This window comes from Ixodes scapularis, unplaced genomic scaffold, assembly GCF_016920785.2.
Source record: "Ixodes scapularis isolate PalLabHiFi unplaced genomic scaffold, ASM1692078v2 PGA_scaffold7__128_contigs__length_106722199, whole genome shotgun sequence".
Classification (NCBI taxonomy): Eukaryota; Metazoa; Arthropoda; class Arachnida; order Ixodida; family Ixodidae; genus Ixodes; species Ixodes scapularis.
The window spans coordinates 47,416,903-47,540,841 of record NW_024609882.1 but is presented as its reverse complement, the minus strand read 5'-3'; the positions used below and the strand labels follow the sequence as shown (position 1 = coordinate 47,540,841).

General features: G+C 43.3%; 2 protein-coding genes across 2 annotated transcripts; one reads left to right on the top strand and one right to left on the bottom strand.

The window, feature by feature from the left end:
• Positions 1–4,415: 4,415 nt before the first annotated feature.
• On the top strand, positions 4,416–22,126 carry LOC8027801 (trypsin-1). The gene is made up of 6 exons (XM_002409593.4): positions 4,416–4,637; positions 7,648–7,816; positions 10,469–10,556; positions 12,199–12,379; positions 13,968–14,113; positions 21,809–22,126. Exons 1-6 carry the CDS (start codon positions 4,502–4,504, stop codon positions 21,983–21,985), a joined length of 897 nt encoding a protein of 298 aa, XP_002409637.3. The 5' UTR covers positions 4,416–4,501; the 3' UTR covers positions 21,986–22,126.
• Positions 22,127–25,422: 3,296 nt separating this feature from the next.
• On the bottom strand, positions 25,423–58,484 carry LOC8027814 (putative thiamine transporter SLC35F3). The gene is made up of 7 exons (XM_029971931.4): positions 58,314–58,484; positions 56,940–57,067; positions 54,883–55,102; positions 52,327–52,455; positions 45,394–45,583; positions 27,432–27,521; positions 25,423–25,661 (listed from the first exon to the last, which is right to left on the bottom strand). Exons 1-7 carry the CDS (start codon positions 58,434–58,436, stop codon positions 25,423–25,425), a joined length of 1,119 nt encoding a protein of 372 aa, XP_029827791.2. The 5' UTR covers positions 58,437–58,484.
• Positions 58,485–123,939: the final 65,455 nt, after the last annotated feature.

The window sequence follows — 123,939 nt, the reverse complement described above, 5'->3', positions numbered from 1 at the left end:
AAACTTAAGTGTTATTTTATCAATTTTGTTTTAATTTCACTGTTGCAGGCTCATCGGAGACGTCTGGCTAGCTATGTGGTAACCTCAAAGACTTGTCAAGTTTTAAAACTAAAGTAAAATTGTTTATCACCAACGAACAGCTTGTGAACACGAAGTCAGTAAGGATATCCCTGCCTACGGGCAAAATCTAAAATCTTCCTCCTCGCAAGCTGTTCGTTCTTCGGGTACTCCTTACCAAAGAAAATATACGATTCATTTAGCTTATTGCATTACCGCAGCACAGGTTCTTTGCGTTTAAAGGAGGCAAACGTTACAATAATAGTTATTTTCGTATTTGGGTAGAACTGGCCAATATCAGGAGCCCTGTTTATTGCATCGGGGTTAATATGTATATGTCATGTCCAGCGCTGCACATTTCTAAAACAAGTTTCTCTGATTCAGCCCATGTTTCCTTGACCGCGTTTTCTAGCCCGACAAAAAGTAGGTTAAATCTACGGGAACGCCTTTGGGCATCATGAAAACAAAGCTGAAGGTGTGTCATTTTCGTGAGAACGGATTCTGCCCTTGCCTCATTTTCCGTCGTTGCGTTCATTTTTTTTATTTCCGAATGGCAGAATCACCTTCGATAACCCTGACACGCGTAGTTAGTGCGGATATCGTAGCATTTGTATGCTTATGCTCACTTTTTTAATTTGTTAGTTCACTAAAAACACTTGCCTGGCCGGCGTGCAACTGGGTAACCATTTCTTCTATCCTCGACAACGACGCTGCCTCCTGCTTAGACATGGGGGCAGGGTTACGTTCCACGTCACCACTGAGAACCAACAGCAAGAGTAGAAAACCCATTAAACACGACCGTGGGCACGGCAAGACTATGCGAGAAACGCTATTGCTTCTAACTGAACAGGAAAGTTCTTTCTTACTCACCTGCCCAGTGAATAGTAGTGGTATGTTAGGCGTCATTGTTGAAACTGCTGCCGTCCCCACTGGTAGAAACTTTCCGCGGAGCTTCTTTTATAGGCGGAACCGGTGCACTTGATGGCGATGCCCTTAGCGCTGTATTCCGTGGCAGCACCGACAGAAACAGCAGCGCAAGCTATCCAGAGCCGAAGTCGTCATCATGAAACACGTCGGCCAGAGAAATCAGCGGTTTCACCTCCACAACCACAGATGACCCGATGGCTTCCGTTCTGTTAATGCAAGTAATGCAACCGTCATCGACCAGGTACAGGAACTGCACAGTGAATATTAGTGATACGTTAGCCGTCATTGCTGAAACTGTTTTGTCGTGCACACTCGAACAGGAACTTTTGTTGCCATGCCCACTCTTTATAAATCAAAACAGTTCTTAGTCACTCCAACAAGAAAAATTATGAACAAACGAGCTAAATCAACCGATACTGACGCTTTGTGGAACGCATATCACGAATGCTCTTGGTCTTAACAAATAAGTCTCCAAAGATTAAAAAAAAATTATACTCAATTGACCTCCTCAACCTTCTAAGCAGCCGAAAATATTTCAGAAAAAAAAGCTATTCCAGCATTGCCATCTCCATTACAATTTCTAGACGACGAGGGCCTTCCCTTTCGGACAAGCATATCGCTGTCCGCCTAAGCCATGTTTTGTTTTATGTTTACTAATTAAGACCTAAGAAACACTTCTGACTTATGCCAATACTTATCTCCTTATATGAATTAAATCATAACTGACCACGGCGGTGTACTAAAGGTAATCGAACAACTGAAGGTGTCCACTAGTGCGGGCTGTCACAATATTAGCTCGAAAGTATTAATAGACAATAAACACTTGTCCTTCACTTTCTTCCGAGATATATTCTAAGTCACTGAGCCTTTCCAAAATTTCAAGTGATTGGATAATCGATATCCTATTCCCTGTTCACAAAACAGGTGACCGCAAGGAAATTAGCAAATACAACCCTATTTCCCTCACGAGTGCTCCCTCTAAACTTCTGGAGCATATACAATACTGAAGCATCATAACTTTTTAGACTCAAAAAAGCTTATTCTGCAAAATCTGCATGGATTTTGTGAATCGTTCTCTCGCGAAACCCAAGTAACAAGAACTCGAACCGACATTTGTTAATATTTCAGTTCCAGTGTTGAAACTGACTCACTTTTCATTCACATTTTTAAGGTATTTGACAAAGTTCCTCATTGACGCATTTTATTTAAAAAATATTACATGCCTCACTTTGTTACATATACGAGCTTTGAATTTTTGATTTATGGCACGCAGTACTCTACTATGAATAACATTAAATCTCGCACCAGTTCGGAAGCGGCTGGAGTCCCTTAAGCAACGGTGCTTGGGTTTTTTTCATCGTCTTATATACCTCATTAACAACCATAATAGGATATTTTTCTTGGTGCGGTTATTTGTCAAGGATTGCGCGATTTACAAACCTATTCATTCCCAGAACGATCAACAAACTTTAAACGAAAAATCTTTCAATAATAACTCACTGGTGCCAAGAAGTGGCAAATCGATATAAAGTTTAATAAATATCAATTCATTTCGTTTCCAAGCCGTCCACTTATTTAATCATTTCCATGTCACCTCACTATCATATCATTGACGCTTGTGTCTCATATGAATATCTGGAAATCCATGTTCCTCTGATCTGTCATGAACTACTAATTTAACCTCCGTCTTTGGAGACGCAATCTGTACTCTCGAATGTTTCTCCTTTTTTGCGCAGTATTTCTGGGTTAGCGACAAACTCAGGAAAACGACAATATTACACTACATTGGTAAAATCCGAGTACAATACGCTTTCCCAATATCGTCAGCATAGCCATCACCTTAAGAAGCACCCTAGAAGCCGTTCAAAAAAGATAATTTCGTTTCCCTTATTGTGGCTAGTCTCCATATACTAGCAAATTAGGATTACGCCAGTTAGCAAACCTCGACGCACTTTCTCTCCGCCGCCGCCTGTCTCTTTTTCATTGAATCTTTTACCACAACACCCATTTCAGGGAATGTTTTCTATCAGCTCCTCACAGTATTCTTCCTAATCTTGACCATTCTCTTAATTTACGTAAAATTTATTTGTCCACAGTCACTTATCAAATGTCTACATAACCATTGGCAATAAAAAGCTGGTGCGCTACCTAACCAGATTGTTTCTATAAGAACACTAAGATATGTGGAGCAGCTACTACCCATTTGGTTGTAACCCCTCAAATTAGTTTAGTGTCTTAGTATTCTGCTATTGTTGTGCTCATTGTTTCTTCTCTTCATATATTTATGTACATGCCCACTCCCTCGTCTAATACACCTTACGAGTCCTCAAGAAAAAGTAAATGATGATGATGATGATGATGATGATGACGATGGTGATTATAATGATGATGGTCGTCGCGGTGGTGGTGGTGGGGATGGTGAGGGTGATGATGATGATTATGATGAGGATGATTATGATGATGATGATGATGATATAACGTAACACCAAGCGGTTTTTCTTTTCTTTTTTTTCTTTTTTTTTTGTCTTGCTTGTAATACGACGTTCGGTTAAAATGCTTCTTATATTCGGATACACCGGATAAAAAACGCTGTAGCTCACCGATCACTTTTTCTAAGAACCTTTTTAGCTTTCGAAGAATCACATTAAGCTTTTCATGCTTTTTGGCAACGCGATATTCTATATTAAGTTTCACAGTCATAACGCAGCCGACACTACGATTGGATAGAACCAATCGAGCAGTGCCAAAAGTGCATCGTTATCTCACGTGTAGTATTTGCGCGATTACCAACACTCGTTAAACGAGTCGCGCTCATTGAATGTGGCGCAATCCTGCGCTTTGTTTTCTGTATGGTTGGTGTACCTGGTGACAGCAAACGAAGACAAGACGGCAAGCACCGTGACGAAGCACTTCTGTCACTTTTTGATTGACTCTGTCAAATCGTTGCGTCGGCTGCGGTCGTGCGTTACGTAAACCGCAGTATAGAAGCGCAGGCAAATTTTCTTAGTGGTGTAGCTATAAACCTTTTCATCGCTCATCACCCAGGCGAAAAATGCTGGGGTTCTGGAGGCATGCGCAACGTGTGATGTACCGTTCAGCAGAACAACAGCGCGTGCTCACAAGGTGTTCCACAGCTCAGCAGACAAAGATGGCAGAAGGCAGAAGGCGATTTTTGCAAAGGTTACCCTATATAGTACAGAACGGCTGAGGGTAATAATTATTAGGGAAACATGGTACATCAAGCCCGTGCTGCCAAGACAAAAACCCAGTAGAGTACCAGTTGTTGCCCGACATTTGACGGCACGCGTTCGTCAACCCTGACCAAATGAGGGCTGGGAAACACGATAGAGGGTGACGTCGGAATTGTCCCACGAGTCGCGCTTCACATAAAGATAAGAAGCTCAGCGTCCTGTGCCTGTGTTGCAACCCGCAGAGACAACGCGACGGCTGCTGCTGCAGAAATGTACGGGTGTTGCCGTCGGGGACATTTCACCCGGAGCAAAATCCGAATCGTTAAATGTCCGCGTGCGCGTATAAAACCGTCACCGTTTGTGGACCGGTGTGTTATGGGATACCGTCGTGTCGTGTGAAATTTTCCACGATGCTCACCGCGGTTTTGTTCGTTGCAGTGTTCTCCGGTGGATACGGAACACGTGAGCCATTTCGGTTTTATTCGGCTGTTATATTTGCGAAAAGAAAGTCATTGTCCCGAAGAATGTTTCTAGTATCATACTTTGTTTCTCATATGTCAGAACGAGGTGGCTACCACAAAGACGACGTTCCAAACCAAGCCGTACCAAAAGAGTGAAGTCATGGCGTTTTCCATGCTTCTCTGCGTGTGCCAAAGGGCTAACGCAATCAGGCCCAATGCGTGCATCGTGATATTTCGCATTTATTATCTGTCTTTTTGTTTGTACACCTCATAGTCTTTGGCTGCGCTGACTTACGGTGAAATGAAGTATAGTATTGGACATCAGAAAAAACATCCCAGTGTATATTTTGTTCTTTTTTCGCGGAACAAACCGAAAACGAGTCATTACAAATTTTAAATGCTGGCTCAGTGACACGTTTCCCAGAGGGGTTTTCACCCAAACTATCACCTCTTGAATGTAGCATAGGACTTCGTGAGCATTCCTTGTTTTCTTGAATTGATAATGTATAAGGACTACACTAATATTTTTTTATTAAAGCTGCACTACTATGTCTAGGACAAAAATCTAATGTTTAGCTTGTCAAGCTTTCCAAATTGCTGCCGTTTACCAGATTACAATGAAACATAAGATAAAGCAAAGTATATCCTTTCAAACCTCCGACAAAATCTTTCACAGACATGTAAACTAATATATTATAAAGTAAAATGTTAGCATAACTAACAGTATGCATATTTTGCGCTAATAATTTATTCAAATAGTTGAATTCAACAGTTGAATGAAATGTGAGTTCAATTAATTTGCAAATGTAAATAAATTAAAGATTGAATTATTCTGAGTTGTGGACTGTATTTATGAGGTAGCAAGGCTGGTTCCTAAGTGCCTCCTTGAAACACGTTTTACTTTTTTTTTTTCTAAAATGTGCTATGGAATGCTTGTATCATGTACAATAAAAATATCAAATTATAGCAAATTACTTATTGTACAAGAAAGTTATACGAGTACTTAAAAATTATAAAAGGAACATAAGAGTACCTCACGTTCAACCAATTTTCTTTAAATATTGTATTTTGAAAGCATGCAAATTACAATTTAAATTACTAGAAATCATTTATGAAGTGAAATTCTAACTTACTGCCGACGAAACAGAAACATCGTCGTATACGTTGCGTCATGTTGCGCAAAGGACATACCCGGACCAATTAGGGAAACCAGAGTTCGCAGTATTAAATGATTAACGTTATTAATAGCACACGCGATATAAATAATACGCAAGCGCAATCATTTTAGAAATTTAAAAAGAATGCCGAGCGATATCAATGTAAATAAAATGCGAACAACAATGCATTGTAAATAAAAACTAACTTATGAAGTTCTTCTTCTTGACGCATTTTTGAGCTTGCGATATACCTTTTCGTTCTTATATTTAATCATTAGTGTATATTGTGTGCTTTGCATTCTCTTTTTTGGTGTTTACACATTTCTAAGTTATTGGAAAGATTGCGATCCGTTTGTCTTAAGCAATAACTTTCAGATACATGTATTTTTTCCGTCTATTTATGTAACTAAGGGAACTCTGAGCCTTGTCAGCTATCTTAGCCTTTCGTACCTTGTCCGAAAAAAATATATATTGTTTTACATGTCGACTTATGTTAATGTCATAGCACGAATACTATTTCAGTGATACACATATTTCTATTTCTCCCCCACATTGTTAATTTTCCTCGGATAATCTGATAGATTGGATATTACATAATTTCTGCTGGAAGATAAACGCCCAAATACTTTTAAATCTTGCTGCCTTAGCTGCCAATTCTAGTGATAGCTCCTTAATTTTCGTTTCTATGCTTTATTAATAAAACAATTGTTTTCCCATAATATTATGGTCTAAAATTATATGTCATGAGCTAGGTTTATCCCCAACTGTCTGCTCATGACATATTGTAAAAGTAATATATCAGCAGTGTTCATACTGTTTTTGATGCCATATACTTGTAATTCTTCGTTTGGTAATCCACTCCACTGCGGTGAAAGAAAGTGATCGCTCAGCGAGTTACAATTAAACAAACTTTTCAAGGAGTAGAAGCTGAAAGTTGGGTTAAAAACCTTAGCAATATTTTAACGGAGACACCTCATTTTTGGGGTACTGTGCGTTAAAATGTATCGATATGTCTTAACGTGTTAGCAATTACTTTTCACGTACATAGAATAATATTCGCGTTCTTTAGAAGTCCCAGTTGAAATTTTGGTTGTGTAAATTCCCAATGTATAAAGTTTTAGGGGCAGTTCCTGCGATTCTAAAGTGATGTTCTAGATGGAAAAGTGCAAGAACGTTTATGACTTCGATTCGCTGAGGCTCTTAAAATTGTTGCAAATGCTCGAGTCACTTTCAACTCAGTTGCATACATCAGTCCGTTGTTGGAAGTCTTTTTCGTGGGACATATTGATCGCTCGGACGCTGACTCTAACTCTGTGTTGATAAAGCGCTGTTATACGCTGCGTCATTTGCCTCAGATTGCATGCCGATATGCAGTGCAACGAAGGTTCTCGACAGTGAGAGGATCAAAAGCCGAACAGCGCTGCAGTGTCTATCACCAGTTGCAATGCTCAAAAACCCTAAGCCTTATTCGAATATTCCCACATGTGACAAAAATGCCAAGAGTTCGGTTCAGTAAAAGTTTTCGTTTTAGGGTTGGGAATAGGATTTACACCTTACGTAAAGTCGTCCCCATCGAAATTGTATATTTGACAGCAGCTGACTTAAGCAGTATGAGGCCACAAAAAAGAACCGTAATGTGTACCAAAATCGGTTATTCTCGCATCCAACCGCGCACATTTACATCCATGTCCCCTGTTTTCCAACTCGGCCGCCAGGCTGCGCCATTTTTTTTATCTCCACGTGGATTGGCGGCCTCTCCACACTTTGCTGCTTCAAGTCTTTTGCGCTATGTGAAGGTGAAAGCCCTCTGGAGCTAAAAATATGGAGTACACTCTTTCCTCACTTGTGGCGCAGAGTGCGGTATCAGGAACACAGTCTACGACACGGACCGCATTGTTGGCGGCACGGATGCCGGTCCCCATGAGTTCCCTTGGCAGGCGTCGCTTGGCCTCTTCAGCTCACCCGTGTGCGGGGCGACCATCCTCAACGACCGGTGGGTCGTCACAGCGGCCCACTGCATTCGGTGAGATAAGAGTAGAGCCTATATTTTTCACCAGTTTTTTTTTTTTTTGCTTGTTTATCAGGGACAACTTGATAACGCAAAAATCTATCGCGCCTATTATTTTGACAAGCAGGCAGAAAACACAAAACACAACCGCCACGAAGACACCTAATTTCATGTTACATTCAGCAAAAGAAGCAAAGCGAATTAAACATTCGATACCCATAACAAAAATTATGCATACGAGTTGAGAACTTTTTTTTCCTATCGTATCAACAGAGACTTCAGAACAAGAAAAAAGGAAACACGCACATTGGTATCAAAGAGCGTTGACCCCTTTTTCTTTTTCTTGTTTCTAAGTATCGGGTTGACAAGGTGTAGATATACGTGTATAGATAGCGTCAGTCGGTCAGCCCTTGAGGTGTGGGAATAGTGATTTACGCTCTGAATGAAATGTTTCACCAGAGAAGTAGCCTCACATAGTGGGGAGAGACGATTGCGCGCCGGTGTGACCCTCATTCACATTATTGGTCAGTGGTGAGAATTAAAACCGGGATCCCTAGATACTGCAACGCGGGATTGCGTATGCTCCAAGCTCAGCTTCGGTAACAGATTCGGTCATTACTACCCTAGTTCTTTATTTTTTAACTTGTTCGTCCTTTGTGAAAGTAGTATGCGTGAAATCTTGCAGTTGGGTTTTGATAAGACAGTTATATCTTGAAGCATGTAGAACTTTATATTACGCCGCAATTTTTGAACAATTGTGATTAAGCTATTGCCGAAAAAAGAAATTAAGGGAAGAAGCACTGTCACGTTCGATTTTCTCATAAGGCACATTTTGTGGCAATTAAATTTAGATAATAGAAGTGTCGACATGAAGAAAGGGTACCGTATTGTTTCTCTTCGGCACACTCCTTTGAAGGCTTAGTCTCCCTGGGTGAGCAGCAACTGAGGAAAACGAGGAGACGAGAGCATGAGGGGAAGTGAGAAGGGCGAGCTCTGGTTGGAATGATTAGTGGGCAAAGCTAAAGCTAGTAGCCTTTGTCTTCACTGCACTCGTCAAACGCGCCCTCTCGTCTCCTTCCCTCCCCCAGTTTCCGCACGTATAGTCATTGCAAACCTAAGAAAAACACAAGGAATGTTTAATTTCACATGTCTTGTTATCCGTCCGTAGCCAATAAAATTACGGCCCTAGCCAATAAGACAAAAAAAAAACAAATCACGAAGACATGCGTTTCAACATAATGAGTTACAATTTGCGATTTTTAAGATGTCATTGACGACACCCATTTCTTCAAGGCACGTAGATATCTATTATTTAAAACGTGCTAATGGGGTTAGCGCCAGAGCATATTTGTGTGAGCCAGAGATATGTGTAAGATATAACGAGGCCTCAGTAAGACAAACAACTCGTCCCTATAGTCGATCACTACCTGAATAATGGGGCCTACTATGTTCAATCACCTTGCTTCGTGATTCACTCTTCCATCATTTCGTCGCCGCCTAATGCCGTACTCGCACTGATTTCTTAGGGATAATAAAATAACTGAGACTCGTGAGCCCCTGCGTTGCTCAGACTGTCGTTCGCCACAGCGTAAACGTATATAAAATAGCATACCACAAGTAAAAAAAAATATATCAAAATTAATGTTGGCTTTAGTTGAGTATGAATATTTAGTGCTACTCTTATGCTAAATATATGAAACGCAAGACGTCTAAACTTCAAAGCTCCTTCAATAACTAACTTCGAAATTGCTAATTTACGAAATTAGTTTGAACGACTGACTGCACAGTAGCGTCTAAACTACGCGCACGTGATATTTCAAAGTATCAAATTTGGATCGCCAAACGTTGCAGTCGCTGACAGCTTCAGAAAGCCAGGATTTTTTTTTTTTTTTTGATATTGTTTCTTTTTGGATTTGCGATTTAATTTTGGGGGGTTCTCATCGACTAATATTGCAGTCCCAATGGTTATGGTAGCAAATTCTCGGGACCCAGGTTCTTGAAGTTGTCAGTGACTTCGAACGTCACACTTCGTTCGGTTGAGCGTCAAGCTCCAATGAGAAATATCATGTCGCACTAGACTGAGGCGCATAAATAAAATGATTAAGCTAGGATTTTTTGTTTTTTTTGTTTATTTCCAGTTGGTTCGCTTAAATGGCTTCATTCTGTCCATCTCACGTTGAGGAATGCAGAAAATCTACCGGCTAGATATTTATTGCTGCACAGACACACCTTTTTTGTAAGATCAGTCACGAGCGAAATATATTAAAAGGATGTTTAATTTCTAGAAAATCTTGGGATAGCGATGTCCAGCCAGGGGGGCTATAGAGAGTTTTAGAGGATCGTTCCGATCACTCCGGTAACAATAACCGATACCCCGCTGCTGCCTTTGCGTGTGCATCGTATCTTTATCGGAGATCGGTATCGGGGATATCAGAGGTATCGGAACGATCTACTAAAACTTTCTAATAATACACAAAACATAAAAGCCTATCAAATATCAAGATATTATCGGTACATCTAAATGAAGTCAAGGGCATTTTCCCTGAAAATTCGAGTAGCAATACGCACGTTCTAAATGTACCATACCGATTTACCATAAATGATTTGCAGGGGTGTCCTGACTGACATTACAACTGTTTTTTGTTTTTCACTTTCCCTCTGTTGCAGTTACCGTCATTACTTCTACAAAGTGCTTGTTGGGAAAAATCATCTTGATCGAATTGAGAGCACGGAACAGTCTTACTCCGTTTCAGCCGTAAGTGTAAACTTAATCCGAACAACCAGACCACGCCTTTTTTAGTATTGTTTTTTTACGTTTCCATACTTTTAGTAGAGACCACCGTAGTTACGAACATTTGGGCAAAGATATCCAATACCGATGCAAAAACAGTTAAAAATAGGGAACGGCACAAACAGACAAAAAAAAACCGGCTTGATATGGCCTATTTCGTATGAAGAACGATCAAAACAAAAATATAAAAAAATAAGTCCTTTTCGTATTTTAAAAGGAAGTAGGAAGGTATCATTAGCATGGACACCATCGCTAAAGTGAACTATATGCACTTAAAGCTTAGAGGAAACAGGCCGTAGCGAGTCTTAAGTCCCAAGCTCCTTAATATTGCTTTACAGCGAATCAGATTGCTATGTTATTGAATAGGAACGACGACGAAAAAAAATCTCAAAACGAGAAGCGTTAGAATATCAAGCCACGCCTTGCGTTTCTTAAGCTGTCCAAAACTAAAGAGGCTACAAAGCTAAGACTATGAAATTACTCCAAACTACACACAACGTGAGCAGCGATTGACGGCGGCAGTTGTTGCGTCGCCGAAACATGTGCTTCAGGATATTTGATTTTCGTTGTTATTGAAGTAAATTCGGAAGACAAAATGAAGGAGTCGTGTCCGCCTAGCTGGTTGTCACAAGACTGAGCGTTTATTCGTCGTCGTCGTCGTTTTGCCTTATTTTTCGGCGCGGCCGATCTTGATAGATCGGCGGTTTAGAGTAAAAGAAGAAAACAACAACAACTTCGGTCAGCCGCGTGAACCGCAGCGCGTGCAGCGTCATTCGCTCCCCAACAGTTATGCTTTAAGATACTCGGTTTTGAGTTTGGCCTTGAGTACGATAGTTGGAGAAAGAGAGAGAAAAAAACTTTATTAAAGCCGCCCATGTCCGGGTCGTGCACAAGACGCGCCGAAGAACTTTCCAGAACCCCGAAGCGGCGGCGGCGGCTTCGCGGAGCTGCTGCAGTTCGGGCGCCTGCGAGGCCGCAGAAAGTAGATGAGGAGGGAGCAGTCACGTGGGCAGTGGGTGTGACCGAAGCCGGATTTCCCAAAAAACAAAAAAGTGATAACAGCCGCAGAAAAGAAAATTAAATTGCTGTTATTGATTGTATATAGCATATGCCGATCATGTATATGTAGCTCAAGTAGAAAACACTGATGATAAGAATATAATCCTCGTTCTCGCAAGGCCTGCATCGCGCCTGGTGTGCGAGTGGTTACTTTAGCGCACTCCCGCGCTGTACACGTGTTGTATGTCTTCCTTATATTGACAGATTTAGGGACTTTTGACGGCGCTCTGCAAGCGTCTATTTGGAACTTTATATGTATCGTCTGTAATTAAAAAGATAACTAGTAAATTTTAGTTAACCATTTAGGTATTTGGTGCGGTTTTATTGCAATCACTGACGTCCACCATGGCTGCCAGGTTACTCCCGCAAATGATAATCATTATATCCTGAACGACCCTTTTGGTAGGATTTTTTTTTTTTTTTTAGTCTTCGCTAAAACACCTGTAACATTGTCGGCACGTGTCTGAGAATCCAATCAAGAGTTCTTTCTTAAAGTTGAGCGATCAAAGTGTCGCAATTAAATCTTCTGTCGTCCCATCTTTCATAGATCATTGTACATCCAAAGTTTGATCCCGACAGCGTGGATTACGATGTGGCTTTGATTCTCCTGTCGAAACCCTTGAACTTTGCTAAATACTCCTACCTGAGGCCGGTGTGCCTGCCTTATTCCTTCGAGAATTTCACGGGTCTACCATGCATCGCAACTGGCTGGGGCTATACAAGACCAGGTGTGATCCTTTCTGTATTTCATATTGTTAAGTTTGCATTAGCGGCAAAGTCGCACATCTTTCGTTATAATTTTATAATACATTAAAACCATTAAAAAATAAGTTCTTTACTGTGTAAACTTCCCAGGTCTTTTTTTTCCAACTTCTAAATATCTTTTTTTTTTTCTTTATTGCGTGCCGCTTTTTTGGGAAAGTTCATAAGCTATTTCTTTATTGCCTTTGTTAAGCGGCCCTTTTTATGCATAAAATATCACATTCTATAACTAGAATGCACAAATAGAATGAAGTGCTATGCATAAGATAAGGTGCCTATTACCCCTAGGCAGTGACGTTTGGCTTTGTAAGGTAACGGTAGCGTCATTTTATTGGGTACAATGATTGCGTCCTCGGCCACGCTCATTGGATCCAATTGTGAGCTCGAACGTCCAAGTGCCGTGCCAAACTGAGAAGAAGATATTACGTTCAATAGTTCCGTGCTATGGCCAGACCCTAGTTCCGCTTTTTGCCCGCCAGGCGCCCTGAATATAGTCAGTGACACGGTAATAATGGCTGGGCGTCTTTTTCGATCTCCCGACCTCCCGCACACGTTTTCTGCTTTCCGCCGTACTTTGGATGCGCGTTCGCCATCAATAAATACAACACGCTGAAGCGCTATAGAAGGTGAGGAACTCACGCTACCGGGGCTCCGTGTCGTTCTCATCATTTCAGTAAATAAAGCAGCCGACCGAGATACATCCCATCTATTGCCTCGGGGATATATATCTTAATGGCGCGTGCAAAAAACATCGGCGTTATCTCGTCGCTTTTATCTGCAGCATATGTTACATCACCCTTCCGAAGGCTTTCTTACAATAACTCAGTTTCCCGATGACTGCTATATAAAAGCAGGGCTTTTCGTTTTCGCAAAATGGCGCATCCTTTCGAGCATTGAACAATATTAGGTGGTAAAAGTACCCAAGTATGTAACTGCACGGTAATTTCTAATAAACGATCGAGCGAATGTATCTTTATAAGATGACGTAAAATGTGGCTTCACTGCAGTTTTGTACTTAAAGCGTCCAGACCCAGCGCCTCAATATTGTTTTGGCGGACGTAGAGACGCCTTCTGACGCGCGCTAAAAATAGTATTTTACGTCCTCCGTCGGGTGAACGACGAATGGCGCTCGTAAACGGGCTCTGATATTATCAGTGCCATCTAACGGACGCTCTACAATTTTTTCACCTCGCGTGCGTGGAGTACGCACGCGAGGTGAAAAAATTGGAACAGCCAACATTCGTGTTTTGTATTCTTGCGTAGGTAGAGGGTGGCGCAAGCAATTGCTCGATTTAAAAGGATCAACCGCATACGTTTGCACGTCCATCCACGCCTATCTAATTGCTGTAGTGTGAAAGTAAGGAATATGACCAAGCAGATTCTTTATGACATGCATTTCTGTGCCTGTTTTCTATTTTTGCCCGCGTAGTGCGCTCAGACCCATCCCCAGGATTTTTTTTTTTTTTAAGTGATAGGAATTGAGGTCTTTGTGAGCATTCCGGAGTAAGTAAAAAAAACAAAAAAAAAAACTTATGAAACGTCCTTGGTTCCCAGATGGATCGGAGTCTGATGTTCTGCAAAAAGTGAACCTACCAGTGTGGAGCCAGAGCAGCTGCAGGAGTACCTACAAAGATATAAATGACATAACGGACAGAATGATGTGTGCCGGTTACTACAAAGGAGGTCGTGGGCCTTGCAAGGTAAGGTTTTTGTTTTAAACAGCGCAGAAGATGAAAATTACCGAACTTCTGACAAATATAAATGTAAAATAAAACTAGAAAAACTGTCGTGTTTTGATTATACTTTTTCCCCCTATAAGTAGAGCACAGATATCGGAAGGCACTACAATAAAGAAGAAGATGGGCTCATTCTATCAAAGATGCGTTTTTTGCGAAACAAAGCTCGTCCTTTCATGGTGCCGTCGATTTAGCTCCTGAAATTATATTGGCCAACAAAGCACATTTTAACCACCTATCCAAATACATGTTGATTCACCTTTGTGACGCAAAACAGTTGCAAGAGCCGACTACTGCGAAGTCTCATATCAAACGAAGTTCGATTTCATATATCCTCAGAAACACTTGTAACTTGACCTGCATTGTATCCAGCTGTCAGTTGAGCCGTCGTAGTCCCCTATTTTGCTTCACCAAGAGAACAGGCCACCGACATCCACATTCTTTTTTTATAAGGCGTGGACGTGCAACGCCTCGGCGTCTACTATCACTTTCACCGTCTTTATTCCCTCTTGATAGGTACTAACGACGGCGGTTAGCCAACACCCGATGATATTTTCAGTTTCCGAGTTACTTGCTCCGAGCCATTGAGCCATCACAAACTGTCCTTTGTCAGAGTCGCTTAAATAAAAAGCCTTCCCCTAAACATGCACGCAAACTAAAAAAAAAGCATTCCTCTGCATCCTCGGCAGCCGTTAACTACCATCCACATCAGCAGGTGGTAGATAACGCGGATGGTGCATCAGCCAGCCACGAAAATTCACACAGTTGTTTGGGGAGCAGGGTTGGCTGAGCGCTGTGCATTACTAAAAGGCAACAACGTCCTACAAAAGAGTGTTCAAAAATTTGTAATGTTTAGATAAAATTACAAATGCAAGGCGCCGTTATGAAACAATATTTAAAAACAAACGAATTCTTTAAAATACACTTTCTTAACGTGCGCATATCAGCGGACATTCTACGACACTATTAACATGAAAAAGACATCGCCAGTTTTTTTTTTTGTTGTTTATTTCTATGCATTGAAAGCAGACTTATGCCTATCTCGAATACTCTACTCAAATATTTAAAATACCTTTAAAGTATCTTGGTATCTTGCAAATACGTTTGATCTAGAGTATTTAATACTTTATTTTAATTACATTTCCCAGTACCTTGTACTCATTATCTCAAATACATTTTTGAAATTCCGCCATTTCCCGAGTTTTCTGTATGGAATGGCTTGGGCGTGGCACGAGCAAACGTGAACATTCTTTCGAGCAACCAAATCCTCGCGCTAGTTCCGATTAGCTAAGGTGACTTTGACTGAGCTCGTGAAAACATCGCTCTTTTGCCGATAGTGACTCATATTTCAGCCCAAAGTTCGTACAACCAGGGTTTTCCCCTCGCCTTCCCAACGCGCCTTTTGTTTCCTAGAGTTTCAACCCAAAAATCCTCAAACAAAAGGGGTGGTTTTACGGAAGTAAAGATAGCCACACTGAGGCGCAACCCAGACCAGGAAACGACGTACGACAACAATGCAGACTTGAGTGTCAAGAAAATAACGAATAAAAAAAAATATAAAGTGGACAGACGCACACAAAATATTTTGCTTTTTGCATATTTGACTCTGCTACGGCAAAGCGTCGGGATTTTTTTTTTCGTTTATTTCTTTTTGTCGTCGGACAATCACTTATTGCTCTCGCGAACAGTGTCCGTAAGCGAACATTGATGAGGAGAGAACAGGACACGACGCAAACTAGGAGCTGGAAGACCTCTCAAAATGCCAACAAACGTTGATCGTTGAGTTGACAATAAACGTTGACAAACAACGTTGAATGCCTTTCTGAACACAACCTACTTAAAGAATGTGCGGCCACTGCCGTGGCTATTATGTGGGTTCTCTTTGTTATTCATTCACTCATATCCGTATCCCAAGTTCGTTTATATTATAGTGAATGTGGATTGTACTTAAACGATGCGTCTAAGGTGCGCCGCAGCACGTGATATTCAGCGATGTCATTATTGGCGAGGCACTCTGACCCGCCCGTTTGTTGCCCCCACACCTCGGTGTTTACCCAACACAAGACCTGTGCACACGCCCACAGGCCTTCTGGGAATGTTCATGTTATCTCCTTTAATAGAGCGTGGGGCACAGTGTAATGTAAAAATACTAATAATAAAGAAACTGACGTTAAGTGCCGGATCTCACCCGAAAGCAGTAGTAAGAGGATGCGAGCTTGAGGGCATTTGTGCTGAGCTGGGCACCGTGCATGATGCGTTGTTTATGCAGCCTGGAGTGCTAACAAAGGAGACCCTCTTCCCCCTCACCGGAAAACACGAACTCCAGCCGAACGCTGACGCCGCGTTCGGTTATGTCAGCTGAGTGATGAGTCATTGTATTCGTTGTCCCCATCCGTGTAGTTCTAAAGTTGACCGCTTGGGGGCCACGATCTTATCTCCTCCCCAATAACTAAAGCGACATCTTTCTTGTTTTCCCTGAAATGTTTTGCAACGTGAATCAGTGATATTAGGCAATTTTAGTAGACCGTTTTTCTCCTCCGCTACGGTATCCGCAAAGAAAACGCCGCAGCTGCGCGTGCGCGCCGCCAGCCTTGTCTGCATAGTTCAAGGTCTTGTGGCGGATTACGGAGCGCTCTTCAGGTGCTGAGCGGGCTGCAGAAACGGTCTACTTAAATTCCCCGTTGCTACGCTCGTTTGCCGAGCAAGCGCGTAGTCAAATAACAAAAAAAAAAAAAGGAAAAAGAAAAGCGCGTGGCCGAATGGTTACCGCGCTTGGCTCTCGATCGGAGGCTCCGGGTTCGATTCCTCAGGGAGCGGACTCCTCTTTTATTCATTCTTTCAACTTGGCATTCTTCGAAGTTCGAGAACCTTGTCGTTTGATCGAGTTACGAATGTTCTACGCGCCGAATTTTCTACGCCGAATGTTCCAGAAACCCACGCGGGCACAAAAGGTGCTCAATGTGGCGGTCCGGAGTCAGTCTTGCACCAGGGCTCGATCCTGCTGTTTCGCCGACATCTACACCTGCGACGCTAGCCTTTCTTTATTGTTTTGGGCACAAGTTCGCCCTATTAAACATTTAGTTTCTTCAGTTATTCGCCGCCTCATCATTTGTCATTCGTGAGAATATCCTGCTCCTTATAGTTGGACTGCATAAAATAACTGTGCGATTCTTTTTTTTTTTCGTTTTATGTTGTTGCGTGCTAATAAACCATTGCGGTAAAGCAGATTTGCGCAGCTGTACAATCGTCAATGTTACTGACATCGATACAGATTACGCAATGCGGAAGTATCTTCAACAGTAATTGAATTACATTTCGAAGTATTTGTATTTTACTCAAGATACTTTACAGTGAAAGTAACTTGAGTATTATTTTAAATACTTTACGAAGCAGGTATTTAGTAAGTTAACTTAAATACTTTTATCGAGTGTTTTGTCCAACACTGATTGAAAGACGTTTATCAAGACAAATATATTTGTAAAATGTGCTCAGTTGTTACACTAACCTAAGCGGTAGGTATTTATGCCCACCTGTATCTCCTCCAAACGAAATGGGAAAAGTGCTGGATACGTGTTCGTTTAACCGTGTCGTGCAGTGTGCGTCTGACACGCATCGGACCGAATTCCGATAAGATGCTCTTTGAAGTAGAAACAGGCAGAACGGGGATTCTTCTGCGCGAACTTTTGCTCTACGTCCTTAATGCGCCTCACCAAGGCACTCGACCACAGAACAACCCCTAAGAATGACGAAAATAATCCCTGGAGAAGGGCAACAAAAGGGACAAAAGACAAATACAAATCTTCAAACACAGCTATAGGTGACTGGTGCGCGACCGAAAAAATCCGCCTGGTCCGGTTATCGAACCCGGGACCTCTCCATTACAGGTGGAGAGGTCCCGGTCACCGGTCACCGAGCTGTGTTTGGAGATTTGTGTTTGTCCTTTGTCCCTCTTGTTGCCCTTCTCCAGGGATTATTTTCGTCATTCTTGTCCAGCTCGCTTGCACCTTTGCATTTAATTGCATTATAATCATAACCCCTTAGAACCTGGCGAGTTCTGGTTAACATATATTTTAGAGCGCAGCTCTTCGTCACCCGTTTACGGCTTGAACGGCACCGGCATCGGCGTCGCCGTCGGCATAACCGCGAGTTGCATGATAGCACGTTTCCCATAATGACGCCACGCCACGAGGGTCATGAGTGACGTCACGAGGGCCACGAGGGAGAAGGAGTAAATTTTTTCCTCTTAATTTAGCGGAGAAAAGTCCCCTCTAAACTTAGCGGAAGCATTTCCCCACTAAATTTGGCGGAAAATATTCGCCGCAAAATTAAGCGGAAACAATATCTTCGCTAAATTGAGTGAAAAACTTTAAACGCTAAATTTAGCGGGAAGAACTCTCCGCTCAGCTTGGCGGAAAAATCTTCCCACTAAAAGCAAAAAAAATTCCCCGCTAAGTTTAACGAAAAAAACAAAACTCCCCACTGTATTTAGCAGAAAAAAATTCCCTGCTAAATTTAGCGGAAAAATTGACTTCTACATTTATCGGAAAGATTTTCCGATTAAATTTAGCGGGAAAATTTCCCCGCTAGATTTAGTGGGAAAGATCGTCGCTAAATTTAGCGAAAAATCTTCCCCGATAAATTTTGCAGAAACATTTTCCCGCTAAACTTAGCAGGTAATTATTTCGCTGAATTTAGCAGGAAATGCTCTGAAAAGTTCCAGCTAATTGGTAGGGGAGAAATAAATGAGGAGGGGATTGTGCGGAGGTGAAGGAGGAAATGCTCTCCCCTCTATACACTCTCCTCCTCCTCCTCAAGAGTTGCGCTCTAATTCGTGATTACAGAGAGTTGTAAAAGTCTCATTTTAAAAAAAAAAAACTTTTATGGTCGAGTTTTTTTTTTTTTAATTTCATCTTACAACATTTTTTTGCTCTTTTATTGAAAGAAGTTCTAAAAAAAGCGTTATGTAAAAATAGGAATTTTAGAGAAAATATGAGTAAACAATTCCCTTCCCGTGGCCCAGTTGGCGTTCCAATTTAATCGTACATTTTTTTTTATCATCGAGCGAAGAAATCGCAGTAGCCGTAGAACCTTCGAGTGCCACTCCAACCAAGAGGTCGATCCTTGACGCCAAATAAAAATATTATTATATTTGCTTCACTCACGAGCTGGGGCCTCGGAGGTTGTATGGACACGAATCGGGTCAATCTGGAGCGATCACTTTCCCGCAATGCACTTGAGAGAGCCAATCGCTGCAATCTACGGCATGGGCTCGACCAATGAGGGGGTTGATCACATGGTTGGACCCAGAGCCGTATATGTAGAGAGTTTGGCCATTCGTTGGGAAGTATAGGAGACAAATGAGGAGGCGCCTTTGGCCGAAAGCGGGCTGGGCCTGTTCCAGGGCGTCTTCACAAATTCGAATGTGACCAACCAGAAGCCGGAAATAATACCCTAACGGTGGTCGCGAGAAACAAACCTGATAAGTGCATCGAAGCAACTCTCGGTGACTGAAAATATGGTACACGTGATGTTTCAATCACGCTCATCCAAAATGAGGGTGGAAGTGTGCGACTAGCGGAACGAGCGACGTAATCCTTACGCCCAGCGCCCAGGGCCGGGAATCTGCCGTCCGAGCGGTCACAATCTGTCCGAGCAAAACAGAGTTGAGCGGCACGTTCGTTTCTTACATCTTTCTGCATGATCATGATCGAAACATTACGTGCACCCTATTTTCAACCACAAAGAGTTACTACACTTCACTCTTACGGGCTTATTAAAACCATATACGAACATATACCTTTGATCAGAACTGTTTCTCGCTACCACCGCTAGGGGATTCTTTCGGCTTCTGGTTGGTCAAGAAAGCATGCCAAGCCCTCTTTCCGAGTCTGGTGCACGCCCTGGCTCTGCCCGCGCCTTGCGGCTACACTTTCCACTTTGGTGAATATTGAGAAAATTGTTTGTTATATCTCTGCTTAAAAAAAACATCATTATATCGTCCAGCGACCTCGAATCTTTAGTTTGAAGGTGACATACCTTTCAAAATTTGTTTAACATGAAACGCCAAAGGACCTTACAAGTGACTTTTGGAAAAGTCCAACGTTTTTCTTTGTTCACTGTTGGACAGCGGCAGGCAAAACCACTTGATTTCTTTTTAGGTTGATATGTTTTTTGCAAGATGGAGGCACAGTTTACTGGCAGGAATGCCGCTTCCCTTCAGCTCATTAGAAATAATACGTGAGCGGAAAGTATGCTTCTTGCCGCCCACGAATAAGTTACGTGCACGGCCGACCTTGGGAGACCCTTTGTTTTAACTTCATTGCAAGGCGCCATGTGGTGTTCAAACGTTATCGATGTTTTAAGGACAATGTACGCTCGATACCATGATCATCTCGTTAGTAAAGATTGTTTGGCCTCGGTGCACCGTTCTGCAAAAAATGGAAACTTTAGATAAGATAACAATTTATCCAAAAAATAACAAAAAAAGAAGTCCCGATAAATCAAAAGTACACATGGCAATAGTGACATTCACACTTTTGTGAGTGCTGCCAGTTTCATTTTATTACAGGCCAGGGAATTATCCAGTTTGCTTTTATTATAGTAAGTAGCACTTCAAGTATTTCATAACTGGTTTACACGACCAATGCAAAAAAATGTACAAGGCCTAAAAAAATAACAATTCCGTTCGTGAGTTTCTAGTGAGTGTTAAATAATATTGCAATAATGCCGCCAAAAAAACATCAGCCAAATGTTAAGAGTTTTGGCATTTGATTGGCTGAAACCATCTCTTTATGGAGGTTTCCTTGAACAAAGGAGAGACGGAGTAAGGTGCAGATGGTGGCAGGACGTGTTGTTAGGTTAATTTTTGTGTTTTTCAGTAACTTAAACACTTGCCAAGAACCTTTTTACTTCAAGGTCTAAAATACACGGGATGCAGTATTTAACGAGCGATTCTTTACATTTGTCTAGAAGATATTAAACGGTCGTTTCGAGGAGAGAAAGTCAAATTGTATCTGAACTTTCCTCCCCATTTAGCGGGGAAAATTAACGTCACGTGACCTGACGTCACGTACCGTGATGACATCACGTGACACTAAGACGACACCACGACGTCACGGTGTCAGGTGGCCTTATGTTACGTGACGACAGATCCCGTGTCGTCAATTCCTCCGCTAAAGGCAGTGGGAAAGCGTTATTCTTATGTCAAGTCGTGCGTGCGTGTAACCTGAAACCGCGACGTCACGTCAGTTTCCCCGTTAAATTTAGCAAGGAAATGCACGAACAGATGGACGAACAAATTTCTCGTGTACTCCGTTTCCAACCAACTCAGCCTAGCAGACGCAAGTATTCGATAGAATATATCGAAGAACGTCGAAAGTGCATCTTGACGGTGCTCTTCGTCTTTGTGCGTTTGTAAACACTGGCCAATACCAATCAGACGCAGCGAAAGTGCCGTCATCCTGGGATTAATTTTTTTCTTTTGGGGTGGTTGCGTTGATCCGGTAATATAAAACGCACAAATGCCACGGGTGCCAGGACGACGCACTCTTGGCGATGCTTGAATTCGGAGTATATTAAAACCTCTCGTTAAAAGAAAATCCCCACTTTAATGAGTGACGGTTATCAAAAATACTTTGATAACTACCTTTTCGATGACAGGGAGACTCCGGCGGTCCTCTTCAATGTCCCAGGAGCGACGGCACCTGGGTCCTAGCTGGCATCACTTCTTGGGGCATGACTTGCGCGGCGCCTCGACGACCTGGAGTCTTCATGCGAGTCAGCACCGTCAGGAAGTTTGTCGACTTCTATATCAAGCAAAAACCCGCCCGTCGCTAAACAATAAAAAAAAAAAGATACCTGGAAGCTAGGTGTGCAGTGTGGGCTTGTTTGTCTTTATTCTTTTCACCACAAGTGAAAGACCAGGGCGCATATAGTGCCCACTTTTTTGGTCGTTAAATAAATACGTTACAAACCAAAGTGAAGTCACCATAAGTGATTTGAACGTGCCGAATGCAAAACTAGTCCACAAGCTGGGAGGCATATTAAGAAACGCTTGTGAAGTAAGTAAACTGCTCGATTTCGGCACTCTGAAGCGTATTCAGTCATACGTCGCGGCACCTGCTTTACGGGGAGAGGAGAGGAAGGGGTCCCAAGGTTATAGTGAACATGCCTATGTGTTTTCGAGCTAGCCATTTGCCGCCTCCTAGATTTGCTTACCCAATAAGCGTAAGAAAATATGGAAGCCGGGTAAAGGCTTAAGGGCGAATCATGGCCTGTTTACTTGAGCCTCGGCGGCCCCTTTCACAACCCCCCCCCCCCCCTCCCACACCACGTAAACCCGGCAATGTGACGTCCCTTCTTACACGCAATCCACACCGCCGAAAAGGACATGTTGACTTGCTCTACGAGCGTTTCCGAATACGCAAACGGGAGACGCTATTTCTAAAATAAGTGCGCCGCCTTGACAAAACGATTAATGAAACTTCCGTGTCCTGTGCGGGAGGTGCCAGCCATCATGTGCAGAGCAACTTTGAGGGTTCAATGAACATTCCAGTGTTCAGACCAAAAAACGCATTTGCAGTCACATACTGATGATGCTTCCCGCATCAGAGGTGAAATGTTTTGAAATATTTATTTTGAATATTTCGTCTAGTCAGCGTGTTTATTTTAGTCATAAATTAAAACAACTGTTCCATGTTGATAGCTTAGCGAAAAAATAAGGGTAGTTTTGATTAAACAAAATGTGGACCGGGCACTGCAATCGTTTTAGATATGCTTCAAGTTGGATTCACGAACAAAAATTGAAATTGCTGTTACTTCAACTTCGGTAAACAATTTAGCAATTTATACTATATGAAACGAAAGTTGTTAGATTTTCACACAAAGGTGATAATTAGAAATAAAGTTCAGTTCATGCCATTAAAGAAACAATTTTAGTTCTGCGATGACAGATCTATCTCTACAACATGTGATATTAGTTTTGCTTTTCACGGGTGCAATTCACTAAAGCCTTTTTGAATGTAGTACTCCAGGGTGCCACAGACAAAATTTACAAAGCTTTTTTTTTTACGACAAAAATAAACTAGGCATAGCCGAACGTTCATTTTCCGCCCAAAAGTAGCGCTGGAGGTCAAAACCAGATGGCAAAGTTTCAGCCCGATCGATACCTTATTCAAAAGTTATAAGTGGTTTTCTGAAAATTTCAACGGGAAAACGGCGACCGACGGAGTTTTCGAATGCATGGGGCTTTAATGCACCAGAAACCGCAAACGGCCAAAAATCGGCTCCGTTTTCTCATTGAAATTTTCAGAAGATCACATAACGTTTGAATAAGGTGTCGGATCGGACTGAAACTTTGGCCTTTGGTTGTGACCTCTTGCGGTACCTCTGAGCGGAGAATGAGCGTTTGGCGATGCCTAGTTTATTTTTGCGTTAAAAAAATCCCTGTACATATTTTTGTGGCACCCTTTATTGTACCAAAACAATAGTACTCACTGGGTTATGAGTTTAATTATTAAGAGGAAACAAATCACAATTCTCCAACTATGACAATTAACTTTTCATAGCAACGCTTGGTATCTGGTTTTTCGTGCCTGACCCATATAAATATTCACATCACTTCGAAAATTCCAAAATATAAAAGGTATATCCGACAGACCCACATACACACGAACCAAACATTTCAATATATGGTTCCCGTAATATTTTAGTAGTCATGCCTGCCAATCTTTAAATTGGCACTCATATTGGTCCTTGTGCTTAGCATTTGATGATGTTTGGAGAACCCTTACAAGCCAGTGGATACAAATTTCAAATAAAGTAAAGAAGACTAAATATCAAATAACGTTCCAGCTTCACTTATTGCTAAGCAACCAAGTTCGGTGCGCAAGAAGCACTCAAGTCATATCTTAGTACACTCTTCGCACTCTTTTATTGAAATGAAAGCGTGTATTTAAAGTAAGGTGGGCGTTTTCACACCACAAGTTATTCGGCCCGTATTTTTATACCCGGTGAGCGCACAAAATGACAAACAGTGTACTGTGCTCGTGCTGTTCATTTTCTAACATGCCTTCAGTGCCAAATTAAAAACAAGTTGTTCAAATTGCGCTGTTCATTAGTGTCAACCACATTAAAGCACATATCCCTCAAACATTATATCTCGCTTTGCAAAACTGTTGTTTACAATCCGTGATTCAATTCGAAGAAAAAAGTTATATTCATATAAACTCGAGACATGTCTTGACTTTCAAAAACACTAACATACGACGCAGTATAACTGTCTTGGTATTTTAGCTGTTTCTTTGAGTGTGATGCACAGCATGCAAGAAACACATTTTGGCGGCTCGAATGTTGGTCGCTATGAACAGTCATCAAAATCCTTTCACGTGTCCAATCACTCATCACCCCACACATTCCCGTCATTGTTGCCGATCAGGGTATAATTTGTAAGTGCATCCGGGTGAATCAGTCTAATGAAAATGTTTTTAGTGGATCCAACTTCAACTTACCACAACAATGCACACTCGTAACTAGAAATAGTCTCCAAAGCATTTTCAACTGCTTTAAAATTGCTTTGACTCGAATCAAGCAGCGTGTCTTCGTTCAAGTTGTACCCACCATAAAGGTAAACGACATATCTTTGGTCTGTCTTACCACTGTGCGGTTTATTGCTGGAGTGGCGCTGTTTAATTCGGATAACTCTTTCCACAACGTTAGTTAAGGAACAGTGCAATGTTATTGCCAGCTCTTCCACTGCAAAGAGACCCAAAGTACTACAGTCATGAATCGATAATATGAACCGCATAAATATGGGCACCCTTCCATATAGAAAACAGTTTAGGGGACGAAATGAACGAATATTTGCATTTTGTCTGGTATGAACAATTTGTTCTGTGAACGAACGTGTTCATATTAACAAGACATGACTGGTGTAGTCTGGCGATGCACGTCTGAGGCTACGAATCATGAATCGGAAAATCCTTTAGGAATTTCATTTAGCACCACCCTTACCTGAATAAAAACGTCACACCTAAAAACAAAAGCACACCAAGACCACCCACGAAGTCCAGCCGGAATGTAAACAGTTTCACAGTACCACGTCCTCGAAGCAAAACACACGTCTAAAAAATGTACTCGTGGGCTTCGCTATCGGGTGTCGGCTCACCACCGTAGACTGTCCCGGCCATGTCGAAATTGAAGTGTGACGTCTGCTCTAGTCGGCGATTATGGATTTGAACTCTGAGCAGGTCCCCGAGCTCAAACCCATCTAAGCGCTACTTGACACGGCCGGAGGGGGTCCGTAACCTGGAGCGATGACCCGTGGTCGTGTCTTGAGGCACTGCCTTCTTGGGAGTCTTGCGACGGCGACTGGTGCGCCGGTACCTCAGCATCATGGTGAGGTAGTCGGGCCAGTCGTCGGGAAGAAGGACCAGCATAAATCCGATCAGGATGAGGAGGATGCCAGCGAGCTTCATGCCTTCAAAGAGTACTTCGTAGATGTAGACATCCACGACTGGGTGGGAGGCAACGTGAAAGAAACATTCGAACGATCCGCCTTTTTTGAAAGGTAACTTGTTTCCCAATGTCAAATATACTTTACAAAGCATAAGCGGGTGCATACTTCTCACCAAACACTTGCAAAATCCTCCGCTGCAGATTGAAGGTGTACTCCCTACATTTGGAGAACGCCTTTCTTATATAGGGTGTCTAATTAGGAGTGCAAGATTAAATTTTTTCATAAGATTCGCCATTTATTCAAATTAAGTGATTATTTTTGTTTTGTTATAACGTACACGATTCGCGACGAATTTTGGAACACAATAGTTGAAATATGTTACACACCATTCTGCTGGCACACTGTTCCTTTTTTAATTTATTTATTAGTGAAAGTTTTGCATAATTTTCGCTCATCTTCTTGAGCTCCGGAGTTGGTTGCGCTTGTCTCCACAGACACAAGGTTTCACGAGTACCCCAAAAAAGAAATCGTACGGTGTTGAATCACACGGCTTCGGTGACCTATTCTGGCCGCCGCTATGTGAGATGACACGGCCAGGAATCTTTTCTCGCAACAACTCAGTTGTTTTGCGTGCGGTGTAACAGAGTCTTGGCAGAAAATTGTAGGATATAATGCTCCACAATAAATTGCAGGATGTGTAAGGTCTATTGAAATAACAATATTAGCACCTCTTTAAAGAGTGATCCGTTTTATTTTACAATAAGCTTTTGTCCTCTTGTGGAATACCATATAGTAACGCCGAGGTTACGAACTTTATATTTCTTTAAGCTTTCGCGTCTCAAGTCACATTGCGCATGGTATCGGAGTATGTAGCCCTCTAACACTCGTATAAAACAAACTCATAAACCAATTCACTCAGACATGTTACAAGTATATACCTTGTGATAAACATGTAGGATGGTGCTCCTGTAGTAGAAAAAATATGAAAATATGATCGAAGAAGAATTTACTTTAATAACACAGCTCCTGCCTGGCGTTGTAGCCCACTTCAATCTCCGTACTAAGCTCATAATGAAAATTCGCATGTAGCGGACATTACAGCTGGTATAATCTCTAACTCAAGCATGCGAACAAAAACACTATATTAGGACACTTGCTTCTTGCATAAAGTAAAGTTATAAAAGCACGACCGAAGAAGACAATAAACACAGTGAGGTTTACTATTCTACTCTGCTTGACTTGTTTGTCAAGAAAAGTGCACAAATAGTTAATGTAAACGGAGCACAAGCTTTCTTATTACTATTACAGGGTAGCTAAGTATGTCCATGAAATAAAAGCTATCCAGTTTTTGGGTAAAGGTTGAAGAAGGTAATCCTTTTTCAAACTGTCATTCAGTCATAGGACACATTTTTATGCCCATATATGATAATCAAAATAGATGAACTATACAAGCGGTGACTGGGCTGCTTATAGTGAATGTGTTCTAGAATTCTTATGTAACAATTTTAATCTCGTCCATCATGGTGGTTTTTATAAAACTTTAGCTGCGCGTTTCACATAGCAGGATCGCTTTTTTTTTCAATGCTGCTGTTATTGTCTGGGGTAAAACTGCTTCCATCCTTATCTGCCAAACTCTAATATTTGTATGCGTTGGAGATTTAATGATCACCAAGACAATTCTAGTACATGGATACCGCACACTTGCCAACCACAAACCAAATGTAATTTTAAGTACAGCACCGACCTTTTGACATATATATTTCAGAAAAAAAAAAGGTGTATTATGTATGTGCTTATTTTCTGTGAAGCTCAATAGACAAAACTTACTTGCTGAAATTGGCACTGCAAATGCAAGTCCTAGTGTTAGAAAGATCTCGAAGGTCCACATGATGCCGAAGTTTCCCAGCAAATTAGACACTGAAACAGAAATAAACACAAGAACACTAAGAAGTTGCTAAAAAAATATAATGCTGCACCCTCTTTAAGAACAAATTAAAACTTTCAGAGCACCCACCCGATTACAATGCTATGAAAAAAGCCAGTTCTAGTTATGCCTCTCGCCTTTCAAACTCCCTTTTATATAAAGATGACCAGAACTGGGAAATCAAATTTGTTATATTGCTTTATAACAATAGAGATCTTTAAACATATTTAATAGTTGCTGCCACCTTAAACAAAGCTTAAGCTCCGGATCGCTTTGCCTTGAAAATGCTTTATTTATTATCACAGTTCTTGTTCGTAATCAATCCGTCAATCTTGCGCAGAGCAATGACTAAAGTAGTAAATTCGTGCATATCTCTTAGAATAAAAATAATAACGGCATGTATATACGTGTATACTACATGACAGAAGCTGCGTGCAGTACAGGCGAAGGCAACGCCAGGCGAGGAGAGGAATGGCAAGCACTAGAAAGGCTGGGGAGGAGGAGAGAAACATCCTCTTCTCTTTAACGTTCCTAGTGCTCTTCCTTTCTACCTCCCCCCGTTATTGCCCTCCTCTCCTGTTCCGCCTTTCTCGTGCTGCTTGTGCTCGCCCCTTCACTGTTCGCCTTGCGTTGCCTACGCTTGCGCCGCACACTAGTGACACGAGGCATAGTCAAGAGTATGTGCTACACCAACTCTATCATCGCGACCTCCGATAAAATTGGGCCTGAGAGTGGTGGCTCTGTGTGCACACCAGAACAACATGTGGTAAATGTGTAAATTATAATGCGCTTTCTTTAATAAATACGAGCAACGCACAAAAATATCCACCGCTCGTCGAGCAACGTATATTTTTTATACTAGAAAAAGAAAACTCTCTATTTGAGGATATATATCTACTCACATATATTAGTCAGAGTACAAAAAGAAAAAGAAATCCGTACGTTTTTTTAATCTTCGAGTATTTCAGAAATAGTACCCGGTCAGGCTAAGTTCATACGGAAGGGAGCACATAACAAAGTTCGGTTTTCTAGCGTCGCGGCGTTTTTATTGGGACACTTCGGAAAGAAGGTAATATCCTCATGGTATCATGACACTCCATAAAGAAGGTAATTTGTTGTCATCCTCGGTTTGAGTGCATAGAAATTTACATTGGCTCTTTTATAATATTACTGGAGCATAGAAATTTCATGTTATAAGAGTCTTTAAAATTTTCTCCGTTTTCTGGCAGCATATCCACTTTGGCTTGACCTTGTTTTCCGATGACAGATCAACCTGGCGATTGAAAACCTTACCTAGACATGGCCCTGGGGAACACTCTTAAAAAGTCTGGTAGTTAACTTCCCTGCAGAATCCTAAAGCATCCACTCAGATCAGATAAGATTAATTTTTATTTCTTCAAAGGTATCCGAATTGGGACCCATTACATGCGGGGGGAATAAATACAACATTATATGCAAAATACCTAAAGGTAAACAGCAAAGCATCGAAAATCATACGCAGATCTCGCTTTACAAATGTTATTTACAAATCGCGCGAACTTTAGTTTCATAGACGATATGAGCGGGTGAGGAATTCCAGTCGGCAATAGCAAGTAAAAGGGAAGAATTTTGAAATTTGTTAGTTCTGGAGAAGGTAGGCTGAATGTTGGGTGGATGATCGCGGCGCTTTGTAATATACGATGAATCTTGAAGATAGAGGCTACGAAATTCCGGTGATGAGTTGAAGATGCGAGGAAAGAAAACAAGACGGGCTAGTTAGGTTCAAACTGCAAGAGGTTTCAACTCCAGGCTGGTTTTAATAATTGTGACACTCGACGTTCGTGAAAAGTCATGCATGATGTAGCGTGATGCCTTGTTTTGAGCAGATTTGAGGTTGTTAAGAAGGTATGCTTGATGAGGCCACCAGATGATGTTGGCGCATTCAAGTTTCGATCGTACAAATGCTTTCTAGGTGGTTTGTTTGACTGCCTGAGGTACATGGTAAAGGTTGCATTTGATCTATCTGAGCGAATTACATGCACTTGAAACGGTGTTATTGATATCATCGTTCCAAGTGAGGTCCTCTGAAAATAGTAATTCCTAAGTACTTGTATGCTCGAGCTTTATCTGTGTCTTCGTTGGTTAATGGAATACTTCTTTGGTGTCGAAGAAGGCTGATTGGAAAATGATATAAATCTTGTTTTGTTTGTATTCAGTCTCAGTTGCAACGCGCTGCACCAAATTAAAATCGTGTTGAAATCTTGATCTAGCAGTGTTTGATAATCGGCCGGTGATGCGGCGGTAGATAGAACATTTATCTGCGAAAAGTCTTATGGAGGATTTTAAGCTAAGTGGCTGGTCGTTTATGTAAACGAGAAATAAAAGCGAATCCAATACGCTGCCCTAAAGAACTCCAGATTTTACTGATAATTTAAAAGTCTTACTCTCTCCGACTTATGTAGCCCGTTTGCGGTTTGCCAGAAAGGTAGCAATTCATTTTATGATAACAGGATGAAGGTTCAGTTGATACAACAAGCATTGGTGAGCTACAGAGTCGAAGAATATGGCACGGTCAATAAATGCGGCATCAGTTGGTTTGGAAATGTAAATTTGTTTGTGCAAATTAGTAACAAATTAAAAAAAAGCTGCGTTTCAACCAAAAACTCTTTCTGAACCCATGGTGGTTAGTACAGATAAGGTAATGGTCAGATAAAGAGCTATTGACATGGGAATGTATGACATGCTTCTTAATTTTGCAAGGTACACTTGTTAATGAAAATGGTCTATAATTAGAAACAGTTTTTATCACCAGATCTAAGTATTAGTAGCACAATCATGGCAAATGATAAAAAAAATTCAAGCAAATTAAAAATACCAGCTTAACATTATCGAAGAAATTAAATGTGGTCAGGGAAAATGAGGATGACTTTTTAGTTGCTCACTTTCTTTCCACATATTGCGTATTATTTTATATAATTTTTTTCTTTTTGCATGGTAATTTGTGTTTTCTAAGCAGAAGTAGAAGATAACATCCCAGTGCTTTCGCATTTAGTATGTCTCGATGAAGCCCCTCAGCACCTCTAGGTTTTAATTACACAGAGGGAATATACTTGTCTTCCTTCTGAGACGAAGCGCAACTCCAGCTCTCTAAGCGACTTCTTCGTCCCATAAGAAGATAAACCTGCTCCGGACTTCTATTCCAGAACCTCTCCAGGAATAGCGGACAACTCTACCAACTGATCTAAATAGATCTTAACTGTTAACAAAACAAAAATATTGTTAACAGCTGCCGCAAGACCTAATCGCGCTGTGCGCGAAACTCTCTGCGCGGACACGACGTTGGTGCTTTTCTTGTTTTATTTTGAAAGGGTAGTTACAGGAATCATAATTTCCACTTAGACTACTACGGAAGTTTTAATGACAGTCCCTAAATACTGTGAGAAAAACAAAATGATGGCTGTTGTTTGTTCGCGCTACCAACACCGCAGAGTGTACAAACCGCAAGTAGGGTGAGTATACTATGTTTAATGATAAGATGTTCGTTAACCCATCTTCATTTCGGTAAACTCTGACTTCGATTTTACAAGATTGGAAGAACGTGAATTGTTAAATCAAGAAACTGCTGCCCAAACGCGGGTAGTGTGACGAAACCTTAATAAGTTCTTTAGTGCCTCCTTGAGCTTGCCTAATCTGGTCCAAGCCACCTGCAAACAGAGCCAAGAATGAGTGGAAGTATCGCGAATAGTAGCGTCACCACGGACCCCAGCCACGTGCGACACCATACCCGCACGCAGGGGGCAGCTGCTTTAGTAGGCGCTTGGTGAGTGGCGTCACTACAAACCCCGAGCCACGTGGGTTCACCCACCCACGCCTGGCTATGCGTTGCTTAACCCGGGGAAAAATGGATCCTGATGGTTGAGCTGAGCCCGGGGTACGTTGGACCCCTAGGGGCCCCCCCGGGCGAGGCAATATACCGCTTTGGCCCCTGCTTCTCTCGTAGACGGGTGTCCATTTGTAAGGTTAAGCTGTCAAGATTCAACGAGAGCATCATGTGCAATGATAGCAACGACTAAAGATCATTGATACCGTGCACCGTTTTAAATAAAAGCCCCACAACGCATGTTGAAGCACAATCGCGATAAGAATTTGTCCTGTTCCATTTAATTCTTCCTAAAATCACCAGCTTCTCCAGTCTACACTCTAAAGGATGTTTCTATTTAGAAGAAGCGCCCAGTAGGCCTCTTTGAAAGGATACCTTAAGAAAGAAATATCATCTTTATGCTTTCTCTCATACACTTGGACTCGATAGTGACCTTTCGGCCTATTTCCTCAGATCTCGCGTGGCTTTTAATTCTAACCATTTTACAACCACTCGACCTCATTTATTATAAAAAAGCCGGAGTTTCATTGTCACGAACGAAAACGAGTACGTAAATTTAGAACTAAAACTAAGTGTCTAAAGCGGCGAGCTCGGGCCTACGAAGAAAATGCACTAGGCGTCTTGGGACGGCGGCGGATGGCAACTGTTCAGAAGCGACGGGATTCTGATGCATTTTATACGCAAGGTACGTTCAGGAAGCTATTAAAGCCGAAGACGTCATCAGTGATGTCTCTACACACCCCCTTGGGGGGGGGGGGGGTGTACACCCTACTTGTTTTTCTGAAGGCACCCCCTTAATTCGCAACGACTCCTCTATACTTAATGCGTTCCCCTAACCATCCCCCCCTAAAAATTTACAGCCACCCCCCCCCCCCTCCTTATTTCAATTTCTGGGTAAACCCCTGGGCTCTATAACAACAAAATGAAACTAAAAATCAACATTCCTGCGTTAGTTCACAGTACAGTCACAGCGATAGCTGCCTCAAGTCAAGGCGAATTCGTTGGATACCGGCGTCGAGTCCACACAGCGTGGAGCGCGTGAACAGCAGAGTTCGGAACAAAATAAACATGTTTGGTTCCGAACAATTTTGTTTCTCTTCTTTCTTCCTTTTTTTTTTGTTTGTTTCAGGAGCGCGTGAGAGATCGTCTTCTTTCACGAGCACTTGACATTTACAGTCATACAATAACATTTTGTTATAGACATTTTTCTTTTTCAGAGTGCGCGTGCAGTTGCCACTGGGTACTACAAAAAAAACCTAAGTACCCAGCGAGGTACTAACGATGTGCTGAAGCCCAGTGGAATCGCCTCCACTTCGCACGCAGCTGACCCAGGTTCGATTACCGCGGGCGGCAGGCGACCTTTTCCAAGGGTTTGGCAACATCGACGACGAACGCCTTAGATCGCAACTACGGTAACAACGGACGCCATTTCCAGTGCTGCAAAGAAACTAAAACAGCTATTGCTGTAAAAGAAAAAAAAGAAAAAAAAAAAACCTGGTTTAGCGGGTTCTGAACCCCGGTCTCCTGCGCGCGCCAGCCGCGCACGTTCCCAACTTCGCTACGCAAGCGGCAGCGTTACCCACTCACGGGAAAGATCGATGCCTCCTTGAACGTGCATTTTTGGTTTCATATCAAATTCATAACCTAGCGTACGATGCGATGGCCGCATTTCATTTCCTATTTTTGTTGTGTGTCCCCATGTTGTTTTTGTTTTTCGGGTTTTTAATACGTCTCTATTTCATTAGTTGGCTCACATTATTCATATTTCTTCGGGAGCATTTTATTGTCACATTGGTCAACAAGAACAAAACGTTTTCTCCTTTATGGCCTTTTGCTCTTTTTTTTTATTATTCCAGCCAAATATTAAAAACAACGAATGACATGAAGGTAGTGCACTTTGGTAAAATAAGTTCTTAATTATTTTAAACTCTCACCTAAGCTCCAGAATAAGTACAATAGCGTTTTCTTCTTTTACATATATTGAGTTTATGGCTAGGGTTTCGCAGTAAATATTCCAAAAAGTGTAACGGAAAATGTAAGGCAGAAAATAGTGGACATACACGTCCCAGTTAATTTAATGGCGAATCTAAATTTCCAGTTTTAATTACTATAATTTTCTCTGAATTTAGATTAACTCCAAACCCCCCCCCCCCCCCCCCAGAAAAAAATAAATATATATATATATACATAAGCAGTTGGCGCAGCACAAAACACGCTGTTCATTCTGCGTCCGTAATAATTTTTTTCTACTGATTTTTTTTTGTAAATTGTAATGAATGACGGATTGTCCACTAAGGGCTGCACCATCACCGCATAGCGCGAATCGGAGCTTAGCCGGAAACCTAATCCGAGTTTGGCTTTTGTTCTGTTACACCAAAATCGTTTATCGTTAAGTTTAGCATTAAACCACGCCTATAATGAGCGCGATCAAAAATGGGAGATTTGCTCTTGGTTATTGCTTTAAACCTGTATCCTGGATTAAAAAAATGGCGACTGGTTTGTGGCGGTTGACGCGGTGGACGAACGTGGTTACAAAGTTTTAGTATACAACAGCGTGGCAGCCTCGACATAATGATCTTCGATAGTGACAAGGATACAACATATTGTCTGGTGAAGTGTTTATAAACCCTTGTTTCCAAGTTGGCTCTCCACTCTTTGTGCGTGTTAGCCCCAAAAGGGGAAGGTTCGTAGCTATGAGGCTCACGTCCGTTTTCACGTTGGTTTCTCTGTCAACGAACGGTATGGCTGCCCCATGTGTAATTGGTACAATTGGAGAAACATTGTTTTTGTGTTCTGAAGGTGTGTCTGTTGCCGATATCTATAAAAATAGCTTTGTGCACGGTATCATTAAAATATTTCGTCACGAAGAAATGTGTTTGGATGGATTCAGAGGTTCTATGGAGGATGCACAAGTGTCAGCCACAAAAAAGCCGGTGCCAATCCCTGTCGACGACTGATGATGACGTTGAGCGTGCTTGTGAACTCATTTTGTCGTTTTGACAGCTCATGGTGCGACAAATCATTTTCAAATTAGCCAAGGCTTTTGCTGTTCAATAATTCATGACAGGCTTGGGTTTGGAAACGTTTTGATAAAACTAAAATTGCAGCCAGAGTTAATAATTTTTACTTAGCCTCGTATTTGTGTTTGACTGTCTTTCTATCTTCTGTGTATAGTTGACACAGTTCTTACTCCCACAGGAGAGCAAGAACTCCTGGTTGTGCTTTTCCCTTTGTGATGTGTGTTTTCTCTCTGTGAGCCAGGTTCTTGTTTTAGGCCAGTAATTTTTTTCGGAATCTGCAACTGTCACAGTTATAGAAAACCGCAATGTAGGCCTGTTAAGTGCCTGTAAAGGCTGCAAATGCTTAAAAAAATATTTTAAACTTTATCTGGAAGATACTGGGACGCTTCCGCAGAGCATTGGGGCACCTCTAGAGGGCACGGAAATGTTGAGGACTGTCACAGTATCGTCATCGTTCCCACATTGTAGAGAATCCTTGTTGGTATTGTAGGAGAAGCGCAAAAGTAAACTCACTCACGCTGAAACTGTACGCACACCAAAAAAACGGTCACTCACGTCGCGCTGACTGACAACTCAAATTGTATTTTCGTCTTCTTTCTTTTTCTTTTACCCGTATTAAACTTCTTCGTTCTCTTTTGTACAAACAAATAGCAATGTCTATCGCACATTACCTTCGAGAGTCGAGATATAACAATCCTTTTTCAGTGAGCGTTATGAACGGACTGCTAACGCAAGTATCACTCCTTTTTATGATGTTAGCTGTCTCTATTATTTCACGTGTTAGTTGGTGACTGCGAACTCCCTTCAGCTAACATCATAAAAAGGAGTAATACTTGTGTTAGCAGTCCATCCATAACGTTCACTGAAAAATAATTGTTATATCTCGACTCTCGAACGTAATGCGCGATAGACATTGCTATTTGTTTGTACAAAAGAGAACGAAGAAGTTTAATACGGGTAAAAGAAAAAGAAATAAGACAAGAATACAATTTGAGTTGTAAGTCAGCGTGACGGTTAGTGACCGATTTTATGGTGTGCGTGCATTTTCAGCGTGAGTGAGTTAAGTTTTGCGCTTCTCCTACAATATGAATATCCAACTCACCCAAGCATCCATTCTAAAAAGAGAATCATTGGTCTTGGACGGTTGTATTACAACAAAGTTTTCTATTTTGTTACCCAACTTGCCTCTAGACAGCAATGAAGTACTGAAAACTACCACGGGAGGGTTGTCGTCCTCAGATTGTAGTCAATCACTGGTCTTAGATTGTGCTATAACAACAAAGTTTGCTATTGTGTAACCCCACTTGCCTCCAGATGGCTCTAAAGTGCTCAGAACTACCACGGGATGGTCGTTGTCCTCCGATAGCAGTCAAACATTGGTCTTAGACGGTTCTATTACAACAAAGTTTTCTATTTTGTGACCGAACTTGCCGTCAGACAGCATTGAAGTTCTGAAAATTACCACGGGATGGTCGTCGTCCTCAGATTGCAATCTATCATTGGTCTTAGACGCTGCTATCACAGGAAAGTTTTTTTTTGTTTTGTTTTGTGACCCAACATGCCTCCAGATGGCTCTAAAGTGCTGAAAACTACCACTGCATGGTCGCCCTCCTCCACTTATGGTGAATAATTAGTCTTAGGCAGTGAATAAGACATCGAAATCTTCTATCTGGTGACCCAATACTTGTCTCCTGACGGATCTGAAGTGCTGGGAACCACCATTGCATGGTCATCGTCCTCAGATTTTAGATTAATCTTTGAACTAAAACTGTGATCGTTAAAATTATTAAAAATCTATTCACATGAAAATGTTCTAATCCTGACTTGTTGCAAACGAACATGCTTAAAAAATTAGATCATGTAAAATGTACAGAAAAGGCAGACGTAAGGGCACTGCCATTCTTATTCCAGATGCAACACTGAAAATAGGCAAATTCAAGTTCCACTAGGTGATATATCAATGTGCTTAGGCATTCCTGACATTTGGTGCAGCTGCAAACAGACGAATGCAATTATTTTTATGAATGTAGGCTTGGCTTGGTTTCAGTGGCTTAGCCTGGATTGCCTTTTCTCATACTGGGGACTATACTGAATTCGTATGAGCTGCATTCTGTGAAGTTTTGGCTGCTTACTGTAGAAAGCAAGCGAACAAAGCTTAGAAACACAGCTAACCAGGGCCGTGGAAAAATAAATAATGAAGCTATTTATCAATATCTGAAACACAGAATACTGCGTTGAAGAAAGTGTTGTGGGGTTATTAGTTTGAGTTCAGTTGAAAAACGTCTTTATTTAATGCCAGACATGACTGCTCTTGCTTTAAAGTATCCGCAGCGGCAAAAAAAAATAATAACATACATGAAGCCGCGTTCGAGAGCGGCAGACGGCCGTTTCACTATTGAGCGCTGCAAAACGTCGCCAAACGCTCCAAAGCGCGACCGCGCGATGGGATTATTGAATGGAGTTTGCGATCACCGATGGCCATGGGTGCAAAAGCCCCGCCGGTCCACCGTCCACGTAGAAGAAGCTGCAGAGCTAATTCCACAGGAGCCGCACTGCAGGCGGCGGCTTGTCTTGTGGGATCACCCAGTCCTCAAAGGTGTTAGGTTAGTCTGCTACCGGGATGTCAGCCAAGGCCTTGAAGCGAGCCGCAGCGTGCTCGGGGCACTCCCAGATAACGTGCTGCGTCGTCGCAAGGGTGTTGCATGCTGTACAGTAGCCCTGCTGCGGGTCATCTTGAAATAAGCGGTTGCGTAGGGCCGGCAGCATAAGGGCGGCACGGCGGACGAGAGTCTGGGCCTTGCGGCTCACTCCTGCTGGCATAGAGGGTATCATTCTCTTGTGCCTGTTGAAAAGGGAGGCCGCAGTCCTCAGGTTGCGGAGTATTTTCTTTCGCTCCAGCTTGGCGAGCGCGGCTCTCTCAGTGAGGTCCCGCTGACTGTCGTCGGGTTACGAAGAATCGAAATGGGGCCCGCTGTAGATGGTGGAAACAATTGGCGCGGGAGGTTTGCTCAGTGGTGCACGCGTCTCGTTATAGGCCCATTCGTTTCCCCGAACACCCGAGTCGGTGGGTACCCAGGCGACACGGAGTTGAGCGTGGTGGTTTGTATGCAGGCGGGACGGCGATGCCGTAAATTTTGAGCACGCGGTCTCTGGTCGATTTGAATGCGTGGCGGCACTCCAAGTAGGCCTCGCATGTAGATGTAGACGTGTAGATGGTGATGTTTGTAATTGATGTTTCTGAGGGGTTGTGTTCAGCATGATAGGGCGGCTTGTACAATGGCTTCTAACTCGGCGCCCTTAATGCCCACTACTTTGGGGAGCCGCTGGAACCACACATCAGTGTGGCTAATGTAAACCCCCGCAGCCGACGTTGGGGGTGCTCACTGGGCAGGAACGAGGCCGCTAGCAGCGTCCGTGTAGTAAACGACGTGTCGTCGTGGGTCCAGGGCAGCAACGTGCCGCTCGTGCGCCCTCGCATGATATGCTCGTCGCTCTGGGTGGTCGGCGTCCATGCGTCGTGGTAAGGGACCGTCAGCTGTTAAGGCGACGTTCCTTTCCCAGGGTGGTGGTGGCAGCGGCGGAGGTTTTGGTGCGGACTTTGGTAGGCGCCCGATCTCTTGGAGAATGGCCTGGCCTGCTTTGGTACCCAACAACCGAGTGAGCTGTGCAAACATGAGTTGTTCTGCTACATCCTCGAGCTTGTTGAGATTTGCATGAGCGTATAGGTCCGGTAGCCAGGTGTGCTTTGGAAGGCCTGTGATAAGCCGTACCTCTTCCTTGTTAAGGTTCTCAACGGTGTCGCGTTGGCGCTGTGTTAGGTAGTAGTAGTTGTAGCCTTAGATCACCTTTGAGGAGAAGCGGGCCTGGACGAGCTGTCTGGTCGCTTCTTCGCAGGTGCCCCACTTCCGGTTTGTAACTCGTCGTATCAAGTGAATGATATGGGTGCCTTCTTTCTTGACCCTACTTATCCATGTCCCGGCTCTGCCGTTTATAAATAGTCCGAGAATGCGCACACTTCGCTCTGGCCTTATAGTGGTGTTGTTTAGTGTTAAGTTGTAAAGGCAGCGCATTTCGTCGGCGAGGTGTTGGGGGCCAGAGAGTACCACGACGTATTCAGTCTTCTTCGGAGAAGCGGTCATACCAACGTTTTCTAGAAAAGACTGAACAGCGTCGAGGGCGCATTGTAGTGTATGTTCTTGCTCCCCGACGCTGCCTGTCGTGGACTAGAGAGTTATGTCATCTGCATAGATGGCAAAACGCAGATTCGGAAGGGAGGTCAGACGCGGTGAGAGGCGAACCATAACCATATTAAAAAAGGTCGGTGACAGCACCGCCTCTTGCGGCACTCCAAAGTGGTTGATGGTTTCGGGCCTGACACTGCTCCCGATCTTCACCTGAAACCTTTGATCACTGAGAAACTTCCTGATGAAGTTGAGAGCACGGCCGTGGATGCCCTTGAGCTTGGCCCTCTCAATGACCGATGAGTACGGCACCGAGTCGAATGCTTTCTGAACATCCACAGCAACGATTGTTTTGGGTTGTATTGAGGAAAGTCTGCCAAGACGTCATGATGGAGCATCAAAACGCTGTCCTGGGTGCTGAGGCCTGATCGGAACCCGATCTGGCAGTGATGCAGGCGGTCCTCCTTGTCGAGGTGACATTGTATTCTGGCAATGGCCATCCGCTCCAACAGCTTGTAGATGTCACTGGTCAGCGAGAAAGGACATGGGTTCTGCAGAGACGTGGATGGCTTGCCTTGCTTTGGGATGGGGATGACCAGCGATGTTTTCCAGTTGCCTGGCAACCGGCCGGTTTCCCACACCTTGTTCATCCATTCAAGTATCTTAAGCTTGTACTTCATTGGTAAATTGCGAAGCTCAGCGTGCGTCACTCTGTCTGGACCCGGCGCGCTCCTCATGTTAGAGTGATCGAGTGCGTCCTACAGTTCTGCCAGCGTGAACGGAGCGTCGGATGTATCGGCTCTGTTTACGGAAACTTCGGGTGAGTAGCAAGTCGTGTCCGGGAACGGGGATTGCGGAGAAAAAAAAGTTAGCCACCTCCTGTGCAAACTCGGTGTTAGCTTTGTTCTGGCGTAGCGTCACTGTCTGCGCCGCCGTTCGACGTTTCGATTTCCCTTGCCAACTTCTGAAGAAATTCCAGGCTGTAGAAAGATGCATCCGGCCGTTGAACTGATTGCACAGGTCGTGCCATTGATCTTGTGACAGTACCTGTCAGTATAGTTTCGCCTCCGCGGTGGCGGTGTCAAGCTGGGCGCGTAGACGGAAAGTCTCGCCGTGCTCGCGATACCAACTTAGCACCGTGAGACGAGACTCCCAAAGAGTGAAGAGGTGGAGGCCTGGGTGGGGTTTGTCAGGGTCTGTTTGTGTGGTTGTGGTGGCCTGGTCTTTTGCAGCCGTGAGCAGTGCGAGTACTAAGTAAGGTGATCTGGTCGTGTTGGGGGTCGTCCCACGTGTCGGGGTCGTCCCACTCATTCAATAGCTTCCGGTAGCGATCCCAATTTACAACCTTGGAAGTGCGTTTAAAAGGGGTGGGCCGCAGTGCATTGCTGAGCGTGTTAAAGATAGGCAGGTGGTCGCTGCCCATGGGGTTGTTGAATAGGGTCCAGTCCAGGTCGGCATGACGGCACGCCCAGGTGAGGTCAGGCGTGGAGTCATTCTGACGTCTGATCTCTCCGAACCTGGCCGGAAGGTCCGGGTAATCGAGGAGCTGTAGTTTGCAAGTCTGCGCCTCGTGGAAGAGAGATTCTCCCCGGAGGTTACTTCTGCCGTATCTCCATCCCAGGTTTCGGGCGTTGAAGTCCCCTCCAATAAGAATGATGTCTTTGGGAAAACTTTGGCGTAGGTGGTACACCCAGCCCCAGTCTAGACGCGTTCAACGAGGTTGCTGTGAGCTATAGTATGCCAAGACTGCACGTGCTTGCGCATGCGAAGTTGGGTTCGGACTGCCATTATCTCCTGTCCGGCTGTGCACGAGGTGGTTGTGTCGATTTCAGCTTGTGGCAGGGAGCAATCTATGTAGATGGGCGCTTGTCCGTTGCAAACAGTTACGGAGTTGGTGGCGCGGGTAGGCTTGTGAGGCATGGTTGGGTTCACGTAGTGTTCGTAGCTTGGTAGGCCCGCAGAGGTGCCGCTAACCTTTTAAAGAAGCATGGCTATGTGTCTACCTTGTGTCTGACAACGATGGGTGAGTTCACTATTTTTGTTGGAAAGCGTGCGACAGTTCCACTGTAGGATCAATGGCGCGCTCACCGAGGCCTCCGAAAATATTGCGATGCTGTTCGTGGGGTTCATCATTCTGTGTCCAGGGTGGAGGCGTGGAGATGGTGGTGATGATCATGGATTTGAGCTCAGCCACGATTTTTGGGGCGGGGGCCGTCAGGGCTGCCCTGATTTCGCCCTGGATAGCTACACGAAGCGTTTCATCCAGTTGCGTTGGGGGCGGCGGTGGTGCTGTATTCAAAGGTCGATCGCGGTTGATATTTTTCCGCACAGACGACACCAAATCTTCGGTATTGACGTTTGTAGACGTTGCCCACCGAAAGAACAGGGGCGGGAACTCCTCTTTCCCTCCGAAATGTGGCTGTGATGATTGAGTGTCTGATAGTTGTCGGGCAGTACTAGTATTCTTCTGTGGGGTTCGGCTTTCGTCAGATGTTCTCTTCATTTCTGGACTAGCCTTCCCCAGACTTGAGAGCAGTTCTTTAACCAGTGGAGTGAAGGTGTGATGAAGGATAATTTCCGTCGCTACGCACACACTTTTGGTGGAAGTCATTCAGCACCTCTGCGGAATTTCTCGAGTGACCGCACATGCACCGCGCTGGTGTCGCGGCCCCTCTCGGAAGTGCCCAGAAGAGAGGAGAGGAGCAGCAGCGTGCGCCTGAGGCGAACTGGGAGGGGGACGGCTGCGATCACGCGGGGAGACCGGGAGCCGAGGCTGGTTGGGGTCGGCTGCCAGAGAAATATGCGGGAGGGTCGGGTGAGTCCCACTAGCTGTTTTGCAGGGGAGGCTGTGTGTTTCCGTGTGATGCCTTCCGCTGTTGTCATTCCCACTCCGGCTTCTCTTAGACGCGTTGGGGGTGGACCCGTTTGTGTAAAGACGTTCGTCTTCCCTCTGGTGTTCTTCGTGGAGCAGCGAGGCAAGCGGTGGCCAACTTACTGCTTCCGTCCGTCGCATATATCGATGTCGCAAAAAGAAGGCTCGCTCCGTGCAGGCCCAAAATGCTCCCCGAGAGGATGATACCGGCAAACCAAAAGGCTCGACATGCCGACCTCCAGTAATCGCTGTCCGCAATTGGGACCGCTCACTGGGTGACGGCACAAATCGGCAGCGCATCTTCCGTCTCCCGCTATCTCCTTGGCTGCACCGTATGAGTTGCCGATTGCGGCCACAGTTTGACGATGATGGGTGCCCCCGAGTATTCATGTCTCCACGAATCCAGGTGTCCCTGCGTCTCGAGGAGGATCTCTCTCCTCGCCGGTGCGACACCGCTGCACCGCGGCACCGAGTGTGGGTGGTGGGTTTGTGGCACACGGAGAGATCTGCCTTCCGGCTCGGTGATTCGTGACCTGCATGGAGTGCACGCGCAAAGGTAGGTTTGCCTCTACAAGGGTTGTTTTCTGCTTGTGGTGGTTCCGATATTGATATTGATGTGAGCGGGAGCACCTCCATGGAGGCTTGCCTTTCGTGATGGCGATCCGTTTTAGCCGTTTTTTGTTCTTTAGTCGGACAAACCCTGTACCAGCGCGGGCCCAGGGTCACGTGATCAGGCATACTTGGGCCTTCAAAAAGACGAAGATTGATGTACCTTTTTCTTACGGGGCGATGTCCAGAAACGTACCTTCTGTCTACACCTGATTCCGAATCACCTGTAGAGAGTGTTCGTGGGCCATGGCATGCACTGTTCCCACGGAGGCGTTTCTCGACGGAGCTGGGAAAGCGCGCACCGGACTTTGGACGAGGTTGCGGATAAGCAGACGCCTGTTTCTTGTTTCAATGTATATACGTTTCAACCGCTAGGATTTTTTTGGAAGTATTTAGTGGGATGTTTGTGACGGTCGTCTTCCTGAAAGCGCTTCTGATTTTTTTAGAAATTTTGCTCCGTTGTGTTGCTTCGAATGGGCGACTTTCAAACGAGGGATGAAAAAACACGGTGTAGAGTTTATCATTTTGGTCTGTTGGCTTTTTGAGTTTTTTCTCCGATCGGTGTCACCAGCGTGTAGCCCTCCTGGGTGAGGAATTCGGCAGGCGGAACCCCGCATGGACGGCGCTCACTTGGCGGATCGTGACTGTTTGTTGCTGCTCCTCCGACGTTAGGCTCCCCGTCGGGATTGTCCCCCCAAGGCACTCAAAGCTGTTCGTTGTCGGCACGTTCACTCCCGTTGTTTCGGCGTTGTTGGTGCTTAACCTCGCGTTTCTCGTTTATTACCCTCTCCACGGGCATGGGGATGGGGCGGGGGACGGAGGAAGCCTCTCGCCAAGTCGAAGACGTTCCCGGTGAGTCTGGGGCACGGCCGGGGATGAAGGGGGGAGTCGCAGGAGGCGCTTGTTCCCGCTCTCCATTTTCCGAAATGGGTGACGTCGGCCGAGTTGGAGGGAAGGGGGGGGCGTGGCCTTTCTGCAGGCACCCCGGCAGGCCGGCATAGTCCGGGCTTCAATCTCGACGACCGTTGGGGCAGCCGTCCTGGGCGCTGGCGCTCCCGAGTCAATCTTTTTTAATGACGGGATGCTGACGATAGGTGGTCTTGGGCTCGGTAGCCTCCCATGAACCGTTCCGTTTTGTGTCCATGGGAGTCGCTGGAGCGTGGGCGCCTCGAGGACAGAGCGGTCGGGGGTGAAGGCGTCTTGGACTCCCTGGAGCATCACGTCGATGGGGGCCATGTTTGATTTGGCCGGCGTCTTAAGTTTCCTTTCTATAGCACCTCCGGGTCCCTAATCCGAAAGTGGGTCTCATAATTTACGTTGTGTTTTTTCTACGCGTTTGCGCTTTGCTTTGGGCGAACTGATTGATATAAAACCTTCAGAGACTATGTCGAATTGAATAAAAGGATGGGAGCTCATGTGAAGGCGGTTGAGCCAAGCTGGCGTTATTAGTTCATATTTCAATGCCCGGGTGACCATGAATTTAACCAAGCAATGTGTTTTAAGCAAGCTTCTTCAGTATTATGAAGAAAATAGATTGATAAGTAGAATTTATATTGTGCAGTTTATAAAACTCACTTCAATGGTGTGCAATAGGACAATCCATCAAGGGCAGCTTAGAATCATAATTGCTGATATAAGCATTTGAAACTTTTATGAATACAATGCAAAAACGATTCTCCTAAATTATTTGCATGTGCACATGGCAGGCACATAGTGCTAATTCAACAAATGAGTTTTTATAAAATGGTAACGAGTGAGTTGGTTATTCACATAGAAGGGCAAACACTGAGGAAGACAAATATGAAGATAGACAAAACAGGGTGCTTTGCGTAAAGAAAGAGACTTTATGTATAAATGCATAAGGGAGAAAAGCACCAGGTATTTTATTTTGACTAGTTCAAGTCACCTTTTTACATGATCGATTGTGAAGATGTGCAAATTTATATTCCGAGAGCTTCACTGTCCCAGACAACAGGGACCAGTGAGTTTAGATGCGACTTGAAACTACGAAAGCTCAAATATTGCCCCCAATGTGGATGCTGTAGCTTATTTTCTGACCCCAACAGCCAAGTTTCCACCTGTGACCCAAGTTGTTATAGTTGTTAGAAAAAAACGCACAGGTGGAGTGAGAATATTTTAGTTCATAAAGATAATATGCAATAAATGCAGTCAAGGTCATAAAGAGGTTAACTGGAAAGCTGTATTTTTTTGTGAATTATTTCGATTATGCACTCCCCAAGTGACTTCGGTTTCAGTTTTCGGTTTGGAGATCCAGAGGCTGTTCAAACTGGTCATTGTGCCTCACGTTTTTAGGATATTGGCTTACTGGGGCATATATACTGTAGACAAGTTACCTAAGCATGTGGAGGGGCACATAAAATAAAAATGGCTGTGGCTGCAGAGCTACCTTCGAACACCACAGTGTGAAACTCAAGTCTGTTTGGGGCATGCTGAATATTCTCAACGAGGGTAGAGAGCACTTCCGTCACCATGCTGAGAGCAACGAACATACGGTCTACGCAAGGACCCCTAGCTCGAAACCTGGTATCTCGACGCCTTCTATTCGATGTTGTCTGGGGGCGCCTTTGCTCGTCACTGTTTGGAACTTCAGCGGTCGCAGGCATGAATCTTGATTTTCGTAGTCATCTTGCCTGCCTACTTATTCCCGATTATGTTTTGTCAGTCTTCAGCGATGTAACGAGTAGAGCATCCTTCTCGCGTTCGGTGAAATTTGGGGTCCCCCCGGTGGTTCTTTTAACTTGAAATGTTGGCACTAAAACCGTTGCCACCATAAAAATATTCTGCTATCATCCAATATTAAACACGCAACTACATAGGTAAAGAGATTTCGTGTTTATTTAAAAGCTTTGCCTGTTTTTGAAAGTTCAGCACAAAAATGACTGAATTTGGAGACGTTACATCGTTACTCGCCGCAAAAAGTTTGTTTAGATCTCGTGACTCCTCTCCGCCAATGATATTCGTCCCTCTGAGGGTTCCCTAGTTTGCGTGTCTATCCCTACATTCCCTACGCAAATCCAGCGTTTGGCTAGGGACCCGAGTTATGTTGGTGCAAACGGAATTTAAACTCGTGCTTAGCCGAGCTAGGTTTAAAACGCTAAGCCGACTTAGGAAAGAGCCGCTTTGGGTTAACATAAGCCGCGTCGGTTCAACCGGCTCTTATTGCTACAATTTTACGCAGAAAAAGGGTACCATTACAAGTGCTCCTTTCTTGTCGTTACAATGACCTCATCAATTGAATCAATTGATAAACCGGATTGCCAGTCGGACAAATGTCTGTACCCAGCTCCAACCATGGACACTCACGCAGGGAGAGAGCTCCGGCTCCCATGAGCATTCCCCAGGGCATCCGAGTCCAGATGATGGTCTCCCCGCGCAGCAGGTACAGCGCGAGGAACACGGGCCAGACGAACAGCAGGTTGAGGAATCCGATGAGGGTGAAGAAGAGCGACAACTGGCCGAACGACACGTCTCCGATCAACTTCTTGAATGTCACCTGCATGAATAAATAAACGAACGTCTAGAATAATAATAATTATTATTATTATTATTTTAACAACAACAATAATAGTAATCATAAATAATAATAATGAAAATAAGATTATTATTTATTTAAAGTGCCCAAAACAAAAACAGTGCTCCTCAGATAGCCGCACTTACACAAAAGCAATATAAGTAAGGAACAAAAACGTACACAATCCCACTGATGGCAAGCAAATAAAAAATTAGTACAAAGCATACAAAAAATGAGGTGTTTACACATCTCTGTGATGCGAAATTAGAGCGCAGCTCCTGAGGAGGAAGAGGGGAGAGTACGGAGGAGAGGGGATGTCCCTCCTCCTCATCCGTGCCCTCTCCTCACCCCTCCTCCTCTTTTCTCCCTCCTCCTCCTCCGTACCCTCCCCTTCTCCTCCTGCGTGTCTTCCAATCCTCCTCCTCCGTACCTTCCCCTCCTCCTCCGCACCTTCCCCTCCCCCTCCTGCGTGCCCTCCCCTCCTCCCCCCACAATATCCCCGCTAAATTTAGCAGAAAAATTGACGCCAGGTGACCTCAACACCAATTCACTTTCCCCGCTGAATTCAGCGGGGGAAATGAATTCACATGACTTGGTGTCTCGTCACCTCTGAACAAAATCGGTTTCTCTTCTAGATTTAGCGGGAAAATTGACGTCACGTGACGTCAACACCAATTTAATTCCCGGCTATTTTTAGCGGGCAATTGAAGTGGCGAAAATTGACCCTCCGTGACCTCAACACAAATTCAATTCCCCACTATTTTTAGCGGGGAACCTGGGAATTTGGTATTATGGGAGCAAACAAAATTAATTGAATTGACTTGGTGTTGAGGTCTCGTGACGTCAATTTTCCTGCTAAATCTAGAGAAGAAACTGAATTTCCCCGCTAAATTTAGCGGGGAATTGAATTGGTGTTGAGGTCACGTGACGTCAATTTTCCCGCAAAACTGAGCGCGGTTACGCCGACGCCGCCGACCGGAAACACGGAAAAGGGCGCCTAAGTGCGGCGGAGTAGCGACACTCATACATGGCTTGCACTGACGTCACATCGCATACTTTTGACCACCGTGTAAGAGGAGAAGAGGGAAGCTGCTTTTGCAAGAGTTTTGAGTGGCGGATTAATCTTCTATAATCTTCTGGAAGGAGAATAGCGACATCTCTACAAGTCCGGGAGGCACAAAAAAGGATCTAAGTAAGAGGGGAGCTCCTTCTTCCCCTCTTCTCTGGTGGTCATCGCAGCGCTCTTTGAATGACGTCACGTGCAAGCCATGTAATAATAATAATAATAATAATAAATCCTTTATTGCACAGTCTTTTGTACAGTGAAATCGATGGCCCACTTAAGCGCGCAAGCGCTTGTGTGCGGGACCATGGCAACCCAGCAACGCACTCAAACACTGCATACATCTCGCTCAAAACAAAAGTAAATGATGGCAGTCACATCTTGCTCAAAACAAGTGTACAGAATGTTAAAATCGTGGTGACGAGTCCGCTGGGAAAATAGATAATACATGAGAATTGATAACATTTATAATTCAAACCATTCCTTGAGCTTCTGTTTGGCTACTTTTAAAGATGGCAAGTCGCATAAATCTTGAGGAAGTTTATTAAAGTAGGAGGGAACATAGTATTTTCTTAAACGTCGTCCGTAATTTGTGTCTACCATAGGGACAGAAAAGGTTTCCGAATGTCTTAGGGTCTTTTGTCTGGTGACTCTGTGCTTGTAATTATTATTATAATAATATTTTATTAGAACAACAAATTCCATTAATTGCTCTATTTGCAATATTTGGAGGGAGGCCAATTTTTCTGCTTTATCAAGGTTTTCATATTTTGAACCATAGGCAATGCTAGTTGCAATTTTATAAATTAGTTTATTTAATTTTTGTTTTCGGTGGGAAGAACTGGAGCCATACACAGTGATTCCATACCGCAAGAGAGAGCAACCGAGCGCTTCGTAAACTTTTTTCCTGATGTTAATATCACACAAATTTCTTAGTTTATACATATACGCCAAAACCAATCGTAGGCGTTTTACTAAATGTTCAATGTCGCTATTCCATGTTAAGTTTACATCAGAAGTTAGTCCTAAATATTTTGTTTCTTGAACATATGTTAATGGAGAGCAATTACAAGAACCACAGTCGCTTGAATGTAAAAAGATAGGATGTATAAGGTTTACTCTTTTTTTATGTGCCCGGAAGCACATTAAGTTGGTTTTGGCTTTATTCACAAATATTGTATTCCATGAAAACCAGTCTGCTAAGCTATTTATATATCACTTTGAAATATGGGAACAGCGTTATCGTAGTTTTTGTGTGCTAATACAATCGCAGTGTCGTCCGCGTATTGAAATAGCTTAGACTTGAGGAGTATTTTGTCTAAATAATTTATGTAAATATTGAATAGTATGGGACCTAAAACCGACCCCTGAGGCACACCAGAGGTAACGAGCAAAGGTTCACTAAAACTGCGTCCTATCCGTACTCGTTGTGCCCTGTTGTGCAAGTAATTCTTGAAAAACTGAAGAAAGGGACCTCTAAAGCCCATGTTTTCTAATTTACTTAATAACAACTCGTGATCAATTGTATCAAACGCCTTTTTTTAAATCTAGAAAAAGCGCTAAGATGATATAATTATTTTCTATTTTTTCGTTAATATAGTCAGTAAAATCTTCTAGTAGAAGAGTTTCACTTTTTTGCTGTCGAAATCCATACTGACATGTATTCAATAGGGAAAAGTTTTCACAAAATGATGGCATAATTTTGACTATATACTTTTCTATAATCTGTGATAGAACTGGTAAAATAGCTATGGGTCTGTAGTTGGACATCACCTTTTGATTACCCTTTTTGTATACTGGACGGACTAGTGCCACCTTAAACATTTCTGGAATTCTCCCTGTTTCTAAAATACCGTTTATTATGGCAAGCAGAATACTTTTTAGTTTCTCAAAGTTATAGAATATATCTCTTACTCTAATTCGATCGCATCCCTCTGGCTTAGTGAGTGGCATTTTTTTATTATATCACCGAGGTCTTGCTCAGTCATGGGCGGCAAGTAGGCAGAGTTTGGTGAACTAGAGACACTATACGGAGCACGTGTAGTTTTCGGTGCTTGGTTTCGCAGATCCCGTATTTCCTTCACAAAGCTGTGATTACACTTATTGCTTAAAACGTCAAAGTCTGTTCCAAAACGCTTCCGTATGACCTCATCAACGCTGCTTTTGAGGTTTTCCCAATGATTTTGTTCACTATGCCCCACGTTTTTTTTACATTTCCCTTTGACTGCTGGAACTGGTTATTGTGGTATTTCCTCTTCGCTAGCCGTATTTTTGCAGTTACTTTATTTCTGATTTCCCTAAATTCCCTGCGTAATGTGTTTGCAACGACTCCACAATCCCTGTGTTTGCAACGACTCCACAATCTATCTTTTGCGTAACACAATTCTAGTATTTCTTTATTTACCCAGTTATTTGCTGGTTTCCGTTGCCTTAATTTTATTTTCCTTTTGGAATCACCGTATATGCGTCCAAATCTATCCACCATCAGTTCGTATACTGCAACATGGTCATGTTCGAGTAATGAGTCCCAGTCATATTCACGAATAAGGCGGTCTATGATTTTTGAATCCAAGACATATCTAAAACCATCTCCATCACTATTGTATATGGTATCGGTTCTCAACACTTTTATGGTTATGAAATAATGATCAGCGACTTTCTGTTTTATAACCCCAGATATCGTTGTCAGATCACTAATTCTGATAATAGCATGATCTATACAGGTTCTAGTTACTTTGCTTCCTAAGTACTCTTCTCTGGTGTAGTCACGAATCACATCCTGTAAACCATAACTGGACAATAGATCAAGATAGTCTCCAACTTTGTACTTGCTGCGGTTCATAACTTCAATGTTCAGATCACCTGTGATTATTACTTGGTCATTGTTGTTATATCTTTTTAGTAAATTTTCGAACTCGTTGTAAAACAAATTCACATCCGCACTGGGTGGTCTGTATATGGCCACAACAAGAAACGAAAACTCATTTTCGCTCACAAACATAACTATAGTCTCAGCGTGGTCTAATGATACATCAACTTTTTCTGCTATCCAATCCTTTTTTATATAGATAAGTATCCCTCCTCCTTTTCCATTTTCTCTGCATACTGATACCGAGTGGAAACCCGGCAACTGATAAACTTTTTCATCTGCTGTTTTTATATGAGTTTCAGTTATAACTAAAATATCAAGACCGTTAAATCTGCTTTCCAGGTAGACATTAAGTTGATCCCAGTTTTTTTTAATGCTCCTTACGTTAATGTGAATTATGTTTAGTACTTCTTTAATTTTTCTTCTCTCATCACACGCCTGGCGTACTCGTCCCAGTGAACAAAACTGTTAAAAGAGCCTATGTCACTGACATCTTCACTCATTTATTTCAATTTGTTCAGATCTGCTCCACTTTCAATCCGGATCACCGCAGCGCCTTCTTTTTGTCTGACAAAGATCTGCCCATTCTTCACCCAGCTAAACTTATATTTCTTATCTCTGGCCTTGTTCTTTGTAACCCATAAGAGGTTCTTCGTAGTCGCCGTTAGATTTTCGTTTACGTATACACCGTCTCTTTTTAATGCTACTCGTTTTTTGATCCATAGGTCTCGTGTGTTCCTTTCCGTGAATCTTACGAGTATCGGAGCCACTCTTCCTTCTCGCGTTCTTAATCTGTGAACAGCCTCCACTGAATGTTCTGTTATTGGCGGCAGTTCTAGTTTTTCTGAGAGACTCTTCACTCAATCCAGTACATTCTCGTTTTCTGATTGTCTTACTCCATGAATCTCAATGTTCTTGCGCCAGGAGTATTGCTCAGTTCTGTTAATAACAACCTTCAAGTTAGTAATCTCGCAGGTTTGTTCCGAGATAATGACTTCAAGCTGAGTGGTTTTTGCTGTCAGCTCAGCAATCTCCTTCTCCTGGTGCTCAGATCTTTTGAGTAGCTCGTCATACTTCTTCAGCGCTGTTTCTAGTTTCGTGACCTTCTCTAAGACGCTAGTTAGTTTTTTTGTTCATTTCAGCTATTTCGGCTGCTACGCCCACTGGTTCAGGCTCCCCCAGCAGTGAGGAGTGTATGTATAAAGCGACTGAGTCTGAGAGCGGGGTAAAGCATTGCATGGTGAATTAATATTTAAAAATATATATATATATATATATTAAACGTCTAACAATAATTGTATTTTATGTACAGCCGGAAGTTAGTCAGCCTTGGTGGGCGTTCGGCTATAGATGAGAAATTTAGCCAGTGCATTTCAACCATTGCAGTGCAGTGCAGTGCAACGTAGGCCACGCAGTAGTGACGCACAACCGCGCGCCGTTATGATTTTCATCCAGATTGAAAAAGGAGGGGTGGGGATTGAACCCAGGATCCCTGGGTTTGCAGCGTGAGCTTTCGCTACACTCCCTCCTAGCTCCAGAGCGAGAGCGAACTTCGATTCTGCCCCTAACTCAGCAAATCTAAAGCAGTCTTTTTAAATGATTCAGCAGGCCTATGTTAAAAAAAACAGTGACTTGTAGAGAGCGTTTTTAGGGGTATTCGCGCTTCAAGAATAGGAAAACATCAATGAAAGAAAAAAAGAGGTTGAAGAAGATCGTCTTACCTCTCTTCGTCTCTCTGCGGTGTTGTGCCGTTCTTGAAGCGCGAGTACCACTCAAAATAATTGGCACAATTCACTTATTTATTAGATAAGCCTGCTGAATCATGTGAACGGTATCTGTATTAGATTTTCAGAGTTTAAAGCAGAACTAATGTTTTTGCTCTCTTTCTGGTTTGCAGTCTATGAGAATTCACCATTGTGCTCATGTACGAGGTCACAAACACTCGTGTAGCGTAACTCCAAATCTTCATTGAACAACGTCTTTTGGCATGATCAGACAAGAAGGTCCCTGCCTTTGACTACTGCACGCGCATCATTGTGTTGCCTGTATTTTGTACGCGACAGCATCAGTCTCGGAACATTAGGACCGTACCTCAAGAACGATGTCGAAACCAGAGCAACAAATTTAGCTTTGTGATAACACAGAATCTCTCAGAAGGTGCTAATATTTTTGTTTTACTATGAAATAAGCGTACTACGATTAATTGTTGAACAATATCCGACGAATGTTCCCCCGCGACTCTGCTTGCACTCACTCCCTCCTATGACAAAATTCTGGACTGCATTTTCACAAAATTGTGGCTCAGTTTCGCAAATGACATGTCCAATATTTCCCTTGAGCTCAATAATTATTTGTTATTTGTTGGCATAAATATGAATTTTTACAAATGACAGGAAAATACGTCGCACAGTATCAAATTACACGACATCTGTGTGGTTAATTCTGTCGACCAATGCGTGAAATGACACGGGAAGACAATTTTGGCATAATCAATAATGTACCTGAAACATATTCGAAAGAACTGTCAGATATTTTGCCCCATTCACGACACTCTTTGAGCTCCATGCATAAAAAATATATCGCCAGTTATTAAAACAAATTATGCGTTTTATTGCAAAACTAAATATTGCGCTCTCGTTGCGAAACACAACAGAAGTATCTAAGTGGCGCTTTAGATCATTTACTTGTACTAATAAACATAACTCCACTTCAAGATTATTAGGATCTATTTAATTTTAACTCGGCTGGCTTCGAGGTTCTAGATAGGGTAAACGACACTAGACCACGGCTTACCTTGTAGACTCCAGATCCGGCGGCTGCTCCTGCGGCTAGAACCACGCCTGCGAGGGTTATGGTGCGGGTGACGCCATCCATGTATGCTAGCAGGGCGATGCCCGTGTTGCACAGGATAACGGCAACGATCTGGGGAAAAAATGAAACAGTTCGTTTGCATGGGCGCATTTATTCAACATATTAAGAATGTTCCGACGATGCTTCCAAGTATGGTCCTAGACAAGCTAGGAGGTGTAGAGGGTGGTTTCTGCGCTCCGGCTTCGTGCATATCATTCGTTTTTGCCCTTTCTGTTGGCTAATGCTCTCGAATAATTGCCTAAATAATTTTATTGGTTGCATGTAGAGCGATAATAAGAACGTTGGGACTCACCAAGCCCTGCGCTTTTTAAACTGGCGGTAACTTTTTTAAACATTTACAGCAACAGCGTGACTGCACAGAAACGTTCCATAAATACAAACGGTGGCCGATGGCGTCGGCGTCCTTCTACGTTTTCCGAGAAAATCGTCGAAAGGATGCAAGACCGCATACGTCGTCGACTATTTTAGGGACACCAATCTGACTCTGCTCACTTCCGACAAGGAAGGTGGTTCTGTGGTGGTAACTCGGGACGTGTTTGGTCAGAAGGCAGAACAAGCAACACTTAAAAGCTTCAAAAAAGTGAACACAGGTTCCTAGTCTAAAGTTAAAGCCCGTGCTAAAGAGATTTGCAATGAATTTAACTTAACGGGGGTGCAAAAAAGAGCTCAATCAGCCACCGGTTTGCATCTGAACATTTTCTTGGCCGTAAAACGCACAAAATGGAGAATCCCTTTAGTGCGATTGTGACGGAAAAGGGCTCGTGCATGTTCATTTGTCTAGATTCCTCAGCAAACACTTGTCAATTTTGAAGTTGTACGAATCTTTTTTGGTCCAAAATTCTGAGAGTGTCGTTGCATTTCTGGAGGAAGGAGCGCGCGGTTTTCACAGTGACCCTTCTGTAGATGTTGAAGATAATTTTTTTTCTTATTCAGCACCGCATGAGCCACTGCTTTGTGCGGTTAGAAAGTGCATCCAGAAAAAATGGAGAGGTGCCGTTTAATTCTTCCAGTGGCATTCGCGTGGACAGTTTCCTGGAACATTTAACTTTTCACCTTAAACACGCGTATGTTTCGTTTGAAGGGGACCTGAATGCTCAGAGGGGCATTTGCACTGGGTCCTGGGTGGCGCCAGTTTTATGCGACATGTCTTAAGTGGCTGCGACAACGCCATCTTAGAAAAGCTGGGAGTCGCTGGCAAGACCAGGATTTTTAGGTATGTAGGTGATTACCTTATTTTCAGTGAGGTAGCTGAGGCATTCCTGGTGGATGCCGTTTCTGAGATGATGCTTAACTTTTGTGGATGCGCGAACGGGCTGATGTTTACCTTTGAGACATCCACTGAAGGCAAGTTACAAATTTTAGGCCTTAAACTTAGATTTCTGGAAGAACACATGTCGGGCTTATGAGCCGAGATCCAAAAAAAGCTATCCGGCCATTTGGGTCGGCTCACTCTAAGTTAGTTAAAGGGGACATCGCTAAAACACGCTTAGAGGCCACTCTGAAGAAATCTTGCGGGCTTTCCGTTCAGGAAAGTTTCGCGCGACAAATCGCAAAGCTGGAAGAGGGTGACTTTCCGCAAAAATGCCAAACCGAGGTCGCGGAAATCTTGTTAAAAAGCCTCAGAGTTATAAAGAAACCAGCTCACGAGAAACCTAATATGAGGCCAGCGGTTATTCTATATCTTACACGTATAATCACTTAACCTAAAGAAAAGGCCCAACGTTTCAACGTTCCGTGGTTTTCTCAGCTCCAAATTGAATGGTTCGACTTTTCCACGAAATCAACAGTTCCGGAAACAGTCTGGTCCTCGCAGCAAAACGCACAAAAGTAAATTTGCTGAGTGTGCCTCAGGAGTTGCTTATGAAATACCTCTGCCGTGCGGCGCTGTGTATATTGGCCAGACGGGCAAATGCGTGAAAGACTGCGCCCGCGAGCATGCGGCTGCCACGCGAGCCAGCCCGACTGGTCATCTTGCTATTCATTGCAACAGATATCCATGTACGCCTGTTCTACGTGACATTAAGATTTTCGCTCAGTACAACGATAGAATTAACTGAGAGCTGCATGAGGCGTTTGAAATCCTAGAAAAGGGTGCAGATTTGCATAAGTGAAGCGTCATTTGCCCTATCGAAGAAAGAGTTTGAGTATATTAGACAAGCATTGCATTGATACGGTGATGAATGACACGTTGTTGTGGGCCTATATTATGAATGTCGTTTTTTCCGAATAAACAACAGTTGCGAGAGCGCCTTGCGTTTGTTCAATTTGTCTTCGGTCTTGTTTGTATTTTCCGGCGCTATTACTTTTTAAAGAATAAGAACAAACTAGCCCACCTAACCACTTTGCTGGGTGTGATAAATTCACCGCTCAAAGAGAGGTGGAAAATGTTTAATTGTTCTCAGTTTATTCTCTCATTTATTATTCTTGTTTACGACTGAATAGGGCTTGAAAACACACTTAAAAGGCGGGGTTACGCACCCTGATCCCGACGAACTGCTCGTGGAGGATGACCCAGGAGAGGAGGTAGACAAAGGACACGTTCGACGCGTAGAGCGCCAGCACATCCGTCGTGTCCAGAATACGGAGGGAATAGATGAGCGCGTAGTTTGTGACCACCCACAGCAGGCAGAACAGGCCGCAGCGGGAGAAAAACTGCGAGAAGCTGAAACGCTTCTCCTGCAGCTGCGTCAGCGTCTCGCTAGGAAAGAAGAAAAAAGCGTATGAGCATCGCTATGGTACCGAAGACACAATGTGTCTTAATTGTTCATCGCCATAAAAGAAAAATATGTTAAGGTTGTGGGCAACGCTACACGGGTATCGTGGCCAGAGCGTATTGTAGCAAGGTGCCGTGGCGACCGCGTATTGATTGATTCAGTGTATGATGTGTTATAAAACCCGAAGCTCGGCCTATTATCGGCCAGAAAATGGTCCCCTGCAACCTCAAAATCTCATCTAAGATGTATTTTAGTGGTTCATTCCACCTTGTGAAATTCCAAGACGTAAATAAGTTTCTGTAAAAAATATATCGACGCTCTCCCTAATGTAAACCGCGGATAACGATGCAGGTGACCGAGTTAGAGCTTCTGGTGCAATCTACCAATAGCCGCAGGAAGCCGACAACGATTTAGTTTTCTTTTGACTGAGTGTTTCTTCTGCTTTCTGCTATTAGATTCGATTAGCATCACAGTTTTGACTTTCGAAGTATCAAAGTTTTGGCGAACATTTGAAAATTCCGAATGGTGTCTTCGATAATTCCTAGGTTCTTCGCATCACGATTCACGTTATTGCGCCCGCGTTTTGGAAGCCGGCTTCAATTTTTCGTACCAACACGCGCGGGGCAAGATTTACTGCTTTCCACCGGCGTTGTTAGGTAAAGTCTGTCAAAGCTCCTTGGTTGAGACAATGGGCTTGGAAATTTTGCTAACCACTGTAAGTTAGGCTTCCTTGGTTTTGATTGCACATTTGTCTTTAATTTGTCAGTACATGAAGAAAAATACAACACCAAGCTATATTTAAATATAAAAAAGGTAGTCATTGCTTCATTTACGTCTGGTTACTATGCTTTACCCTACTTGCATTATCGTGGCGTTTTGTTTTCGATTTCAGCCTAGAATTAATCAGGATGTCAAAGCTTAATTCACAATAAATGTAAATTCAAGTTCGAACAAATTCAAACTCGGACTGCTCTTGTTTAAATATTCGTATTCGATACTAAGTCGCGTAACATCATAGCATCACCTGGCTACATTTTTCCTCAAAATGTATCTAAAAAATCAACGTCACGTCATGTGGTCGCCTGACGTGACGTCACTGTCTAATCGTGGTGTTACGTAACACCATAACGTCACGTAACGTGGTCACGTAACCTAACATCACTCGACGTGACATTGGTGTCGAGTCGTTAAGAAACACGACTTCATGTGCCTCAGTTTCACCGCTAAATTTAGCTGAGAAATGCACGAACGAACGGATATATTTTAAAACAATGTACGTGCGTCAAAAGGGATTCCATGTTTTAATATTTTTGCATTGTTATTTGCCGGTTTAATTTTGGCAGAAAAAAAACGTATCTCAGAGTCCGATTGATTCTGATTGTACCGTGAAAATATTTCTGGAACAATAAAATAAGTTCGATAAAAGGAATTTTTCTATTAAACTATGCATTAAACAACACTCGTATGTGGTTCTAGCGGTGCGGTCGACACTCATAGCGGTGACCGCGTTCCTCTCGGCCCGGACGTAATTTTTCGAACTCTGAGCGGAGGAATGCGGTACGAGGGGGCGACAGGAAAGGAGAACACGACAAACAGACAACGCCTGAGACGACTGCTGACGACCGGCCAGTACAGAGGCTAACATCGCATTCTCGGCTACAATCAAACTGGCCATAAAATCCATCAGTTAAATTAATTATAATTTAGTATAAACGACATTCGTTTCCTTATGTTCAAAGTCGCAATTTTATGCAACAACACAATTCTTGGAAATGAGCGCACCACTACTTGGCGCGATTATTGAATCAAAGACGAACGTACATTAGAACATTCTTGGCTGTCGTCTTTTCAGTTCTAGAGCAAAGGCGTCCCATCAGGAAGATGGGGAAGAAGAAGGTGTTGAAGCTGGCACACACCCACGTCGTAAAGAAGGGTGCGTCGAATGTCACCTGGGGAGGACAGGTCAAGAGCTCGAGTCAGTAGATACAAAATTTACATCCAATATGGTATCCCTTAAGCTGTCTATGATGCCGTTTTGCTACAAAGCTGTGATGTTTCAGTAAAGTTAGCTATAATAGTATACGCACGCTTGCAAGCAACCGTGATTCGCTTTGTACCCACACCAGTGTCACAGTGAACGAAGATTAACAAAAAAGAAATCAGAAATAAGTCCACACCTTCCCGGCAAGTGTGCCGCTTAAATGTTGCACCCTTAAAAAACCGCATCAAAGTTCACGTCTCTCTGATCATTTTTTTCAATAATAACTTAGACGTTTCTCTCCCCAGACTACAGGGTGAGGCCTTAAGGAATAAGACATTTGGCACGCCTTGAAATATTTGAATTCCAAACACGCATAACTGAAATTGGGCACGCGAACGCAGTTTCCCCAAAAAGTTCTATGACTATATTTTAGAGCTCAGCTCGGAGGTGTAAAGTATTAAAATAAAATAAAGACAACGGCGGTTCATTTCCAATGCCATATACTGGGTGTTCGTCGTCTGACACTGGTTGATGAGTTGCTCCCAGGTGGTAATTGAGAATACATTTTGTCAAAAATATTGATTATCCCAATTATTTTGCTCATTGGCAGCCTCTATTGTTAATTCTGAGCGTTTTGTTTTCGCGCTGAGCAAGCCACTGGGAGCGAGCTTATGAACCTGTGTGCAGACGATAAACAGGCTGCTATAGGACTTTGGAAGTACAGGCCCTCCGATTTTGCTTTTTCTTTACTATTTCACTACTTTGAGTCGCGCTTTAAAACATAAACATAAAATTGTTTCCGAAACTACGTTCGCGTTTCCAAGTTCAGGTATCTACGTTTGGAATTCAAATTTTGTCAGTCGTGTCAAATGTGTTGGCCCTTACGGCCTCACCCTGTAGGCTGAACATTTGCCAATACTTTTTTAAATTAATCTTTTGCCCTGTCTATGAGAAATAGTCTCTTCTAGTATATATATATATATATATATATAAATATATATCATTTATGGTGAGAGAATTATAGATCAAAATTTGAAAATATACAAGAATCACAACTTAAGCACGGTAAAGATACACATGAAACTAGCATGTCATTTCATCATAAGAAGTCGGAAGTGGTTTTAAAGCAGACGGGCACAGTCAAACGCAAATGTAGGAACCAGTCTTTGCTGGCAGACAAATCCGTCATTGCATGATAGAGCCCGCTCTGGCACCTCGGTGATGTTGAGGCGTCCTTCCCGGGTGAGCCGCTGGTTGGCGGGGCTGTTACTGGTGGCGAAGGTGGCCTTGAGCATGTGGGCGGCGCCCACCCAGGAGGCGGCGATGAGCAGCGTCATCAGGAACCCCACGGACACCTTGCGACTGTTCTCGTTGCAGCAGCGCTTGTCCGGCTTGGCCGCACCGTCGCCGGACCCCGGACCGTCGCCTGAGGAAAAACAAGGGCGGGACACGCTACGTTACACAAAAACCTTTTTTTTTCATCTTGTTATTGAAGGGTGTGCAACTACGCCAGCCTCATCACTCTAACAAGTGTGGTTATCATGTTTCCCGCAAAACACTTGAGAGGATCCATCACTGCAATCTCCGGAGGAAACTGGTCGAATGACAGAGCCGGAAATATGTTTTCGCCCATAAGTGTAGTCTGCGCTGTGGCACTGAGCATGATGCAACGTATTGCTGAGTGCCGCAGCCGTAGACTGTTTCTTTTAAACGCGAAATGTGAATTGGCTAGAAGTTCGACCTTTTGTGAAGGCCAAAAGTGGAGCCTGGATAAAATCGTGGCCCCGAGGGTCGACTTTGATTGGTTGACGAATGGGAGTGTAGGGGTGAGGTGCTCGGCGATGATTGGTAAACAGGGAAGTCATGTTGTTAGAAGGGTAGGCGAGAAGGAATGAGATAGGCGAGGAGGAGCTCGACGACCTCTGCGCACTGCGGGAGAGGAGCTCGCAAGTATGGAAGGCTCTAGAAGATTGCCCGGTTTATCAGCCCGATTAGCGGAAGTATAGCTTCATTTTAGGAACAACTATCACGTGTACACATGGTACGCATTAAACTGTCTGATAAAGAGTGCCGTGAACGTAGACTTCTGGAGCCTGGAAACTCAAAGTAGCGCTGAGCGTTTGTGATGCTGGAACGTTTCACCTACGTTGCACAATTGCCTAGCAATTCCCCACATAAATTTCAAGTTTAAGCATTTGCTCAGGCTCATCATTCAGCGAGCCCCCCGTAGACTGTAGCAATTGCCTGTCCCAACTTCACTGCGGCAAAGTAGACGCTGAGATTTCTTAGAGTGTATAGCATACAACTGACCCAATAAATATCAAAGCCTCGATTTTAAGATTACTGAGCTCAAGTTTGAATGATATAAATAAATTAACCGATTGAGTGAGATGCTAAAATAATCTAAATTCCTTCGACGTTCTGTGGTCTAAGACTCGATCGGATTTTTTCTGCGCTGCTGGTCCCCACAACCTTCCTTATATTTGATCAGTGAAGAAGTACAAATAATGGGACCTAAACAGGATTTTGTCTCTGGTCTGACAGAAGCATTTTGAAACACGGGGATGTGCTTCAAATAAGCGTGGCGGTCCATTTTAGCTCATATAGCTCATTCAATCTCACTAATATGTGTCAATATTTGATACAAAATAGAATATTTCAAGGCCCAATGCTATGCAAAGTTACCTTCTTGGCTGTCTTAGAATAAAAGCTTCTCAAAATTCAGACTGTTTTTGTATTTAATTATTTTTTTCTTAAATATCAACAAAAAAATTAGATTAATATTTCAAAAACCAGATACTGAACCAACCAGGCGCCACATCGTCTGCTCTTTAAAACAAAAGCTTTAAAAGTATACAGTTCATTTGTAGCAAATAAACGAACGGGAAAATTGCTTTTCTAAACCCTGTCCTTGCCCTAGACCACATACATTTCTTCAATAACAATACATTTAGGTTCCTGCATGCCTTCCACCCCCCCCCCCCCCGCCCACCGCACCAGTACACTTTTATTATGTGTACTATTAGAAGCACATGCTCTAATGTTTCGTTTGAATACATGAAACATAGTTCTCAGTTAGATTAATTTCCATCGGTGGTCTTTAATCTCAACTCAGTATTTGATATCGTTTCGGCTCGGGCAGAATCGAGCTCCTCAGTAGAGAAGTTTGACAGACGATAGGGTGCCACATAACTGTGGGGCTCAGTGTTTTCTGTAGATACCCATAAATCCCGAAAATTAGCTCCCCGAACGGGTTTTATTGAAACCGAAGAAAAACGAAAAAACTCCGAATCGGAGCTGTCCTTCAATAGGTAAAAACCAAGCTTCACGTAATGCAAATATTTGTATAGTGCTTAACCTTGCGCTGAACTTCTTTAAGTAATAGACCCTTTTCAAACATTTATCGAGCAACCTTGGCTGTCGCCGTTGATTGTGCACGAAGCGCGTGGTTAGATCCGAGTCCTCAAGGAACGCTGACGTCAGGCTCGTTTTCAATACATGCTCAGAGTATGTTATCACAGCAATGGCGGACAGGCGATGACGCGGAATTTTGAAAAGGGTTCATTGGGGCACGCCTTCGTTCACTCGAGGCTGAGAAATCCCATGTGTTTATTGTATGCAACAAACACCCCGATAATCCCGAGTATTTTAAACGAGCACAAAAAAGCATCATACCGAAAAGCAACGAATTCGCGGCAAAAGAAACCCCAAACCCTCCCTCCCCCCCCCCCCCCCCCCCCCCCCAGACACAGGCAGAAAAAAAAAAAGAAAAAAAAAACACGGCACTAAATATTTTTGTTGTGCCAGATTCTGCGAGGAGAACACACATTGTTTCTGTTGTCGTCCACTGGCGATTTCCGGTTACAGGAAACCTCTATACGAGTTCCGATTGGTGCCCTAGATACATTCATTGAAGATAATGTAGTCAGAGAAATGGAAGTCTAAAAGATCGTTTCATTAGTATATAAGCTACACTCCAAAATATGTATGTTAGTTCACCTTTCCGCAGCGCCCGTAGGTACCCAATCACAGCAAACAATAGAGGATCACAGCGAATTACGAACCTCAAAATTTGGTTTAACCAAAGAACAGTGATGCACGCGGGCAGAATGAACAAGACGATTCCTTTGATCATTTTCTCGGCGCATATCGCACTGTTCAGATCTCATCGTATTCTGAGCTTTGTGATTCGCTGGGTTCTTTCTTTTATTTGTAGCGATAGGGCTACCTTCACATTCTGCAGGAAGAGGAACATACAGTCGTTTTGAGATTTGAGACTGAGCACGTCATTTTGAAAAAGTGACTTTATATATTTGGATGCCGGTTTTTACCATATAGTGACTCCACTTGTAGCTCTTTTATTTGCTTTTTGTTGTACTCAAAATCAATGTGTACTCGTAGTCGAGGTGCACACATTTTTTATATATATTTGCAACGCGAGACATTGAAAATAGGCGATGCTGGAGTCTTTGGCAAATCACGGGTGAGCAGTTATTTATCCGTCAGGAATTACCAACCACTTTATTAAAAGATTTGTAACTTCGAAAACTATATATCGCTGTTTATGCTGTGTCTCAATTTGTACTTGCCTGCTTACGTAGCGGGAATTTATGTATGGTGCTTTTGGTGGGTTTACAAATGTAGCCATGTGGACACAGATTGTTTTATGGTGAAGAAACATGTTGAGCAGGTACCTTCTTAAGCGAGCTTATAGCCCGTGGCAATGCTATACAGGTTATGTTTATAAAGTAGGTGTTAGAAGAAAATATACCTTTTTGACATCGCATTTCATCTGCAAGCTCGTCGAGAGCTGACGTGTGTGTTATACGTCAAGAGCTGTCAAGTCTACTCGTATCCAGACGCGTCGATGTCGAAACCGTACACTCCTCTGGCGCAGTGTCCAGCTTGTTCAATGCAATATCGACGCGCGGATCGATATCCCGAAAGAAAAGAAAGAAGAAAAGAAAAATAGAAGGAGAGAAAGAAGAAAATAAAATAAATAGCGAAAGACCAGCATGCTTCGATCCGTCCATCGTGACTTGAATCCCAACAGACAAGGTAGAGTAGGAAATTCTTTCCCGGAGATATCAAGCGTAGGTAGTCTACAACACGTTTCAAAGTACACAAACAGTTTCGAAATTACGCTGCGGATATGACTTAACTGCGTAACAATACTAGCTCCAAAAAAAGATCGTCGTGTTTTCTGCTGTTCTTCTCTTAGAGTCGAAAAGCGCTTATTAAAATATAATATTGCTGAAACTACTCCCACAGCTAAACTAGGCGGAAAACTTTGATGACGTCTATAAAATATCCAATTCCAAAATATATTCCAAAAAATAACTATGACGCGTTCGCGCTTACAATGTCGCGAAGTGAACGGAGAGTATATATTGAAGGTAGGAAGCATACGATGCAGTTCCGTGAAGCAAGGGCCGCTGTGGTAAAGCAAATGACCAGAAACAGCTGTCGACGACCAATATTGTTGTGTGTGTGTGTGTTTTACGATTATTTTACTGCGCCGTCAAGGTGACTTCACGGTGGCGTGTCCAGTTGAAGGAGTGACTACAGGCTGCATGACTTTTAGTTGCGCTACTTATATTTATATATTCACAATATTGTGACGGGAACTTTAGTCCCAAGTGGGGTGGGACGATGACAAGGCGTTGCAATATCCTGGCGTGCAGCTGACATAAAACACGTTATATGGTCTCCCTGAAGCGAGCAGCTCCAGCTATTCTTAAGAATCCCTCTACGTAGGCTGAATAACGACTGATTTATTGATTGATTGATTGGTTGATTATTTGACTGATAGAATGATTGACTGGTGGCTTATGTCAACATCGGGACGAGTCGCTCCTGCAAAATGATATGCATCGATCAGAAGAAGATTGATGTCTCTTGGATTTTGCCAATAAGCCTATTCAAAGAAATTAATAACGTTTGGTTTAATTACATTCCCAATCACATCTGAGTAATCAATATTTTAGTTAAAATCTGAAGATATAGTTTGCATTGAAAATTTCTGGGCACCATAGACAACCACCGATTTAGTGCAACTTACGGAATATATAAGGAACATGTGCGCAACAATTTGCGGCGTTCAAAAAAAAAAGAAAACTAAATATGGACGCGATGCTAGGTTTGGTTTCGTATCGCAGTGCATTTTTTTTACGCCAGCGGTCCTTCTACTCGCAGGCGAAGCACGCATCTAAACCGTCTAGTCTTCTTTGTCGGAGATAAGAAAGTATGGCACAAGCCGGCAAAATGAAATGCTGTACTCTTCGAATGACAATACAGAAGTGCACCTTGTTTCTTGGGCTCACCTCCGTCAAGTGAAGAATGTGTAGCGGCGAACTTTATCTGCGCGCTTTGGCAACGAAGGAAGAGTACCGCTAGGCCGGCGATGCGTTTTGATAGGAAACCGACACATTAAAAGGCGCCCAATTTGAGTGTATCTGTTCTTAACGCCGTATAATACTCCGCCTTTCATAATTTTGTTTTATAGTGCGCTGATTTAGTTCTTTTTAAGAATGCACAGAGAGCTTTTAAATGAAGTCTTATTTTTAAACCTGCTAAAAAAAAGTTTAATATTTCAATTGTCTCACTGATTTGTCTCACTACACATACTTAAGAAATAGTGCTATGGCATATTACCAACATAACTCAAAAAAGTAATAAGAAAGGAAAAAGCAAGAACTATAGATATCCTTAACTCCATTCAAAACATTGTTCATAATTTACAAGAAAGGTTTGTTGTAAGAAACCTGCATTATACATACAAATAAATCTCGTTAATTCGTTCTTCCTTATTTTAAACTCCCGGATCATTCAAACTGATATGCAGGCCCTGTCCTATGTATTTCTAGGAAGAAAACTCCCAGTACTTCGAACTTTGCATTATTCAAGCAAATGTTTGGTCCCCATCGGGTTCAGTTAACGAGATTGCACTGTAATAATTTTCAGCTTGATGAACTCATTAAAGCCTGTTGTTTGTTACTGTCAATGATTGCCTAAGAAACGCAGGGCGTGGGCGGGATCATAGTGATAATCTAATTACCGCTCCGCATCCAGTGAGATTCAGGCTGGAGCCAGTAAGAAGGCCAGAGGACTACGAAGAATGTGAGAAGCATTAGCATAATAAGCCATGCCCGGCGCTTGAAGCTGTCACTGACTTTAACGCGTCAAACTCGAAAGAGCAAAGTAAACGATTCCTAAATGAAAAAGACAAACGTAGCTTCATTAAAAAACAAGGCTATTCCGGCGTTACTCGAAGCCTCACGTAGTGGGCAAAAGAAAAAAATACCTACATTAAAAAGTAAATTTAAGGATCTATAAAAAAATATTTCGAATATATTTCTCCTATCCGAACAAATGAATGCCAGTTATTTTATTTATAATCTTTAAAGCATTGTTATCGTCGAGTTTACCAAATGACACAATATCGACTGCTTTTACATTAGGTGAGTTAGTATAACGCGAAGTATTATGAATAGGTGAAGCTCGCAGTTGAATGGAAGTGTTTAGTAGAACGCGAAACTGTCCACCGAGCACGGAGGATAGCGTAAAGTATTCGTAACGCGCAGTTTTGCAATATAACCATTGGCCTCTCACTCTGCCGTTTTGTGTATAGAAGAGATGAAACTTTTTAGAATGCGAAGACTTCAGTGCTCGGGAAACGTAAATCTTCTTTGCTATATAATTAACACACTATTTGGCCAAGGGAAAATTCCTCGATTTATCAAGTGCATAAAATTCCTTCTTACAATTCCAGAGAGCTTCGTAACGGTGATATCATTCTTCAGAAAAGCACTCCCTGGAAAACGTAACTCAAACAAGCTTTATAATAAAACAAGACAGCCTTCGTTTCTTTTCCCATTGGGTACATATTAATTCTATCAAATCTGTGACGTTTACACCTGTCTTTGTGTGACTTGATGCATGATACACGCAGAATTGACTATCGTCTATTAGGCAAATATTATTGGCGGCCTATTTCCGAATATATTACTTGGAAACATCTATCAACATCACCTCATAATACGGCAAAAAGGGAACGCCCTCCGCATTTCACTGTATTACAAGACAACCAACGGCTTAAATACATAGACTCAATTGCACACTCTATCCTTCGTCCCACCCCAGGATCGACCGCAGCGTAAGCGACGAGTCATTCCAGTCAATCAAATCTCTATTCAGTACCACCACGCTTTTTTCGCCTCCAAAGACCACGTGACACTATCACGGCAGTGGATTGGCTCTGCGTGCGCAGAAAGTAGTTTCACCTCCATTCGCAGATTGCAGGGATTTACTCTAGGAAGTGCTTAAAAGGCCCCTGAGAAAAACAGTGGTGTTTTCATACTGTCTGGTTGGGACACGCGTGGTAAAAAACAAAATTAATTCTACGCGAGAAAAATAATTATTTTAGAGCAATATTGACGGCGCGCCACACGATTTAGTCGGTAGTCACCTCCTTTCCACTCCTTTCCTCTACTCGTTTTGGGCGCGTGGAGGAGAAGTGTGTCGGCTGAGCCATCACTTTGAGGTGGAGAGAGAGTATGACCATGTCGTTGAGGTGGAAGGAGTGCGTTACCATTCCGTGACGTCATGGACTTTGCGCGCAGAACTCAAATTAAATCTTGCGCCGTCAATATTGCTCTAAATGTATTAATCTTTTCGGGTAAAATTAATTTCTCAACACGAGTGCCCCAACCAAACTGTTCATTTTTGTTTTCTTTTGAGGGGCCCTTGAAGGGGAAAATAGATGACCTGGATTTGTTAAAGTGCGGCCACAATTATCATCGTTCTGTTTAGATGTTAAAATATCTTAACACATGTAGGGGAGGCGGCTCTTTCATATGAGTAAAGCTGACATTATTTTCTTAATTGAAGTGATTATCTCCATCATCTATGTTATAAGTTAATTTAGGAGGCATACACAGCTGTAAAACATGTCATTTTAATGCAACACACTTTGTTGAGTTCAAATATAAGTCGCTAAATTCTACACTAAGTCGGTTCCGCTAGATTTTGCTTGTTTAGAGACGAACTTGGGCGAGTTTGTAACATTTTTTTATAAAACATGCAGTGCAAGAGACAAACATGGACACAAAGAACACTCCACAACGCTGCGATACGTTCTGTCCTCTCTCCATGATCGTCTTCTGCGTTATAACTATCTTACATATATAAATAAATGTTTATTCGTAAGAGCTGCAATGACGAAGACAGCTATTTTCAATTAACCTGTTTTTTTTTTTTAGTAACACTGGTCTTCTAAATGCATATATTTTGAGTTCTGAGAAAAAAAAAATGAGATAAGAGGAATTCAAAAACTCCTCCCCAAGACACGCACCAATGTAAAATATTTTTTTTTTTAACTTATCAGTACTTCATAACACGAGTCATGTCTTCTCTTGTAACATGAACTCGCCAGAGTGCGAAAAAAAACAAACTAATCGCGGCTTTGAAAACGAAGTACCATTGTCACCCGCAAAATTGCAGTGTTTATTTATTCGATTTTTTACACACAATTATAGAATACGCAATTCCGAACGCTCACTCTTCACCCAAATATGCCACCAGAGGTCCGAATTCGTTGCCAAAGTTTTAAATCAAAACATTTTAAGACAATACATTTTCTTGAATATGCAACGGGAAAACGTGGCCCGTTTCCGGTGCCTGACAACATTTATTTTCATGTACTCATGGTCTTTGTCGGCCAGGATTTTCCTGTTGAAAATTTACTAAAATCGTTTATAGCTCATGGCTCAGACAATGGGAAGGTCTGAAACTTTGGTAGCTGGTCCAGACCACTGGGGCTATGTTTTGGAGGAGACTGAGCATTTGACAATACGTAGTAATTGTGCTTTTTTTTTTAGTGAAAAAAATTGCCGAAGTTACTGGTGCCGCTACCCTGATTCCCGAAGAAACGCGTGAGCATTTCGCGCAGTGGTTATATATAACAAAGCACGGTGAATGCAGCCTCTCCCCACTTCTCCGCGGGGTGAACATTCCCGAAAGCCCCCTCCTCCCTGGTGCAAGCAGCTCAGGACAATTAGCGTGTGCATGAAGCACGTGCACGCGATACTCGTATTAGGACAGAGTCTCTTCTTTGTGCGTATTTATTCCCCAGGAGCGTTTGTTTGACACTGCGGCGGAGAGTCGGCGGTTCTGTGCAAACGGCGTCGTCGGTCCTCTTGGGCCTTATGGCGCCGCCGATGTTGTGCATGCAGGGGCGACGACACCCTGCACTTACGGCCCGCTGACATGGTAAGAAGACTACGATTTAAGAACGGCGTTGCAGGCATGGCATATCTAAGAACGGCACCGCAGGCCGTGCGCGTCCGCAGGTCTGCAAAGCCGGCGGCAGAAGCTCCCGAGGGCGTCCAAAGCGCGCAGAGCACCCGTACCCCGTCCGCCATCCGTCGGCGCTTGCAGAAACTGTTTCCTAGTAAATTTCTACAGCTAGTGGGGCTGTGGCGCCATCCCGTGGCGACGTCGCGAACTTTGGTTTGTCCAAACAGGTTCAAGGTAAGCGCATGTATTAGGGCATTAATGCTAATGCATAAAAATAACGGACTAATTTTCCTTTCGGCGAGACCCTGTACCCGTCAGAAACGTTCGCATCCCCTATTTTCTTTTTTAGAACGTCGAACCTTCTTCAAAGGTCAGCTGGACAGCGCGCACGAACAATCGATACAAAAGATCCCAGTAGGTCTACGTTCGTGTCAGGCAGACCTGGAAACAGCACCGTCCCAATTCTGCCAATCGAAACTGGAGCTCATCGATCGCTCGTATCATAACAACAATAAAAGCTTCACAACACACTTTCACTGTCGCCAGGCGCTTCTGAACTCTAGACGTGCGTCTTCGGTAATGTGTGCACATCATTTCTACCTTTTTGTATATGTATATATATATCCCGCACGGAAGGTTTGCCCAAACAAACGCCTAGTCCAGAGGGTCACGCGAGTCGTTGCAAAAAATACGTCACGGCCACACGCCAATGTTAGGAGATCGAACAGAGATAGGGCGAGCTCAATGCTCTGCTGTTCTACGTCATTGGCCTACATATAGAACCTTGAATTCTTATCGGCTCTCAAAACAAAAATTTCCAACCAGGTCAAGGACCTCTCAACAACCATATTCTGGTTGCTCAGAGGGGTTCAAGCAAAAGGCACGTTCAAAGATAAACAAAAACATAAAATACTCACCATATATTTTTTTTCTTTAATTCTGTAATCTACCAACTACAACCCAGTTGTCCGACTTTGTGTGTCTCTTGACTAGACTGATTTTCGAAGTGTCCGAACTAAGCCTTGCCAAAACAATTATATGAATGGGTTCAATATACATACAAGGCCGGAGATAATGCTATAAGAACTGATACAGGGCGGGTGATATTAATTCGTAAATAGTTTTACAAAAAAAAAAAGGTGTGAGCGTCACACAAGTTCTGTTTTACCATATATTTATCAGGCTCGCCAGAGATTAGATCAGGGATAATCGTCATGCTTAACATTCAGAAATAACTAAAATATCTTAATCAACTTTTGTTAGACTGAACTAAAATATGTCACTTAACGTCATACTTAACACGCCTACTTAACAAAAATATGTTAATGAATGCCATGTTTATTCTCAATAATGAAAAAAAACATTAACTTTTTAATTATTAGTTTTAGGAGTTATATAGGGCAGCTTTTATATTAGAGGTCACACCAAATCAGAACATTTGTGACAGGTCATGGTTTTTGATGTATTTCATAAAATGTCGCGTTTCCTTCACTCAATTTAAAAATTGCACTTAAAAAGAGCGCTGTTTATCCCTTCTCAGAATGACTCTTGGAAGAATGACGCTGTCCCTTCAGTCACGTCGTCACTTGTATAGTCGGCGCAACCACCAAGGATGCTCTGTCGAGATCGTGACGACATGATTGAAACGACTCCGTTACCCTTCAAACCATTATTGAGGGAAGGGCTTGCGACGCACTTTTAAGGCGATATTTTTAAATCGAGCGACAAAACTTAAAATTTGACCGATTAATATTTTAAAAAAAAGTACTCTCTCAAGACGTCTTATCTCGATTAGATGACGTCGATAAGGTCGGTGTCCCATCGTGCAGGACTAATCTTTTATTTATTTTTTTTTTTCAATCATTTCTCCCTCGCACATCAGACGAGTGGAATCGCCTTCCCGTACCAACAGCTTTGATAGAAGACCTCCAACTGTTCAAGAACGCCATAGCCAATATTGTATAAATCGACGCCATTTATTCTACTTCTATTAACTGCTTTCTTTTCCTTCATCATAATTTATTTTCGTAACCACTCCCATCTTTAATACCGAAAGCCCTGGGGGTAAATGGAATAAAAATAATAAAAAATAGAAAAGTTATTAATTGGTTTAATCTCTAATAGCAATCGCCGTCAATAATGCAATTGCAATTTGACCCATAAAAGAAATAACTAAGAGATGAATTAACATATTTTAGTTAATTGGTAAAGTTACCGTGACGATTATTCCCTTATCTGCTGTCCGCCAAGCCTGATAAATACATAATGAAGAACTCGACTAACACTTACTCTCTATTTTACCAATTTGTTCGATTTGAAATTAGACACCCTGCATATGTCCTATTTTAATATACGATTACCACAATTTCTGGCATGTTTATTAGGGGGATCGTTGGCCGTGTGGGCTAGCGTACACTAAAGTCACTAGATCCTGGGAAAATAGCGCCATTTCCTTCCCTACATGCTAGCTGGACACAGACAGATACAAACATACAGACGACCAAAACCTCGCAAGGCGATTGGCTAATCCTTCTACGTTGACCTGGAAATCGCCATCTCGGTCCATTCACATCTGAAAACAAACTTGCAAATTTTTCTTTTAATTGTCTTGCTTTGTATGTTTATACAGCCTTGATGTTGGTACGCCTCAATGAGTGACCGGTCTCTTAACTGTAAACGAGAAATTTAGCCAGTGCAGTACAACCACCAACCTGGGGTTTTTAGCGTGCATCACGTAGTAGTGATTACACGAACGCATGCCGGTACGAAACTCATCCAGATCGAAACGGGAGGGGGATGGGGATCAAGCCAAGGTGGTTCTCAGCGCAAGCTTACGCTCCACGCTCCAAGCTCAGACGCGTTAGCCCATTCGGCCACCAATCCCCCTCAACTCAAATATTCGAAGCTTCCAGAGGGCAGTTCTAAACCAGTCGCGCCAATATGACCATGGAGCATCATCGTACAGGAAGCGTTCCTCGCCAATCTAACCGTCTTGGGCACTGTGTATGCAATCAACTTATCAATCATGCCCACCTCCACGGATACGTTACACTTATATTGTTATTCTTGCATATTTTGAAAAAGTAAACGTATTTTTCAGTGCCTCCAAGCACCGACAGACCACGTGGTGGTGGCACGCTTGCTTCGCCGCTTTGTGGACAGCAAAATCTCGGTATACAAGAAACGTCTCCATAAAGCTACCCGTCACCAGCTAATTTAGATCAGCCCACTAAAACGAAGGGGTCGAGGAGAAATTGCTCATTTCATGGACCAAAATGGCGACCCTACGAGGAGCTTGGCACTACTTTCCCAGGATTCAGTGACTTTAACGCACACCAGCTCGGAGCGCGTGGGGCGAAAGCTCGCGCTGCAAAACCCAGTGATGCTGAGTACAATCCCAGCCCCTGCCCGCTTCGATATGGATGAGCATCGTATCGGAGTACCGTCCTGTATCACTGCTGCGTGGTTCACGTTAAAGACCCCAGGCCAGTGGTTGTACCGCACTGGCTAAATTTATCATCTACAGCTGGAATCCAAGTCGCCCGTTGAAGCAGACTAAGTTCTAGCCTGTATAACCATACACACACTCCAATTTGTTTTCGCATGTTTATTGATCAAATTATGCAAAATATTTTTTTTTCAGAGGGTAAAAAAAGTTGGAACTGTAATCGCACTGTTTAAGCACGATAGATCCACTGCCATTTTCATTCGTAAACGTTTCGTAATAAACCTCATCTGCATACCATCCGAAGAAAACTAGTCTTTTTTCCACCCAAGAAACAACCTTATGTAGTTCCTAATGCACTTCCTCTATATGCTAAAACAAGAAGCCGGTAGCGCATATGTTTTCTGCAGGTCATCTGTAAACTTAACAGTTCCTGTAAGAAGAATGGTGTTAACCCTAATAACTAACGTTTTTTTTGTTTTTTTTTTTACATAAAATTGGTGCATTGATATTTCATTTGCTTACTATTTTCTTTTTTTTTTTCTTGTTTCACGTCTACACACTCAATAAATTACCCGAAAAATAGTCTTCCGTAAACCCCGCCTATTGAGAAGCCCATTTGGGGGCGCGTTTCTCAAGCTCTGATGAGTCCCCTAAACACTCTTTAATAGGGCTGCTTGTTATTTGTAAAGTTACAATTAAAACTTCTAGCTTGCCTTGAAAACGCAGGCTTTTAACCGGCACAGATATAATTCGATCAAATCTCATCAAGCCGAGGATGAACTACATTCTAAAACTTCGCATTGTATCTACATTCCCACGGACATCTCGTAGACTACACATCGTGGCTGAAAAGATATTTCAGTTTAAAAATTAAGCCGGCGGATGCAACACTCAACAATAATTGAACATGTGAAATGTCATACTAAGCAGCGTCACGTTGCAGATTGCTTATCTCATCATTTTTTTTTCGGCCGCGTCGTTCGCCTAAGTTCAAGTCTATATCAAAAGTCATTGTCATATCCTCAGTCGAAGTAGAGGCTCACATGCATTTTCAGAATGTTTCGTCGGATTTCGTACCGTAGTTTCTGTTTCTTGCATCGTGATTAAAGCATCAGTCTAAAATAATTAGCACGGCCTATTATATGAATGGTTTTTCTGATTGATTTAAAGTTTAAAGTTAGAGTTTTGCATGTGTAAGTTAGCACTTTAAAGAAAAAGCGATAAGATAATCGATTACTATAACGCTCGCAGGCGCACGCAAAGACATTTTATGGGAAACCAGTGGCATCCAGCTAATAAAAAAATGTTAAGTCAAAAAAGAAGACAGGGTAAAAAGATAGATGTGTCGACTCCCTTCCTTGCCTTTATCTGGCATAAAATTCGACTATTTGACGAAGGGTCAATGATACGTGTATAGATCTCACCGGTGTTTTTTACTTTCACGGCATTGGTTCTTTCAAAGAGAAAAAGGAGAATACAAATGAGTTGTAAGTCGGCACTCTCTTTTTTTTTTGTGCTTCCAGGTGGGCCTTCTATGTTCTCCTCAGGTCCAATTTCGGTCACTGAGATGGCCAAATAGAGATCTAACATGCTTCCCGGAGAGCAAGTCAGAGAGTGTTCGTAGAAGGTTCGTCTGCTAAATTGAGCGAAGAACAGGGTTCGTCTGCTAAGACGTGTCATTCGCAGCCGTAAATGAAAAAAGAAACACCGTCCACTGTCTTCTAATGGACCGGAAAAAAGGTTTATCGCTTGCTACGAACCGAGCACCGCGGTTAAGTGAAATCGGACGCTAGTTAAAGCTCTAATTGTCTGCTAATTTTAATTTGGATACCATTCACACCTCTTCCTTATTTCGCGAATCTCGACTTGTTTTGCTGCCATACACAAGCTGACATTTACTGGTGGATAGAGGAGTAGTAAAGACAATCACATCAGAGGACGGAAAACCTCCCTCGCTATTTGTATGTTGGCGCGACGATAATTCTCATCAAAACTTTAAGCTATTGTGAAATTGCGAAATGATAAAAAATGTCTCATTGGTTGATTTCGCGCAAGCTGAGGTGCCATATCCAATCAAAAGCCTAGAACGCTTTCTTTTACCATAACCAAAACCAGACCTCCGCTGTCTTTTTTTTTTTTTTTCGTTGTTTCAGCTTATAATTACACTCATGCGGCACAAAATCATCTAATGAATTCGAGATAAATGACGGTTGTTTTATTACCGTAAGAACACTCTCTCTGTGGTGATTAATTTATAATAGTCTGTCTTCGCGGTTCCCAGGAAGAAATTATTGGGCATCAATATATAAACCGGCTCTTTAAAATATGTCCTTGAGAAGGAAACTACTTCTTAAAGATTTAATTTCTTTTTCCTTTTGTCACAATATAACGATCGCTTCATATATAGATTATACAGACGGCAGCATAAAAGTTCTCCAAGAAATCAATTAAGCATGCTGCTTTACCTGTCGATCGATGAAGCGGTTGTAGTGTACATCTCCCCATGTCTCATCGATTTCCATGTTTGATCATCCGATGGCGAACAAAAAAAGTCGACCAATTTTGTCCTACTATTTGTATTTATCGAAACTCGAGACCTTTTATGCAGTTTAAAGGTGCACCGATATTAATCTCGAGAGCACGTAAACTATAAATTGCGACTAAGTGCGGTTATGCGCTCAATTAGTCATAGGAACGTATTCGAGTTTTGTGACCGGTCTCAAAGTCCCGGACAATAAGATTTTGGGGCCACAAATTCGAACACTATAATGACGGCGCAATATGTCACAGAATACTTTTTTTTCTGTTGTGATACCTTTTGTGTGATGATCCAGTCATCAGGTGTTACATTCTCAACAATCAGAAGCATTATCTTTCTTTTTTTATTAATTCATTTATTTGTTCATTTTACGGGCACATCAACAGGTACGCCTCGGTAATGACTCACAAGGAAAAAAATCGTGGTTAAATTTAATGTAAAATCATAAATATTTCATCAATATCCGCAACACTCGTGGTGTTCTACACACGTGCAGTGTAAGGGCCACGTGTTTTATGTCTCACTTGCGGGTTATGCAAGTATTATATTAGCTGTATGGGACATCTCAACGTCATATATATATATATATGTATATATACATGACAACCTTAAAGATTTAAACCTATATAGCATTTAGGTTGGGATCCCAATGAGATCACCCCTGTTAGGCAGAAATTTAATATTTCTTTTCAAAATAAAAAATAAATTACGAGTCTCAAGGATATACAGTCAGACTTTCCATCGGGGTTTTGGGAATGTTGCAATAACATATCGTGTCCCTGCTGGATTGATGGCCCAGCGTGTTACACGTACCGCAGCTCAGAGCATGTGAAGCGGGAGATAACGCTGCGGAACCCACGAATTCTGAGCTCAATCCTTACTCCTGCTTGTTTCTTTCTTGATGAGCATCGCACCGGCGTACGTTCGTGCATCATTGCTATGTATACGCGTTCAAGCCACCAGTCAAGCAGTGGTACTGTACTGGCTAAATTTGCCACCTGCAGAGAAGATACCAGACAGATATTGAGGCTAACTAACTTCCGGCTGTCTAAACATTACATCACTATTACCTTGTGTTTTTGAAAAAAAAAAAAAAAAAAACTTCTTAGTTGCAACGATACTGTGACGAGTGTCACTGACGACGGGATTTTTGTGCTAAACTTCAAGCAATTATGATATGACAAACGCGAGAAACAGAACTTCATTGAAAGCGACCCTCGAATGCGAGAGGTCATGGCATCAGTATGCAGGTCCGGCGAAAGCTGTCCCAGCGAAACTCGTGCTTCAAAATCTTAGTGTCGTAAAACTCAGACGCGTCAACCTTTTTGCTCGCCTCGTCGTAAACGAGGGTGCGGCTAAAACGGACCCGTCTCTTCAATTAAGTAAAGACGCCCGCAGCTGGTTTTAACTGCTAGGGCGGGCCGCTTGTTTTCAATTAATGAGAATCCCCGATATGCACCGCTCGCTCCCGCTACACTTAGTGGAGCTTCGGCATCGAGAATACACGTAATGTTTACAAAACACCCTTTCCAAGAGTAGATACGTGTCCAGGCTGATGAATGCTTAGGCAGTTCAACATTGCATGCGTTACTATGTCTCTTTTTCTATATTATTCCGGTACATGAGTATCGTCCGAGATGAGAAAAAAATTATATTTAGACGCAAAAGTCTGGTGTTAGTGGTTCAAAGTATTTCGGTATGATTACTTTCCTACAGGGCCGAAAGATCGTTTCACTGAAAAACGGAGCATTACTATTATTCTTAATAACGATCTTAATTTTCGTTTGCCCCAAACAGTCCAAAGGTCTTCACTTTGGTGAAGAAAAAAAGAGTACAAGCCAAATTAACACAAAACAAGTAAAACACACATCACAGATACGTAGCGATCGCTTGTAGCTGCTTGTGGTAAACAGCAAAGTCATTGAATATTTCCATACCTGGATTGTCAAAGCGATTAAATAGTGATGGCATGCGTGACAAGAGTGAAGATATGATATGGCATGCACATAAAAAGTAGAGTAATTCCTGGTCAAAGGGCGGGGGGCATGAACATTAAAATGATATAAAATTGAATTATTATCTACAATTCCATTTACTTTCTTCTGCAAAAAAGTCAAGTCACGTTCTGTTCTTCTGTTCGACAGTGTCGTCAGCAAGAACTTATCCAGAAGAAAGTTGTAATAAAAATAAAAGCGGCGTTGAAGATAGGGGTAGTAAACACTGCACATTAAGCGTTTTTTCACACTTTCAATCTTTTTGACTGCGTTTCTGACGAAGAATTCCAGGCTGCAGAACCGAATTCAAGCCTTGACCCAACAAGAGAGCAAAGTAAAAGTATAATACAAGCAGGTGTTTTAAATTGCTTTGTCATGCGAGATATCAGTCCCAACATCTTGCCACGCTGCCAACAATAGAGGACACATGCGAAATAAAGGGCAGTTCATTGTCTATGCTCACGTCAAGGTTTCTTACAAGAGAAATGCGTTCATTGAAATTCTTTTTGATACATCATAGTTATCTAATACCTTACGACGTCTACACAGGAATTTTGAGAGGATTCAGTGACAAGCTATACACTTTACACCCCTGAACTAGGTATGCGTGACACGTCATTCTGTAAAGTTTCGCAGTGGACAGGAACATGAACATCCATAAAAAGCTTAATGTCATCTCCAAACAAACACTCGGCATTTTCAACATATGAGGCTAAATCATTTACAGAAGATAAACAACAAAAGGAGGTTAAGAATCGACCCTTCAAAAACACCGAATTGGAAAAAAAGTTCTTGAGCCACTATTATCTATTCGAGCACGGTTTGGACGACATGATAGATAGCTTTGAAACAATTTGCATAGCTTTGCGCAAGATCCATATAAAAATAAATTATGTAATAACAACTCATGGTTCACCTTATCAAACGCTCTTGACATATCAAAATATATGCAATCACTTTAACCTCCGCCCATAACAATAGGGTAACAGAAGTTTAAAAAAGCGCGCAAATTTGTTTCGGTTGACTGTCCCGTCAGGAAATCGTGCTGGCAAAGTACAACGTTTGGCGGAAGAAGAAATTGATTCGGGTATGCATATCGCTTTCCAACAATGTCACATTTAGTAAGAACTATAAAGAAGTCAGTGAGTTCACTGTTGGACACATAAATAGCCAGTTGCGGTGGACAATAGAAGGAATCCAGCGATTGACGGAGCTCTGAGTATGAGTAACCAAAAGAGATTGGGGACAATGAGCGCGTGAAACGTGGGTCTCAGTGACCCTTCACACATTTTTGTTTCATAATAATCGTATTCTGAGCTTTGTCATTTGCTTGTGTGCTTCGATGCTTCGCCGTGCATAGCGGTCTTCGTGTCCCGTACAAAACTGGACACATTGACTACCAAGTAGCCGACCAGCAAAAGCGCTGATTGAACCCTTCGCGTCTGTATTCTCTTCACAAATAAAAACACGCGTTTCCGTTGAAGAGCGTGCCCTTAACGCGCAAAATGATTTTCTCATTTTACGTCTAAGCCGTTATTTTATAAATCATAATTTTTTCCATCTCCGAGTGCTAGCGGGAAAGCATAGACTCAAAGCATTATTTAGTGTTTTAGGTATTACGCACTCGTTTCATTCGGGATAAAGCAAATATACCTCTAGCAAAATGCTGCTTGGTCGTAAGAATTATCATTAACAAGGTATATCCATAAAAATCTGTTGTGGGCGTACAATACACTAAATCTATGCAAATTATAATGAGGCACACAGTACACACTTTCTTAATACTGAAGAGCAACTTAATTTTATGTTATTTTTACTTCAAATGCATAATACAATTCCATCGCCTTATGGAAACTTCAAGACCCCACCTGGCTGTTCATTGTGAAATGTTGTTAACATCTCTGCTCTTCGCAACAAAGCATTTTTCCGATTTTTTTCACATAATCATGTTGAAGTCAAAGGTGCAGTGAACTTTAAGTACATTTCGGAATAAACGTACCATCAGATATTAGAGTTTTGCAAAAAACAAAAAAAAATCAGCAATACCCAAGGCGATCAGAAAACAGATTATTTTAGATAACATTCAGCTGCGAATGTAGATTAAGAAATATTTTGATGAAGTAACCAGTGCAGCTAAGCGTTTTCGATGTATATGAGGCAATGACAAATATTCCTCAATAATATTTTTTGGACCGAAATCGTCAACTTTCAGTGGAACGTATGGGAATAAGGTATTTGTTTGGTCAATAATTATAAATCAGGTTTTGCAGTAAGAACACGGTTTTGTTTTAATATAATATACTAGCCGCGTCCAAAAAGTAAATTTCGTTCTGAGAAAAAGGAAATTATTCAAAAGTACTTGAGAAATCGTTTATTATCTATAAATCATTTTCTATAGATTCAGCGAAATCTCCTTTAATATTGAATTATTTGACATATCGGGCCATAACATTTTGAATACCCCCATAAAAATATGCGGCTTTAGTCTCGAGCAAACAACTTTGGCATCCACAGTTAAGAAAATATGGGCTAATAAATTGCTTTAGAACAATTTCGTTACGTAAACGTTTAGAAACTTTAGGGACGTGAGTTGCAAGGTTAGAAGTGGCAAAGTGAAGGTTTTCGATAATTTTCTTTTTTTCCTTTCACTAAATCTTCTGTGACCAGACAAAAAAAACCTGCGCCACATTGCATCATGAAGGCTCCGTCGTGCTTGAGAAGTATTCCAGCTTGATTACGCACCATCCCTTCTCTGATTGTGGTTCTCATAAATATATTCCTTATATTTCGAACATTTTTCATCATCTACTTGGTCTGCCATTTCTGGCGTAAAAATGTATCATCCCATACCGGACTTTGGTGTCAGAAAGTCGTTCCATGCTGACATAAACCGGAAGCATGAAACTCCCAAACCGCATAAAAATTACGGTCTAGTAAAATGACGTCAGTGCGTTACTAATAAACGATAAAACGCAGGTGCCTATGCGTAAATTGAATAGCTTGCAGGATTTATGCGTGAATTGGGCTTGCTTTCTGTGTGAGGTTCACATTAAAAATGCAACCGAAAACGAAACTATCTTCTGGTTCTAATAATGGCTTGGTGTTTATTTGTTTCTTTTTCTTTCTGAAACAGGGGACGGCAGTGATTAGTACTTTATTTTAGGGGGTACATTTTACAGCGTATGTATATCGCCATGTGTCCGTCGCAGTGTGCGTAATTTTGTTCACATGCCACTACTAGAAGCTCGTTACATGGCACGTAACAGCGTCTCGGTAAGAATCATGGCCCGGGGGGGGGGGGGGGGGCTCTGCCCCTCCCCCCCCCCCCCCGGATCTAATTCGATGCCCCCCCCCCCCCCCCCGCAGTCTACGCCTATAACTGTACATATTGTAAGAATCGTTTCAGCTGTGCACATGCTGATGAATAAGGTTTTGAATAACATTTATATCGAAAATGGGGAGAATATGTTATCTTCAACTAAATACCACAATATGAATAGTTAACATATTATTGGCACCATCTCCAGTTCCCTTCAATGTTAAAAAAGTATTTCAGGAAAAGAGTTGTCGATCATCTAAAATAATCTGAATCATTAAAAATAATTGGTTTGTTCATGAAATGCTTTCTGGAGCATAAAATCAAATATCTCTAGAATCTTTTTACATCTGGAGCTTGTGCGAAACTGCGAAAGGCTTTACACCGTGTACCTAAGTGGAATCATTTTTTGAACATTTAAAAATACATACAAGTAGGTTTTGTTATAACATTTGCTTTAAAGCATTTTTGAGATTTTAGATTACGAATGTAAAAGGATGAAGCGTATTGTTTCGATGGCCACAAAAATGTGCTGTTAAATATCTGAGCCGTATTCAGCAATATATGACTCTTCTATATCTAAACGGAAGGTTTGTCTTTCAGATCAATTATGCTGCGGGGTCAGCCCGCTCATTTTTCCAGCAACAACGATACGGTGCTTCTCGCTGGAAGAGAGGATTAAATTGTCACAATGCGAAAGATGCAAATTTCGCAATTACGAAACTTTAAACAAGCATGAGACTTTATAAAATTCCGCTACAAAAAACATACAAAAAACAACATGGCAATGCTTTGACGTCAATGTTTTGATAGAAAAAACAGTGAGTGCAGGCGAGCTGGTGGATGTTGATCATGATGTAGAAAACCCGAGACTGTGATAAGACATTGTGGAAATAAACGCAGTAGCTGAGTTTGAGACGTTCTCTTCCCTGCCTTTCTTCTTCGACCAAGTTTCCCTGCTTTTACCACAGACTCGGGTTTTCTACATCATGATCAATGTTTTGATCTCCTTTTTTTTAATTTCTTAAATCTCCTCATTTCTGTTGCGATTATTTTGTGTGCATTGAAACTTTGAGGGCTGTGTAAATATATTTCCTGCGTGGAATCAGGCAGTATAAAGCGTGCATGGCGTTCACCTTCGGGAAGGAGTGGAAGTTCAGAGAGCGCGAACTCTTCACTAAGCCTCGTCTCATTCTTGCGTCGACAACATTTGGGCCAACTCGACCGCTTCGCTCCGTGGTACACCGAAGACGCCGCCGATACCACGCTCTCAGTCGGCACCAAACCGTGGTCCGTAGAACCACGACAACAGATCAGCGGCTCGCTCAGTGGGCACAACTCCCACTCGGGATCCGAACCTTCGGCGCATTTGGTCAACGTGACGTTGAGCATCGCGATCGCATCACGCTTCTCGACGATGCCGCTTCGAGCTGGTGGAGTTCCACACGCGGACACTTAGAATCGAACTTCACCCTCGAGCAAGCTGGGTTACGGCAACGGCACGACGAGCGGATCGTTCGGTGTACCCTCCGCTGTACTTATATGTGCCGGGCGCCGTGTATCGACGAGTGGTGGCAAGGGGACAAGGGGAAGGAGGGCGATGGGGCGGAGGGAATGAGCGCGTGACGTGGGTTTCCGGTTCCGGTAGGTCGCCGTCGAATCGGTCATGCCGTAGCGACAATATTGATGCGTACTTGGGCCACTTTGAGATTCTTTTTCCCCGGCAGGTTCCTCTCTTCTTTTTTTTTTTTTTTTCTTTGTCTGCCTTTCTTTCCTATTTCGATTTCGGGCTTTTCTGCATTTGATATGCAGGAGATGAAAGTACTGTGACAGCTGTACGTGATAATTTAGAGCCAGTGTCGGAACTTTGTTTTATTTAGACTCTTTTTCATCAGGTTGCTGTCCAAGGTGTGCCATCCTGAATGGGACGTTAATTCAACCGCCAGGGCGGTGATGTTTATACGTTCGCTGACACCAACTCTCGCCCCCACTTCCGACATTCATTGGTGGCAAAAGCGTAGAGCTGAATTTTTGGCGTCAACTAAAAAAGGCAAACGTGGGGCAGAGAATGGACACAAGTGTTGCGTCAGTGTTTAACTGGCACTCGTGTTCTGGTTGATTTGACACTATTCCCATCCAAATGCGGACGCAGCCCTAATGCCAACACAGCAGCAGCGGCACCGGCAATAGGCAAAAATTGGAACTGGTAACTGCAAGAAGCAGCGGCAGTTCCATCCTTTTTCTATTCAGGAACTTTATCAGTCGTCGGCTACGGTATTTTTCTTTTCAAAGCACTTTATTTGCTAAAAACATTTAGCCTTCTTCCAAAACTTTACATTCCTGGAACTTAATCACAATATTCTTTATGATGGCTCTAAATCCCACAGGCATTGACATCCTGAAGGTTGGGAAGGAACAACACGAATATCAAACACCAATTCTGTCTACACATATAAGGTTTACAAAGCCCCTTCTCAACCAGCCGCTTGGGTATTTGCTTCGACTTCACTAGTTTCAAAAATTGGTTTGATAATTAATGCTCGTTTTGAGAAAGTTTTAATATTCACGAATAACTTAAAATTATATGAACTTCATATTGCTTTAGACAATTCGAAGTAAAATAACGAATAAATTAAGTCAGTACAGAAACAACCGATTACTTTCAACATGCGACAAAATAAACCGCCGTCTTGTACATTATTGTGCAATAAATTCTGTACAGTATCAAATGCGAATCCTAAAAATAGGTCATAAAACATAGATATTTATAAAACAATAACTACAGGCGCAACTCCATTTTTTTCCCCTTGTCTTTTAGCCCTCTCAAGCAGAAATAGGCCCTTACATTTTGGTGTAGTATTGAACAGTTTCCTTGGGCTAAAATATTTGCGATTGCTACAAGAAATCATTTATTAAAGTAAAACCGTTCACTTCAGTTTTTAAGAAAATACCTCTATACCTAACACCTCTTGCGGTGTGAATTCATCTTGATAAAATTGGCATTCCACTCGATGTATCACAAATTTCAAATCATAAATAAAAACTGCACTTTGGAGTATTCCTTACCGGTCAAGGACACAACAGAAAAGTAGACGAAGTTCACAGGCAGAGCGCTCAATTCATAAACATGTTTGCATGTAAACATGAATGTTACTGAATATAATAAAAATAACACGTTTTGCTTATTTATTGTAAATTACGATTCACAAAAAAAAAAACATCTCATTGCTTTACTCAAACCGTTCTGAGAAAAAAATTAGGTAAAAATTAACTGTCAACTGCATGCACGGGCATTGTATTTGTACCGACAAATCAAGCATAATCCCAACACCACCATCAGATTTGGCGTTGGCATCATATAACATCACGGCTTCCAATCAAGCTCTTCTGAACAACGCTAAATAAATGTTTCATTTTTCCGTAAGAAATAAAAACGGAATTTTTGAGACGTGCACTTCCAGCATTATATTGAAATCCGAAATTTATAACACCTCTTTATTTTGAAGATGACTGAAACTTTGACGCAAGTCATTATCCATAAAAAATATCCAAATTTATGTATAATTACGCCTGGGGCCTCGTTCATAACGCAGTAATAATTTCTCCTTGGCATCTACTAAGAGCGTACTGGGAGGATACTGCATTGTATGGTATTGTGCACAGGACAAGATACACGTTCATCTTTTATGCATTGCAATTATTTTAGCTACGGAGGCATGACATCATTAAAATCTTTCAGTGTACTCAAAACAGCAAACTCGGAATAAAGGGTGAGGAATAAATAATTCTGCATGTCAAAAAAGACTACCTCAAACACAAGCAGTCGACCTATCTTTACAACCACGCAATCCTGAAATATAATAGTATGCGGTGTTGATTTCTGTGGAGTAAAATGCAAATGTCTCCATCAATCTATTTAATCTTGCATGCCTGGATACATTCATCTTACTTCGGGTATAGACGTTTGCAACAACGGCCTCTGGGTGCCGCCATCTTGCTCCTGGCGTCAGGCATTGCTGAGCCGTTCCCACAGTTTCCAGACTGACGCCCCAGCAAAGCGTTTTCCATTCACCGTGGCCAGACTAGCTCTCGAAGCACGGCTGCTTGCAAACATATATAGAGGTTGTCATATAAGTACGCTCTGAACTCTTTGTTTAGAAAACTGTCTACAGGAGTGATTCAATCAAGTACAGCTGAATTGCGTGTCTGAGAATTACAGTTGAGAGACTCGGGAAGGGGTATTCAGGGGGCGACTGTAAATTTATTGAAGAATTTAAAGCTGTTAAACTGTACATTAGATATTCAAATTTTGTTTTCCTTGCGATTATTAAATTTCTAACGATTATTCATAAAAGCTAGGGGTTAGAAGGAAAGGTCTACTCAAGCCTGTGACAAAGCTACTGATGTACTGAGGAATTTCGGTTCAATTCTTGAACCGAAGCCCATTACTTAAAATTAAAACCAGTCCGTGCACAAAACAAAAACACATTCAGAAGACGCACGAACCTGATGATCACTGGAGATTCTTCTGGACGAGGTAGCTATTTTTTTTATATGTTTGGTATTTTCTCTGCTAGATTTTGTAACCAATGTTGAATTGAGTCCCAATTTTCGAATGATCATGATTGAAATTTATTGTACGGCACATTCGATCTAATCCGTAAGAGTTGGCATTCTTTGCTATACATCAAGCTTTTAGGGTAATGCCGAGAAGAATTAAAATTAAATATCGCATTCCTAGCCCACCTTGCAAAGAAGAACAGCGCTCGTAAAATGGAACTTGTGGGCAACCTGGGAATTCCAAGCGTTTGGCCCAAGTTGCCCCTCCAACAATCATGATTGGTCATCTTCACCGCGAGGGGGCCAAGGGCAACTGGCCACGCGAGCGGCGCTCCGCCGCTGATAAAGGGCCCTCGCAGCGTATGCGCGGGGGCTGTTGGGATCGCGGCGCAGGCGATAGCGGTCATTAAATGTTTACGTGTTGTTGAACCGGTGTACTGTGTCATTCCCCGAGACGGGTTGCAGCAAGGGAAATACCACACACTTCAGTGCTCAAGCTCTTCGGTTTTGGTTTTCATACACTTCATAGAAAATCCCAAAGGGTTTACTTATAGAATCTACCTAATGTTTCAATTGCATCCAAGTTTTGTATTATGTTTTCAGTGATTATATAGATGAAAGTCGTTTGGGGTCAGAAAAGCTTCTACTACTAAATAATCCAACCACAAGTAAATTACAAATGTGTAAAATTAAAATTTTCAACTTCCACGCAGACGAAAGAGTCACAGAGTTCTTTGGAATTTAATAATGACAGGATTTCGTTTTGTGGTTTATGGAAAAAATATACTATGTATTCCGAACACTAGTTTGTTAAAATAGATTACATCAGCTTTACGCTAACCGAGACATTCACCCTAAAACTGTTCATAAAAGTTAAACAACACTTTCGACCTCTGCTCAAGACTCCGCCACAAAACTTTGTTTTCAGTGGGGTACCAATCATGCTTCATAAACCAAATGATATTGCCTGTGAATCTTCCCCGGATATCAGTAAACAACAGGTTTCTATTCCCAATACATCTTTATGTAGCGCCATCGATTGGCTGACCTTTCAACATTTTTGTTTTTCATAAGCCTGTCTCCACAGGCACAATATAGCGTTCAGCTTGTAATTCCCCTCAATCTTCACGCATAACGTACATTGTTCATTATTAGCGCGAAGCCGAAACCCGAATTCCATCGGGTTCAAAGACAGACAAAAAATGAATTTCAAGCTTACCGGATCCGGTGTAGAACCCGAACCGGCTCACAATGCTGAGAAGCATCATCGACCTAAGCCTCGCTCCCGATCCGCTTCCGAAGCTTAGAGATGGACGAAGCTTGCCGCCCACGCATCTCCAAAGATGAGAGAGCTCCGCGTAGACAAGTAGCACTCATGGAGTCAGCTTAACACTCACTATAGACTCCCGATCCCGTAGAGATAGAGCTTAAAAGCTAGCATGGTTAGAGCGCCCAGATTGGCCCTAAGAAACCGTGGTGTTTGGGAGCCTCATAAACCCGGGAATTCGCCATGGTGAAATCCCAGCCAGGAGGCTCGCGGGGCAGGGAGGTGGTTGCCATGGAAACGCGAGTTACTTAGCAACCAACGCGGAAGGAGAGGAGGACGAATTGGAGAGAGGTAGAGAGGTTGCGACCGAGCGAAGGGACTCTGCGTTCTTTCGTGTTTCGCCTGTATTTTAGTCTGGAGAGAAAGGTAGGGTTTATGTTGCGGAAATAACTTTCCTGTAATGTAGATTAAAAAAAACGTTCACTTCCCGCGTGAATTAACGTGTGTGCGTGTTTATGTGAGTAGAATATTTTGACGGCGAGACTTAAATGTCTAGACTAAATTTTTTTATTTATCGAATTTCATTCTAGACATACTCCATTTGTAATACTATATGTTTAGTAAAAAGGATATGTTTTAAATCATGAACTACTTTTTAAACGCTACCTCCAATCCCTAAATTGTGTGCGTCCGTCCGCCCGTCCATGCATTTTTCGCTAAAGTTTCCGGGTAGATGAACGTCAAGTGACCCATACACCAAGTGAGGAAATTGGAGTCACGTGATCTATAAGTTAACTCAGCTTGCCCGCTAGCTGAAAAATTATGTTTTGTGATCTTAACACCAATTCAGTTTCCCCGCTAAATTTAGCCGCCGAAATCGACGCCACGTGACCTCATAACAAGTGGCCTTTACAACAATTCAGTTTCCCCGCTGAATTTAGCTGGGAAATGTAGTCACGCGACCCACCAATTCCCTCTCCTTATCACAATTTTCCACTCTCTCCCCTCCCCCTTTCTCACCCTCCTTCTCTTTCCTCTTCCCCTGCCTCTCCAAGTATCTTTCCATCCCTGCTCCCTCCCCCTCCCGTCTGTCTCCCCATCTCTTCCTCAGTTTTGCTATCCCGCCTAATGTAATGCATCGCCAGATGCCTTTGGGGACAATAAATAAAATGACATGAAATGAAATGAAATGAAATTTTTCTACGGTGCCTTTCCTTACCCTCTTCCTCCTCGCGTTATCCTTCCCTTTCCTGCCATCTTTCTCTTTTCTTTCCCTCTCCCCATCCCTGCCCTACTCCTGCAGCGCCTTCCCTTGCCTCTCCCTCCCCACTTGCCTCCCTTCCCCCTACCCCCTTTGGTCACGTGACACATTCCGTTTCACCAATATTGATAAAAAATATAGAGGTTCTTCACTCCCGGAATGAATATGAATGTCTTCCAACCAATGGAAACAATCGCTCCTAAGTACTGCATTTCACACGACTTTGAATAATAATACTAATAATACATTTATTTTCGAGGACTATACTCATGAAGCTGTCAGGTTCGTCAAAGCCGACATGGGCTTGTGAGACTGAACCCTTTTGGGTAGAATTGGTAACATAATCGGTCAGAAAGAAAAAAAAAAAAAACAAGAAGGAAAAAAATATAATAATAATAATAATAATATTAATAATTTATTGTTTTCTTTTTTTTTTTTTTTTACAAAGTTCGGGTCCGTCAAAGCCCATGAGGCTTGTATGACGTGGCCCGGCAGTCTCAAAACTAAACTAATGGTGAATTCCACTCGTAGATCCGGAGCGCTTTCCAAAATCCGCGAGGGAGGCGAAATTCCGCGCCGTGGGACCCGCTCCGAATCGATGAGGGGAAGATAAACTTGCATTTTTGGAGCGACCTCCCCCACACCCCTTCCCACCGCCGTTCAAAATGGCCGCTGCTCAAACTTGACAACCCCACCAACGCCTCAACCGACTGATCTTTCCGAGGAACAGTGACGACCGTAAATGCTTAGCTGCAGAAATAACACGCGACACAGGCCGGGCGAACTTATACACACCACGACGCCCATGTCACAAACCACGAATACGTCCGCGTTCGTTACCGTCACATACCTTTCGGCCGCCTCGAAGCGGCGGGGCACGGACAGCGATTGCCCGCGGTGGAGTTCAGATTCCTGGTACGACTTTAAAAAACAGAGAGGTAACAAACCATCACTTGCGCGGTCGTTGCCTAATCACTTCTTGCTTTATTTCATGGGAAAACGCAGGCGGAATGCCGTGTAAAAAGGTAAACAATCATTGGCTGCAGAATGAACAGGCCTAACCTTGCGTCTGCCTCCGGCTTTTCTGTCGTTCTTCCTCTCACGATCATAGATGTCAGCGCTTGCGATTTACCACGCTCCACAGTCCCTGCTTTGTATCCCTTATCTACGCGAGGTAGAAGCGTTCGAGCCGTCACAATTCCGCGTAAACAACCGACTCACCCGCACAGATCCAGCTCGACGGCCCGACCGGCCCGCCGACCTCTCCAACCTCGCCGCGCATGCGCACTGCCGATTTAGGCGGAAATCACGTGGGCCGCTCAGTCAGCTTCCGGAGAGATCTGTGAAATCCCGTAGAGCAAGTTCGGCGGGGTTTGATGCGCTCCGTGGAGCGGGCGCTGCCAGAGATCTACGAGCGGAAGATGACCAGCTCGAGCCAGATCTGCAAGCGGAATATGCGCGCTCCAAATGGAGCGCTTTTGGAGCGCTCGAGGTCTGCGAGCGGAATTCACCATAAGCAAAAGCTGCTCCTCGCGTTTAACAAAATCAGAAAAAAAGAAAAAAAGATAACTTCAAGCCTAGTACGAAAAAAAGGACAATGACATCCATCTGCAAAAAGCAAAACGACAAATGACAAAAGTTCAACTATACATTCACTAATCTGAACGTCTGATACATCACAAAAACGTACTTCCTGTAAGTGCTATATAGCAACTGAAGCATAAAGGACACAATTCGCACAATAGAGACAGGCATTATTGAATTAGAAATACTTGATAATTTGAACACATATAAATTCAGCACATATACCAAGGTACAGAATTATACAATATAAAGAGATCATCAGCGCAACAAACATAAGGATCAGGAGGATATTGCTTAAAATTCATATACCTAAATACGTATACTGTAATCACTGTACAAGAGGCATCAAGGTCAGCACACAGGAAGACATAAAAAGTTTTAAATATACTTTTGCAAGCACCATGTTCTAAATTTGTCTTTAACTGATTTAAGAGACCCTAGGTCCATACGTTCTTCGGGTATATCATTGAAAGTGCAGGGAATATACAAACACCTTAGTCTTTTTCCGTAGAGCGTATGTATTCTTGGCAAATAGAACCTTTCCGCCTTTCTGAGGGGCCTTTTACGAACTGGTTGTTTGAATTCAGTTCTAGAGAAATAATGTGTTGCTATAACGATGTTTTTGAATAAAATATGCAATGGCATTATGTTAAATGATTCAAGTTTGTGAAACAGACCTAATTGTTGAAACTGAGTCCCATATGAAATGTTGTTTACTATCCTAAATATCAATTTATTTACTGTCTGTAGTCTGTTATTCGAGCAGGAGCCATAGACTAATATAAGATATCTGAGCACAGATTCTCCAAGAGCACGATAGATGTTTTGTTTTATAGCGGCACTCGCTGCCGTACCAATACGGTATATGTATGAAGAAACAATTCTCAACCTCTTTTTTTATGTAATCCACGTGATATTGTCACGGGTGGTGAGTCGTGACCAATATACAAGAAATAAACAGAAATAAATAAACGTTTAATGCGGCGAACTTGTGCCAAAAATAAAGAAGGAAACAGAAGAAAGCAGAGCGTCGCGGGTGTCGAAGTCGGCGTGTCAGCAGAATCGAGCGCTGGGGCGAGACTGACTCCGCTCTCCTTGCGGAAACCCTTATGTACCCTCGTGGGTTTCTGGATCGTTCGGCGTTGAAGGTTCGGCGCGTGGAACATTCTAACCTCGAATCAGCAAGACGGTTCTCGAATTCACCAGAACCTTACATTACAGTGTCAACAAAAATGCGTCTCCGCGGCCAGGAATCGAACCCTGGCTATCAGCGTGGGAAGCAAGCGCGATAACCGTTAGGCCACGCGCACGCTGCCTGCTTGGCCAGCTGCGCGCGCGGCATTACTCCCCGCTTTAAAAGGTGCATCGCCCCGATGCAATCCGAAAACAAAACAAATAAAAATAATAATAAAGAGTCATTTGGAACACATAAGGTCCACAGTCCTATCGAGCGTAGTACGGCTTCAGTCGCTCGACGTGGACGACTTCCGGACGTGGAGGGCGGCGTGACGAAGTCCGTGTTCCGTCGGGCATCACTTCGTAGTTCAGATCCCCGAGTCGACGAAGCACTTTGTAGGGTCCAAAGTATCGTTTCAGCAATTTCTCACTGAGGCCGCGGCGACGGATGGGCGTCCATACCCACACCCTATCTCCGGGCTGGAAGTGGACGTCCCTGCGACGAAGGTTGTAGCGGCCGGCGTCGACGCGTTGCTGGTCTTGAATCAGGAGTCGGGCGAGCTGGCGAACTTCTTCGGCGCGTTGAGCAACCGCCTGGGCGTCGTCGCTCTCGTTTTCAGATGGCTCATGGGGCAGCATGGCGTCCAGCATGGTCGTTACCTTCCGACCATGTACCAGCTGGAAAGGGGTGAATCCAGTGGTCTCTTGAACCGCCGTATTGTAGGCGAACGTGACGTAGGGCAGCACCTCGTCCCACGTCTTGTGCTCTACGTCGACGTACATAGAGATCATATCGGCGATTGTCTTGTTGAGTCGCTCCGTCAGCCCGTTGGTCTGCGGGTGGTACGCAGTTGTACGACGATGGCTGGTGTGACTGAGTCGGAAGATTTCTTGGGTCAGTTGTGCCATGAACGATGATCCGCGATCTGTAATCAGAACTTCTGGAGCGCTGTGCCGGAGGACGATGGACTCAATGAAAAACTTGGCAACTTCCACAGCAGTCCCCGAAGGAAGAGCTTTCGTTTCGGCGTACCACGTGAGATAATCTGTGGCGACGATGATCCAGCGGTTCCCCGACGTCGAAGGCGGAAAAGGACCAAGTAGATCCATTCCGATCTGCTGGAAGGGTGCAGTTGGAGGAGAAATAGGCTGCAGGAGTCCGGCCGGCCTCGTCGGAGGTTTCTTGCGTCGCTGGCACTCGTGGCATGATCGTGTGAACAGGTGGACGGTCTTGGGGAGCTTGGGCCAGTAATACTTTTCACGAATACGGGCCAGTGTCCGGCTGTATCCAAGGTGTCCGGACGTCGGGTCGTCGTGACATGCTTGAAAGATCTCCCCTCGAAGGTCGGTCGGGATTACCAGCAGCCACGGCGAGTTGTTGTCCCCGAAGTTCTCTTTGTAGAGTACACCTTGTGGAATGGCGAAGGTCGGCACGGCTCGTGAGAAAACACGGGGTACGGTACCGCCGCGCCCTTCCAGGTGCTCGATTAAGGCTCGCAGCTCCGGATCGTCTCGTTGACGTCGTGCCATGTCATCGGTGTTCACTGCCCCTAGAAAGCACTCGTCATCATCGTCGTCGCTGCTACCGGAAGGTGTTTCGACAGGGGCCCTGGACAGGCAGTCAGCGTCGCTGTGCTTGTGTCCTGACTTGTAAACCACAGTCCTGTTGAACTCTTGTAGAAGGAGGCTCCATCGAGCGAGGCGTCCTGACGGGTCCTTGAGGTTCGCAAGCCAGCAGAGCGAGTGGTGGTCCGTGACTACGCGGAACGGGCTTCCGAACAAGTACGGACGAAACTTCGTGATTGCCCAGACGACCGCAAGGCATTCTTTCTCAGTCGTGGAGTAATTTCTCTCTGCCTTGGACAGTGTCCGACTTGCGTAGGCGATGACTCGTTCGGTGCCTTCTTGTACTTGAACTAGTACCGCGCCAAGTCCTGCGTTACTTGCGTCAGTGTGAATCTCGGTGTCCGCATCCTGATCGAAATGTCCAAGAACCGGAGGCGTCTGGAGTCGTCGCTTCAGCTCGTCGAATGCCTGCTGCTGTTCCTCGGCCCATTCGAACCTCTCGGCGTCCTTCGTGAGGTTTGTGAGCGGTGCGGAAATCCGTGCGAAATTCCGAACGAAGCGACGATAGTAGGCGCAAAGTCCAAGGAATCTTCGCACGGCCTTTTTGTCTGTCGGCACTGGAAATGACGCGACGGCGCGAGTCTTCTCAGGGTCTGGGCGCACGCCTTCGTTACTAACCACGTGACCTAGAAACTTCAGTTCGTCATAGGCGAACCGACACTTTGACGGCCTGAGGGTGAGTCCAGCGGTCCGTATGGCTTGAAGAACAGCTCGGAGTCGTCGCAAGTGCTCGTCGAAGTCGCTGGAAAACACCACGACGTCATCGAGGTAGACCAGACAGCTCTGCCACTTCAGTCCTGCCAGTACGGTGTCCATAACACGCTGGAAAGTTGCTGGCGCCGTACATAATCCGAAGGGACCTTGAACTCGTACAGCCCATCCGGCGTGACGAAAGCTGTCTTCTCTCGGTCACGTTCGTCGACTTCGATCTGCCAGTAGCCGCTCTTCAGGTCCATCGATGAGAAGTATCGAGAGTGGCGCAGCCGGTCTAACGTGTCGTCGATTCGGGGGAGTGGGTAGACGTCTTTCTTCGTCACCGCGTTCAGCTGCCGGTAGTCCACGCAGAACCGAAGCGTTCCGTCCTTCTTCTTAACCAGTACGACTGGAGAGGCCCACGGACTGCTTGATGGCTGGATTATGTCGTCGTTCAGCATCACTTGAACTTGCTCCTGGATCACCTCCCTTTCTTTAACGGAGACTCTGTACGGTGATCGATGCACAGGGCGCGCGTCGTCCTCAGTAATGATGCGGTGCTTCGCAGCGGCTGTTTGGCGTACCTTCGACGACGTCGCAAAGCAGTCACGGTATTCGGCGAAGAGGTTAATCAGCTGCCGTCGTTTCGGGTCCGGAAGCTTAGGGTCGATGTCGAGTTGCGCTGGCGACGTACCGTCTTGCTGAGGTGGCGAGGATTCATCAGTAATGGCGGCGATTTCGGCGGAGTTTCGGAGATCCTCGACGTGGCCAACGGCTGCACCTTTTGTGAGGTGTTGCGTTTCAATACGGAAGTTCGTCACGAGGACCACAGTGCGGCCATCCTGAAGTTCAGCTACTCCTCGTGCGACGCCTATTCCTCTTCCCAGGAGCAACTGGAGGTTACCTTCCAGAAGAACTTCGCTACGGGTAGCTGCATCGGTCACGACGGGTACGACAACACTTGATCGCGGCGGCAGATTCACGTGGTCGGCAGCGACTCGGACGGCCGCTGGCGCAGTTTGGAGTTTCTCTGAAGGCGGAACAGGTGTCCGCAGGGTCAATCTGTTTTCTCCAAGGTCGATGACGGCGCCGTATTCACACAAAAAGTCCATGCCGAGAATGACGTCTCTGGAACAGTCTTGTAGAACGACGAATTTCACAGGACACGTCTCGCCATGAATTTCGACGCGAGCGGTGCACCTTCCGACAGGCGTGATGAGGTGTCCTCCGGCGGTTCGTATCTGCGGTCCATCCCACGGCGTCGTGACTTTTCGAAGGTGGCGGGAGAGCCTCCGACTCAATACTGAGTAGTCTGCCCCGGTGTCAACGAGTGCCGATGCGTTTTGGCCATCGATAACAACGTTTAGGTTGTTGGACACCGTTGGAGGCGCGTCGGTGCAATGCGGGGCGTCGAGAGAGTGGGAGCGCTCCGGCGTTCTTGGAGGCTGTTTGCTTCCGTCGTTTTCGGCAACGTCACCTCCAGGCGTTGCCGCACTCTGTTTTCCTGACGACGCAGGGGAGACAGGCTCTCTCGGCGGGATCGTCGCGCTGGGGACGCTGAACGTCGTGGCGATGGGGAGCGGGCTTCACGGCGGAGAGACGACACTGGGGAGGGCGAACGTCGGAGGTACTCCTCGATGTCGCGAGGGCGTTCGCCGTACCTCAGGCGTGGGTCGTTCGGGTGGAACCCACGCAGGCCCATTTGCCGGTAGGGACAACGACGGTAGATATCGTCGGCCTCCCCGCAGTGGTAGCACAACGAGCGTCGATCGGCCGTCCTCCACACGTCGGTCTTTCGTGGAGCAGCTTGTTCTGGGCGGACGTACGCCCGATCTTCATGGCGTCGTGAATACTGCGGCGCTAGAGGTTCACGTCGAGGTGGCGCCGTATACGGGTGAGCAGGGGGCGGTGGTCGTCGGGTAGCTGCGGCGTAGCTCAGCTTCGGTGGTTCAGGAGCGGCGCTGGCGAGAACTTCTGGCTGCAGCGCCTGCTGAAGTTCTTCCCGGACAATCTCGGCGACTGAGGGCGTAGCCAGGCTTGTGGCAGCAGGTAGCAACTTCTTCAATTCCTCCTGGACGGCTTCACGGATAGGGTCACGGATGCCGGGGAGGGTGGTGCCCAGGTCGGATCCAGATGTCGCTAGAGTAGTTACGCCAGGGTGTCGTTGGTAGTGTCTGGCGCGGGTTAGCAAGACCCGTTCCATATTTGTCGCCTCCGGGACGAACTCGTCGACTGTTGTTGGGGGATTCCGGATGAGACCGCCGAAAATCTCGCTTTTCACACCCCTCATCAGGTGGTGCAGCTTCTTCTCCTCGGTAGCCTGAGGATCGGCGCGGGCACTTAGGCGGAGAACATCCTCCACGAAGCCGGTGATGCTCTCGTTGGGGCCTTGAGTCCTGGTACGCAGTAAGTCTTCGGTTCTCTCTCGGCGGTGCTGGTTGACAAATGTCGCCTTCAGCTGGCTCTTGAAAATGTCCCAGGATGTCAATGAAGACTCGTGATTTTCGTACCAGCTTCTGGCAGTCCCCTCGGGCGAGAAATACACGTTTTGCAGCCGTTGCTCGTTGGTCCAGCTATTGTGGCGGGCGACGCGTTCGAATTGGTCGATCCAATCTTCAACGTCTTCGTGGAGTTCGCCGTGGAACGGAGCTGGTGTCCGAGGAGCGACGGGTAGGTAGACGACGGCAGGAGCGGCGGGGGTCTGCGACTGGTTGGCCATCGTCGGCTGCCTGGTCCTGGGTGGTAGAAGTCCGTATTCCGGGTTTAGCCCTTGGGTGAGGCGACTTGATCGAGTCTCGATCTGGTCTTCGTTGGGTCCTCGGGAGCTTGGATTCGGACTTGTACTGCGGGAACTCGGAGGGCTGCGCTGCACGGACATGCGGTACCCCGCACCTCCACCAGAATGTCACGGGTGGTGAGTCGTGACCAATAAACAAGAAATAAACAGAAATAAATAAACGTTTAATGTGGCGAAATTGTGCCACAAATAAAGAAGGAAACAGAAGAAAGCAGAGCGTCGCGGGTGTCGAAGTCGGCGTGTCAGCAGAATCGAGCGCTGGGGCGAGACTGACTCCGCTCTCCTTGCGGAATCCCTTATGTACAGTCGGGGACAAAAGTCTCCAGGACACGCGAGCTGCGACTGAAACGCATTCCTCTGCCATCTGCCGGTGGGTCGCCTGGTTTCGAGACCACAGAAAAGCGCATGCGCGTCCTACTGTGCGTGCCAACGTGTGCACTTTCCTGCTCTTCTGCGGCGCGGCGCCTAACTCGGAATCGGGCGCGGGGTACCGCCTCGGAGATAGCGCTTACTGACATGGCACTTATAAAGCAAGAAGTCACGGCAACTCAACTGAGCGATAAACTCAACTGGTTATAAAGCAAGGTGCGCTGACACAGCGAAATGCGGCGCAATGCCCCAGGTGGTATCTCGTGTTTCGGAATGTGTAGCAGACGCTCGTAAGCCGCCAGCGCTATATCCGAGGCGGTACCACGCGCCCGATTCCGAGGTAGGCGCTGTGCCGCAGAAAAGTGGGAAAACACACATGTTTGCAGACAGAGTAGGACGCGCATGCACTTTTGTGTGATCTCGAAACCAGGCAACCCGCCGGCAGATGGCAGAGCAATGCGTTTCAGCCGCAGCTCGCGTGTCCTGGAGACTTTTGTCCCCGACTGTACCCTCGTGGGTTTCTGGATCGTTCGGCGTAGAAGGTTCGGCGCGTGGAACATTCTAACCTCGAATCAGCAAGACGGTTCTCGAATTCACCAGAACCTTACATTACAGTGTCAACAAAAATGCGTCTCCGCGGCCAGGAATCGAACCCTGGCTTTCAGCGTGGGAAGCAAGCGCGATAACCGTTAGGCCACGCGCGCGCTACCTGCTTGGCCAGCTGCGCGCGCGGCAATATTCCCAGGTCATGTGGTAGTCAAAATGCAACCCTAGATATTTTACGCTGGCCTCATACTTAATTTCGGTAAAAATTTGGGGTCCCCTTTTTGGTTCACATAGGTATAAAAAACGATCCAAAACTACTCGCTTATGTGGATTCTTAAAACACATCCATTTGGTCTTTTTCGAGTTCACAAATATCCTGTTTTCATTAAACCAGTTCATTAATACGTTTATATCATTTTGAAATATTGTTACTGCAACTTCGTAATTTTCATGTGGGAGAATTAAGGCCGTATCATCCGCATACATAAATAATTTCGATTGCAAATTGAGTGTGCCCAGGTCATTAACAAAAACATTAAACAACAAGGGAGCTAATGATAATCCTTGTGGTATTCCATAATTTACCATTACAGTTTTTCTCATATAATTCTTTATCTTAACTCTTTTTTCTGTTAGAAAAATAGCTGTTAAAGAACAGAAAAAAAGGTCCTCTCAAGCCCAAAGCAAAGAGCTTCTGAAGCATTTTTGAATGGTCAATTGTGTCAAATGCCGTTGACAGATCTAAAAACAATGCTAAACCACTGTTATTTTCATCCAGAGTTTCGTTCACAACATCAGTGAAATCCTCAAGAACCGATGTTGTGCTTTTCCCTTTCCTAAAACCGTACTGCGCTTTATTAATTAAATCAAATTTATCACAGAAAGAGTTTATTGTGTTCGCAATGTGCTTCTCCATTATGTGGGAGATTACTGGCATAATCGATAGGGGTCTGTAATTTCCTACATCTTTTTTATTTCCTCCTTTAAATAACGGCCTTACAATCGCACTTTTAAGCCCAGCTGGAATAACCCCCGTCTCGAATATGCCATCTAGAACAGATAGTAACACATCCTTTAGCTTATCAAAATTATGTACAATATCTCTTAAACGAATCTGGTCATATCCTGCCGGCTTTTTTATCGACATAGTGTTTATGATACAACGCAAATCGGCTTCAGTCATCGAAGGCAGATATGCCGACTCCAGGTTGTGTGCTAGATTTGATAACCCGGTTTGCTGCTGGAAGTTCATTTTAACTTTAAGTTCCTCAACATCGGTTGCAAATTTATTACTGAATGTTTCACATCACGATACCCAATCAGCTGATTCACCGAAGTTTCTTGCGATTGTATCATCAATGCTTGAAGAGAAAGGTCGCTGCCATTTTTAAATATATTATATCTGTATTATAATTTTCTGGGACAAGTGAGATCTCAGAAATGTGGAAGTTTTGGGACAAAGATAAAAATATTTATTTTCGTTAACAAATTTAAATTCACGGTGTTTAAAAATTAGTTTTCCTCACGAATAAAATAAAGTGTTGTTGTTGTTTTCGTGCGACACAATCACTTGGTTGGCAGTGAACAAACACGTCAGTGGAAGACTGAGAAAGCCAATTGAGGCGACAAGTTTTTATTCATTATGGGTGGAACCAGCTGAACATTTAAGGAAGGAGACACAGAAAAGACAACCACTCGCTGGACTACCAACTCTTTTAATAGATCGTCCTCCTCTTCTACTAAATCTGATGTGTATCCATTTTTTTTTCTTTTTTCTATTCCTATTTTTACTTAGCAGAGAGGGCGCCCTTCAAAAAGTGCTTTTCTTGCGGCTGTAGGGTTACTGAAGCGGAGCTCACGCAGTTTTCTTCTTCGTTGTCTATAGCCAAGGCCTCCAACATCTCTCTTGCAAGCTGGTTTTTATGGTGCCCTATGATGCTGGCTTGCTCAGGCTTCGGTTTGCACTTGCATGTTCGACAATGGGCAGCGAGGTGTCCTGGTCCCGCGAGATTTTAACGTTGGCCGCATGTTCACGTGCACGGTCATTTATGCATCTCCCCGTCTGTCCAATATAGCATCGTCCACATGTTAACGGTATGCTGTAAACGACTCCTTTTTGGCACGGAAGGTATTTTGTCTTGTGTCGGGTGTCACACCTGTCTTTCATGTCCGTTTGTGTCCGATTAATCTTGCGGCATAGAGAATATGCCTTATTGGGGGCCGAGCACACAACTTGAACGTTTTGCCGGTTTGCTATTTTTTCCAATTTGTGGGTGACCCCATGAATGTACGGGATTACTGCGAAGGCCTTCTTTGTTTTTCTTGCTTGTTCTTCACTTTGGACATTCTTCCTCTTGACACTGCGGCATATTTTTTCACATATGGAGGCCAATAAGGTTTTTGGATATCCGGCATTGTGAAGTCGTGAAATCTGTGCATCAAAGCTTTGTTGGACTTGATGGTGGCAGGTCTTCTTTAGGCTTGCGGAGAGGGCTCCGATGGCCACTCCTTGCTTAACATTTTTTGAGTGTTCAGAATCATAAGGAAGAAACCCTCTTCCCGATCGTGCTTGGTATTGCCAACAGACATGCCCTGCTTGGAATTTCAATGTCAAATCAAGAAACCGAATTGATTTATCCACTGGAATTTCGTGGGTGAAAGTGAGGCCCATGCAGCTTTTTTCGAATTGTGTCAATGTGGTTTTGAGGCATCCATCGGCTTGTTCGTCGACTTCTGTGGAGCACAAAATAAGAAAGTCATCTACATACCTAAAAATAACCCCTATGCGTGCATCTTGTATGGCTTCCTGGATGGCTATTCCACACCTCGCAAGAAAGATTTCGGATAGATGCGGGGCTACTTGAGAGCCAATGGAAATACCACTCTTTTGCAGATACTGGTGATCTTCTTGGGCCACAACCGTCGCTGACAGGTAGAATCTTAAGATTTCCAAGAAGGTGCTTAAGCTCATTCATGCGGCGTTTTGGGATTTGGTGAGCCCTTTGTCTTCGATGGTGGTTTGGAGGACATGCATGAGGCTTGCGTGCGGGATGGAGTAGTACATGTCCTCCACATCAATAGAAAAACCAGAAGCGATGAGATGCCCTTGATCTTGAAGGAAGGATATGACATGTTCCGAGTTTGGTATTCGGAAAGGGTCCTCAATCTGTACGTAAGAGATGTGTTCCGCTAAAAACTTCGACACGCATGCCTGCCATGTGGTTCTTTCTGAAACGATTGTCCGGAAGGGAACTCCTTCTTTATGAGTTTTGGCCGAAAAAAACACTGAGAGTAGGTCATTTTTTCCGGCTTTGATTTTGGTGCTAAGACTTGGTTGTTGAGTCCAAGTCTTAGCACCAAAATCAAAGCCGCAGGAAGCCATCCAGGAAGCCATACAAGATGCACGCATAGGGGTTATATTTAGGTATGTAGATGACTTTCTTATTTTGTGCACCACAGAAGTCGACGAACAAGCCGTGGATGCCTTAAAACCAGATTGACACAATTCGAAAAAAGCTGCATAGGCCTCACTTTCACCCACGAAATTCCAGTGGATAAATCAATTCGGTTTCTTGATTTGGCATCGAAATTCCAAGCAGGGCATGTCTGTTGGCAATACCAAGCACGATCGGGAAAAGGGTTTCTTTCTTATGATTCTGAACACTCAAAAAATGTTAAGCAAGGAGTGGCCATCGCAGCCCTCTCCGCAAGCCTAAAGAAGACCTGCCCCCATCAAGTCCAACAAAGCTTTGATGCACAGATTTCACGACTTCACAATGCCGGATATCCAAAAACCTTATTGGCCTCCATATGTTAAAAAATATGCCGCAGTGTCAAGAGGAACAATGCCCAAAGTGAAGAACAAGCAAGAAAAACAAAGAAGGCCTTCGCAGTAATCCCGTACATTCATGGGGTCACCCACAAATTGGAAAAAATAGCAAACCGGCAAAACGTTCAAGTTGTGTGCTCGGCTCCCAATGAGGCATATTCTCTATGCCGCAAGATTAATCGGACACAAACGGACATGAAAGACAGGTGTGACACCCGACACAAGACAAAATACCTTCCGTGCCAAAAAGGAGTCGTTTACAGCATACCGTTAACATGTGGACGATGCTATATTGGACAGACGGGGAGATGCATAAATGACCGTGCACGTGAACATGCGGCCAACGTTAAAAATCTCGCGGGACCAGGACACCTCGCTGCCCATTGTCGAACATGCAAGTGCAAACCAAAGCCTGAGCAAGCCAGCATCATAGGGCACCATAAAAACCAGCTTGCAAGAGAGATGTAGGAGGCCTTGGCTATAGACAACGAAGAAGAAAACTGCGTGAGCTCCGCTTCAATAACCTTACAGCCGCAAGAAAAGCTCTTTTTGAAGGGCGCCCTCTCTGCTAAGTAAAAATAGGAATAGAGAAAAGAAAAAAAAAATTATACACATCAGATTTAGTAGAAGAGGAGGACGATCTATTAAAAGAGTTGGTAGTCCAGCGAGTGGTTGTCTTTTCTGTGTCTCCTTCCTTAAATGTTCAGCTGGTTCTACCCATAATGTGTCATAACCAACTAGCTCAACTCATTCCCGTAGTAAGTTCTTATTCACCTCGATTTATTTTTCTTCGTCGGTATCATAACAAGAGCGTAAAGCCGGTTCCAGTCGTTCGTAGACAGTTATCCTAAAGAACGTCCAACTTTCAAAAATACTATGTTTAACAAAAACAAAAGATAAAAAATAAAAAAGGAGGGTGTTGTGTTTTGAGCATAAAGTTTTTGCTTCGCAGACATTGAGCTAGCGGCATTAGGCGCCTAAAAGCCGGCGCACGAGTCACGAGGTAAGGTGCGTGAATCTATTAAGTCGTGCCCTGGGTTTCCTAAGCTGTCAATCACAATGATGCCTCCACATCCCAAACTTCGCGCGTTAAACCAATAATTACAATTTAGTTGACATAGCCGAGCAAATGCTTTGGTAAAGCAAATAATGCGACCTACCTGTGAACAACATAACTACCAAAATACGCTTAAAACATGCAAAGAAAGTCAGTGTGCAGGCGAGCTGGTGATAGTTAATTATGATGTTTAAAACCCGAGACTGTGGCGAGGGAAAAAAATAGGCAACTTTGAAGTCGAAGAAAAAGGCAAAGAAGACCTCTCAAACGCAGCTAAATCGATTATTTTCTCTCGCTCCTTGTATACCCCCAAAAGACATCAAAGAATCATCTCCCGTACAAGCACTTTGCATTACGCATACACTGTGCATTTTGAATGAAGTGCATGACCGGGAGAGGATTTCTTGGAGTCTATGGGACACAAAAAATCATCTCCCGGACAAGCACTGCCTACTACAAACACACTGTGCGTTGTGAACAAACTGTATGTCCGGGAAAAGATTTGTTGGTGCACGTGAGACACCAACGAACCATCTCCCTGGCATGCCTTCGTATTACACATGCACAACGCAATGTGAACGAAGTGTATGTCCGGCAGAAGACTCGTTGGTGTACAATATCGGGGGTATTTAATGATCGAGAGAAAATAAACGATTTATTTGAGTTTGAGACGTTTTCTCTTGTGCATTTTTCTTCAAATTCGAAGTTTTTTGTTTAGTTTTTTCATCATCGCAGTTTCGGCTTTTAAACATCATCATTACACAAAACAAATCGCATATGCCGAAGTCGTGCCCATAGGCAATGATAAACTTTGCGAAACATGTAAACAAATGTATGGTCAATTTGTAGACGATGGTGTTGCACTGGTGAAACGTCTTAGCGTCACAAACGATGAGCGATACTCTGGGCTCCCAGACGCCAGACGCCCATGGCACTCTTCATCAGATAGTGTAACGAGAACAATGTGTACGCCTGAGAGTTATTTTAAAAAGAAACGATACTACCACTAATGGGGCCGATAAACCTGGTAATCTTCCAAAGATATTCTTACTCGCGAGCTCTATCCCTCGGTGCAAACAGGTGGTAGAAATCCTCCTCGCCTACCCCTCTGGTAACATGACTTCCCCATTAACCAATTAGCACCGAGCACTTCACTCCTCATCTCCCACCCGTGAACCAATCATAGCCGAGCCTCGCTGCCACGATTTTATCCAGTCTTCATTTTTATATGTGCTCCACGAAATACCGAGCGCCTAGCCAAAGAGCGTTTCACATTAATCAACGCCAAAAATGCTCCTTGTCCTTCACCTCGCATTATCGCGGACTAAACAAAATAAAAAATGTAAAAGTACGAACTCTTTGCGTTTGATCACGCCTCGAAGGCACGAGCACTTCTGGAGGAGGAGTATTACTCGAAGCTACCCACTAGTAATTGTAAACTGCCGAAGTATAGATGACACTGACTTTTGAAAACGGTAATGACAGATGTCACTAGTATTTTCAAAGTTGGGCTTGCACTCACAACGGCCACAGTTAGAATTCCTGCATAGGCTCCCTACTAGAGCCAGAGTTGTGCTTTCATCCTAATAGCGCCGTCTTTCCTTCACGGCGTGTTGAGCCTGCTCCTCACGTGACTGAATTCGGCGAATAGCTGCGCCGCGAGTTCGAAGCGCGCGGTGCGCTCAAAAGCTGGAGAACGTAAGCCGGGGCGCGCGCAACGCCTCCTTTCCTGCACGATATTTGAGTCTGCTCCTCACGTGATCGGATCTCGGCGAATGGTGGCACAGCGGAACGTGGAAAACAGACGCGCAACTCTGGCTCCCGGAGGGGACATATACAGGAACTCTAGTCACAGTGAACCGCGTGGTGGCCATACGGCGACAGCCTAGCTGCCAAAGCTTGCTCTTTCTGACCCTGTCATTGATGCATATCCCCGTCTGGCCAACGCATGTCTTTCTACGTGACATGAGTATTTCATACGTGACGCTAGTGTCGTACGAGCGGCCCCTGATAATATGTCGCTTCTTGCAGATTCCTCGCGGCACAGCAGATTCCTCTACCGATCTGTTTACCTTTAAAAAAAGCGAAGAAAGCTTGTTTGGGGCTGAAGAAACTACCGGTACGCGAAAGCCCTATCACGTGAATTGGTGTACGTTGACCAGACGAGGAGCTTCATGAATGGCAGAGTCAGAGAGCATGCATTTGACACTAGGTAGTCTCCGTCTGGTCCCCTAGCGCTTTACTGTAACCGCTGTTACTGCAAACCTAACTTTGAAAAGACTATTGGCATGGGCAGTTTTGAGACAAAAAGAGCGACGGAAATTCACGAGGTTTTTTTTTCCCATAATATCCCAAGATAACAACCTTTGCGTCAGCGTACCCTAATTGGCATTTTCTGACAAATGAATTTAACTATCTGCAGAGTTAGTTACGCTGGCTTTCGAAGGAGTGTGTTTAGATCTTATCTTGCAGTGTTCTGCAAGCACGTGTCCGTTTTTATCTGTCTATATAATTTGTTTATAAATATTTCATTCAGTAAAACATTATTCAGTGTCCTGTCTAGATCTTTCTTCGTATTGGCCATGTCTTTTTTTCTTTCTTTTGGCGTATTATGTGGAGATGAGTTACCAGTTAACCTAACTTGCTATCTTAAATTTCTCTACACCACGCAAGCAGATCTTCGATTTCTTTCATTGAAGCGCGAAATTTCGGGATCGCGCGCGCTTGTTTGTAACCAGTTTTGTTTGCAAGCAAGTCCGCGTGTGCTTACACAAGGGCTGTGTTCCAATTCTTACTAGAATGGATCCGAATTACTCCGGCGGATCATGTCAGGTGACAAGACAGATAGAGCAACGCAGGACGGGGTTAGGTCTTCGAACGTCAAGGTACAGAACATTTACACTAGAATGACATCGAGTAAATTTTGGAACACGGCCCAGGTGTGGGAACTGCGCGTGCGCATAAAGAAGACTCGTATGAGGTAAACCTTCTGCCCATGCGCCGTACCGACAGTGACGCCACCACAGCGGCATGACGTCAGAGCGTTGAGCTGGTGGCAATAAGCCCCGAGAAGATCGAGAGGTGCCACCTGGCTGCTCCTTGTCTTGATAGAGTGGCCAGGATCACGTGACCGCTTCTGCCGCTTGGTTTGTGTCATGCATAATTCATGTTTACTTCACTAATTTGAACGAGAGTTTAAGGTTGCTTTTGACATGATATTTTTGTTGGATTTTTCGTCCAACGAAAAGCAGCGCAACAACAATGCCGTCGCGCCCTAAGGAACAAGACCCAGTGACGCAGCTTCGTGCTATCGTACCTTACACGACCAAGTAGGTCTTCGTCGTGGCTTGAAAGGCTTGTAAAGTGACCAAACAGGTGGATTCTTGGTCAGCAGAGTTCCCGAGGCAAGTTTTCTTCTTCTTTTTTTTTTTCCCATAATGTCAGGAACAGAGAGCAGATGGTAATCAATAGCGAGGACTGCCGAGCAGCCGTGAAACTTGGGACTTCGATCGCCGTTTTTTTTTGTTTTTTTTTGCAGTTTGCTCTCGCGGCTTTGGGGCTGCCGTGGCCCGTGAAAGCTAATCGACTGTTGGAATATCATGCACGCGCGGCATCACCATGAAATTACCTTCTACGGTATATTTTAGGGCTCGATACAGGCGTGACGTTCAGCCAAGGAAGTGATTTTATTTTTGGTATTGCATCACTAACATACCTGCCGATGCTTGTTCTAGCACAATCTGTCTTGACGTTGGTTCTACCGTCACCTGAGAATATCAGACACACAAAAGCCACATGACGAAATAATATTCTATAAGTTTTTTTGTTTTTTTTAGCTGTGCGTCAAAGGAAGCAGCAAGAAAAACGGAGGACACAGTGTTGCCAGATAGCGGAGCTATCAAACAGCCAAGTGGTTGTCATAAATAACCCAAATTTAGCGAAGACACCAAAAATAAATATCCCCAAACCAAAACAATAGTTATTACGCCTTTTACTGGGAATTTCTAAAACTGATGGCAATATGCTTATTGAACTTTCATTACAATCAGAAAAACTGCAAAAAAAATATATCGCTTGTGTATTCATATTTGCTGGATTAAAAATTTTGATGGAGTCGACGTTTGTTTTCCGAAGTGAGAGTGCCCTTTTGACTCCCCCGGGTAAGTCCTCGACTGAGATGTTAAACCACTCCACATAGATCATGGTCAGTGCTAACATATCAATGTTACTCAAGCAATATCAGAAATATTAAAAATATGTGACTTCTTTTATACATATTGTATCTTTTCTCTACCGCTTCAAGAGGAATTCCTTTGAATCATGGGCGAAAGTTTTAATATTATTAGTGAAATATTTTCCAACAAGTAGGTCACGGAGAACAGCAGGAACACTATACCCGTTGTTACCTCAAGAAAAAGGAAGTTTTACGCATTGTTCATACGCCCCATGAAGTAGCTCTTATAAGTTGTGTTTGTGAGAGGATGAATTGATGATTTTAGCTTTTGAAGCGTGTACGTCATGATAGGATAGCATATATCTAAATTACAATTTATATCTTAATCCTTTATATAAAAAGGTAAATTGAAAATGCTCCGCGGGCGGTCGGACTTGGTTTTACTATGGTTCGTGAGGTGAAAACGATTACAGACTGATGGAACCCTGAAATCAAGAGGACAATATTAAAGGAGGGGTAAAAAAAGAAGGCCACGCTGCTGGCGGTTGACGGATAAATCATTCATCGACTTCCACTAGAACTAACTGCGGGGGAAAATGCATCTAAGCAGTCTTTTGAAATTCTGGTTGAAACTGCTTATCGGACTTATCGGTGTGTTGTTTCTAGAAACTGTGTTTTTAGAAAGTTTTGGCTTGATAATATCTTCAATGTTTGCCATAAAATGAGAATTTATGGAATTCTTACTTGCCAAAAATTGATTTCTGGTACGTTTTCTGCGGCTGCCAGGCAAAAATTGGAAATGGCCCAAAAGTAGCCACATAGAGCAAACCTCTGAATTTCGACGTTAACTCAAAAACAAAAAGTAGCACAATTTCACTATAGATAACCCAATCTGGAAACACTGTCGACGAGTGTGTCACTGCGACGAGAGCATCCACCACCACCACACATCACTTCGAAAGATACCAGAGGATGACGATGAGGTAAGACTCACCTTTTAAACTCTAGATCACGGTTCAATCCATTCATGCGGAAAGGATTCACTGACTCTAGGATACCAAATTCTTGTGATCGCCGTCACAAAATCTGTAACCACCACCTCAAAAAAAAAAAATAAAGGTAAAGAAGCTTTATGCCATCGCTTTCTTAGAGGGAAACAAGGCGTTGCTCTCATGATGTGTTTACTGCGCTACTTCAAATAACCTGTCGCAAAGCCCATCTCATTCATTGTTACGTGCACGGCCGATCGCGATAAAGAGACTGTACCCCGTTCTACCGAAACCACAGGATGATAACACTGCAGGCAACGAGTTAGCAAATTAAATCGTGATTGTAGCAAGTTCTGTCGAGGACTCTCAGGAGTGTCAGAAGAAAAGATGACTCGGCTAAACTTTGGCAAGAAATTTCGGCAAAGGCATACGTTCCGACTTATGGCTTATCATAGTTCCAAGATATTATTCATAAAGAATCTTCACAGAGGAACGCGCTATCCTTCGAATGTCTGTTGTTGTTTTTGTTTCTCTTTTAAAACCAAACAAAATTAAAACAAGTGATTACTTTAGTACTATGTGTATTTGTCAACATGACAAATGAATCAATGATCAATTCGCCCGATCATTGATAGCAATGCTGAAGGAAGAATTACTGTGAATGTAAAGTACAGTTTATTTAACAACGTTTTATTGCTGTAATCCCCGCCATATTAGAACAAAAACAACCGGATTTGTTTTTCATTCGTTTAGAAATATTATTTGATTTTTTTTTCTGTTGAGTTCTGAGATAATTGCTTATCGGCATTCGCCGATCAAGGCGCCGAAGAACAGATCACACAGCAGGAAGCAAGAGCATAATTAGTCACGCCCTCTGCACCCTAAGCCTCCAGTGACTGCACTGCTTTCCAATGTTCATCAGCCAGGCAAAAAATGTCGAGCCACCGCAAAATGTCACTTAAACAACTCTGTAAAAATTTAAAAAAAAACACTGTGTAATTACGTGCTGTGCCCCCTCACTTTTCGGTTCACTAGGTAGTTTTTTCGATCGAATAACAATGGCTGAAAATGTAGACTGAAGTGTGAAACTTTAATATTCGAATTAAGTTGCACCCCCTGTCATGGTGAACTCGTAATGACGTCTTAATAGGGCTGGCCCGAATGTGGCCGGGTGAGGCAGAATGATAACCCCAAAGAAATGTTTTGCGCAACCTCGCATTGGACTTAGGCGCGACGAAGTTAATACGCCTATCAGACGGGATCCATACGCTGCTTTTAATAGAAACGACCGTTCGCTAGCTAGAGTGCGTGACTGCGGGGCCGTAAATCTGTTTCCTCCTGAAACTACATTTTGAAGGAAGGACTAATGACCTTTACCTGCGGAAAGGAGAACTCTTGGCAGGAGGCGCGTACGACATAGGTGGTGTATGAGTGCTTTACTTTGCTAAAGAATGCTTTAGAGTTTTAACTACGGGAAAATGCTTTTTTTTCTCAAATCCTGTCTAGGCCTCCATGAGCACTTATCGTTTTTCGACGTACTCCCGGAATTCGTGCAGTTATAGCCTGACGCCTGCTTATGATATCAAAACTTCTAGCGATTGTTTTGTATTTTTCTAGCAAAAAAAACAGAAAGGACGAGACACAGACGGGCATATTCATGTCGAAAGTAATCCCTGGAGAAGGGGAACAAGAGGGACAAGGACAAACATAAATCTTGTCCAGCTCACTTGCACCTTTGCATTTAATTGCATTATAATAATAACATATTCATGTGTATGATTGATGGGAATTTTAAAATTGTTGGGAAAACCAACATTACTATACCCACTGAGAGATAAACAGACGCCGAGACTGAAGCAGCTCTACGTCGCCGCCCACCCAGTGAGACTGTGACGTTGAGTATGCCCTAAGTACCGATAAGTGCGCCTAAGAGCGAATCCCAAAGAATAGAGCGAAAAAAAAAAAAAAGTCACGGCATGCGTTTTTTTTTATGTTTAGGGTTTAGATTTTGCATTATTTTAAACGTTCTTAAAAACTTTGAAATGATGTTTCTCATTTCCTTTTCGACTGCTAGTAGACAGCCGTCGACATCCGTGGTGAACGGTAATCTGTCGGTCGTTTGAAAACAAGTTTTACTATAAAATAGCCTTTGGAGGAAAGGACATGTATAAGAAGCAAAAAAAATGTAACGAAATATAAACTGCAGTTATGGTCTAATAAAAGTAATTTAATCGTGTAAACAAATGGCAGCGACTTGTATATCCAAAGTCCTAGAACGCATAAAACGCTGTAATTAAGGTCCGATCGCTTGAAATTGCCTAGAAGACGTTAAACCGTCGTTTCGAGGAGTGAAGAACATTTATCTTTACCAATTTAACCGGTATATTGAGAGAGAACCATGGTACATATGCCACGTGGCGTCAATTTCATCTCTGAGTTTAGCGGGGAAACTAAATTGTTGTCTATGTCACGTGGCAATCATTTTCATGTTTGATTTAGTAGGGGAAATTTTTTTGACGTGTCACTAGTCGTCAGGTCTCATGGTGTCGATTCCCCCGCTTCATTTAGCGAGGAAACTAAAGGTGTCTAAGTCACGTTAAACCAATTTCCCGGCAATTTCAACGGGGAACTTGAATTGGTCATAGACGTTTGCAAACAGCCGTGCTTCGAGAGCTAGACTGGCCACTGTGGATGGAAAATACTTTGTGTGGGCGCCGGTCTCGAAACCGCGGGTATGCCTTAGCAATGTTTGGGTCTCAGACGATCTACCCACAACAGCAGAAGATGGCGGCGTCAGGGGCCGTACTTGCAAATGTCCATAGAGAGAGAGCACAAAATGCGCATATACACCGTTCCAAAACAGATTCGACCCCAGGGGCAACAAACCGGTTTCGAGCCTAGTCACTGAGTTTGAGGCTAGACTCTCACCGGCGTCCCTGCTAATCCTAACCGAGTGGAATGTGATTTCAATAGGCGCAGCCTGCGTAGGCGCAGTTTCAAACGCTGCAGGAGGCTAAATTCTCGTCTTTTCCCGCTATATTTTGTGTTTCATGTTGCATGTATCTTTCAGAGGACATTGAGAAAAAGCATTGTACTACATTTGAAAAAACAAAAAAGCAAAAAAAAAATAAGCGGTAAACTATTTTTGTTGAATACGCGCGCGACAGAACTAATGCAACTGGAATATATAGTTCTAGTTATTCGTTTTCTTTTTTTTCTTACGATACGTTTTGACGGCGCTTTGCTGTCAAAAAAAAATTGCAAGAGAAGATGGCCGAAAGGCATGCATTTTTCACGCTCACAAATAACGTTTTTACCGATGGACAGGACACGGACATAAAATTGAGGAAGTGTTAACATTCGAGCAATATATCGTACGTACCACACGATGCAGCGTTATTCGAAAAAAAATTATTTGAGAAAGATCTCAAATAACACACTCACAGTCGACGACAGTCACGTCTTGACGATCGGACGGAATCCGAGATTACTTCGTTCTGGGGCACGTTTTGGGGAGAGCTTCCATTTTTCACAACCGCACCAAGGCAAAGAAACGAACGCGACTGAACCGTTTCCCACCCCAACCCGGACAACTATTTTTGGAGACAACAGAGGATTCTACGCGGATTATTTCTGGGAGGGGGGAGAACAATGTTCGCAAAATCGCGTCGAGGGTCGTTCGATGTCCTTCACTTCCTTCGTTTCCCGTGAATGTAAAGCAGAAAAACTGAATGGCAGGCACTTACCAGCCTTATTTCTCATAATGGAAGATAACACAGAAAGGGTACGCAGCATGCATAAAAAGAGTTAAGTGGAAACTTTCAAGAGGGGCGAGAAAACGTCGAATCCAGAATTGCAAAAACGTAGGTAGAGAACCACGCTATGGTGGCTCATAACCGCGCTGAGCGGGTCTTTACAGCCCAAGAGAGCGGCAGAAAATTTCTAGCTGGTAGAGGGCGCGAGAGTCGCACCAGCCGCATCAGCATCAGCAACATGACGGCGGCCTAGGAGCGTTTTTTGGAAAAATGTATAGGTCACGGGGTATCGGGTCACGTGACGTCAAACTTTGCTAAATTTAGCAGGGAAGCTATCTCCGTGTGCAGATCACGTCACTTCAGCTCACTTGAAATAAAGTGACGGCACGTAACCTAAACACGAATTTAGTTTGCCCACTAAGTTTAGCGCGAAATGGACGAACGGACAGAGGGACGCACGGACAAAATTTTGGTATCGGGGATTCAGTTAGAAAGCATTGTACGCTTTAAAATTACTAAAACCAACTAAATTAAAATAACTTCGTTACTCTAATTTACCTACAGTCGAAGTGTAAACAATAACTACAAGAAATGACGAAGCGTACTACGGATAAAGCAGAGAAGAATATTGAACGCTTTTCCCAGCTGCCTGATCGACTTTCGTCAGAGGCGTTTCTTGAGTTGAAAATGTCTTGCCCGGGCCTTATTGACTTGTAAAAAACTCTCAGAAGTCTCCGCGCACGATACACCTATAACTAATTGTGAGCCACCGTGCTGAGAAGCGGCTAGCAACCCTTACATTCGAGCGTAAGATGTCATATTTATGCTAAAGTAGAAGCCGATCTACAGAAGCCAGAATAAAAGCAAGCAAGGCAAACTGCTCCTTGTTTTGAACCTCTAGATTTATGTGGATCCTTCCGAGCACCTTTCTTTGCTTTTGTCGGTTTGATCGCATGACATCACAAGGTCACTGGATGTACTGGTGACGCATGACATCACTGTGTCAGATGACGTTAAGGTGCCACGTGACCGTTGTAGTATAAACTGGCGTAAAAGTGTCAGCTGACTCCGTCATGACACGGGACGCCACCATTACCCTCCCCTCCCCCCCTTCCCCCCCCCCCCCCACCCCGAAAAAGATTTAGCAGGGTAGTATCTCTCGTATATTCGGAAGAAAGTGCTCTTTGTGAAATACCCCATCAAGTCATGCATAACCTTTACCGCATGTGATAAAATTGCTAGGCGAGACGATCATTTTTTTGCTATTTTAATGCAGCAGTTTTTTTTGTTGTTGTTGTTTGTTTGTTTCTTGTCCCCCGCTTTGGAGACGGCGTGAGCGTAAACGAAACTGTTTCTGCGCTAAATCTGGCGAACAAACTGACGTCACGTGACTTACACACCTATTCAGTTTTCCCGCGAAATTTGGCAGAAAAATTGATATCACATGACCTGACGTCACGGGACTTACGGACAAATTCAGGTTCCCCGCGAAACTTAGCATAAAATTGACTTCACGTGAACTATTCACCAATTCAATTTCTCCGCTAAATTTGTTGGGAAAACGCATCACGACCTTGCTGCCGTTATCAAAACGCATCACATCGTGTGGTAGTTGCGCAAGTTTTTTCCACTAAAGGTTTGCGGGGGAGGGGAGAAAGGGGGCGAGGGGAAAAGGGGGGAAGCAGAGGAAATATGCTATAGGTCAAAGACATCAACGATAATTGAAGTTTTACCGTGTATATTCCTCTTCAGACTGCTTTCCATGAGCTTCAGGGTCATTTCATGATTTTGAGGATATGGTTAGCGTTGCATACGTTCTCAAAGGGTGACGCCGGTCAAGAGTCCAACCAAAGCCAAGGACTGATATCGATTTACGGAGACGAAATACGAGCATTTAGTTTGCCAAGCAACCTTGTGCCCCGACGTCATGTTCGTACTCAAGTAGCTTACTTGTTCGTACGACCACTTCTTTCGGCCTGTCCTACTGCTGTGTCTTCAGTCGTCGCAGCGGATGGTTTCTTCTTGTTATGTTATGATTTATAGGCCGTAGTTTTTAAGTGGGCCTACCGATCGCGCACCAAGATTATTAACGTCCTGCTCGGTCAAGACCGTCGTGGTGCCGAGGGTGGCATTCACTGGCTGTCATACTTTAGTCCGCAAGTGATTAGCGAGAGCTTACGACTGGCTTGCACAACGCTACTGCAACGTGCATTGATAACCACCAATATTCTAGTCGTTTTCAGGAACTAAGAGAAAGCTCTTTTTGAGAATGCGCTGAGACAGCGTTAGTCATGGCCAACTCGCTTTTCGGCCGGCAACCTTATTATTATGTATTATTATTTTCTGCACATGTCTGATATCTACAGAACAAAACAGTAAAGCAGCCGTGGCATCTTACCTGACAGACAGGGTACTCCTCTTACGACTAAACCAGTCGCAGGTTTTGCGTTAACGCGGTAAGAACTTTGCGTCACACGATGGCCATGCAGGTCATCACAGTAGTTGCCATCATTCTCGAGCTGGTGGTTTCGGTGTCATTTTAGACCCCCGAAACACAACCTTGAGATATTTACAAAACTACAGAAGGCGTTGGAAAACATGCACGTCCTAGTAGCCAGTGGCTGTGTAGGAGCCGTTTCGGTGGGACTTTCTTTCACCTTTCTCGTGATAAAAGTGGCTACAGACGCCTTCGGCTCCTGGGAATTTGTTTCGCGTTCTTTCGCGTTTACAGACGCCGGCGGCTCCGCTCCATTTGACAGGTAATGCTCTCGCATTAAGAGGACACCTTGTAATTCAGCGACACTTACTTCATTAAAAGGAGTCGTAACCCTAAAATCAAGCATATTTACCTGAATTACACTTAAGAAAAGCTGAAAGCAAACTAGCGTTACTCGTTACTCAGACAAAAAGAAACAAATATGCGTTACCTTTTTTTTTTCTTGACTCCAAAATGAGCAGAACTGTGTTCATCAATCAACACTACAATTCCACCAACAGCTGTAACACCTTATCGGACCCTAACGTACCTTATGTAGTTTGCACTTGAAGCGAAGGAACCACCGCCAATGTCCGCTCGGAGAGTGATAAACTCATATATTACTGTAAAACTTTCTAGGTACGTGATGTCAAGGAATCCTGGCGTAGTCACGTGACATCATGATGGCATGTTACACCCTGGTGTCACGTAACGCTGCAGTATCACGTGACGATATTGACGACGAACGCCCTAAACCAAGTTAAGTTTGGAAGTAGAGAATATAACAGCTATCGCCGTAAAATAAATACCTTCGTACAAGTAGAGCTATTTATAGGGGGAAGGCTTCGGCCAGCTATCGTGCCCTGCTTCACAGCCTGGGCGCCTACATAACCAACACAATACGCGACCGCTATTGATCCGCCCCAGTCTTCCATATTCGATCTTGGCCTGTGCTGGAGAACTATGATGGTGGACATGGCTCTCGGTTTTCTTGGACTCGTGATTTCCTTATATCGATTTTAAGTATGTGGCTAGCCGCGTTTACTTTTTGTAGTGCTTACTTCGAAGCAACATTAAAACAGTTTCCCGTTGACCTTGCATATTCTTTATTTGCGCTTGCGGCGGTGCTGCCGTGTGCAGACACTTCGCGTACGCTCTGTGCGTCGCAAACCTTTTACTTGGATACATTTCTAAGTTTTGTCTTGAGTTAATATGTTTTGCATTCGAAGTTATGTCAGGGTAAGAAGAAAAACTTCCGCATTCTCACTTGACAAACTTTTGGTCAGATAAGCACGAGCAAGGACGGGTAATGAACGCCTAAAGGTCGATCTACAGAATCGTTTTCTGCCGAAAAGAGAAACGCTTCCCAGTTTCCCGATTGCCATTTCCTCTCGCATTCTTCTTTTCTCCCCTCCCCTCAAGAGCGGTTCTCTGAGTTAATCCCTACAGAAAGGAGGTGGGTGTTTCTCTTTCTCAAAGGGAAAGAAGGGATTTATTAAGTTTCCTTAATTCTGCCTGATCGTCCGCTTTTACGAGAATATAAGAAGTAAAACGTGCCTATTGGTCCACGAGAATACGATCATTTTCTCGCCGTTTAGAATCCCAACGTACAACAACATCTTCTTTTGAACACCCGTGTTTGCCGCAAAATGCCAGTTAACTATGACTTCAGTCGGTTATTCTGAAATTCGACAGCGTCTAAAGAATAATTCTACTGGCCGGATGAAGGGTGACACACAGTAGACCAGGCGTCTGCCGTATACACCTCTGACTGTGTACTTCTGATGGGTTCGCGAAGAACATTGCGACGTCGCAAGCCAGAGATCACGAGAAAAGATATGAAGAAGCAGTTATATATTATAACTGCATATTCGTATTATATATTATAACTGGGTCTACAGTGAGAGGTTAATAGTACTGGACAAGATCCTTCCTCAGAGCCCTCCACTCTTTCAACTTTAATTGAGCCAACAATGGCGAGAAGACTCACCCCCTTTCCAGCCTTTACCACAGTTCTCATTCTGTCAGTAACAGTATGGCTCATAGCTCTGAAGTGACCGAAATGCGTAGGAAGATGGTGGGCATTTTTATTTAGATATACTTTCAACAAGAAAATGTTTTTTGAGATGAGAAATTTCCTAATTTACTTTTAAGAATAAAATTGCTTACAGGTGTTACCTCGGCAGCTCCTCAGAGGTGAATGCTCAATTTAATTATGTACTATTCATGTTTCAATTTCTGAGTCTAAGTAGATATGTCCCTGTAAAAGGTGCGCCAGCTACCCGTCGCCTTATCAGATATGTCTTTTTACTGCTTTTACAGCGACAACGCGCTTCGGGAGAATCGATAATTAGATTTTATAATATCACCATAAAGGCGCGAAATAAATAAGTAAAAATTTCAAGATGGAGTCAATCACATTACTCTAAAAGTCAATGCACCACTTCTCGAAATGCTGATGCCCTCTCTCGAAAGTATGGTTTGAGGATTCCTTGGATTGAAACTCGAGGCGATAGAGGGTACCAATGGGACTGGGAATGCAGAACTCTCTTTGTGGTAACTTGGGGGCGATATTTAGGTGACGTTTTCTGAGCTCGATTTAGGTCATCCTAACTCAATAGAGCCAACAGGATCTGGCTTCTTTGCCCGAAAAGAATGTTGTTGCTCAGTCATGCCGGGTTCCCAAAACTTCCAGCATAAAAACAAATATCACACTGATAATTCGGAAAATATAAATTGATAAAGAGAAACTGATAAGCTTGATAGCACTGAAGAAAAAATAGCAAACAAAAAATCAAAAGTACAAACATTGTTCTTCTTGGTCCGTGCTACTCCTTCCTTGTCTTCAGTCACGAGTTTTACTCATATTACGCTCACAGGACCCCGATTGTGAGTCGAACCTACTGCAACTGCACTGATAAAATGTGTAGCACATGTATTTTCGTGTCGACGTTTCTACAAACTTAGAATACCCACAAAAATTGTTCTTGTGTGTGACATTACAAATTATGCTTGATAGAATTCATAGAACACAAAGTTATCAGACAGACGAGCTGGTTAACGCTACACGCCATTCCAAACCGGAGACGAACAGACAACAAACGGACAACCAAACAGGTAAAGATTTATCTACCCCAAAGGTACAGCCCTAGCAATGTTTAGCTCGGTCGTTGAATGACAGAATACGATAATTCTGCACAAAAATATTGGAAATTAAAACAATACTCAGTAATTCATAATCTCGAAAGTAAAATGATTGTCATAACCCCAAAGGGCGCAATACAGGTAGATATTTATAGCATTCAAAGCAGTCGATGCAGGTATATCTTCACGGTATCTTCTCGATTGCTGGTAGGTTTGCGTGTTTTCAATAACTATATATAAGCTTTATAAAAACACTACCGAGCTTGTCTTATCAAGATCGGTGAAAACCGAAAAATCCTCGTTTCAAGCGATCCGAAAATAAAAAAGAAAAATCTAAACTTCACACAAAGAAATTTTTATGTGCAGTTTCATCTTGTGTTGACCGTTCGCCCTCATTGAGCTGAGTGTCACGCTTTGCTTGGAGGAACGAAACCCCCTGAATAGCTTACTACTCTTTTCGGTGACATAAAATGTTCCAAGTATTCAGGAGATGCCCGAGTTGCCTGGAGGTCGGGGAATTATATGCGCGTGCTCTGCTTTCTTCAACGTAAGCACCGATAAGTACCAATCTGCTCTACGACATCCAACATTGACAGCAAAATGACCAAATTCGCGTAAAAAAATAAACCACGAAAACCCACTCACGAATTCAAATAAACATATGGCGCGAAAACCCGGAACCATAATTAATAATCAACCGCATCTTGATACACCCACGGGGCTATCCTCGAGAATCTACAATGTTGGCTTCCCACCTGTATTGTGGCTTTATTAAATTATACCTTTTCGTCGTGTCGCCACAAAGCAGGCCCTATGGCCACTGAAGGACGGATAGATAAATGACTTGAACCTTTTCAATAGGGATGGCAGCTTTAAGCCATCTATGACGTGTATGTAATCTATTTTAATAGTGTAGATGATAAGGCTAAGCATCCACCATCTGATGCAAGCACCTCTTTGCAGTGGGCTGCGTGTGTTTTTCATTCTAAGATACTTCATGAAGGGAAGCAAATAAAACTGTTCATAATCCCTAGACTTATTCTACCCAGCAGGATTCTAGAAATTATGCAGTTGGCTGTGAATATTTTAGGTTTGACTGTAGCTTTCTCCACCTAGTCTGGCAAGTGACCTCTAGATATGTCGTCTTTTAGTCGCACTAATTTGGCAATCTGTCTCGCGAAAATCACTAAGAAAATGGTTTGGTCAACATTGAATGGTATCTTGAAAATTACGGCTACTATTACGGTATAATGCAGAAATCCCGTCGAGGCTGCACTTCCATAGACAGCGTAGTTGACCTGTAGCTACCTTCCTCGAGGAGGAAAGAGTTCACAGGATTACAGCAGCCGACTTTCTTGATATAAAAGGCGCCTTAGACTTTTTCATCGATAGTGCGAATCTCCACACATACGAAGAATTATTTCTTGGAGGCCGCCTTCTTTTTGGATTTCAATTTTCCTTTCGAATTGAAACATCATTACAAGCACGATAGCACCACAACGTATTAAGTAACTAGAAGTGCCCCTCAAGGAGGAGTGCTGAGTTAAACTTTATTTAATATGAATCTAATTTGCATCATTAAACAGGTACCCAACATAGCGCAAGCTTCGTTCTATGTTAATGATATTTGCACTTGAGCATCGAATGTGTGCGACACACCTCCATGTGCGAGCAAGACTTCAACGTGCACTGCCTCTGTGATTACCATACATCTATATGAAGGTGACCTTGAAATATCCCCAATCAAATCTGCTCCTGTAACTTTCATCCGGAAGCCCATACACTCTTATCTACACACAATAACCGGCAAACTAAATTCATACGTGAGAAAAATGTTTTTAATAGCAGTCTAAGGAGATTACCTTGGACATTTTAAGTCAATAACCTCACAAAGAAACTTGAAGCAATTATTCATGCCATTCGCTTCATCAGTGGGTCAACCTGGTATCTCTCAGTTGGGTGCTTGCTCCAAATTTAACAGGTACTATTTTTCGGCACCTCAAGGTATAGTCTCCCGAGTCAAACCAACACCTGTACTACAAACGTAGTCTCCAAACTCAAGCTCATCATTTCTTCTTGGTGTTACTTCGTTAAACCTCTACTCAAGGAACAATTTCAGAAGCCCGGGTCTGTCCAATATGAGCATGTCACGTTCAAGAAACCTTAAGAGAACATCTACGAAATCTCACGAGACATTCTGGACATCACCTAGGTGCTGTCCATTTATTCACACTCGTCAAGCCTTGCAAAAGTTCTCAAAACTCAACGGGAAGTCATTCCCTCAAACTTAGTTTAAACACACCCTTCAAATGAACTGTCATGGATAATTCCCTCAAACTTAGTTTAAGCACACCCTTCAAATGAACTGTCATGGATTCCTACTTGTCCAGTAGTATAATTAAAATTCGCAGGTACTCCGGCGAAGGCATCAATTCCAATATCAGTTCAGCAACAGCTAGAACTTGCAACTACTCACGGTATTCATTTATGAACGTGCCGTTCATATTTCTACACACGGATCAACCTCGTCAGTTGGTACAACGACGGTTGTGGTAATGCTTACGCGGGACTATGCTGATAAAGTGGAACTCGGAGACTAAACATCGTCCATTACCTCAGAATTCGCTGTTTCCCGAGAGGCCCTACATTAAAAAGAAAATGAACAGGCCAAATTCTGGGCTATATTTACCGATTGCAAGTCCGCCCTTCAGGCGATAGTCTTTTTTTACAATGAGGATAGCACGAAATTTTTGTGAGTGATAATTATTTACTCTCATTGCACCGCAAAACAACGACACCCATATGTTTCTGACGGATACCACGTCATACCAGTATTGACGAGGACGAAGCTGTTGATATTAGAGCGAAACTGACCCTGAGTTCTTCCAGCGCCCGTCCGATACCACGCAGCAAGGAGATGCCAATGCCGCTGTAACTAAAGTTGCCAAGAATATAACGACGTAACTCCAAACCTCTGGCGTAGTCAACTATTCCCGGGTGCATTCTTTGAACCCCACTCTGATGTACCCATCCACGGTGCACCGAGGCAATGGTTTATCGCCTTAGGTTCGGTATGGTGTTTATGAAAATATTCTGGCGTAGAATAGGCACTCAGAAACTCAACCCCGTACTGGGAGAAATACAACATCATAGAAACCACCAACCTTATTCTTCTTAAGTGCTTTCAAATATAGATTGAAAGGCACCTTCTGAAAGACACACTGGCGACTATTTATTGCGAACCATTTAGCCTGGAAAAAAATCATTGGGTCATGGTCATCAAGACCCACTGCTGCAAAGGCTTCAACGGCTATCCTAGTTTTTCTCAGAAGTACTGAACTGACTTTGCGGCTTTGAACGCCATCCCTCCCATAGTGACCAAAAATGAAATCCGAGATGCTCCATCATGCTCCTGCACCCATCCTCAGCCACATACTTATTTTTTTTATTATTGGCATCTATTACTACCTGTCCTTTAATTCCCGGTCCCTCTATGCCAGTAGGGAGTAGCCCGCTGTGACAACTGGTCCAGGCCAACCTCTACGTCTTCCCATCATTTCTGCCACTCACTCGCTTACTTATGAGTTAAACTTCCCATGACACACAAAACATTCAGATAAAGCGTTTAATGGTAGTACTGGTAAAGAATGCGATACTATGATTGATGCGCCTCTTCGCAACCAGGTGCGCGCAAGATGAACGCAACAGATTTGACAAAACAAATTGGACAGCATTTATTATTCCGTCGACCTATGCCACCAGTTGCATAAACCTGTCCTTGATTATCTTTATCTTCACAGCATTTTAAATCTCGCCGTCTTTTAACGTCAATATATTTAATAAATTAGCCTCGCCCTCGGCAACCGAAGGCTGAAACCCTCTTCTACAGTTTGTCGGGTGCTCAGCCGTCTCCTCGTCCAATACCATCTAGAAAACAAGGACTGCACCTTTTACCTTCACGTTCCTTCAGAATGGCCTTCCTTGCCTAGGTTTCAAAAGCCCGTTAGCATTAGGTTCTTCCATGGATTTGATATAAGGTATTCAACCGTTTCATGGCAAAGTTTGAACGATTTTTTCCCTGGATATCAAGGATTTGTTTTATTCACTCCAACCAGCCATTTTGCTTTCTAGGGTCCGCTAGTTTCTAGAGGAAAATTTAGTTCGGTTTCAGTCCCAGTCTGGTATAGAGGTCAATGATTTTTGAAAGATACTTAAACTGTATCTAAAGTCGACAGTGGTAAACTATGGTAAGCGGAAATCCATTCAACGTCCAGGCGTATGTATTGGTTCGGCTGTCGCCCCGGCCCTTTTAGAACTATACCTTCAGAGCTTATACCTAAAATTGAATGAGATGATCAAACATTATTACCCGAGCTCAGTACTTATTAGAAGATACGCAAATGACATATTGCAATGTATCTGTGACTCATCCCTTGCTGGTTCCATCAAGAATACCGTGTACACCCTCACAAATTCTTTTATTGAATTTCATTTGAACGTTTATGGAGTCAAACATCATATCTTTTCGAGTCTCAGTAGAAATAAAATTGAGTTTTGTACGGAATCCGTACGGAGTTTGCGAAAACTATTGGCCACCGCGTTCCAATTGATGTTTCGAGGTGCTACCACATAAAGTTTCTAATATATTTCATATGAATATAATTTAAAAGTCTATTGACACCGTTGCAAGTCTTTGCTGAAAAACAATTTATATTTTTTAGCGAGCCCCTAAGGAGTTTACAAAAACTATTGGCCACCACGTTTCAATTAAGGTTTTGCCGTGCCACCTCATAAGAATTTCTTATATATTTCAAAAGAAATTCATTTGAAAGTTTAGATACACGTCTTTGAGTCTCTGTTGGAAATCAAACCGGTTTTTCTACCGTGTTGCATATGAAGTTTTGACGTGCCATCTCATTAGGTATATTCCAACTCGTCGGAATATACCTAATGAGATGGCACGTCAAAACCTCAAATGCAACGCGGTAGAAAAACACATTTGATTTTCAACAGACTCAAAGCAGTGTATCTAGACTTTCGAATGAAATTCCTTTAAAATTTTGCTCCTAACATGCGTTTCTAGATAGAGAGCTCTGAGAGGGAAGACGGCAATAGGTTGCACGACATGTGGTCCGGATATAACCGCTCTCTTGAGGGAAAGAGAAAGTGAGTGCAAATCTCAATTATATATATGCCTATCAGGGATGATGCAGTATTTCAAAAGCAACTATTTGAAATCCGCATTTCAAATACTTTGTGTATTTTGCAATTGTATTTAATTACAAATTGGTTAATGTATTTGACGTGTGTATTTAAATACTAAAACGTGGGTATTTCAAATACAATTGTAATTGAATACAGTTTTGTGGGCGAAAATACATCCTTCAAGTTTATTGTCACTGTCCAGAGCAGGAAGAAAACTACGTTCTGCACCGAATGCAGTGTCTCTCAATCAAGAACAAGCGTTTAGTGACTGTGATTACGGCGCTAGTCCAGAGCAAGAATAGTGACGAAATCGCTCACAGGCAGACTGGCTAAATAAGTGCCTGTGACAACTTGTGATGCTTTCCAGCCTGATTTCCATTAATATTTTTGCCTGGAACATTCTAAATGCGCGGGTCGTCCAGATTTTCGTAACTGGTGCTAGTTGCAACAATAAAAACATTTTCTGGCTAGTGCTGCGCGTCTTGGTCGCCTCGGTCCTTTGTTGGTCTATACCAAAATGTAATCGACAAATAAAGCTGCTTGAAGCTCTGTACTTTTTTCATCTATTACGTACAAGCTGATTACATTCTTTGTGATTATATTTCTATTACGTTACTAGGGCCTCGCACATTTACTCCCGAGTGAGGGATGCAAAATTAAAATGAGATAAACATGGAAACCCGTTGCAGGTGCCCTGAAGTCGCTGACGCAAATTTTGAGGAATGTATTTGGAAAAGTATTTGGAGGAGACCAAGTACATTTGGTTGTATTTGTATCTTGTACTTAAATGCTTTTTTGGAAATGTAATTAGATTTGTAATTAAATACATTTTTTACGAAGTATTTTGTATTTGCATTTTGACACATATTTCCATGTATTTTGCCCATCCCTGATGCCTATATACGCATGTAGGGTTCCGAAAATGCCTGCATAAAACCCTGGGAAGGAGTAATGAATTAATTAATTTCGAGCTACAAAACTATTTGAATATTCATAACCCCATTGTGTACAACGATGGTGTGTAATGTAACCTGGGCTGAAACCATTTTTGCCATCCGCAAATATTAAAAAATAAGCGTAACAGTGTCGCATAATTAGGGTGACCATATTCCTCAAGGTAGAAAACGGGACATCCCAGCCCGGAGGGAGGGGGAGGGGGGAGAGAGAGAGAGGAGGGGAGGGAAGGAGGGGGGCATACTAAAGATTCAGATTGGGAGAAAAAAATTAATGCAAGAACTGCTATTCCAAAGCGTTAACTTACTACATGCGTGCTGTATTCACTAACTAAAAAAAAATATTTCTATTCACGAGGTTTGACAAAAAACGTTTTTGTGGGCAAGAACAGTTCTCTCAATTTTACTGGGTAAATATTTTAAAGTACCTACGTTTTTTGTTTTTTTTTTTGTAAAGTATAATTGTAACAAGCTGGCATAGTTTCCACTTGTTTCAACTCGCTATGTGCCAATTTCGAAATTATGCAGTCCTGCGAAAACGGCACATGATTCCTTATTGGAACAAAAAGACAAGACGGCCAGAACGGACCTTAAGAACGGCACTGTCCCTGCCAAAACGGGACGTCTGGTCACCCTACATAATTAACTTGACTAATGTGCTTTTATACATCCTGGAATTCTAGTGTAAACACATCCTTTGTATGTGGAACAGATATTTCCATCACACAGCCCAGACTACATAACACATGCATCAAATGGGCCGGTGTATTTCTGACAGGGACTATTTTACCTCAGTTGGATGTCTGACAAATATATCAGCTTCGTCCAAAAAACAACTTTCCAAGAGTACAGAAACATGTTCGCATTGATCCAATCCTCAATTGTTGCGTTTAATATGCATTTCCAATATGCAAAATTTGGTTCCTATTGCTCAAATATGCATGCACAATTGGCGTAGGTGGTCAAGAAAAGATTTCGTTTGACTGATAAAAATTCCTAATGGTCCGATGAAATCCCTATGGGAGCAGTCCAACCTCCTATGGAATCAATAGGAAGGCCTACTGGCATTCCTCTTCCTCTTCTATTTCCATGTATATTGAATTAAAACAAAATGACAGCTAACAGTTAATTAATCAGCCTAGTGTGTATTTCGTCTTGTTCTTACTGGTTTTTATTCTGTGGAAACTTGGGATTATGTTTCTGTAAGATTGTATGAGAGTTCGTTTAAACTTTTGCACGGTATTAGGTCAACATTTGCTACTTATAAATGTTTTGAAAAATGTTCTAAGCCGCACTCTGTATTTTTAATATTAAACAGCAGTGCTTCCCAAACTGTGAGGCGCGAACCCCAGGGGTGTCGTGACTGATCTAGCGGAGTGTCGCAAAACAACCGCTGCCTTTTTTTTTCAATGGTTTTAAATTTATTAACTTTTAATTACCGGTGTTACCTGAGAAACTAAATTTCAGAGTCAATTTCAATATGTTACTGCATATGCACTGAAATGGTAAGACTTCTGGTCTAGCCAAGTGCGAATGCAGGAGGGGACGTAAGCGTGGTAGAATATTTTTTTGGATTTTAGTGGATTGCGCGCCAAGCGAAGTTTGGGAACACATGATGTATATTGAGTCATTATTTCTATTGGTTGTCATTTTGATCACTCGAGACGGTATGCTAGTTCGGATGAGGAATAATTGAATAAACTATTTTGATTTCATCGAAGGTTTAATAAAGGGTTAATAAATACGAGATGTTATTGGAGTGCAATTTTGGACATGAATTTATTTGAGGAGAATGTCTTCTGAATAGAACGCAATCTGCATTCATGATTATCTTCACCTTTGCCTTTATCGAATTCCTTCGTCGTGGATCAGCTGAAGTCTATAGGGTACATTATGGTACAACTCACTTGAGTGTCTATGGATAAACTCAAAAGAACGGATATTGCATTCTTAATGATAATACTCATTTGCATGAGTAACGAGTACATATACAAACTCAAAAATAATGAATATGAGTCGGTAACAATAAAACTCATTGCAATTTGTAATGAGTAAACTCAATAGAATAATTATTGTGTTCTTAATGATTACACTCATTTGAATGTGTAATGAGTAAACTGAAAAGTACTGATATTTTTTGGGCAACGATAAACCTCACTTGAATCTGTAATGAGTAAATTCAAAAGAATAGATATTGAGTGGGCTTTGATAACACTCTTTTGAAAGTGTAATGAGTAAATTCAAAATAATAAATATTAGTTTTCTAATGATAAAACTGATTTAACGTTGTTTCTTTAGAATTTTATTTGACTATATAAATACACTTTAGAAGCTCAACTGAAACTCGTTGTTCATTTTTGTAAGGGCAAAGAGGCACCGGAGTTGCAGTTTTCTATAGAAAAGCCAGCCAACAACGTACTTGAGTATTTATACCTCCGGCTCAGATTGATCCCCGGTTTATGTTGGTCGTATGGCAAAGTAAAGGCTAAACCAGTACTTCCCTTTGATAGTTGCATTCAAATCATGTCAAGGCAGGATTGGTTCGAAACATGATTAATAACGTGGTTCAAAAGTCATGTTGCCACTCCATTATGACGTCGATTTAAGTTGTGTTTCCCGGCTAAAAGTTGCAAAGTATCTTCAAGAATTTATTTCCAAGCAGCTTTCGTACACTGTTGCAAAAGACAAACAAATTAGGAAAATGCCCGAGCAAGAAAAGCTTGTAGTCGTACCGTTTTTCCATAAAATTTCACACAATTTAAAATCAGTCTGTGATAAGTTTAGTTTACGCATGGCGTTTAGCACAGCTAGATAGCAGTTTGAGACGGTTAACACCGTTCGCTTCCGCCCAGAAAGGTTGTTTAAAAAAAAAGAGGGAAAAGCGTGTTACACATATCTCAGGTATAGTCTACAAGATCTCTTTTGATTGTGGTTTTTGGTATATAGGTCAAAAGAAGCGTTGTGTTAATGATAGTCTAGGCGAACATAAACAATGTGTCAAAAACAAGGATCCATATTCCGAGGTATCCAAGCATATTCAGGAATGTAGGAATCGCGTGCCATTATAAAACTCGACAACCACAATTGTAACAGAAAAAAACGACCACAAGCGCCTGCTGAAAAGTCAGTCGCAATAAAGAAGCATGGGAATGCAGTGAACAAGCCTTCTTTGTCTTTATATACGGAATGGAAGCGATTTCTAAATCTATAATGGTATTGTTAACATTAATTCCTTTTTTTGTGTGTCTGTAGTCTTATACACGTACTCAACTCTGTTATGTCAGGGCGCGGTGGTGGCGCGTCGGGCGCACTTCCTGTCTGGGGCTGTGGGCAGAAGTCCACATGCGAGACGTGTATTCCTGCGTTGTCTTGAAAGGAACCAGACTAAAACCTGCCTTCTCGTCAAAACGCCGCGACTGGGGCTGCACCAAAAGAGTCGAGAAAGGTTTGAAGGTCAGCATTCACGTGCTCGGTTCGTCTGAGAACGTGGATATGTGCCATGAAAAGGGAAAACCAGACGCCGTCGGGCCACGATTGCTTGGGCGGGATGTACTTTGGGTTGAATTCACGGATACTTGTGGTCATCCGATTTATTTGTTCTGTTCCAATATGAATGCTGGAAAACCGCTGATGTCTATTGCGGACTACGTCCAATGCGCCTTCAAGTTCAAACGGCCGCCTGATCTTTCGAACTGCCGTCTGCTCTTTCAAACGTTTCTGCTAGTCGTCTGCTCTCTTAGACGACGCCGACCCCTTGACCAAATGTTCGCCCGGTACTTTCGATAA

What these genes read in the sequence shown, in the direction of transcription:
- LOC8027814 (XM_029971931.4), bottom strand. Translation starts at nt 58,436, where the DNA reads ATGACGCTGCTCATCGCCGCCTCCTGGGTGGGCGCCGCCCACATGCTC. An exon ending in AGCAGTTCGTCGGGATCAGG is followed by an intron (nt 52,456 to 54,882) that starts GTGCGTAACCCC and finishes TTTTTTCCCCAG; the next exon opens with ATCGTTGCCGTTATCCTGTG. An exon ending in CCGGATCTGGAGTCTACAAG is followed by an intron (nt 45,584 to 52,326) that starts GTAAGCCGTGGT and finishes TTATTCATGCAG; the next exon opens with GTGACATTCAAGAAGTTGAT.
- LOC8027801 (XM_002409593.4), top strand. Translation starts at nt 4,502, where the DNA reads ATGTCCGCGTGCGCGTATAAAACCGTCACCGTTTGTGGACCGGTGTGT. An exon ending in ACAGCGGCCCACTGCATTCG is followed by an intron (nt 7,817 to 10,468) that starts GTGAGATAAGAG and finishes CCTCTGTTGCAG; the next exon opens with TTACCGTCATTACTTCTACA. An exon ending in CTGGGGCTATACAAGACCAG is followed by an intron (nt 12,380 to 13,967) that starts GTGTGATCCTTT and finishes CTTGGTTCCCAG; the next exon opens with ATGGATCGGAGTCTGATGTT.